The sequence below is a fragment of the Capricornis sumatraensis genome, chromosome 20, assembly GCF_032405125.1.
Source record: "Capricornis sumatraensis isolate serow.1 chromosome 20, serow.2, whole genome shotgun sequence".
In the NCBI taxonomy this organism is placed as follows: Eukaryota; Metazoa; Chordata; class Mammalia; order Artiodactyla; family Bovidae; genus Capricornis; species Capricornis sumatraensis.
In genome coordinates, this window is record NC_091088.1 from 68,026,246 (window position 1) to 68,137,451 (window position 111,206).

The window sequence follows — 111,206 nt, forward strand, 5'->3', positions numbered from 1 at the left end:
AAATTGTTAAGTCTTCTATTTCTCCTCTAATTTTTATTTCTATAACCTACTGTTACTATTTTAAAAAAAAAAAGACTTTTTTTTTTTAAGGCAAATACCATATATAGTCTTTGGATGGTTGTTGGTGGTTTTTTTTTAAAATAATTCTTGTTTTTTTTTTTCTTTCTTCCTTTTTCCTTCTGCTTTTCTTTAATATTGTATCTTTGAAAATCCAACCTCTACTCTAGATTTTTAATCTTTGCTCTTAGGTTTTTGTTGTCAATTTTGGACATTTAAAAACCCAAACTTCACTACCCAAGTTTACCTGAGAGCGAGATTACTGGCTTGACCACTCTCTTCTCCTTTGGACTCTCCTTTTTCTCCACCAGGTGGCCTCTGTCTCTTTTCTCCCCCATCTCTTCTCTATCCAACTCTGTGAATCTCTGTGTGTTCCAGACAGTGGAGAACACCTAAGGAACTGGTTACTGGCAGGATTTGTCTCTCTCCTTTTCATTCCTCTCTCTTATCCTCCTGGTCACCTCTGTCTACTTCCTCCCTCTCCTCTTCCCCGTATAACTCCGTAAATACCTCTGAGCGGTCCAGACTATAGAGCGCACATTAGGAACTGACTACTGGCTAGCTTTCTCTCTCCTCTTTTGATCTCACCGCATCTCATTCCAGTTACCTCTAACTACCCCCTCCATCTTCTCTTCTCCTTGTAACTCAGTGAACCTCTCTGAGTGTCCCTCAATGTGGAGAAACTTTTCATCTTTAACCTAGATGTTTTATCATCGGTGCTGTATAGATGGAGAAGTCTAGAGGCTACTGTAAAAATAAAACTGAAAACCAGAAGCAGGAGGCTTAAATCCGAAGCCTGAGAACATCAGAGAACTCTTGAATTCAGGGAACATTAAGCAATAGGAGCTCATCAAAAGCCTCCATACCTCCATGAAACCAAGCTCCATCCAAGGGCCAACAAGTTCCAGAGCAAGACATACCACGTAAATTCTCCAGCAACACAGGAACACTCCCCTGAGCTTCAATATACAGGCAGCTCAAAATTATTCCAAAACCTTTGATGTCTCATAACACATTACTGGTCACTCCACTGCACTCCAGAGAGAAGAAACCCAGCTCCACCCACCAGAACTCCAACACAAGCCTCCCTAACCAGGAAACCTAGACAAGTCACTGATAGAACCCCACCCACAGTGAGGAAGCTCCATAATAAAGAGAACTCCACAAATTACCAGAATACAAAAAGGCCACCCCAAACGCAGCAATATAACCAAGATGAAGAGACAGAGGAATACTCAGCAGGTTAAGGAACAGGAGAGTTGCCCACCAAACCAAACAAAATAGGAAGAGATAGGGAATCTACCTGTGAAAGAATTCTGAATATTGATAGTGAAAATGATCCAAAATCTTGAAATCAAAATGGAATCACAGATAAATAGCCTGGAGACAAGGATTGAGAAGATGCAAGAAAGGTTTAACAAGGACCTAGAAGAAATAAAAAGAGTCAGTATATAATGAATAATGCAATAAATGAGATCAGAAACACTCTGGAGGCAACAAATAGTAGAATAACGGAGGCAGAAGATAGGATTAGTGAAATAGAAGATAGAATGGTAGAAATAAATGAATCAGAGAGGAAACAAGAAAAACAAATTAAAAGAAATGAGGACAATCTCAGAGACCTCCAGGACAATATGAAACGCTCCAACATCCGAATTATAGGAGTCCCAGAAGAAGAAGACAAAAAGAAAGACCATGAGAAAATCATGAGGAGATAATAGTTGAAAACTTCCCTAAAATGGGGAAGGAAATAATCACCCAAGTCCAAGAAACACAGAGAGTTCCAAATAGGATAAACCCAAGGTGAAACACCCCAAGACACATATTAATCAAATTAACAAAGATCAAACACAAAGAACAAATATTAAAAGCAGCAAGGGAAAAACAACAAATAACACACAAGGGGATTCCCATAAGGATAACAGCTGATCTTTCAATAGAAACTCTTCAGGCCAGGAGGGAATGGCAAGACATACTTAACGTGATGAAAGAAAATAACCTACAGCCCAGATTACTGTACCCAGCAAGGAGCTCATTCAAATACAAACAAGAAATCAAAAGCTTTACAGACAAGCAAAAGCTGAGAGAATTCAGCACCACCAAACCAGCTCTCCAACAAATGCTAAAAGATATTCTCTAAACAAGAAACACAAAAAAGGCATATAAACCCGAACCCAAAACAATAAAGTAAATGGTAATGGGATCATACTTATCAATAATTACCTTAAACGTAAATGGGTTGAATGCCCCAACCAAAAGACAAAGATTGGCCGAATGGATACAAAAACAAGACCCCTCTATATGCTGCTTACAAGAGACCCACCTCAAAACAAGGGACACATACAGACTGATAGTGAAGGGCTGGAAAAAGATATTAGACGCAAATAGAGACCAAAAGAAAGCAGGAGTGGCAATACTCATATCCGATAAAGTAGACTTTAAAACAAAGGCTGTGAAAAGAGATAAAGAAGGCCACTACATAATGATCAAAGGATCAATCCAGAAGAAGATATAACAATTATAAATATATATGCACCCAATATAGGAGCACCGCAATATGTAAGACAAATGCTAACAAGTATGAAAGGGGAAATTAACAATAACACAATAATAGTGGGAGACTTTAATACCCCACTCTCACCTATGGACAGATCAGCTAAACAGAAAATTAACAAAGACGCAAACTTTAAATGATACATTAGACCAGTTAGACCTAATTGATATCTATAGGACCTTTCACCCCAAAACAATGAATTTCACCTTTTTCTGAAGTGCTCATGGAACCTTCTCCAGGATAGATCACATCCTGGGCCATAAATCTAACTTTGATAAATTAAAAAAAATTGAAATCATTCCAACCATCTTTCCTGACCATAATGCATTAAGATTACATCTCAATTACAGGAGAAAAACTATTAAAAATTCCAACATATGGAGGTTGAACAACACACTTCTGAATAACCAACAAATCACAGAAGAAATCAAAAAAGAAATCAAAATATGCATAGAAACTAGTGAAAATGAAAACACAACAACCCAAAGCCTGTGGGACACTATAAAAGCAGTGCTAAGAGGAAAGTTCATAGCACTACAGGCATACCTCAAGAAACAAGAAAAAAGTCAAATAAGCAACCTAACTCTACACCTAAAGCAACTAGAAAAGGAAGAATTGGAGAACCCCAGAGTTAGTAGAAGGAAAGAAATCTTAAAAATTAGGGCAGAAATAAATGCAAAACAAACAAAAGAGACCATAGCAAAAATCAACAAAGCCAAAAGCTGGTTCTTTGAAAGGATAAATAAAATTGACAAACCATTAGCCAGACTCATCAAGAATCAAAGAGAGAAAAATCAAATCAATAAAAGTAGAAATGAAAATGGAGAGATCACAACAGACAACACAGAAATACAAAGGATCATAAGAGACTACTATCAGCAATTATATGCCAATAAAATGGACAACATGGAAGAAGTGGACAAATTCTTAGAAAAGTACAATTTTCCAAAACTGAACCAGGAAGAAATAGAAAATCTTAATAGACCCATCACAAGCATGGAAATTGAAACTGTAATCAGAAATCTTGCAGCAAACAAAAGCCCAGGTCCAGACGGCTTCACAGCTGAATTCTACCAAAAATTTCGAGAAGAGCTAACACCTATCCTACTCAAACTCTTCCAGAAAATTGCAGAGGAAGGTAAACTTCCAAACTCATTCTATGAGGCCACCATCACCCTAATACCAAAACCTGACAAAGATGCCACAAAAAAAAGAAAACTACAGGCCAATATCACTGATGAACATAGATGCAAAAATCCTCAATAAAATTCTAGCAATCAGAATCCAACAACACATTAAAAAGATCATACACCATGACCAAGTGGGCTTTATCCGAGGGATGCAAGGATTCTTCAATATCCGCAAATCAATCAATGTAATTCACCACATTAACAAATTGAAAAATAAAAGCCATATGATTATCTCAATAGATGCAGAGAAGGCCTTTGACAAAATTCAACATCCATGTATGATAAAAACTCTCCAGAAAGCAGGAATAGAAGGAACATACCTCAACATAATAAAAGCTACATATGACAAACCCACAGCAAACATTATCCTCAATGGTGAAAAATTGAAAGCATTTCCCCTAAAGTCAGGAACAAGACAAGGGTGCCTACTTTCACCACTACTATTCAACATAGTTTTGGAAGTTTTGGCCACCACAATCAGAGCAGAAAAAGAAATAAAAGGAATCCAAATTGGAAAAGAAGAAGTAAAACTCTCACTGTTTGCAGATGACATGATCCTCTACATAGAAAACCCTAAAGACTCCACCAGAAAATTACTAGAGCTAATCAATGAATATAGTAAAGTTGCAGGATATAAAATCAACACACAGAAATCCCTTGCATTCCTATACACTAATAATGAGAAAGTAGAAAAAGAAATTAAGGAAACAATTCCATTCACCATTCTAATGAAAAGAATAAAATACTTAGGAAAATATCTACTTGAAGAAACTAAAGACCTATATATAGAAAACTATAAAACACTGGTGAAAGAAATCAAAGAGGACACTAATGGAGAAATATACCATGTTCATGGATCAGAAGAATCAATATAGTGAAAATGAGTATACTACCCAAAGGAATTTACAGATTCAACGCAATCCCTATCAAGCTACCAGCCATATTTTTCACAGAACTAGAACAAATAATTTCAAGATTTGTATGGAAATACAAAAAACCTTGAATAGCCAAAGCAATCATGAGAAAGAAGAATGGAACTGGAGGAATCAACCTGCCTGACTTCAGGCTCTACTACAAAGCCACAGTCATCAAGACAGTATGGTACTGGCACAAAGATAGAAATATAGACCAATGGAACAAAATAGAAAGCCCAGAGATAAATTCACACACATATGGACACCTTGTCTTTTACAAAGGAGGCAGGAATATACAATGGAGTAAAGACAATCTCTTTAACAAGTGGTGCTGGGAAAACTGGTCAACCACTTGTAAAAGAGTGAAACTAGATCACTATCTAACACTGCACACGAAAATAAACTCAAAATGGATTAACGATCTAAATGAAAGACCAGAAACGATAAAACTCCTAGAGGAGAACATAGGCAAAACACTCTCTGACATAAATCACAGCAGGATCCTCTATGATCCACCTCCCAGAATACTGGAAATAAAAGCAAAAATAAATAAATGGGATCTAATTAAAATTAAAAGCTTCTGCACAACAAAGGAAAATATAAGCAAGGTGAAAAGACAGCCTTCAGAATGGGAGAAAATAATAGCAAATGAAACAACTGACAAACAACTAATCTCAAAAATATACAAGCAACTTATGCAGCTCAATTCCAGAAAAATAAATGACCCAATCAAAAAATGGGCCAAAGAACTAAATAGACATTTCTCCAAAGAAGACATACAGATGGCTAACAAACACATGAAAAGATGCTCAACATCACTCATTATTAGAGAAATGCAAATCAAAACCACAATGAGGTACCACTTCACACCAGTCAGAATGGCTGCGATCCAAAAATCTGCAAGCAATAAATGCTGGAGAGGGTGTGGAGAAAAGGGAACCCTCCTACACTGTTGGTGGGAATGCAAGCTAGTGCAACCACTATGGAAAACAGTGTGGAGATTCCTTAAAAAATTGCAAATAGAACTGCCATATGACCCAGCAATCCCACTGCTGGGTATACACACTGAGGAAACCAGAATTGAAAGAGACACATGTACCCCAATGTTCATCGCAGCACTGTTTATAATAGCCAGGACATGGAAACAACCTAGATGTCCATCAGCAGATGAATGGATAAGAAAGCTGTGGTACATATACACAATGGAGTATTACTCAGCCATTGAAAGAATACATTTGAGTCAGTTCTGATGAGATGGATTAAACTGGAGCCGATTATACAGAGTGAAGTAAGCCTGAAAGAAAAACACCAATACAGTATACTAACACATATATATATATGGAATTTAGAAAGATGCCAATGATGACCCTGTATGCAAGACAGCAAAAAAGACACAGCTGTGTATAATGGACTTTTGGACTCAGAGGGAGAGGGAGAGGGTTGGATGATATGGGAGAATGGCATTGAAACATGTATACTATCATGTAAGAATTGAATCACCAGTCTATGTCCGATGCAGGATACAGCATGCTAGGGGCTGGTGCACGGGGATGACCCAGAAGGATGTTATGGGGAGGGAGGTGGGAGGGGGTTCATGTTTGGGAACGCATGTACACCTGTGGTGAATTCATGTCAATGTATGGCAAAACCAATACAGTATTGTAAAGTAAAATTAAGTAAAAAAAAATAATAAAAGAAAATAATAAAAATTAAAAAAAAAGAGATGTAACTCTTCAGTTTATAACACTATGTGCTCAAAGGATGGGGCCAGGTCAGGGCTCAGCATGGACTTGGTTTGCATCGAATTCCTCATAGATACTGGGCTCAGTGGAGAGGTGCATAGGGCTCAGAGGAGTGGGAGTGAACAGTCTCTCAGAGAGGGTACCGTGGTTCAAGTGAGCCAATATCACGTCCTCTGCTGATGCATCCTGTGATGAAGGAGATGTGAATGATGGAATGCGATGCAATTTTCAAAGGCTGGGGCATTGGGCATTGGAGGGGCTCGGGCTATGGCAAGGGTTAGGGCTGGGAGGACTCACCTCACCTTTCACTGTTCTGTCTTCCTTGGGCCCTCCTTCTGTGATGGCAACATCTGCGAATGGAAGAGAGTCAAGGGTCTTGGGGTGGGGGCGATTCTTCTAGAAGTCCATATTTTGGTCGGGACATCAAAGCCAAAAAAAGCACGGGTGTGTCCCAGGTTTCTGAGTCTGTCTACTCCACTATGTTAAAAAAAAAAAAAAACCATCCCATATACATGCCCAGCCACTGATGGAGTCTCCCAGGAGCCTGTGCAAACCCAGGGATCCTATCCTATGTCTTCTATTATGGATTATCCTCTAATGTGTATCAGCAGATTCCCAAGATCATAAAGGGGTGAAGAACAGATTTCTGTGGTTGAAGGGAAGAACAGGGCTTGGAATGTCCCTGGTGGCCCAGGGAGTAAGAGTCCACCTTCCAGTGCAGAGAGTGTGGGTTCTATCTCTGCTGGGAGAACTGAGATGCCACATACTTTGAAGCAACTAAGCCTTATGTGCTGCAACTACTGAGCCCATGAGCTCTGGAGCCTGAATTGCACCCCAGCACCGCAATGAGGATCCCCCATGCTGCAGTTGAGACCTGATGCAGCTAAGAATAAATTAACACATTTTCATAAAAGAACAGGGTTCCATGGTTCTCTGGAAGTTCTTCCCTCAGGGATTACAGCAATGGAAATCAGTTTTTAACCTACAGAAAGTGAAAACGCCATTCTCTGCTATGAGCCCACCTCCCCCTTGGTCAGATGACGCTGTTCTTCCCTCCTTCAGACTTACGAATGTGGGTAGAGCACCAGTGACAGTTTGGCTCTTCATACTTACTTTGTGGGGAACCAGTGACAGAAAAGAACAGTGAGGAAGATGCTGGTACAGATGAAGGCTACGGAGAGCCTCAGGAGAAGGTGCAGCTGGCTGGGGTGGCCTTGAGGAAGCCGTGCCTCTGCCAACAAGCCAACGGGAGAAGGTCTGGTTATCTGTTGCATACACCCTGCCCCTACACACAGGAGTTCTTGTATCCTTGTGTCAAAGTGTGTCAGCAGCTCTCAACCTGATCAGCATGGTCTCCACTTCCCAGGAGGCACCAAAGCACCCAGGAGAGATGCTAGCAGTGGATGGAGTAAAGAGGCCATGCAAGACGAGCAGCGGCCTGAAACCAGGTCCCCCGGGCACCCATGCAGTGTTTCTCTGCTGCCCTTATGACAAGGCATGGTGCTTTTGCATGAATGGGGACCACTTTCATCCTCCATATATTTCCCGCTCCATCCACATAGACCTGGAATGGAATCCTCAAGAAGACACGACACTTGTATTTCTGAACTGTGGAATGTTTAGTTCATAAAATGCTAGCAGAGGAATAGCACATAGTGTAGGTGCTCCTAAAAATTCTCCGCTTGTTTTCCCCAAAGATACTGGTGGAGTGAGGGTGAACATCTCCCTTAGAATGGACTCAAGGCACTCTCTCTTGCTTTGTTCAATTTAGAAATTCCCACTCCCAGAGAATGAGGAACTCAATGTCCCCTCTGGTTCTAATACGACCATGATCTCAAATGCTGACATGACAGGAACATTGAGGAGCCCAAAGTCACAGAGCTGGGAGGTGGTAGAATAAACACTCACACAGGAACCCTCTGTCTTCTCAGAAATGTGCTGAGATAGGAGACTGTCTTGCTTACCTTTTGCAGTGTGTGGATCCATGGTTAATGAGTAAGTACTTTAGTGCATCCTAGGGGAGAAAGACAGAAGGGGTGAACAATAACCTTCCTCACCCCAGCATAGGAAGACTCTTGTTTCTGGAAGGTTGAGCTTCTGTCTGTCCTTGACTCTGTCATCCCTCAGAGCATTAATGGGGCAAGGGAGAGCTTGTGGTCCTTCACAGTTAATGTGTTGAGTAGACTCTCCATCCCGGAGAAGAGATGGTGGAAGGAGGCAGGAAGGGTATGCCTGACAATGAAAGACAGCTGTAAGCAAGAGACATCCTCTCTGCTCTGGGAATGAGTGTCTATGCTCCTTCAGTGGAAAATCACCTGTATGTCAGAGGTGGTACTGGGAAACTTTAAGAGCAAGGGTACGATGGAATCTCAGATCCTCCCAAATGAGCCCAGCCTCTCCTTCTCCTGGGTCTACCCTGACCCTTTTCTGTATTTGCCTGGATAGACAGGACTCTGCTGTGGAGCATCCATATAGGAGGTGGAAGAGGGCTGAGATACCATCTACCATCTCTCTTCCTCTCTGGTTCTCATTGCCTCCATTTCTCCAGAAGCCCTAAGGTCCCCTGATGCCAGCATGGAGAGCTTGAGAAAGAGCTCAGTGATACAGTAAGATGTTATGGAAAAAGCCAAATGGCCTTCTTGACCATCACAATGAGATTTATTGTATTGTAACATGGGACTCTGAATGGGTTCTGAATGCAAGAATACTGGAGTGAGTTGCCATTTCCTCCTCCAGGGGACCACCTTTAGTCAGGACTCTTCACAACAACCCATCTGTCTTGAATGGCCTTGCACGCCTGGCTCATAGCTTCCCTGAGATATGAAGGCCCCTTCACCACTACAAGGCTGTGATCCATGAGGAGGAGATAGTGAAGGACAGAGGAGTCTGTCGTGCTGCAGTCCATGGGGTCACAAAGGGTTGAACACAACATAGCGACTGAACAGGAAGAACAAAGCATGGGCCAGGAAGAGGTTCCTCACCTGTGACAGACAGGAACAGTGAGTCGCTGGAGTCTGACCACGAGTAGGCAGAGCGTGTGAAGGAGCCGTAGCACCTGTAGACCCTGCTGTGGGCTAGGGTCCAAGGACCCAGAGGGAACTCTGCCTGGAGTGCTCTGCGGGGGCCCCTGCCCTCTAGCGAGCAGGCGCCCAAGGTTCCCCCTCTCCCTGATCAGATGGAACTGGTCAAAGGTGCTCTCAGAGCTGCAGACCAAGTTTACATTCTCTCCTGACCTCACCATGGGGCCCCCATAGGCTGAGAGAGAGGGTTTCTTGGACCGACCTGGAAGGAGGAGACCTTGATCTTAGAACACAAAGTAACTCTAGTCCTAAGTATAGGACTAAAGCCGGAAGTGTGCACAAGAGAAGCGCTGCAGTGAGAAGGCCGCCCACCACCAGGAGAGAAAGCCCCACAGTAACAGATACCCAGCACAGGGAAAAATTCAGAAATAACTTTAAATATGGAGTGTCATTAAAATCCTATTGAACAAATTAATAATTTTTAAAATGGATTGTCATTTAATGTCCTTTTTTAAAGAAAGTGTATATATATGAATAACTGAACCACTCTGTTGTACAACAGGAATTAACAACATCTGAAATCAACTAGACTTCAAGAAACATAAATAAAAATAAATTTCAAAAATCAAACATGTGCAGTTCTCTTGAAATAAATGGAACTTACGAACTACTGCTGGGACCATCAGGAACATAGCATTGACACAGAAGAGATTATGGAGTGGAAATTCCCAGAATCTCATTCGATCTTTGACCGTCTCATTCTTGAGGATGTATTCAGGGCTGCCAGACTCACCCCCAGGGGCTGGAAGGGACTCCTCAGTGGGAGGGTTGGAGGGACCACTCCCTACTCTTTGTACAGAAGGACGAGTTAAACCAAGAGGCTGAGCAACTTCAAGATGCCGACCTCCATCTCGATCACCCAGGGGCTGGACTGCAGGGCGTCAGGTACCACATGTGCTGCTGACAGAGGAAGGGAGCTCTGACATGAAAGCGGGAAACCAACCCCTGAACCAACAATCGTTGGCTGCCTGAGCGCGGAACTGCCCACGTCCCTGCTCTGGTACATTTTTCTCCATTGGTCGTTCTTTCACATTCTTGCTCCTTCGCTCTGTCACCGGCTGTGTCTTCTCCTTACAACACAGCAGGTACCCTGTTCTCTTTTCCATTCTGTGTTCACACCTCCTCTCTCTGCTTTGTTCCCTCTCTCGAGTCTGTGAGTGTCTCTGCACGCCTGTCATTCTCTCCCAGTACTGATGCTGGGCTGGACACCAGACCATCTGTGACACAGAGAGCAGAAGGCCCTGGTCTGGCCACACTCACCTGTGATGATGATGTCCACGGGGTCGCTGGGAGCTGACCACTCATAGGGGGAGTGTCTGAGAGAGCCATAGCATCTGTAGGTGCCCACACTCGCCAAAGTCTTGGGGACAATGGAGAAGTCAGTTGGGCCATGCCCACCAGTGAACGTCTCTCCACGTCTCTGGAACTGCCCTGTGCTGCTTGTTTTGTGCAGGATAAATTTGTCAAGCAGCATCGATGAGTGACAGCAGAGGGTCACATTCTCTCCCGCACGCACGAGGGGGCTGGGGTGGGCTGAAATCGAGGGTTTTGTGGACACACCTAGGAGCAAAGAGGGTGTGAGCTTCAGTGAGTCACCACACCTTGGCGCCCCCCAACCCCCCCGACATCTGAAGGTGTGAAAAACCTCCCCATGAAGCAGCAAAGCCAATTACCCTTCCCTTCTGTTATGTTGCATTTTCTTCAGCCTTGTTCTCGGGCTCTGGCTCATGCTTTTCTGTTTCTCTTTGCTCAAGAACTCCAGCCTCCTCTGTGTTTATTCTAAGCTCTTTAGCTGTTGGATCTGCTCTCAGCTTCATGCATACACACTCAGTCCCTTCAGCTGTGTCTGACTCTGTGGGGCCCCATGGACTGTAGCCCACCATGCTCCTCTGTCCATGGGATTCTCCAGTTGAGAATACTGGAGTGGGTTGCAACGCTCCTAACTTCATCCCATCCCTATTATGCATGGGGGGGGGTGCTGGGGTGGGTCTGCTTCTCTGGTATAATGCATACTAGGTATAATACCTACCTGGCTCCCTTCACGTTCATCTCCTAGAATGTGGGTGATGATTGACAGGAGTTTGGGAAGGAGGTGGAGAAAAAAGTGAACATTTCCCCACCTGTGACCCCCTCTTCATGCCTTTGGATACATTCCTGGGCTGGCCTGGTCTTAACTGGGACCCCAGCTCCTTCATATGGAATTAGTGCTCCCTACTGGGTGGCAGGTGCTGGATCTGGGTCCACCCTCAGCCTCCCAGTTGGCAGGCAGTGGCAGCATCCTGTCTAACTAATGCCTAGGGAGGCTCCTCCTTCCTGAGCCAGGGGAACGCATCCCTCTATTCAACACCCTGAGTTTAAACTCTCAGACTTGGTTCTCTTTCCTTGGTTTGGTTCTGGCTGGGAATCCTGAGGACGTCTTTGGCTGCAAGGGCACGTCGACCTAGGGTAGGATTGCCTGCAGGCACGGGTGTCCCGGGCTGGGCTGCACCCCTCCTACCTGTGACCACAATCTGCAGGGGGTCACTGACATCAGACCACACAGAGAGAGACCTGAAGAATCCAGAACACGTGTAGGACCCAGCATGTTCTGTGGCCATCAAGCCAAGGGTGAAGGTGTTGAAATGTGTCTGGAGCTTGGGCAAACTGGTCCCATCTCTTTTCAATGGTCTGAATATCACAATGGAGGATTAGAGTGACACCAAAGAGTCACACTCTGTCCTAAGGGAACCACAGGGCTTGACCAGGCTGACAAACAGGGCTTCTCATATTCACCTAGGAAAGAAGGAGACACAAGCTTTGAGAGAAAAATAAGAATGATCTCCTCTCCCCACTGCCCTCGTGGGTGCTTCCCCTTCAATTCTTCCAACTCTCCTCCCCTAAAGTGCATCACCTTAATGCTCAGGGACACCTGGGGCCTGGGGACAGAGAGTGACATAGTCAACCCAGGACAGACATCTTGAAGTTCTAAGAATATGATTCTCTGACGTGATTCTTAGAAGAATCACTCCTTGTTTAACAAAATGTTGAGAAACTTTCTCTCAAAACACAAAACACTGGGGATTTCCTGGCGGTCCAGTGGTTAGGACTCAGCACTTTCTCTGCCAAGGGCCCGAGTTGAAACCCTGATCAGGGAACTAAGATCCTGCAAGCTGCACAATGCAGGCAAGAGAAAACATCACCAAAAATTGATGCCTGGACAAGAAAGGAAAGGATTTCCCTGTTGCATTTGTTGTAGCTCAAATGGTAAAGAGTCTTCCTGCAATGCAGGAGAGCAGTCTCTGAGTTGGCAAGATCTCTCGGCCAAGGAAATGGCAACCCACTCCTGCATTTTTGCCTGGGGAATCCAATGCATAGAGGAGCCTGCTGAGCTACAGTCTGTGGGGTCACAAAGAGTCGGACTCGACAGAGCTACTAACACTAACACAACTAAGCAGTGAGAAAGCCACTTGCCTGCAAAGAAGGAAGTAAACCTTGAACCTGCTCCTTTGTTAGCTAACCTACATCAGATCTGTGACAAGGTCCATGTGGCCCTGCCTGATGTCCAGATCCTTCCCTGGGGTCAGCTGTAGTGGGTGCTCCTGCAGATCCTGTTGTTAAGGCTGGATGGAGAGGCCATGAGCCACCTTGTCGTAGAGGGGTCTGTGGGGTGCAGCCTCTTGCTCCCCTCTCATGATTGAAATGGCACTCAGTGGGCCCAGGTCTCAGCTGCCAAACTTCACACTGTCCCTTCAGGTGCAGAGTCCAGAGCTGGTCTAAATTCTGGGGAGAGTGAAGATGAGTATCAAGGCCAATAGGAGGACCTGGGATCCACAGGACACGCGGCTCTCACTGTACTCACAGGTTTCTGACCCCAGACCCTCATTGTCCTCTGCATCAGCCCCAACTGCTCTGTTCAACAGAGAAATAAGGGATGGAAGGACTCACCCATGGCTGCCCAGATCCTCAGACTCACACAGAATCCTAGGAGGAAAACCCGTCAGAGATGGATTGTTCTGATGGACCCCACATTCATTGCACCCTCATCCAGGGAACCTGGTCAGTGGTGTGAGGACCCCCCGTTTTCCACCATAACCCTTCCTGACTCTGTCTTTCCAGACTCACCGAGACTCAGGAGGCTGAGGAGTGTGGGGCACATGGCTCTGCTTCTGTGAGACAGGAGGCAGAACTAGCAAAGCTGACAGAGTCACAGGATGCGGAAGCGGGCGGTGCTGTTGGTACAGTCAGTCTGGCTCATGTCACATGGGAAGATGGCTAGCCTCTTCTCATGCCAGGGATGAAAGTCTGACCTGAGCCGCATCACTGAGCACACCTCATGACCCGAGCACCACATTTGTTTCCCTAAACACTGTAAACCTAAGAGGATTCAAACAGATCTCGCTGCCTTTAGGAAGTAGTAACTGTGCTTCAGTATATACCATTCAGGATGCTTTTCCAAAGCTCATGATAAATCTCATTAACCTTAACACTTTGCAGAAGAGAAATCATATGTACCCACATCATATTTCAGGCTCAGGGCAGGTTGCCCATTAAAAACTCATTAATAGAGACTTTGATTCTGCATTCTTATGAGAGGAACAGACATGCGTGTTATGGCTCTTTGAAAATCTTGCAGTATTCTACATTGTAATATATGTGATTAAGAAACTAACTAACTCTGTTAGTTTCAGATGTACACAAAGTGATTCAGTTGTACAGATACATGCATCTATTGCTTTTCGTATTCTTTTCCCACTTAGGTAGTTACAGAATATTAAGTAGAATTCTGTTTTACACAGTAGGTCCTTGGTCATCCATTAAAATATAATCGGGTGTATATGTCAATCCGAAACTTCCAATCAAACCTCACCCTGACACTATCCCCCCTGGTAACCAAAAGTTCATTCTCTGTAAGTCTGTTTTGTAAATAAGTTCATTTTTTCAGAAGTTACAATTAAGCGATATCATGTGATATTTGTCTTTCTCTGACTCTTCTTCATCTGAAATTATTTCGTGACTGTGAGTGGAAACTTTGCACACACAACACTCTCTGTCTCTCTCTCTTCCTCCCTTTCCAATCCAAGGACCACACATGTACACAAAGATAACGTGTGTAAAGATGATTGTGGTGTTTTTTTGGGAGGGGGATTTGATCTGCCTGAAAAGGTGGACCACCTTGCTTCCTAGATACTCAGATGAACACAAAATATGTCAAGTAGAGACTTCCCAGCTCCAGAATGTTTGAGTGAGGGGCGTGTCCACAACAATCAACTCCAAACTGGGACCTAATGGCCCAGCTTTTTCAGGAGGGCAAGGGCAGACACACATCCAGTTCAGCTGTTGTTCACAGACAGGAAAGAACCTCAGTAAGGGCAGTGATTCCACACCGTTTTGCTGTGGGTGGAGGTTGTTAAAATTAGTGATGCTCCCTAAGTAATAAATCTGGTCTCCTCCTGATCATTATGTATGTAATGGAGTAATAGTACAGTCACCCTTCTTAAAATGTCCTTTTATTTCCTTAATATCATGTTTCAGAATTGATCTGTATTCTTTGTCATTTCAGTTTGTGCATTTTTACTGCCATGTAATGTGTCATTGCAGATATATAAACCACTAATTTTTATAAATAAAAAAGTGTATTGAAGTATAGTTCATTTATGCTGTACAGAAAATTGATTCAGCTTGACATATATATTCTTTTCCATTATGATTTATGGCAAGATACTGAATAGAATTCCTGTGCCATAGTTAGGACCTCATTCTTTATCCATTCTATGTATAAAGAGATTTCATCCGCTCATCCCAAGCTCCCAGTCCTTCCCTCCTTGGCAACCAAAAGCCTGTTCTCTATGTCTGTGAGTCTCTTCCTGTTTCGTTGATATGCTCCTTTTAGATTCCACATACGGGTGATATCACATGAAAATTGTCTTTCTCTTTCTGTCTCCTTCCATTAATATGTTAATCTCCAGGTTCATCCATGCTGCTGCTAATGGCATGATTCCATTTTCTAAATGTCTGAGTGGTATTCCATTCTCTCTGTGTATAAGCATATACATCTTCTTTATCCATTCATCTCTCGATGGACAATTAGGCTGTTCCCATGTCTTGGCTATTGTAAGTTTGGCTGCTGTGAACATAGGGGTGCATCAGTATTTTCAAGGTATAGTTTTTTACCAGATATATGCTCAGGACTCGAATTGTTGGATCTTAAGGAAACTTTTGGTTTTTTGAGGAACTTGCATACTGTTTTCCACAGTGGCTGCACCAGTTTACACTCCCCCAACAGTGTAAGAGGGTTTCTCTCTTCTCCACATGCTCTCCAGCATCTATTATTCATCAACTGTCTAATGATGGCCATTCTGATCGGTATGAGGTGGTACCTCGTTGCATTGTCGATTTGCATTTCTCTATTAAATAGCAATGCTGAGCATCTTTTCATATGCCTGTTCACCATCTTCATATCTTCTTTTAAACCACAGATATCAACTGTGAGATTGACGTCTATGAATTCTGTCTAAAATGAATGACACCTCTGCTAATGTCTCATGAATATGCTCTGAATCCAACCTCACACTGCTTGTCAAGGGACAGAGTGATGAGGTTTTCAGGAAAGGAATAGTGACTTTATTTGGAAAGCCAGCAGACCAATGAGATTGTGAAATTGTGCCCCAAAGAATCATCATACTTGAGTTAGATGGGCTTTTCGGGGAGTGAGAGGGATAGTCAAACAGTGTTTACTGAATGTAAAATAACGCTAGGCTATGGGGAAGAAAATTCCAAGGGGAAGAGAGTCCCATACAGATTAAATACCCACGTGTGAACTCACACTTTCACACTTACACACAGACACTAAAAGAGGAGGAGGTGTAGCTGGTTGTTGCAATGTTTTAATTAACTAATTAATGGTTGTGCTGGGTTATTGTCGCTGTGCACAGGCTTTCTCTAGGTGTCGGAAGGGGGCAGCTCTTTGCTGTGGTGCAGGGTGTCACATTGCCGTGGCTTCTCTTGTTGTGGAACACCCGCTCTAGGCACATGGGCTTGTAGCCCATGGGTTTAACTGCCCCGAGACATATGGAATCTTCTCGGTCCTGGGATCAGGCCCGTGTCCTCCACATGGGCAGGTGGATTCCCAACCACTGGACCACCAGGGAAGTCCTGTTGCAAGCTTTTTTCCTCCTTATTTAATTATTTTTAATTTAAGGAGAATTGCAACACTGAGATGGCATCTGCCATACATCAACATGGATCAGTGATAGCTATACTTACATCCCTTCCACAGTGGAAATCTTTTAATTCTGGAATCCTTTGTTCTTGAAGCTGTCCATGCAGGTCTGGTCATAATGTCCCTTTAAGCCCCTGACAAGACAAAAGGTTCTGTCTGTTCTGCCACTTTTTATCTTTATATGAATGGGAAAGTGTTATACCTTTCAAGTTCAGAGCCTTGAGAATAGTTTAGGCCCTCAGCCATGTCTGTCTCTTTGTGATCCCCTGGACTGCTGAGCCTGAGGCCAGGGCCAGCGGCCGGGAGGAGCAACCCGAGGAGCAGTGGCTACGCAGGTGCAGGAGGGCCTAGAGGAGCTATCCCACATTGAAGGTCAGGAACGGTGATGGTAAGGAGATACCCCTCCTCCAAGGTAAGGAGCAGCAGCTGTGCTTTGCTGGAGGAGCTGTGAAGAGATACCCCATGCCCAAGGTAAGAGAAACCCAAGTAAGATGGTAGGTGTTGCAAGAGGGCATCAGAGGGCAGACACACTGAAACCATACTCACAGAAAACTAGCCAATCTAATCACACTAGGACACAGCTTTGTCTAACTGAATGAAACCAAGCCATGCCTGCAGGGCAACCCAAGATGGGAGGGTCATGGTGGAGAGGTCTGACAGAATGTGGTCCATTGGAGAAGGGAATGGCAAGCCACTTCAGTATTCTTGCCTTGAAAACCCCATGAACAGTAGGAAAAGGCATAATGATAGGATACCAAAACAGGAACTCCCCAGGTCATTAGGTGCCCAATATGCTACTGGAGATCAGTGGGGAAATAATTCCAGAAAGAATGAAGGGATGGAGCCAAAGCAAAACCAGTACCCAGCTGTGGATGTGACTGGTGATAGAAGCAAGATCTGATGCTATAAAGAGCAATATTTTGTAGGAACCTGGAATGTCAGGTCCATGAATCAAGCCAAATTGGAAGTGGTCAAACAAGAGATGGCAAGGGTGAACATCGACATTCTAGGAATCAGCAAACTAAAATGGACTGGAATGGGTGAATTTAACTCAGATGACCATTATATCTACTACTGCGGGCAAGAATCCCTCAGAAGAAATGGAGTAGCCATCATGGTCAACAAGTGAGTCCAAAATGCAGTACTCGGATGCAGCCTCAAAAACAACAGAATGATCTCTGTTCGTCTCCAAGGCAAACCATTCAATATCACAGTTATCCAAGTTTATGCCCCAAACAGCAATGCTGAAGAAGCTGAAGTTGAACGGTTCTATGAAGACCTACAAGACCTTTTGTAACTAACACCCCAAAAAAGATGTCCTTTTCATTATAGGGGACTGGAATGCAAAAGTAGGAAGTCAAGGAACACCTGGAGTAACAGGCAAATTTGGCCTTGGAATGTGGAATGAAGCAGGGCAAGACTAATAGAGTTTTGCCAAGACAATGCACTGGTCATAGCAAACATCCTCTTCCAACAACACAAGAGAAGACTCTACACATGGACATCACCAGATGGTCAACACCGAAAAGAGATGTATTATATTCTTTGCAGCCAAAGATGGAGAAGCTCTATACAGTCAACAAAAACAAGACCAGGACCTGATTGTGGCTCAGATCATGAACTCCTTATTGCCAAATTCAGACTCAAATTGAAGAAAGTAGGGAAAACTGCTAGACCATTCAGGTATGACCTAAATCAAATCCTTTATGATTATACAGTGGAAGTGAGAAATAGATTTAAGGGCCTAGATCTGATAGATAGAGTACCTGATGTAGTATGGAATGAGGTTTGGGACATTGTACAGGAGACAGGGATAAAGCCATCCCCATGGAAAAGAAATGCAAAAAAGCAAAATGGCTGTCTGGGGAGGCCTTACAAATAGCTGTGAAAAGAAGAGAGGCAAAAAGCAAAGGAAAAAAGGAAAGATATAAGCATCTGAATGCAGAGTTCCAAGAAATAGCAAGAAGAGATAAGAAAGCCTTCTTCAGCAATCAATGCAAAGAAATAGAGGAAAACAACAGAATGGGAAAGACTAGAGATCACTTCAAGAAAATTAGAGATACCAAGGGAACATTTCATGCAAAGATGGGCTCAATAAAGGACAGAAATGGTCTGGACCTAACAGAAGCAGAAGATATTAAGAAGAGGTGGCAAGAATATACAGAGGAACTGTACAAAAAAGATCTTCACAACCCAGATAATCATGATGATGTGATCACTAATCTAGAGCCAAACATCTTGGAATGTAAAGTCAAGTGGGCCTTGGAAAGCATCACTACGAACAAAGCTTGTGGAGGTGATGGAATTCCAGTTGAGCTGTTTCAAATCCTGAAAGATGATGCTGTGAAAGTGCTGCACTCAATATACCAGCAAATTTGGAAAACTCAGCAGTAGCCACAGGACTGGAAAAGGTCAGTTTTCACTCCAATTCCAAAGAAAGGCAATGCAAAGAATGCTCAAACTACCGCACAATTGCACTCATCTCACACGCTAGTAAAGTAATGCTCAAAATTCTCCAAGCCAGGCTTCAGCAATATGTGAACTGTGAACTCCCTGATGTTCAAGCTGGTTTTAGAAAAGGCAGAGGAACCAGAGATCAAATTGCCAACATCCGCTGGATCATGGAAAAAGCAAGAGAGTTCCAGAAAAACATCTATTTCTGCTTTATTGACTATGCCAAAGCCTTTGACTGTGTGGATCACAATCAACTGTGGAAAATTCTGAAAGGGATGCGAATACCAGACCACCTAACTTGCCTCTTGAGAAATCTGTATGCAGGTCAGGAAACAACAGTTAGTACTGGACATGGAACGATAGACTGGTTCCAAATAGGAAAAGGAGTCTGTCAAGGCTGTATATTGTCACCCTTCTTATTTAACTTCTATGCAGAGTACATCATGAGAAATGCTGGACTGGAAGAAACACAAGCTGGAATCAAGATTGCCGGGAGAAATATCAATAACCTCAGATATGCAGATGACACCACCCTTATGGCAGAAAGTGAAGAGGAGCTAAAAAGCCTCTTGATGAAAGTGAAAGAAGAAAGTGAAAAAGTTGGCTTAACGCTCAACATTCAGAAAACGAAGATCATGGCATCTGGTCCCATCACTTCATGGGAAATAGATGGGGAACCAGTGGAAACAGTGTCAGACTTTATTTTTGGAGGCTCCAAAATCACTGCAGATGGTGATTGCAGCCATGAAATTAAAAGACGCTTACTCCTTGGAAGAAAAATTATGACCAACCTAGATACTATATTCAAAAGCAGAGACATTACTTTGCCGACTAAGGTCTAGTCAAAGCTATGGTTTTTCCAGTGGTCATGTATGGATGTGAGAGTTGGACTGTGAAGAAGGCTGAGCGCTAAAGAAGTGATGCTTTTGAACTGTGGTGTTGGAGAAGACTCTTGAGGGTCCCTTGGACTGCAAGGAGATCCAACCAGTCCATTCTGGAGGAGATCAACCCTGGGATTTCTTTGGAAGGAATGATGCTAAAGCTGAAGCTCCAGTACTTTGGCCACCTCATGTGAAGAGTTGACTCATTGGAAAAGATTCTGATGCTGGGAGGGATTGGGGGCAGGAGGAGAAGGGGACGACCGAGGATGAGATGGCTGGATGGCATCACAGACTCGATGGACGAGAGTCTGAGTGAACTCCGGGAGTTGGTGATGGACAGGGAGGCCTGGTGTGCTGCGATTGATGGGGTCACAAAGAGTCGGATACTACTGAGTGACTGAACTGAACTGAACTGGGCTGCAACATGCCAGGCTCCTCTCTCCATGGGGGTTCTCCAAGAAAGCATGCTGGAGTGGGTTGCTGTTTCCTTCTCCTGGAGATCTTCCCAACCTAGGGATCGAACTCAGGTCTCCTGCATTGCTGGGAGCCAGCACGAGGAATCCCGCCCATGGCAAAGGTCATGAGGAAGAGACCCGACAGGCAAAGGTGAGTCAGATCTTGAGGGAATCTCCCTGGATGTACTCGAGCATCTACTCCAAAACCAGAATCTGTCGGCCTTACTATATTATGCCTTTCACCAACACCTCTGACATTAACAGGGGGCTGTCCCTCCACTACATTTTTCTGGAAAAAGTGAATTTAGAGCTTTTAGATAATAAGTCTCCTGGGCACAATAAGAGTGTTTCAATCCAAAAACCCCTCTGATGGCTTTCTAGCCTGCCTGACAGGTTTATCCGGCCTCTTACAGCTACGCATGTGATTGTCTACAGCCTCCCGACTGTGAGAGGCACAGGAAGCTTTAAAAATTCCAGGAATGTAGGTCCTTCCGAGGAGTCAAAATCATTAGAATAGAACTGATTAAGGGTTTCATTGTTGAGCCAATACTTGCTGCCAAGTTTTCATATCTTTTGTTTGTTGATATAGTTGGTATGCAGAAAAAAAACAGGTAGTAGCCCTGGCATTAGCAACATTAGATCTTTGAGTTAAGTACTTTCTTTGTTATAACCCACTGCACCTTTGTTCTACAGGAATGTAACTTTATTTAGTACTTTGAGGGTGATGCAAATTAAAGTAAAAACACTTTAAGGGAAAATGAGTTTTCCGGTTGATAGACATTTATCTAGGAAAAGAGCCATAAAAATGTTAAGAGGCCTCTTGGCCAAAAGATAATGTAAATCACCTGAGACCTTTTGTATATGGGAAGGTATGCAAAAAGAAAGCCTGGTCTCAATATGGGTCAGGACTGCTGCCTGCATATTCCATTATTTGTTTATGTACAACTTGGAAGAGACCCAACAGGCAAAGGCGAGTCGGATCTTGAGGGAACCTCCCTGGACCTACTCGAGCATCTACCCTCAAACCAAAATCTGTCTGCCTTACTACATTATGGCTTTCAGCAACTCCTCTGACGTTAGCAGGGGGCTGTCCCCCCACCACCTTTTTCTGGAAAAAGTTAATTTAGAGCTTTATACTTGGTGTATATAAGCTGCCTTTGAAAATAAAGTTGTGGGTCTTGCACTGATGCTTGGCTCCCCCATGTCGTTCTTTTCATATTCTCCCTTTTCAGGCTGATTCCCATCTGGGGCATAGAGCCTCGCAGTGTCTACTTATTTGCCTGGGCTTCTAAGACCCACCCGAGAGGGAGCCCAAGGTGGGGCACCCTCCACTATTCAAGCGAGCACCTACAGCCTACGTAGATGGTGCAAGTCCCTTGTCTTGGGGTTTTATTGGCTTTCTATGTAAACCAAGGAATACAGCCTCTTTTCTCCTCTATTTTCTCCACTACACTGCTAAGTCACTTCAGTCGTGTCCAACTCTGTGCGACCCCATAGACGGCAGTCCACCAGGCTCCCCCATCCCTGGGATTCTCCAGGCAAGAATACTGGAGTGGGTTGCCATTTCCTTCTCCAATGTGGGAAAGTGAAAAGTGAAAGTGAAGTCGCTCAGTCGCGTCTGACTCTTAGCGACCCCATGGTCTGCAGCCTACCAGGCTCCTCCATCCATGGGATTTTCCAGGCAAGAGTACTGGAGTGGGGTGCCATTGCCTTCTCCGCCTCCACTACACTATTCTTTCCTAATCTCTCTTTATATCTCTAAACAAATAAATCTCTCCTCGCCGACGCCATCCCTGCTTCGAATGCCCTGGATCCACCAGGGCTGGACCCTGGTACTGCATTGCAGGCATATTCTTTATAATCTGAATCACCAGGAAAGCCCACCAGTAACATAATGTGATTCAGTATTTCCTCCCTCAGTTAACATTGCCATTGTTTTCCATTTACTTTTAACGTGGACATGGTGGGATTTTGGCATCAAGCTTTCACTATCAGTGTACCATAACACTGAGGTGAAATATACCATAAATTTAAAAATAGAAGAATGAATACAATGCTAGATTTCTAATTTAAAAAAAGATATGCAACAAGCAACAAAGATTTACTGTATAGCACAGGGAACTATAGTCAATATCTTGTAATAACCTAAAATGGAAAATAATCTGAAAAATAATGTACACGTGTTTGTATAACTGAAAATCATCTTGCTGTGCACCTGAAACACTGTAAGCCAACTACACTTCAATAAAATATGTATATGATGAGATTAAAATAGAACCAGTAAAATAAATAAAATTTAAAATGAAATGAAAGAATATGAAGTCACTCAGTCGTCTCTGACTCCTTGTAACCCTATGGACTGTAGACTGGCAGGCTCCAATGTTCATGGGATTTTGCAGGCAAGAATACTGGGATGCATTGCCATTTCCCTCTCCAAATAATGCAGGCCAACTGCAGCATACTCCCTGATGGTCTGTGTACTCACTCTCACATTCCAACTCTGCATATGGTGTATTCACATGGGCACCCTGAGCTGCCCAAAAGAGTCTCAGCCCAGATGGTGAGTTTGTGGAAGGTCTCTGGAAGGAAGTCAGAGGCTGAGTCCCAGGACTTCCCCACCCCTCACTCCCCAGCTCAGGTCAGGAGCCCTTCCAGTTTCACCAGCAACACTCTATAATCCCAGTGTCCCGACCTTACCCCCCACCAAGTTGCTCGGACTCAAGTGAGATATGGGTCCCAGGAGACCCCGGAGAACACACCTGCCTGGATCAGGGTCCTTTGGCCCATACTCAGCCCTGGAAGTGGGAGATTTGCCACCAAAAGCTTGGGCTGATTCTCTCCCCATCAGGTTACCTGGCCCCCCAGCTGCCCAAAACATGAGGTTCCCATGAACTGGGGGCAAGGTGGGAGTCCCGTGCCCTCCTGTGGTCCCCTCTCTGCCCTGCACATCTGGCCAAGGAGGAGAAGCTCAGAGAGGACAGAAGCTCAGAGCGGATGTCTGCAGCTCTGAGCGCCCAGACGCTCCTGCCCCCGCCCTGTACAGATGAGGAGACCACGGGGCCCTAGAAGACAAACAGGATGTGGTCCCTGGGGGGCTGCCACCATCCCTCAGGGTTCCCACAGCCATGGACTCGAAGCAGGGTGCGGCGCCTCCATGGACCCAGCGCCCATGTCTCCAGGCAGGGCTCAGGAGGCATCTCAGCCCAGACCTGAGGTCTCAGCACTTTCTCTTTCTGCCCAGTCTGACCACCTGCTCTAGAGGGTGGGGCCCAGGTTCTTGTTCTGAATCAGCCCTGGACAGTCTGGCTAAACTAGTACTCAGAACTTTATTTCCCCAGTCCCCTCCAGAAATGGAATTTACTTCTCATCTTCAGTCAGTTCATAAATTATTGCAGAGCACCTACTCTGTACCAGGCATTGGTGCCACACAGCAGAAATACACCCATGACCCAGGTAAACCCATCTTCTGTAGTTGGTTGAAGAATTCAGATTCTGCAGAATGTGGGCATCAAATGCTAACATTCAAATATTTTTTTAAAATAAGATATATGAGAGTAACTTGGGTTCATGTCCACACTGTGACCATTCAGAAAAATGAAGATTATGACATCAGCTCCCTGCACCTAGATGCCAAAAAAAAAAAAAAAAAGGATAATTAGGGGAAAAATTGAAACCGTCACAGTAGCAACACAGGAGCCCCAGAATGTCTTCACTTTAAGTGTACCTGACATTTCTTGGTAAAAGAGTTCTTGGGCGGTTTAGGTCTAAGCCAGGAGAGATATCACACACAGAGAGCTCAATGAGCAACTAAAGCTCCGTGGAGCTTGATCTTCACCCCACTTGCCAGTTCAGTTCACACCAGGGTCGTCATTGTGTTATCCTCTTCATCCCTTCACTTGGTTGAGACAAGCCACATTGTGCCAACAGTTGATAACTTAGAAGGCACGAGATTCTCAAATCCTTGGCTTTGGTGAAAAGAAGCATAAAAGACAAAACATGCAAATAACGATGGATTCACACAACACATGCAAAGCCTTCCTGGGGCAAGTGTTCCCCTGCAGCCCTCAGTGATCTGGCGGGGAATGTCCAGTAGAATTCTCTTTGATGACGGGACTTTTTAACATCTGCTCTGTCCATCATGGCACCCGGCCACATGATGCTACTGAGCCCTTGAAATATGGTGGGTGTGACTGAAGAATTGAATGCTTTACTTCATATACTTGTGAGTCATTGTCTGTACCTCGTGACGGGGTAACTACTTTATCGGCCAGTGCAGATCCAGACTGAGGGGGATCTTGTCCTGTTTCTACCCCTGGAACCCCAGCACCCTCAGGGCACATGGCTGGGAATGGGTTGAACTGGCTTCCTCAATGGCTCAGTGGTAAAGAATCCGCCTGTGAATGCAAGAGATGTGAGAGACGAAGGTTTGATCCCTGGGTCTAGAAGATCCCCTCAGGAAGGGAATGGCAACCCACTCCAGGATTCTTGCCTGGAGAATCCAATGGACAGAGGAGCCTAGCGAGCTACACACCATCCATGGGGTCACAAAGAGTCGAACATGACTGAATTGCCTTAGCATGCACACACGCAGCCTCATGTGGCAAGTGGAACCACACTGGATATCTCAAAGAGAATATACTTCATCTTTCTTTGGCCCACTTGCATTGCTTTGATTATCGTCTCATGGAAAGCATTTTGTTTTAAATGTAGCAGTGTGCACATGTCAATCTTAAACTTCCAATCTATCTCTCCCGCCATCCTTCCCCTCTGTAACTCTAAATTTCTTCTCTAAGTCTTCAAGTCTGTTTCTGTCTTATAAACAAGTTCATCCTTGTAAACTATTACTGAACACAAGGTTTTTTAATGGCTTTCTTTTATTTTAAACTGAATAATTTGAAGACTCAACTTGCAAATTTTTATGCTTTACTGGAATTTTCTTTTTTTTATTTTTATTTTTACTTTATTTTGCTTTACAATATTGTATTGATTTTGCCAAACATTGACATGAATCAGCCACGGGTGTACATGAGTTCCCAATCCTGAACCCCCCTCCCACCTCCCACCCCATATAATCTCTCTGGATCATCCCCGTGCACCAGCCCAAGGCATCTTGTATCCTGTATTGAACATACACTGGCGATTCATTTCTTACATGACAGTATACATGTTTCAATACTATTCTGCCAAATCATCCCATCCTCTCACTCTCCCACAGAGTCCAAAAGTCAATTCTGTGCATCTGTGTCTCTTTTGCTGTCTCGCATCATTACCATCTTTCTAAATTCCATATATATGTGTTAGTATACTATATTGGTGTTTTTCTTTCTGGCTTACTTCACTCTGTATAATCGGCTCCAGTTTCATCCACCTCATTAGAACTGATTCAAATGTATTTTTTTAATGGCTGAATAATACTCCATTGTGTATATGTACCACAGCTTTCTTATCCATTCATCTGTTGATGGACATCTAGGTTGTTTCCATGTCCTGCCTATTATAAACAGTGCTGCGATGAACATTGGGGTACACGTCTCTTTCAATTCTGGTTTCTCGTTGTGTATGCCCAGCAGTGGGATTGCTGGGTCATAAGGCAGTTCTATTTGCAATTTTTTAAGGAATCTCCACACTGTTCTCCATAGTGGCTGTACTAGTTTGCATTTCCACCAACAGTGTAGGAGGGTTCCCTTTTCTCCACACCCTCTCCAGCATTTATTGCTTGTAGTAGACTTTTGGATTGCTGCCATTCTGACTGGTGTGAAATGGTACCTCATTGTGGTCTTGATTTGCATTTCTCTGATCATGAGTGATGTTGAGGCCCTTTTCATGTGTTTGTTAGCCATCTGTATGTCTTCTTTAGAGAAATGCCTATTTAGTTCTTTGGCCCATTTTTTGATTGGGTCATTTATTTTTCTGGACTTGAGCCGCATAAGTTGCTTGTATATTTTTGAGATTAATTGTTTGTCAGTTACTTCATTTGCTATTATTTTCTCCCATTCCGAAGGCTTTTTCACCTTGCTTATATTTTCCTTTGTTGTGCAGAAGCTTTTAATTTTAATTAGATCCCATTTGTTTATTTTTGCTTTTTTCCCCTCAGTATTCTGTGAGGTGGATCATAGAGGATCCTGCTGTGATTTATGTTGGAGAGTGTTTTTCCTATGTTTTCCTCTAGGAGTTTTATAGTTTCTGGTCTTACATTTAGATCTTTAATCCGCTTTGAGTTTATTTTTGTGTATGGTGTTAGAAAGTGATCTAGTTTCATTCTTTTACAAGTGGTTGACCAGTTTTCCCAGCACCACTTGTTAAAGAGATTGTCTTTACTGCATTGTATATTCTTGCCTCCTTAGTTGAAGATAAGGTGTCCACAGGTGTGTGGATTTATCTCTGGGCTTTCTATTTGGTTCCATTGATCTATATTTCTGTCTTTGTGCCTGTACCATACTGTCTTGATGACTGTGCCTTTGTAGTAGAGCCTGAAGTCCTGCAGGTTGATTCCTCCAGTTCCATTCTTCTTTCTCAAGATTGCTTTGATTATTCGAGGTTTTTTGTATTTCCATACAAATTGTGAAGTTATAAGAGACTACTATCAGCAATTATATGCCAATAAAATGGACAACGTGGAAGAAATGGACAAATTCTTAGAAAAGTACAACTTTCCAAACCTGAACCAGGAAGAAATAGAAAATCTTAACAGACCCATCACAAGCACGGAAATTGAAACTGTAATCAGAAATCTTGCAGCAAACAAAAGCCCAGGTCCAGACGGCTTCACAGCTGAATTCTACCAAAAATTTCGAGAAGAGCTAACACCTATCCTACTCAAACTCTTCCAGAAAATTGCAGAGGAAGGTAAACTTCCAAACTCATTCTATGAGGCCACCATCACCCTAATACCAAAACCTGACAAAGATGCCACAAAAAAAGAAAACTACAGGCCAATATCACTGATGAACATAGATGCAAAAATCCTTAACAAAATTCTAGCAATCAGAATCCAACAACACATTAAAAAGATCATACATCATGACCAAGTGGGCTTTATCTGAGGGATGCAAGGATTCTTCAATATCCACAAATCAATCACTGTAATTCACCACATTAACAAATAGAAAAATAAAAGCCATATGATTATCTCAATAGATGCAGAGAAGGCCTTTGACAAAATTCAACATCCATTTTTGATAAAAACTCTCCAGAAAGTAGGAATAGAAGGAACATATCTCAACATAATAAAAGCTGTATATGACAAACCCACAGCAAACATTATCCTCAATGGTGAAAAATTGAAAGCATTTCCCCTAAAGTCAGGAACAAGACAAGGGTGTTCAGTTTCACCACTACTATTCAACATAATTCTGGAAGTTTTGGCCACAGCAATCAGAGTAGAAAAAGAAATAAAAGGAATCCAAATTGGAAAAGAAGAAGTAAAACTCTCACTGTTTGCAGATGACACGATCCTCTACATAGAAAACACTAAAGACTCCACCAGAAAATTACTAGAGCTAATCAATGAATATAGTAAAGTTGCAGGATATAAAATCAACACACAGAAATCCCTTGCATTCCTATACACTGATACTGAGAAAGTAGAAAAAGAAATCAAGGAAACAATTCCATTCACCAGTACAATGAATAGAATAAAATACTTAGGAATATACCTACCTAAAGGTACGAAAGACCTATATATAGAAAATTAAAATGGATTAAAGATCTAAATGTAAGACCAGAAACTATAAAACTCCTAGAGGAGAACATAGGCAAAACACTCTCTGACATAAATCACAGCAGGATCCTCTAAGATCCACCTCCCAGAATTCTGGAAATAAAAGCAAAAATAAACAAATGGGATCTAATTAAAATTAAAAGCTTCTGCACAACAAAGGAAAATATAAGCAAGGTGAAAAGACAGCCTTCTGAATGGGAGAAAATAATAGCAAATGAAGCAACTGACAAACAATTAATCTCAAAAATATACAAGCAACTTATGCAGCTCAATTCCAGAAAAATAAACGACCCAATCAAAAAATGGGCCAAAGAACTAAATAGACATTTCTCCAAAGAAGACATACGGATGGCTAACAAACACATGAAAAGATGCTCAACATCACTCATTATTAGAGAAATGCAAATCAAAACCACAATGAGGTACCACTTCACACCAGTCAGAATGTCTGCAATCCAAAAATCTGCAAGCAATAAATGTTGGAGAGGGTGTGGAGAAAAGGGAACCCTCCTACACTGTTGGTGGGAATGCAAACTAGTACAGCCACTATGGAGAACAGTGTGGAGATTCCTTAAAAAATTGCAAATAGAACTGCCTTATGACCCAGCAATCCCACTGCTGGGCATACACAACGAGAAACCAGAATTGAAAGAGACGTGTACCCCAATGTTCATCGCAGCACTGTTTATAATAGGCAGGACATGGAAACAACCTAGATGTCCATCAACAGATGAATGGATAAGAAAGCTGTGGTACATATACACAATGGAGTATTACTCAGCCGTTAAGAAGAATACATTTGAATCAGTTCTGATGAGATGGATGAAACTGGAGCCGATTATACAGAGTGAAGTAAGCCAGAAAGAAAAACACCAATACAGTATACCAACATATATATATGGAATTTAGAAAGATGGCAATGACGACCCTGTATGCAAGACAGGAAAAAAGACACAGCTGTGTATAATGGACTTTTGGACTCAGAGGGAGAGGGAGAGGGTGGGATGATTTGGGAGAATGGCATTCTATCATGTATACTATCATGTAAGAATTGAATCGCTAGTCCATGTCTGACGCAGGATACAGCTTACTTGGGTTGGTGCATGGGGATGACCCACTGAGATGTTATGGGGAGGGAGAGGAGGGGGGTTCATGTTTGGGAACACATGTAAGAATTAAAGATTTTAAAATTTAAAAAAAAAATTAAAAAATTAATAAAAAAAATAAAATTAAAAAATAAAAAAATTAAAAAAATAAAAAAATAAGAAGTAATTCAACTTTAAAAAAAAAGAAAAAAAAGAAAATTATAAAACATTGGTGAAAGAAATCAAAGAGGACACTAATGGAGAAATATACCATGTTCATGGATTGGAAGAATCAATATAGTGAAAATGAGTATACTACCCAAAGCAATCTACAGATTCAGTGCAATCCCTATCAAGCTATCAGCGTTATTTTTCACAGAGCTAGAACAAATAATTTCACAATTTGTATGGAATTTTCAAAAAAGTAGTATGATCGTGGTACCCTACCCTGTATGAGCAATTGATTAGAATACCTTCTCCCAAAAGGTTACATAGTTAAAATAGAGTGTTAGAATAGTCAGGGGATTACTAACAGGTGGTGGGATTTTTGAGATCCTATAATTCTTGGACTCCACTGTTAACTTCAGAGCTGCTGGGCTGCTTTGGAGGAGAAGAAGGAGTGCCCACAGAGGAACCCCTTTAAAGAGAGATGTAGCTCTTCAATTTATAACACTCTGTGTGCTCAAAGGATGGGGCCAGGTCAGGGTCACCATGGGTGGTTTACATTGAATTCCTCATAGAGACTGGTATCGGCGAAGAGGGGCATGGGACTCAGTGGAGTGGGAGTGAACAGTCTCTTAGAGAGGGTCCTGTGGTTCAAGTGGACGAATATCACATCCTCTGCTGTTGGGTCCTGAGAGGAAGCAGATGTGAATGACAGAATGAAATTCGATCTTCAAATACTGGAGCATTGGGCACACTGGAGGGGCTCGGGCTATGGCAAGGGTTTGGGCTGGGAGGATCCACCTCGCTGTTCACTATTCTGTCTTCCTTGGGCTCTCCTTCCGTGATGGCAAAATCTGGGATTGGAAGAGAGTCAAGGCTTTTGGGGTTGTGTGGGGGAGGATTCTTCTAGACCTCTATATCTTTGGTGGGGACATCAAACCCAAAAAAAGCAGCTGTGTGCCCCTAGGTTGCTGAGTCTGTCTACTCCCCTAAATTAAAAAAAAAAAAAGTCCCATATATAAGCCCAGCCACTGACGGACTCCCTCAGGAATCTGTGCAAACCCACTGAGCCCATCCTACATCTTCCGTTATGGACAATCCTCTAATGTGTATCAGCAGATTCCCATGATCATAAAGGGGAGAAGAACAGATGACTGTGGTTGAAGGGAAGAACAGGGCTTGGAATGTCCCTGGTGGCCCACGGATTAGGAGTAAACCTTCCAATTGAGAGAGCATGGCATCTATCCCTGGTGGGAGAACTGAGATCCCACATGCCATGAAGCAACTATTCTCAATGCTGCAACTGCTGAGCCCACGAGCTCTGGAGCCTTCAACTGTACCCCAGCACCACAATGAGGATCCCCTATGTTGCAGCTGACACTGATGCATCTAAGAATAAATTAACACATATTTTCATTTAAAAAACAAACAAACCAGGGTTCCTTAGTTCTCTGGAAGACATTCCCTCAGGGATTACAACAATGGAAATCAGCTTTTAACCTACAGGAAGTGAAAATGCCATTCTCTGCTATGAGCCCACCTCCCCCTGTGTCAGAATATGCTATGCTTCCCTCCTTCAGACTTACGATTGTGGGTAGAACATCAGTGAGAGTTTGGCTCTTCATACTTACTTTGTGGGTAACCAGTGACAGACAAGAACAGCGAGGAAGATGCTGGTACAGATGAAGGCTACGGAGAGCCTCAGGAGAAGGTGCAGCTGGCTGGGGTGGCCTTGAGGGAGCTGTGCTTCTGCCAACAAGCCAATGGGGGAAGGTCTGCTTATTCGTTGCATACACCCTGCCCCTACACACAGGAGTTCTTGTATCCTTGTGTCAAAGTGTGTCAGCAGCTCTCAATCTGATCAGTATGGTCTCCACTTCCCAGGAGGCACCAAAGCATCCAGGAGAGATGCTAGCAGTGGATGGAGTAAGGACGCCATGCAAGACCACCAGCGGCCTGAAACCAGGTCCCCCGGGCTCCCATGCAGTTTTCATCTGCTCCCTGTATGACAATGCATGGTGCTTTTGCATGAATAGGAACTGCTTTAAATGTCTATATATTTCCCGCTCCATCCACATATACCTGGAATGGAATCCTCAAGAAGACATGACACTTCTATTTCTGAACTCTGGAATGTTCAGTTCATAAACACTAGCAGAGGAATAGCACGTATTGAAGGTGCTCCCTAAAATCCTTCCCTTGCCCAACATCCTTCCCAAAGATGCTGATGGAGCGAGACTGAGCAGCTCCCTTAAGCATGGGGTCAAGTCACCCTGTCTTGCTTTGTTCAATGTTGAAATTCCCAGTCCCAGAGAATGATAAACACAATGTACCCTCTGGTTCTAATACAGATCATGATCTCAAATGCTGACATGACTGGGATGTTGAGGAGCCCAAAGTCACAGAAGTGGGAGGTGGTAAAACCAACACTCACACCGGAACCCTCTGTCTTCTCAGAAATTTGCTGAGATAGGAGACTGTCTTGCTTACCTTCAGTGGTGTGTGGATCCGCGGTTGATGGGCAAGTACTTGTAGTGGATCCTAGGGGAGAAAAGCCAGAAGGGGTGAAGAGTAACCTTCCTCGACCCACCAAAGGAGGACACTTGTTTCTGGAAGGTTGACCTCCTGCCTGTCCTTGAGTCTGTCATCCCTCAGAGCACTGATGGGGGAGGGGAGAGCTTCTGATCCCTCACTGTAAATGCGTTGAGCAGACCCTCCATCCCAGAGAAGAGATGATGGAAGGTGGTGGGAAGGATATGCCTGACAATGAAAGACAACTGTAAGCAAGAGATATCCTCTCTGATCCAGGAAGGAGTATCTATGCTCCTTAATTGGAAAATCACCTGTATGTCAGAGGTGGTACTGGGAAAACGTTAAGAGCAAGCGGCTGATGCAATCTCTGATCCCCCCGAATCAGACAAGTCTTTCATCCTCCTGGGTCTACCCTGACTCTCTTCTTTATTTGCCTGGATAGATAGGACTCTGCTGTGGAGCATCCACACAGGAGGTGGAAGAAGGTTGAGATGCCATCTACCATCTCTCTTCCTCTCTGGTTCTCATTGCCTCTATTTCTCCAGAAGCCCTAAGGTTCCCTGATGCCAGAACAGAGAACTTGAGATAGAGCTCAGTGATACAGTAATATGGGAAAACCCAAATGGCCTTTTGGGCCTCCGCAATGTGATTTAGTGTATTATAAACATGGGACTGTATTGTAAACAAGAATAGCAAGAAAAGATAAGAAGGCCTTCTTCATCAATCAATGCAAAGAAATAGAGGAAAAGAACAGAATTGGAAAGACTATAGATCTCTTCAAGAAAATTAGAGATACCAGGGGAATATTTCATGCAAAGATGGGCTCGATAAAGGACAGAAATGGTATGGACCTAACAGAAGCAGAAGATATTAAGAAGAGGTGGCAAGAATACACAGAAGAACTGTACAAAAAAGATCTTCACGACCTGGATAATCACGATGGTGTGATCACTCATCTAGAGCCAGACATCCTGGAATGTGAGGTCAAGTGGGCCTTAGAAAGCATCACTATGAACAAAGCTAGTGGAGGTGATGGCATTCCAGTAGAGCTATTTCAAATCCTGAAAGATGATGCTGTGAAAGTGCTGCACTCAATATGCCAGCAAATTTGGAAAGCTCAGCAGTGACCACAGGACTGGAAAAGGTCAGTTTTCACTCCAATCCCAAAGAAAAGCAATGCTAAAGAAGGCTCAAACTACTGCACAATTGCACTCATCTCACATGCTAGTAAAGTAATGCTCAAATTTTTCCAAGCCAGGCTTCAGCAATACATGAACCGTGAACTTCCTGATGTTCAAGCTGGTTTTAGAAAAGGCAGAGGAACCAGAGATAAAATTGCCAACATCCACTGGATAATGGAAAATGCAAGAGAGTTCCAGAAAAGCTTCTATTTCTGCTTTATTGATTATGCCAAAGCCTTTAACTGTGTGGATCACAATAAACTGTGGAAAGTTCTGAGAGAGATGGCAATACCAAACCACCTGACCTGCCTCTTGAGAAATCTGTATGCAGGTCAGGAAGCAACAGTTAGAACTGGACATGAAAGTCAAGGCTGTATATTGTCACCCTGTTTATTTAACTTCTATGCAGAGTACATCATGAGAAACACTGGGCTGGAAGAAGCACAAGCTGGAATCAGGATTGCCAGGAGAAATAAAATCACTCAGATATGCAGATGACACCACCCTTATGGCAGAAAGTGAAGAGGAACTAACAAGCCTCTTGATGAAAGTGAAAGAAGAGAGTGAAAAAGTTGGCTTAAAGCTCAACATTCAGAAAACGAAGATCATGGCATCTGGTCCCATCACTTCATGGGAAAAAGATGGGGAACCAGTGGAAACAGTGTCAGACTTTATATTTTTGGGCTTCAAAATCACTGCAGATGGTGACTGCAGCCATGAAATTAAAAGATGCTTACTCCTTGGAAAAAAAGTTATGACCAATATAGATAGCATATTTAAAAGCAGACACATGACTTTGCCGACTAAGGTCCATCTAGTCAAGGCTTTGGTTTTTCGAGCAGTCATGTATGGATGTGAGAGTTGGATTGTGAAGAAGGCTGAGCACTGAAGAACTGATGCTTTGGAACTGTGGTGTTGGAGAAGACTCTTGAGACTCCCTTGTACTGCAAGGAGATCCAGCCAGTCCATTCTGAAGGAGATCAACCCTGGGATTTCTTTGGAAAGAATGAAGCTAAAGCTGAAGCTCCAGTACTTTGGCCACCTCATGCGAAGAGTTGACTCATTGGAAAAGACTTTGATGAAGGGAGGGATTGGGGGCAGGAGAAGAAGGGGATGACCGAGGATGAGATAGCTGGATGGCATCACGGACTTGATGGACGTGAGTTTGAGTGAACTCCGGGAGTTGTTGATGGACAGGGAGGCCTGGCGTGCTGCAATTCATGGGGTTGCAAAGAGTCGGACACAACTGAGCGACTGAAATGAACTGAACTGAAACATGGGACGCTTCATGGGTTATCCAGGCAAGAATACTGAAGTGGGCTACCATTTCCTCTTCCAGGGGACCACGTTTTCTCAGGACTCTTCACTATGACCTGTCAGGCTTGGGTGGCCATGCACGACTGGCTCATAGCTTTACTGAGGTATGAAGGCCTGTCCACCACTACAAGGCTGTGATCCATGAGGAGATAGTGAAGGACAGAGGAGTCTGTCATGCGGCAGTCCATGGGGTCGCAAAGAGTTGGACACAGCATAGCAACTGAGCAGGAACAACAAAGCATGGGCCAGGAAGAGGTTCCTCACCTGTGACAAACAGGAACAGTGGGTCGCTGGAGTCTGACCATGAGTAAGGAGAGTGAGAGAAGGAGCCGTAGCACCTGTAGACCCCGCTGTGGGCTGGGGTCCCAGGACCCAGAGGGAACTCTGCCTGGAGTGCTCCGCCGGGGCCCCGCACTCCAGCCTGCCAGCGCCCAAGGTTCCCGTGCTCACTGAGCAGATGGAACTTGTCAAAGGCGCTCTCGGAGCTGCAGACCAAGGTCACGTTCTCTCCTGACCTCACCACGGGGCCCCCCTGGGCTGAGAGAGAGGGTTTCCTGGACCGACCTGCAAGGAAGAGACCTTGATCTCAGAGCACAAAGTAACTCGACTCCTAAATAGAAGACTAAAGCCCAAAGTGTGCAACAAGAGAAGCGCTGCAGTGAGAAGGCTGCCCACCGCCAGGAGAGACAGCCCACAGCAAGGGATACCTGGCACAGGGAAACATTAGAAATAACTGTAAAAATGAAGTGTCACTTAAAATCCTTTGAAACAAATTAATAAATTTTAAAATGCATTATCATTTAATGTCCTTTTTGAAAGAAAGAGTATATGTATATGTATGAACAACTGAACCACTCTGTTGTACAACAAGAATTAACAACATCTTAAATGAACTAGACTTCAACAAACAAAAATAAATAAATTTAAAAAATCAAACATATGCAGTTCTCTTGAAATAAATGGAACTTACTAACTACAGCTGGGACTATGAGAAAACATGGCTTGACCCAGAAGAAGAGATTATGCTGTAGAAATTTCCAGAATCTCGTTTGATATTTGACCATCTCATTCTTGAGGGCATGTTCAGGGCTGCCATGCCCACCCCCAGGGGCTGGAAGGGACTCCAGTGGGAGGGTTGGAGGGACCACTCCCCTCTCTTTGTGCAGAAGGACTCATTAAACCAAGAGCCTGAGCAACCTCAGGGTGTCGACCGCCATCTCGATCAACCAGGGGCTGGACTGCAGGGCGTCTGGTACCACATGTGCTGCTGACAGAGGAAGGGAGCTCTGACACGAAAGCAGGAAACCAACCCCTTAACCAGCCATAGTTGGTTTCCTGAGCGGGGAATTGCCTGCAAACCTGCTTTCATACATTTTTCTCCATTGGTCGATCTTTCACATTCTTACTCCTTCCCTCTGTCACTGGCTGTGTCTTCCCCTTAGCACATGGCAAGGACTCTGTTCTCTTCTCCCTTCCATGTTCACACCTCCTCTCTCTGCTTTGTTCCCTCTCTTGAGTTTGTGAGTGTCTCTGCACACCTGTCATTCTCTCCCGGTATTGATGCTGGACTGGACACCAAACCTGTGACACAGAGAGCAGAAGGCCCTGGTCTGGCCACACTCACCTGTGATGATGATGTCCACGGGGTCGCTGGGGGCTGACCACTCATAGGGGGAGTGTCTGAGAGAGCCATAGCATCTGTAGGTGCCTGCACTCGCCAAAGTCATGGGGCCAATGATGAAGTCAGCTGGGGAATCCCCACCAGTGAACGTCTCTCCACATCTCTGGAAATGCCCTGTGCTGCTTGTTTTGTGCAGGACAAATTTGTCAAGCAGCATCGATGAGTGACAGCGGAGGGTCACATTCTCTCCCGCACGCACGAGGGGGCCTGGGTGGGCTGATATGGAGGGTTTTGGGAACACACCTAGGAGCAAAGAGCTTGTGAGCTTCAGTGAATCACCCCACATCATCAATTCCCCTGATATCTGAAGGTGTAAAAAATGTCCTCATGAAGAAGCAAGGCCAATTGCCCTTCATGTCTGTTCTGTTGCAATTTTTTGGCCTTGTTCTCGGGCTCTGGCTCATGCATTTCTATTTCTCTTTGCCCAAGACCTCCAGCCTCCTCTGTGTTTATTCTAAGCTCTTTAGCTGTTGGGTCTGCTGTCAGCTTCATGCATGCATACTCAGTCCCTTCACTGTGTCTCACTCTGTGGGGCCCCATGGACTGTAGCCCATCATGCTCCTCCATCCATGGGATTGTCCAGCTGAGAATACTGGAGTGGGTTGCAGTGCTCTTAACTTCATCCCATCCCTACTATGCGTGGTGGGGGGCTGGGGTGGGTCTGCTTCTTGGTAGAATACATACCAGACATAATACATACCCTGTCTCCCTTCACACTCATCTCCTAGAATGTGGGTGATATTGGCAGAAGATTGGGAAGGAGATGGAGAGAAAAGTGAACACTTCCCATCTGTGATCCCCACTTCATGCCTCTGGAGACATTCTTGGGCTGACTTGGTCTTAACTGGTACCCCAGCTCCTATATACAGGATTACAGCTCCCTACTGGCTGGCAGGAGAGAAACACCCACAGTAATGGATACCCAGCACAGGGAAAAATTCAAAAATAACTTTAAATATGGGGTGTCATTTAAAATACAATTTTAAAATAATTTTTTAAATGGAGTGTCATTTAACATCATTTTTTTAAATCTGCCTCCACAACTGAGATTTTTTAAAAAAAATTTTATATAAATTCATTTATTTTTATTGGAGGCTAATTACTTTACAATATTTTATTGGTTTGCCATACATCAACATGAATCGCCATGGGTGTACACGTGTCCCCCATCCTGAACCCCCCTCCCACCTCCCTCCCCATACCATCCCTCTGGACATCCCAGTGCACCAGCCCCGAGCATCCTGTATCATGCATTGAACCTGGACCGGGGATGTGTTTCACATATGATATTATACAGGTTTTGATGCCATTCTCTCAAATCAACCACACTCACCCTCTCCCACAGAGTTCAAAAGACTGTTCTATACATCTGTGTCTCTTTTGCTGTCTAACATACAGGGTTATCATTACCATCTTTCTAAATTCCTTATATATGCATTAGTATACTCTATTGGTGTTTTTTTTTTTTCTGGCTTACTTCACTCTGTATAATAGGTTCCAGATTCATCCACCTCGTTAGAACTGATTCAAGCGTATTCTTTTTAATGTCTGACTAGTACTCCATTGTGTATATGTACCACAGCTTTCTTATCCATTCATCTGCTGATGGACATCTAGGTTGCTTCCATGTTCTGGCTATTATAAACAGTGCTGCAATGAACATTGGGGTACACGTGTCTCTTTCAATTTTGGTTTCCTCAGTGTGTATGCCCAGCAGTGGGATTGCTGGGTCATAAGGCAGTTCTATTTCCAGTTTTTAAGGGAATCTCCACACTGTTCTCCCTAAAGTCAGGAACAAGACAAGGCTGCCCACTTTTAGCACTACTATTCAACATAGTTTTGGAATTTTTGGCCACAGCAATCAGAACAGAAAGAGAAATATAAGAATCCACATTGGGAAAGAAGTAAAACTCTCACTCTTTGCAGATGACACGATCTTCTATATAGAAAACCCTAAAAACTCCAGCAGAAAATTACTAGAGCCAATCAAGGAATATAGTAAAGCTGCAGGATTGAATTCAACACACAGAAATCCCTTGCATTCCTATACACTATGAGAAAATAGAGAAATTAAGAAAACAATTCCATTCACCATTGCAACGAAAAGAATAAAATACTTAGGAAGATATCTACCTAAAGAAACAAAAGACCTATGTAAAGAAAACTATAAAAGACTGGTGAAAAAAATCAAAGAGGACAGAAATAGATGGAGAAATATACTGTGTTCATGGATCAGAAGAATCAATATAGTGAAAATGAGTATACTACCCAAAGCAATCTATAGATTCAATGCAATTCCTATCAAGCTATCAAGGGTGTTTTTCACAGAGCTAGAAGAAATAGTTTCACTATTTGTATGGAAATACAAGAAACCTCGAATAGCCAAAGCAATCATGAGAAAGAGGAATGGAACTGGAGGAATCAACCTGCCTGACTTCAGGCTTTACTACAAAAACACAGTCATCAAGACACTATGGTACTGGCACAAAGACAAAAATATAGATCAATGGAACAAAATACAAAGCCCGGAGATAAATCCAACATTTATGCACACCTGATCTTCGACAAAGGAGGCAAGAATACACAATGGAGAAAAGACAATCTCTTTAACAAGTGGTGCTGAGAAAACTGGTCAACCACTTGTAAAGAATGAATCTAGAACACTTTCTAACACCATACACAAAAATAAACTCAAAATGGATTAAAGATCTAAAGGTAAGTCCAGAAACTATAAAACTCCTAGAGGAGAACATAGCAAAACACTCTCCAACATAAATCACAGCAGGATCCTCTATGACCATCTCCCAGAATATTGGGGAACATAGGCAAAAAACTCTCTGACATAAATCACAGCAGGATCCTCTATGACCCACCTCCCAGAATATTGGAAATAAAAGCAAAAATAAACAAATAGGACCTAATTAAAATTAAAAGTTTCTGCACAACAAGGGAAACTGTAAGCAAGGTGAAAAGATAGCGTTAAGAATGGGAGAAAATAATAGCAAATGAAGCAACTGACAAAGAATTAATCTCAAAAATGTACAAGCAACTCCTGCAGCTCAACTCCAGAAAAATAAATGACTCAATCAAATAATGGGCCAAAGAACTAAACAGACATTTCTCAAAGAAGACATACAGATGGCTGGCAACACATGAAAAGATGCTCAACATCACTCATTGTCAGAGAAATGCAAATGAAAACCACAATGAGGAACCATTCATGCAGTCAGAATGGCTGCGATCCAAAAGACTACAAGCAATAAATGCTGGAGAGGGTGTGGAGAAATGAGACCCTCTTACGCTGTAGGTGGGAATGCAAACTAGTAATATCCTTTTTTAAAAAACCCAATACAAACCCACAGCAAACATTATCCTTAATGGTGAAAAATTGAAAGCATTTCCCCTAAAGTCAGGAACAAGACAAGGGTGTCCACTTTCACCGCTACTATTCAACATAGTTCTGGAAGTTTTGGCCACAGAAATCAGAGCAGAAAAAGAAATAAAAGGAATCCAAATTGGAAAAGAAGAAGTAAAACTCTCACTGTTTGCAGATGACATGATCCTCTACATGGAAAACCCTAAAGACTCCACCAGAAAATTACTAGAGCTCATCAATGAATATAGTAAAGTTGCAGGATATAAAATCAACACACAGAAATCCCTTGCATTCCTATACACTAATAATGAGAAAGTAGAAAAAGAAATTAAGGAAACAATTCCATTCACCATTGCAACAAAAAGAATAAAATACTTAGGAATATATCTACCTAAAGAAACTAAAGACCTATATATAGAAAACTATAAAACACTGATGAAAGAAATCAAAGAGGACACTAATAGATGGAGAAATATACCATGTTCATGGATAGGAAGAATCAATATAGTGAAAATGAGTATACTACCCAAAGCAATTTACAAATTCAATGCAATCCCTATGAAGCTACCAGCCATATTTTTCACAGAACTAGAACAAATAATTTCAAGATTTGTATGGAAATACAAAAAACCTCGAATTGCCAAAGCAATCTTGAGAAATAAGAATGGAACTGGAGGAATCAACTTGCCTGACTTCAGGCTCTACTACAAAGCCACAGTCATCAAAACAGTATGGTACTGGCACAAAGACAGACATATAGATCAATGGAACAAAATAGAAAGCCCAGAGATAAATCCACACACAAATGGACACCTTATCTTTGACAAAGGAGGCAAGAATATACAATGGAGTAAAGACAATCTCTTTAACAAGTGGTGCTGGGAAAACTGGTCAACCACTTGTAAAAGAATGAAACTAGATCACTTTCTAACACCACACACGAAAATAAACTCAAAATGGATTAAAGATCTAAATGTAAGACCAGAAACTATAAAACTCCTAGAGGAGAACATAGGCAAAACACTCTAAGACATAAATCACAGCAGGATCCTCTATGATCCACCTCCCAGAATTCTGGAAATAAAAGCAAAAATAAACAAATGGGATCTAATTAAAATTAAAAGCTTCTGCACAATAAAGGAAACTATAAGCAAGGTGAAAAGACAGCCTTCTGAATGGGAGAAAATAATAGCAAATGAAGCAACTGACAAACAACTAATCTCAAAAATATACAAGCAACTTATGCAGCTCAATTCCAGAAAAATGAATGACCCAGTCATAAAATGGGCCAAAGAACTAAACAGACATTGTTCCAAAGAAGACATACAGATGGCTAACAAACACATGAAAAGATGCTCAACATCACTCATTATCAGAGAAATGCAAATCAAAACCACAATGAGGTACCACTTCACACCAGTCAGAATGGCTGCGATCCAAAAATCTGCAAGCAATAAATGCTGGAGAGGGTGTGGAGAAAAGGGAACCCTCCTACACTGTTGGTGGGAATGCAAACTAGTAAAGCCACTATGGAGAACAGTGTGGAGATTCCTTAAAAAATTGCAAATAGAACTACCTTATGACCCAGCAATCCCACTGCTGGGCATACACACCGAGGAAACCAGAATTGAAAGAGACACATGTACCCCAATGTTCATGGCAGCACTGTTTATAATAGCCAGGACATGGAAACAACCTAGATGTCCATCAGCAGAGGAATGGATAAGAAAGCTGTGGTACATATACACAATGGAGTATTACTCAGCCGTTATAAAGAATTCATTTGAATCAGTTCTGATGAGATGGATGAAACTGGAGCCGATTATACAGAGTGAAGTAAGCCAGAAAGAAAAACACCAATACAGTATACTAACACATATATATGGAATTTAGAAAGATGGCAATGACGACCCTGTATGCAAGACAGGAAAAAAGACACAGCTGTGTATAACGGACTTTTGGACTCAGAGGGAGAGGGAGAGGGTGGGATGATTTTGGAGAATGGCATTCTATCATGTATACTATCATGTAAGAATTGAATCGCCAGTCCATGTCTGACACAGGACACAGCATACTTGGGGTTGGTGCATGGGGATGACCCACTGAGATGTTATGGGGAGGGAGGTGGGAGGGGGGTTCATGTTTGGGAACACATGTAAGAATTAAAGATTTTAAAATTTAAAAAATAAATAAATTAATTAATTAAAAAAAAAACCCAATACAATATTGTAAAGTAATTAGCCAAAATAAATAAATTCAAATTAAAAAATGAATATATGTATATGAATAGCTGAAACATTCTGTGGTACAACAGGAATCAACATCTTAAATCAACCAAACTTCAACAAAAATCAATAAGAAAAAATAGATTAAAAAAATCAACCATATTGGGCTGCTCTTGAAAAACATAACATACTACTGTTGGGACCATCAGAAAACATGGTATTGACCCAGAAGCAGACATTATGGAGTGGAAATTGCTAGAATCTCACAGGATCTTTGACCACCTCATTCTTGACGGAGTGTTCAGTGCTGCCCTGTCCGACCCCAGGGGCTGGACGTGACTCCTTAGTGGGACGGTTGGAGGGACCACTGCCCCCTCTTTGTGCAGAAGGGTGCATTAAACCACAAGGCTGAGCAGCTTCAGGGTGTCAACCTCCATCTCGATCACCCAGGGGCCAGACTGCAGGGGTCCGGTACCACAGTGTGCTACTGACAGAGGAAGGGAGCTCTGATGTGAAAGCGAGAAACCAACCTGTTAACCAGCCATCAGTGGCTGCCAGAGCGAGGAACTGCCCACGTCCCTGCTCTGGTACATTTTTCTCCGTTGGTCGTTCTTTCACGTTCTCGCTCCTTCCCTCTGTCATTGGCTGTGTCTTCCCCTTAGCACATGGCAAGGACTCTATTCTCTCTTCCCTTCTGCTTTCACACCTCCTCTCTCTCTGGTTTGTTCCCTCCCCGATTTTGTGAGTGTCTCTGCATGCCTGTCATTTTCTCCCGGTACTGATGCTGGACTGGACACCAGGCCTTCTGTGACAGAGAGCAGAAGGGACTGCTCTGGTCACACTCACCTGAGATGATGATGTCCACGGGGTCGCTGGGAGCTGACCACACATAGGGGGAGTGGCTGAAAGAGCCATAGCATCTGTAGGTGCCCGCACTCACCAAAGTCATAGGGCCAATGGAGAAGTCAGCTGTGGCATGCCCACCAGGGAGCATCTGTCCCCGTCTCTGGAAATGCCCTGTGCTATTTTCTTGATGCAGGATAAACTTGTCAAACCACCACAGTGACTGACAGCGGAGGGTCACATTCTCTCCCGCACGCATGAAGGGGCCTGGGTGGGCTGAGATGGAGGGTTTTGGGAACACACCTAGGAGCAAAGAGCTTGTGAGCTTCAGTGAGTTACCCACCTCGGCATTTCCCCTGACATCTGAAGGTGGGGAAAATGTCCCCATGAACCATCAAAGCCAATTACCCTTCCTGTCTGTTCTGTTGCATTTTCTTTAGCCTTGTTCTCGGGCTCTGGCTCATGCTTTTCTGTTTCTCTTTGCTTAAGACCTCCAGCCTCTTCTGTGTTTCTTCTAAACTGTTTAACTGTTGGATCTGCTCTCAGCTTCATGCATGCATACTCGGACACTTCTGTCCTGTCCAACTCTGCAACCCCATCAACTATAGCCTGCCAGGCTCCTCTGTCCGTAGGATTCTCCAGGCGAGAATACTGGAGTGGGTTGCCATGCTCTCAGCTTCATCCTGTCCCTGATATGTGTGGTGGGGAGCTGGGTGGTTCTGACGATGCATTCCCTGGCTCCGTTCACACTCATCTAGAATGTGGGTGATGACTGGCAGGAGATTGGAAAGGAGGTGGAGGAAAAAGGGAATATTTCCCCATCTACGGCCCCCACATAATGCATCTGAGACATTCCTGGACTCCTCCTTGGGACCCCAGCTCCTTCATATGGGATTACAGCTCCCTACTGGGTGGCAGGTGCTGGATCACGGTCATTCCCCATCCACCCTGCTGACAGGCAGCGGCAGCATCCTGTCTAACTAATGCCTAGGGAGGCTCATCCTTCCTTTGCCAGAGCACCCCATCTATTCAACACCCTGAGTTTAAACTCTCAGAGTGGGTTCTCTTTCCTGGTTCATTCCTGTCTGGATATACTGAGTAAATATTGGACCATGTAAGGAACTTGGATCTAGGATGGGATTGCCTACATAAATGGCTATCCTGGTCTGGGCTGGACCCCTCCTACCTGTGACCACAATCTGCAGGGGGTCACTGTGTCTGTAAAATACAGGGAGAGACCTGGAGAATCCGGAACATGTGTAGGACCCGGCATGTTCTCTGGTCACCGGGCCAAGGGTGAATGTATTGAAATGATTTCCATGGAGCTCGGTCAAACTGGTCCCATCTGTTTTGAACAGTCTGAATCTCTTACGTGGAGAACGGAAGTGACACTGAAGAGTCACAGTCTGTCCTAAGGGAACCATGGGGCTTGGCCAGGCTGACAAAGAGGGCTTGTCATATTCACCTAGGAGAGAAGGAGTCACAGGTTTTGAAAGGAAAATAGGAATGGTCCCCTCTCCCCACTGGTCTTGTTGGAGTGCTTCCCCTTCAGTTCTTCCAAGGGACCAACACTAAAGTGTATCCCCCTGATACTCAAGGACACCTGGGGCTTGGGGACAGACAGAGACACAGTCAACCCAGGACAGACATCACGGAGATTCTAAGAATATGATTCTCAGCAGTGATTCTTATCAGGAGAAGAACAACTCCTTGGGTTGACAAAATGTTGAAAACTCTCTCAAAACACAAAACGCTGTGGATTCCTGGGTGGTCAGGTGGTTAGGACACAGCACTTTCTCTGCCAAGGGCCCGGGTTGAATCCCTAATCATGGAACTGAGACCCTACATGCTGTACGATGCAGGCAAAAGAAATCCAAAAAAGAACTGATTCATAGAAAAGAAGTTAGAGCACTTTCCTGTTGGATTTGTTGTAGCTCCAATGGTAAAGAAACTTCCTGCAATGCAGAAAAGCGGGGTTCAGTCCCCAGGTAGGGAAGATCCCCTGGAGAAGGAAATGGCAACCCCATCCAGTATTCTTGCCTGGAGAATCCCATGGACAGAGGAGCCTGGTGAGCTACAGTTCGTGGGGTCGCAACGAGTCGGACATGAGTGAGTGACTAAAAGTAACAGAGGTACCAAGTGAAAAAGCCACTTGACTGAAAAGAAGGAAATAAAGCTTGAAGCTGGCTCCTTCATTAGCTAACCTACATCACATGTATGACAAGGTCCAGGCGTCCCTGCCTGATGAGCAGACCCTTCCCTGGGCTCAGGTCCAGCGGGCTTCCTGCATATCCTGTTGTTAAGGCCCAGCTGGAGATGCCATGAGACAGCTTGTAGGCGAGGGTCTGTGGGCTGCAGCCTCTTGCTCCCCTCTCACGATAGAAATGGCACTCACTGGGCCTAGCTCCCAGCTCCCAGCCTTCATACTGATGCTTCAGGTCCAGAGTCCAGAGCTGGGCTAACCTCTGGGGAGAGTGAAGATGAGTATCAAGGCCAATAGGAGGACCTGGGATCCACAGGGCCTGCGGCTCTCACTGTACTGACAGGGGTCTCACCCCAGTCCCCAGGGTCATCTGCATCAGCCACAACTTCTCTGCCCAACAGAGAAATAAGGGATGGGGAGGACTCACCCACAGCTGCCCGGATCCTCAGACTCACACAGAATCCTAGAAGGAAAAGCATGTCAGAGATGGCTTGTCCCGATGGACCCCACACTCGTTGCTCCCTCATGCAGGGAACATGGTCATTGGTGTGAAGACCTGCTAATTTCTACCATAACTCTCTCCAACGGTGTCTTTCTGGACTCACCAAGACTCAGAATGCTGAGGAGTGTGGGGCACATGGCTCTGCTTCTGTGAGACAGGAGGCAGAACTGAGCAAAGCTGACAGAGCCACAGGATGCAGAAGGTGGTCAGTGTTGTTGGTACAGTCAGCCTGGTTCACGTCACATGGGAAGATGGCCTGCCTCTTCTCAAAGGCAGGGAGGGAAGTCTGACCTGAGCCGCATCACGGAGCATGCCTCATGACCTGTTCGTCATTTTGTTTCCCTAAACACTGTAAACCTAAGAGGATTCGAACAGATCTTGCTGCCTTTAGGAAGTACTAACTGTTCTTCAGTGTATACCAAACAGGATGCTTTTCCCACGCTTATGATAAATCTCATTCACCTTAACTCTTCACAGAAGACAAACCACATGTTCCCACCTTGTATGTCAGGCTCAGTGCAGGTTGCCAATTAAAGCCTCATTAATAGAGACTTTGATTCTGCATTCTTATGAGAGGACAAGACATGCGTATTATGGCTCTTTGAAAACATGAAAAAATTCTGCATTGTAATATATGTGATTAAGGAACTAACTGTGTTAGTTTCAGGTGTACTGCAAAGTGACTCAGTTACACATATACATGCATCTGCTGCTTTTCAAATTCTTTTCCCCCTTAGGTAGTTACAGAATATTAGGTAGAATTCTCTGTTTTATACATTAGGGCCTTGTGGTCATGCATTTTTAATATAGCCGTGTGTATATGTCAGTACCAAGCTTACAAGATAACCTCCCCCTGACATATTCCTCTGGTAATCGTAAGTTCCTTCTCTGTGAGTCTGTTTCATAAATAAGTTCATTTTCTTAGATGTCACAAGTAAGCGATATCATGTGATATTTGTCTTTCTCTGACTCCTCTTCATCTGAAATTATTTCGTGACTATGAGTGGAAACTTTGCACACACAACACTCTCTGTCTCTCTCTCTTCCTCCCTTTCCAATCCAAGGACCACACATGTACACAAAGATAACGTGTGTAAAGGTGACTGTGGTGTTTTCTGGGAGGGGGATTCGTCCTGCCTGAAAAAGTGGACCACACTGCTTCCTAGATACTCTGCTGCTGCTGCTGCTAAGTGGCTTCAGTTGTGTCCGACTCTGTGCGACCCCATAGACGGCAGCCCAGCAGGCTCCCCCATCCCTGGGATTCTCAGATGAACACAAAATATGTCAAGGAGAGACTTCCAAGCTCCAGAATGCTTGAGTGAGGGGCGTGTCCACAACAATCAACTCCAAACTGGGAAAAAATGGCCTAGCTGTTTCAGGAGGTCAAGGGTAGACATATACCCAGTTCAGCTGTTGTTCATAGACAGGAACGAACCTCAGTAAGGGCTGTAATTCCACACCATTGTGCTGGGGGTGGGGGTCATTAACATTAGTGATACTCCCTAAGTTATAAATCTGGTCTCCTCTTGATCATTAAGTATGTAATGGAGTAACAGTTCAGTCACCCGTCTTAAAATGTCCTTTTATTTACTTGATATCATGTTTCAGAATTGATCTGTATTGTTATTTCAGTTTGTGCATTTTTACTGCCATATAATGTTTCATTGCAGATATTTAAACCACAAATTTTTAAAAATTAAAAACATTATTGAAGTATAGCTCATTTATGCCGTACAGCAAACTGATTCCACTTGACATGTATATTGTTTTCCATTATGGTTTATGGCAAGATACTGAATAGAATTCCCTGTGCCATACTGTAGGACCTCATTCTTTATCCATTCTATGTATAAATAGATTTCATCTGCTCATTGAAAGCCTCCAGACATCCCTCCTTGGCAAACACAAGCGTGTTCTGTATGTTTGTGAGTCTGTTCCTGTTTCATTGATATGTTCCTTTTAGATTCCACATATGGGTGATAGCACATGAAAATTGTCTTTCCCTTTCTGTCTCCTTCCATTAATATGTTAATCTCCTGGTCCATCCATGCTGCTGCAAATGGCATGATTTCATTTTTTAAATGTCTGAGTTGTGTTCATTCTCTGTGTGTATAAGCATATACATCTTCTTTATCCATTCATCTCTCGGTGGACAATTAGGCTGTTCCCACGTCTTGGCTATTGTAAGTTTTGCTGCTATGAACATAGGGGTGCATGAATCTTTTCAAGGTATAGTTTTTTTCCAGATATGTGCACAGGACTGGAATTGTTGGATCATATGGAAACTCTGTTTTTACTTTTTTTGAGGAACTGCCATACTGTTTTCCACAGTGGGTGCAATGGTATCCACTCCCCCAAGAGTGTAAGAGGGATTCCCTCTTCTCCACACCCTCTCCAGCATCTATTATTCATCAACTGTCTAATGATGGCCATTTTGATCGGTATGAGGTGGTACCTCCTTGCAGTGTCGATTTGCCTTGCCTCCTAATTAGCAATGCTGAGCATCTTTTCATATGCCTGTTGGCCATCTGCATATCTTGTTTTAAACCACAGATATCACCTGTGAGAGTGACGTCTATGGATTCTGTCTAAAATGAATGACACCTCTGCTAAAGTCTCGTGAACGTGCTCTGAGTCCAATCTCACATTGTCTGTCAAGGGACAGAGCGATGAGGTCTTCAGGAAAGGAATAGTGACTTTATTTGGAAAGCCAGCAGACCAACGAGATCGTGAACTTTTGCCCCAAAGAATCATCTTACTTGAGTTAGATGGGCTTTTTGGGGAGTGAGAGGGATGGTCAAACAGCGTTTACTGAATGTAAAATAACCCTAGCCTATGGGGAAGAAAATTCCAAGGAGAAGAGGGAAATATAGATTAAATACCCATGTGTGAACTCACACTTTCACACTTACACACACACACTAGAAGAGGAGGAGGTGTGGCTGGTTGGTGCAGTGCTTTAATTAACTAGTTAATGTCTGTGCTGGCTCTTCGTCGCTGTGCACAGGCTTTCTCTAGGTGTGGGAAGGGGGCTGCTCTTTGCTGTGGTGCAGGGTCTCTCATCGCCGTGGCTTCTTTTGTTGTGGAGCACCCGCTCTAGGCACATGGGCTTGTGTCTGACACGCTTAACGGCCCCGAGGCATGAGGAATCTTCCCATTCCCGGGATAGGGCCCATGTCCCCCACATAGGCAGGCAAATTCCCAATGACTGGACCAACAGGGAAGTCCTGTAGCAAGCTTTTTTCCCCTTAATTTACTTATTTTTAATTTTAGGACAATTACAATACTCTGATGGCTTCTGCCACACATCAACATGGATCAGCCATAGCTATACTTACGTCCCCTCCACTGTGGAAATCTTTTAGTTCTGGAATCCTTTGTTCTTGAAGCTGTCCGTGCAGGTCTGGTCATAATGTCCCTTTAAGCCCCTGACAAGACAAAAGGTTCTGTCTGTTCTGCCACTTTTTATCTCTATACGAATGGGAAAGTGTTATACCTTTCAAGTTCAGAGCCTTGAGAATAGTTTAGTCCCTCAGTCGTGTCTGACTCTTTGTGACCCCATGGGCTGTGACCCGCCAGGCTCCTCTGTCCATGGGGGTTCTCCAGGCAAGAATGCTGGGGTGGGTTGCCATTTCCTTCTCCAGGAGATCTTCCCAACTGAGGGATTGACTCAGGTCTCCTGCGTTGCAGGCAGATTCTTTATCCTCTGAGTCACCAGGAATGCCCACCAGTAACATAATGCAATTCAATATCTCCTCCCTCAATTAACATTGACATTATTTTCCATTTGCTTTAATGTGGACATGGTGGGATTTTGGCATCATGCTTTCACTCTCAGTGCAGCATAACTGATGTGGAATATACCATAAATTTAAAAATTGAAGTATGAATACAAAGCTAGATTTCTAATTTTAAAAAACGATATGCAACAAGCAGCAAAGATTTATTCTATAGCACGGGGAACTATAGTCAATATCTTGTAGTAACCTAAACTGGAAAATAATCTGAAAAATAATTATGCATATTTGTATAACTGAAAATCACCTTGCTGTGCAACTGAAACATTGTAAGTCAACTACACTTCAATAAAACATGTATATGATGAGATTAAAAATAGAATATGTAAAACAAATAATTTTTAAAATAAGATGAAAACAAAATGAAGTCACTCAGTCGTCTCTGACTCTTTGCAACCCTATGCACTGTAGGCTGGCAGGCTTCAATGTTCATGGGATATTGCAAGCAAGAATACTGGACTGCATTGCCATTTCCTTCTCCAAAGAGTGCAGGCCAACTGCAGCATACTCCCTGACGGTCTGTGTGCTCACTCTCACATTCCAACTCTGCATAAGGTGTATTCATATGGGCACCCTGAGCTGCCCAAAAGAGTCTCAGTCCAGATGGTGAGTTTGTGGAAGGTCCCTGGAAGGAAGTCAGAGGCTGAGTCCCAGGACTTCCCCACCCCTCCCTTCCCAGCTCAGCTCAGGAACCCTTCCAGGTTTCACCAGCATCACTCCAGAATCCCAGTGTCCCGACCTTGCCCCCAACCAAGTTCCTGGGACTCAAGTGAACTATGGGTCCCAGGAGACCCGGGTGAACACACCTGCATTGCTCAGGGTCCCTTGGCTGAGACTCAGCCCTGGAAGTGAGAGATTTGCCATGTAAAGCTTGGGCTGATTCTCTCTCCATCAGGACCCCTGGTCCCTCCAGCTGCCCAAGCCCTATGGTTCCTGTGAGCTGGGGGCAAGGTGGGCATCCCATGCCCTCCTGCTGTCCCCTCATGCCCTGCACATCTGGCTGAGGAGGAGAAGCTCAGAGGGGATGGAAGGCATGTCTGCAGCTCTGAGCACCCAGCCACCCCTGGCCCTGCCCTGTACAGATGAGGAGACCACGGGGCCCTAGAGGACAAACAGGATGTGGTCCCTGGGTTGTATCACAGCCCCTCGGTGTTCCCACGGCCGTGGACTCGCAGCAGGGGCGGCCCCTCCTTGGACCCAGCGCCAATGTCTCCATGCAGGGCTCAGGAGGCATCTCAGCCCAGACCTGAGGTCTCAGCTCTTTCTGTTTCTGCCCAGTCTGATCGCCTACTCTAGAGGGTGAGACCCAGGTTCTCATCCTCAATCAGCCCTGGACAGTCTGGTTCCAACTAGGACTCATAATTTTATTTTCCCAGTCCCCTCCAGAAATGGAATTTACTTCTCGTCTTTGGTCAGTTCATAAATTGTTATTTATTTTGGAAATTTTATTTATTAAATTTTTTATTTTAATTTTTAATTTATTTTTTAAATGTAAATTTTTAATTTTAATTGGAGGTTAATTACTTTACAATATTGTATTGGATTGTTTTTTCCATTTACTTAGAGTTTATTTGATTTTTTCCCACACTGTTTCATCATCTTCTAGACATAGATATGTACACATTGTGTTAGAGGTATAATTAGGTATTTCATTTTTTGGTGCTGTTGTAAATGGTATTTTTAAAAATTTCAGTTCTAAATACCTGGAACCAACATAATATTTTTTTCAACTTTACAATGTTGTATTGGTTTTGTCATACATCAACATGAATCTGCCATGGGTGTACACGTGTTCCCCATCCTGAGCACCCCTCTCACACCTCCCTCCCCATACCATCCCTCTGGTCATCCCAGTGCACCAGCCCCGAGCATCCCGTATCATGCATCACACCTGGACTGGTGATTCATTACTTATATGATATTATACATGTTTCAATGCTATTCTCCCAAATCATCCTACCCTCGCCCTCTCCCACAGAGTCCAAAAGACTGTTCTATACATCTGTGTCTCTCTTGCTGTCTCGTATACAGGGTTATCATTATCATCTTTCTAAATTCCATATATATGCGTTCAGTTCAGTTCAGTCGCTCAGTGTGTCCGACTCTTTGCGACCCCATGAATAGCAGCACGCAGGCCTCCCTGTCCATCACCAACTCTTGGAGTTCACTCAGAGTCACGTCCATAGAGTCAGTGATGCCATCCAGCCATCTCATCCTCTGTCGTCCCCTTCTCCTCCTGCCCCCAATCCCTCCTAGCATCAAAGTCTTTTCCAATGAGTCAACTCTTCACATGAGGTGGCCAAAGTATTGGAGTTTCAGCTGTAGCATCATTCCTTCCAAAGAAATCCCAGGGTTGATCTCCTTCAGAATGGACTGGTTGGATCTCCTTGCAGGCCAAGGGACTCTCAACAGTCTTCTCCAGCACCACAGTTCAAGCCATCTGTATGTCTTCTTTGGAGAAATATCTATTTAGTTCTTTGGCCCATTTTTTGATTGGGTGATTTTTTTTTTTTTTTTTGGAATTGAGCTTCATGAGTTGCTTGTATATTTTTGAGATTAGTTGTTTGTCAGTTGCTTTATTTGCTATTATTTTCTCCCATTCTGAAGGCTGTCTATTCACATTGCTTATATGTATAGGAACAATTGAAACACTCTAATGTACAACAGGAATTAGCAACAGTAAAAATCAACTAGACTTCAACAACATAAATAAGAAAAAAATGTACTTTAAAAATCAACGAGATGTGGGGTTGTTGTGAAAAATGGAACGTACTAGCTACTGCTGGGACCATCAGAGAACATGGCATTGACCCAGAAGCAGAAATTATGGAGTGACAATTGCCAGAATCTCACAGGATCTTTGACCACCTCATTCTTGAGGGCATGTTCAGTGCTGCCCTGCCCACCCCCCAGGGGCTGGAAGGGACTCTTTAATGGGGATGGTTGGAGGGACCACTCCCCGCCTCTTTGTGCAGAAGGACATGTTAAACCACAAGACTGAGCAACTTCAGGGTGTCAACCTCCATCTCAATCACCCAGGGGCGGGACTGCAGGGCGTCTGGTACCACATGTGCTGCTGACAGAGGAAGGGAGCTCTGACATGAAAGCGGGAAATCAACCCCTTAACCAACCATCGTTGGCTGCCTGAGTGGGAAACTGCCCGCATCCCTGCTCTGGTACATTTTTGTCCATTGGTCGTTCTTTCACATTCTTGCTCCTTCCCTCTGTCACCAGCTGTGTCTTCCCCTTAGCACACGGCAGGGACTCTGTTCTCTTATCCTTCCATGTTCACACCTCCTCTCTCTCTGGTTTGCTCCCTCTCCCGAGTTTGTGAGTGTCTCTGCACGCCTGTCATTCTCTCCTGGTACTGATGCTGGACTGGACGCCAGAACATCTGTGATACAGAGAGTAGAAGGGATTGGTCTGGTCACACTCACCTGTGATGATGATGTCCACAGGGTCGCTGGGGGCTGACCCTCATAAGGGCAATGTCTGAGAGAGACGTAGCATGTGTAGGTGCCTGCACTATCCGCAGTCATGGGGCCAATGAAGAAGTCAGCTGGGGATGCCCAGCAGGGAACGTCTCTCCACATCTCTAGAAATGCCCTGTTCTGCTTTTTTTGTGCAGGATAAATTTGTCAAGTAGCAGCAGTGAGTGATAGTGGAGGGTCATATTCTCTCCCGACTGCACGAGGGGGCCTGGGTGTGCTGAGATAGCGGGTTTTGTGAACACATCTAGGAGCAAAGAGGTTGTGAGCTTCAGTGAGTCACCCCACCTCGGTGCTATTCTTGACATCTGAAGGTGTGAAAAATGTCTGTGAACCATCAAAGCCAATTACCCTTCCTGTCTGTTCTGTTGCATTTTCTTTAGCCTTGTTCTCGGGCTCTGGCTCATGCTTTTCTGTTTCTCTTTGCTCAAGACCTCCAGCCTCCTCTGTGTTTATTCTAAGCTCTTTAGCTGTTGGGTCTGCTCTAAGCTTCATGCATATATACTCAATCACTTCGGTTGTGTCTGACTCTATGGGGCCCCATGGACTGTAGCTTGCCATGCTCTTCTGTCTATGGGATTCTCCTAGGTGAGAACACTGGAGTGGTTTGCCATGCTCTCAGCTTCATCCCATCCCTAATATGCATTTCAGAGGCTGGGTGGTTCTGAGGATTCATATGCTGGCTCCCTTCACACATATCTCCTAAAACGTGGGTGATGACTGGCATGAGATTGGGAAGGAGGTGGAGAAGAAAGGGAACATTTCCCATCTGTGACCCCTACCTCATGCCTCTGGAGAAATTCTTGGGTTGACTTGGTCTTAACTGGGGCCCCAGCTCCTTCATATGGGATTACAGCTCCCTACTGGATGGCAGGTGCTGGATTGGGGTCTCACCTTGGCCTCCCAGCTGGCAGGCAGTGGCAGCATCCTGTCTAACTAATGCCTAGGGAGGCTTCTCCTTCCTGTGCCAGGAGAACACCTTCCTCTGTTCAACAACCTGAGTTTAAACTCTCAGAGTCTGTTCTCTTTCCGTAGTTCAGTCCTGGCTGGGAATCCCGAGGACGTTTTTGGCTGCACTGCCACGTGGACCTAGGGTAGGATTGCCTGCAGGCATGGGTGTCCCCAGCAGGGCTGGACCCCTCCTACCTGTGACCACTATCTGAAGGGGGTCACTGACATTGGACCACACAGAGAGAGACCTGTAGAATCCAGAACACATGTAGGACCGGGCATGTTCTCTGGTCACTGGGCCAAGGGTGAAGGTATTGAAATCATGTCCCTGGAGCTTGGGCAAACTGGTCCCAACTCCTTTGAACAGTCTGAATATCACAAATGGAGGACCAGAATGACACAAAAGAGTCAAAGTCTGTCCTAACTTAACCATGGGTCTTGGCCAGGCTGACAAAGAGGGCTTGTCATATTCACCTAGCAGAGAAGGAGGCAGAGGCTTTGAGAGGAAACTAGGAACAGTCTCCTCTCCCCACTGCCCCCATGGGCACTTCCCCTTCAATTCTTCCAGCTCTCCTCCCCTAAAGTGCATCACCCTGATGCTCAAGGGCACCTGGGACTTGGGGACAGACAGAGACACAGTTAACCCAGGATGGACATCATGGAGATTCTAAGCATATGATTCTCAGAAGTGATTCTTATTACTCCTTGGGTTGAGAAAATGTTGAAAAACTTTCTCTCAAAACACAAAACACTGGGGATTCCCTGTTGGTCCAGTGGTTAGGACTCAGCACTTTCTCTGCCAAGGGCCCGGGTTGATCCCTGATGAGGGAACTAAGATCCTGCAAGCTGCACGATGCAGCCAAAAGAAAACACCACAGAAAAACTGATGCCTGGAAAAGAAGTGAAAGGACTTCCGTGTTGCATTTCTTGTAGCTCACAATGGTAAAGAATCTTCCTGCAATGGAGAGCTGGGTACAATCCCTGAGCTGGCAAAATCACATGGGCAAGGTAATGGCAACCACCTATAGTATTCTTGCCTGGAGAATCCCATGCATAGCGGAGCCTGGTGAGCTACAGTCCATGGTGTCGCAGAGAGTCAGAATCGACAGAGCGACTAACACTAACACAACTAAGCAGTGAGAAAGCCACTTGCCTGCAAAGAAGGAAGTAAATGTTGAACCTCGCTCCTTTGTTAGTTAACTGACATCAAATGTGTGACAAGGTCCAGGTGGCCCTGCCTGATGGCCAGCCCCTTCCCTGGGTCAGGTCTAGCAGGCACTCCTGCAGATTCTGTTGTTAAGGGACAGTTGGAGATGCCACAAGCCACCTTGTTGGAGAGGGGTCTGCAGCGTGCAGCCTCTTGCTCCCCTCTCATGATAGAAATGGCACTCAATGGTCCTAGCACCCTTCTTGAGGATTCGGAATGTCCCTTCAGATCCAGAGTCCAGAGCTGGGCTAACCTCTGGGGAGAGTGAAGATGAGTATCACAGCCAATAGGAGGACCTGGGATCCACAGGGCACGCAGCTCTCACTGTACTGACACGGGTCTCACCCCAGCCCCCAGTGTCCTCTGCATCAGCCCCAACTGCTCTGCTCAACAGAGAAATAAGGGATGGGGAGGACTCACCCACAGCTGCCCAGATCCAGAGAACCCTAGAAGGAAAACCCCGTCAGAGATGGCTTGTTCAGATGGACCTCATGCTCCTTGCACCCTCATCCAGGGAGGCTGGGCAGTGGTGCGAGGACCCCCCGATTTCCACCATAACCCTCTCCAACCGTGTCTTTCCAGACTCACCGAGACTCAGGAGGCTGAGGAGTGTGGGGGCACATGGCTCTGCTTCTGTGAGACAGGAGGCAGAGCTGAGCAAAGCTGACAGAGTCACAGGATGCGGAAGGCGGGTGGTGCTGTTGGTACAGTCAGCCTGGCTCATGTCAGATGGGAAGATGGCCAGCCTCTTCTCATGCCAGGGATGGAAGTCTGACCTGAGCCTCATCACAGAGCACGCCTCATGACCCGAGCATCACTTTTTGTTTCCCTAAACACTATAAACATAGGAGAATTTGAGCAAGTCTTGCTGCCTTTAGGAAGTAGAAATGGTGATTCAGTGTATACCATGCAGGATGCTTTTCCAAAGCTCATGATAAATCTCATTAACCTTAACTTTTCGCAGGAGAGAAACCACATGTTCCCACCTCGTATGTCAGGCTCAGTGCAGGTTGCCAATTAAAGACTCATTAATAGAGACTTTTATTCTGCATTTTTATAAGAGAAGGAGACAAGCATATTATGGCTTTTAGTAAATTAAAAAAAATTCTATAGTGATGTATATGTGATTAAGAAACTGTGTTAGTTTCAGGTATACTACAAGTTATATATGCATCTATTCAGTTATATATGATTCAGTTATATATGCATCTATTGCTTTTCAAATTCTTTTTCCACATAGGTAGTTACAGAATATTAAGCAGAGTTCCCTATGCTGTACAGTAGGTCCTTGTTGGTCATCCATTTTAAATATAGCTGTGCATATATGTCGAACCCAAGCTGCCAATCTATCCCACCCCCCAGCCACCATCCCCACCACAGGTAACCGTAAGGTCATTCTCTTTCTGTCTGTTTTGTAAATAAGTTCATTTTTTAAGGTGTCACAAATAAGCAATATCATGTGATATTTGTCTTCCCCTGACTCTTCTTTATCTGAAACTATTTCCTGACTATGAGTGGAAACTTTGCACACACACACTCTCTCTGTCTCTCTTTTCCCCTTTCCAATCCAAGGACCACACATGTACACCAAAAAAATGTGTGTAAGATGATTGTGGGGGGTTTTGGGGGGAAGGAAATTGTTTTGCTAGAAAAGGTGGACAACCTTGCTTACTACATAAAAATGTGCAAGCTAGAGACTTCCAAAGTCCAGAATGCTTGAGTGAGAGTGGTGTCCAGAACAATCAACTCCAAACTAGGACAAAATAGCCCAGCTGTTTCAGGACTCCAAGGGCAGACATACACCCAGTTCAGCTGTTGTTCACTGACAGGAAAGAACCTCAGTAAGGGCAGTGATTCCACACCATTTTCCTGGGGGTGAGTCATTAACACTAGTGATGCTCCGTAAGTAATAAATCTCATCTCCTCTTGATCATTATGTATGTAATGGAGTAACAGTACAGTCACCCTTCTTAAAATTTCTTTTTATTTTCCAAATATCATGTTTCAAAATAGATCTGTATTCTTTGTTATTTCAGTTTGTGCATTTTCAGTTCAGTTCAGTTCAGTTCAGTTCATTTCAGTCGCTCAGTCGTGTCCAACTCTTTGCGACCCCATGAATCACAGCACTCCAGGCCTCCCTGTCCATCACCAACTCCTGGAGTTCACTCAGACTCAATGTCCATCGATTCGGTGATGCCATCCAGCCATCTCATCCTCTGTCATCCCCTTCTCCTCCTGCCCCCAATCCCTCCCAGCATCAGGGTCTTTTCCAATGAGTCAACTCTTCACATGAGGTGGCCAAAGTATTGGAGTTTCAGCTTCAGCATCATTTCTTCCAAAGAACACCCAGGACTGATCTCCTTTAGGATGAACTGGTTGGATCTCATTGCAGTCCAAGGGACTCTCCAAAGTCTTTTGCAACACCACAGTTCAAAAGCATCAAATCTTCAGCACTCGCTTTCTTCTCAGTCCAACTCTCACATCCATACATGACCACTGGAAAAACCATAGCTTTGACTAGAAGGACCTTTGTTTGCAAATTAATGTCTCTGCTTTTGAATATGCTGTCTAGGTTGGTCATAACTTTCCTTCCAAGGAGTAAGCATCTTTTAATTTTATGGCTGCAATCACCATCTGCAGTGATTTTGGAGCCCCCCAAAATAAAGTCTGCCACTGTTTCCCCATCTATTTGCCATGAAGTGCTGGGACAAGATGCCATGATCTTAGTTTTCTGACTGTTGAGGTTTGTCATCTGCATTTTACTATAGATTACTGCACAATGGTGTCATTGTGCATTTTACTGCCATGTAATATTTCATTGCAGATAGATAAACCACACATTTTAAAAAGTTAAGATAAAATTTTGAAGTTAATTCATGTCTGCTGTACAGCAAATTAAGGTTGACACATATATTCTTTTCCATTATGCTTTATGGCAAGATACTGAATAGAAGTCCCTGTGCCATACTGTAGGACCTGATTGTTTGTTCATTTTAGGTCTAAATAGATTTCATCTGCTAATCCCAAACTCCCAATCCTTCCCTCCCCCTGGCAACCACAAGCCTGTTCTCTATGTCTGTGAGTCTGTTCCTGTTTCTTTGATACATTCCTTTTAGATTCCACATATGAGTGATATCATATGATAATTGTCTTTCTCTTTCTGTCTACTTCACTTAATATGTTAATCTCCAGGTTCATCCATGCTGCTGCAAAAGGCATAATTTCATTTTTAAAATGTCTGAGTAGTGTTCCAGTGTGTGTGTATAGGCACATACAACATCTTCTTTATCCATTCATCTGTCAATGAACATTTAGGTTATTTCCATTTCTTGGATATTGTAAGTTGTGCTGCTATAAACATAGAGGTGCATGAATCTTCTCAAGGTATAGTTTTTTTTCCAGATATATGCTCGGGATAGGAATTGTTGGATCATATGGAAACTCTGTGTTTGGGTTTTTGAGGAACTTCCATGCTGTTTTCCACAGTGGCTGCACCAGTTTACACTCCACCAACAGTGTAAGAGGGTTTCCCTCTTCTCTACACCCTCTCCAGCATCTATTATTCATCAACTGTTTAATGATGGCCATTCTGATCGGTATGAGGTGGTACCTCACTGCAGTGTCGATTTGCCTTTCTCTAATTAGCAATGTTGAGCATCTCTTCATATGCCTGTTGGCCATCTACTTCTTTTCAACCACAGGTACCAATTGTGAGAGTGACGTCTATGGATTTTGTCTAAAATGACTGGCACCTCTGCCAATGTCTCATGAATGTGCTTTAAGTCCAACCTCACATTGCATCATTGGGCAGAATGATGGGGTCTTTGGGCAAGGAATAGTGACCTTATTTGGAAAGCCAGCAGACCAACAAGATGGTGAATTCGTGCCCAAAGCATCATCTCATCTGAGTTAGATGAGCTCTTTTTGAAGGGGTGGGATGGTCAAACAGTGTTTACTGAATGTAAAATAACCCTAACCCATGGGGAAGAATTTTCCAAGGAGAGGAGAGAAAAATACAGGTTAAATACCTACCTGTGAACTCATACTTTCACACTTACACACACACACATACACACACACAAAGGGGAAGAGGTGTAGCTGGTTGTTGCAGTGTTTTAATTAACTGATTAATGTCTGTGCTGGGTATTTGTCGCTGTGCACAGGCTTTCTCTAGTTGTGGGAAGGGGTGCAGGGTCTTTGCTGTGGTGCAGGGTCTCTCATCACCATGGCTTCTCTTGTTGTGGAGCACCCACTCTAGGCACATGGGCTTGTGGCCCACAGGCTTACTTGCCCCATGGGATGTGGAACTGTCCCTTTCTGGGGATTGAACCAGTGTCCCCTACATGGGCAGGCAGGTTCCCAACCACTGGACAACCAGAGAATTCCTGTCCAAGCTTTCTTTCCCCTTAATTTATTTATCTTTAATTTTAGGACTATTACAATACTGTGATGGCTTCTGCTATACATTAACATGGATCAGCCGTAGCTGTACTTATGTCCCCTGCACTGTGGAAATCTTTTAATTCTGGAATCCTTTGTTCTCGAAGCTGTCCATGCAGGTGTGGTCGTAATACCCCTTTAAGCCCCCAACAAGACAAAAGTTTCTGTCTGTTATGTAACTTTTTATCTCTATACGAATGGGAAAGTGTTACACCTTTCAAGTTCAGAGCCTTGAGAATAATCTTAGTCCCTCAGTCATGTCCGATTATTTGTGACCCTATGGATTATAGGCCAGCAGGCTCCTTGTCCATGGAATTCTCCAGGCAGGAATATTAGAGTGTGTTTCCATTTACTTCTCAGCCTTGAGAATGGGTTCTCCTATATTACAAACCCTAGGCAACATTCTTTTACCAAAGAGTCAGCATGACTAAGCACAGACAGCAGAGTGCAAGGGTTAGAGCTGAAGGAACAGACCCAATAGGAAGTCAGATCCAGAGACGTGTGCTCTCCCTTTGAATGGATAAATGTTATCGACTCCCCAACTACTGCAATCCTTTGTCCTCCCACCAGTAACACTGTGCCTGTGCTTAGTCGCTGAGTCAGGTCTGACTCCTTGTGATCCCATGGGCTGCAGCCCGCCAGGCTCCTCTGTCAGTAGGGATTCTCCAGGCAAGAATACTGGTATGTCTTGCCATTTCCTTCTCCAAATAGGGCAAACAAACTACACCCTACTCCCTGAGGTTCTATGTACTCACTTGTACATTCCAACTCGGCATACGGTGTATTCATGTGGGCACCTTGAAACTGCCCAAAACAGGCTCATCCCAGATGGTGGTTTGTGAAAGTTCCCTGGAAGGAAGTCAGATGCTGAGTCCTAGGACCTCGCCACCCCTCAGTCCCCAGCTCAGCTTAGGAGCCCTTCCAGGTTTCAGCAGCATCACTCTAGAATCCCAGTGCCCCCACCTCACCCGCTGCTGAGTTCCCGGGGCTCAAGTGAGACATGGGTCCTGGGAGTCCCGGGAGGACTCACCTGCAGGGTTCGAGGTCCTCTGGCCCAGACTCAGCCTTGGAGGTGAGATTTCCCACTGAAAGCATGGGGGCTGATTCTCTCCCAATCAGGATCCCTGGTTCCTCCAGCTGCCCAAGCACTGAAAAAGGCTGAGTGCTGAAGAACTGATGCTTTCGGACTGTGGTGCTGGAGAGGATTCTTTTTTTTTTTTTGGAAAATTAATTTATTTATTTTCAGTTCAGTTCAGTTCAGTTGCTCAGTCATGTCTGACTCTTTGCGACCTCATGAATCATAGCACACCAGGCCTCCCTGTCCATCACCAACTCCTTGAGTCTTCCCAAACCCATGTCCATTGAGTTACTGATGCCATCCAACCTTCTCATCCTCTGTTGTCCACTTCTCCTCCTGCCTTCAATCCCTTCCAGCATTAGGGTCTTTTCCAGTGAGTCAACTCTTCACAAGAGGTGGCCAAAGTACTGAAGCTTTGAGCTTCAACATCAGTCCTTCCAGTGAACACCCAGGACTGATCTTCTTTAGGATGGACTGGTTGGATCTCCTTGCAGTCCAAGGGACTCTCAAGAGTCTCCTTCAACACCACAGTTCAAAAGCATCAATTCCTCAGTGCTCAGCTTTCTTTATAGTCCAACTCTCACATCCATACGTGACTGCTAGAAAAACCATAGCCTTGACTAGATGGACCTTTGTTGGCAAAGTAATGTCTCTGCTTTTGAATATGCTATCTAGGTTGGTCATAACTTTCCTTCCAAGGAGTAAGCGTCTTTTAATTTCATGGCTGCAATCACCATCTACAGTGATTTTGGAGCCCAGAAAAATAATGTCTGACACTGTTTCTACTATTTCCTTATCTATTTGCCATGAAGTGATGGGACCAGATGCCATGATCTTCGTTTTTGAATGTTGACCTTGAACCCAACATTTTCACTCTCCTCTTTCACTTTCATCAAGAGCCTCTTTAGTTCCTCTTCACTTTCTGCCATAAGGGTAGTGTCATCTGCAAAACTGAGGTTATTAATATTTCTCCCAGCAATCTTGATTCCAGCTTGTGCTCCCTCCAGCCCAGTGTTTCTCATGATGTACTCTGCATAGAAGTTATATAAGCAGGGTGACAATATTCAGCCTTGACATACTCCTTTTCCCATTTGGAACCAGTCTGTTTTTCCATGTCCAGTTCTAACTGTTATTTCCTGATCTTCACACAGGTTTCTCAATAGGCAGGTCTGACATTCCCATCTCTTTCAGAATTTTCCACAGTTTATTGTGATCCACACGGTCAAAGGCATTGACATAGTCAATAAAGCAGAAATAGATGTTTTCCTGGAAGTCGCTTGCTTTTTCTATGATCCAGCAGATGTTGGCAATTTGATCTCTGGTTCCTCTGCTTTTTCTAAAACCAGCTTGAACATCTGGAAGTTTACAGTTCACGCATTGCTGAAGCCTGGCTTGGAGAATTTTGAGCACTAATTTAGTGGCATGTGAGATGAGTTCAATTGTGTGATAGTTTGAGGGTTCTTTGGCATTGCCTTTCTTTGGGATTGGAATGAAAACTGACCTTTTCCAGTCCTGTGGCCACTGCTGAGTTTTCCAGATTTGCTGGCATATTGAGTGCAGCACTTTCACAGTGTCATCTTTTAGGATTTGAAAGAGGTCAACTGGAATTCCATCACCTCCACTAGCTTTGTTCGTAGTGATGCTTTCTAAGGCCCACTTGACTTCACATTCCAGCATGTCTGGCTCTAGGTGAGTATGAGTGATCACACCAGTGTGATTTTCTGGGTCGTGAAGGTCTTTATTTGTACAGTTCTGTGTATTCTTCCCACTTCTTCTTAATATCTTCTGCTTCTGTTAGGTCCATACCATTTCTGTCCTTTATCGAGCCTCTCTTTGCATGAAATGTTCCCTTGGTATGTTTAATTTTCTTGAAGAGATCTCTAGTCTTTCCCATTCTGTTGTTTTCCTCTATTTCATTGCATTGATTGTGAGGAAGGCTTTCTTATCTCTCTTTGCTATTCTTAGGAACTCTGCATTGGAGGCTAATTACTTTACAATATTGTGGTGTGTGTGTTTTTTTTTTTTTTTTTTTTTGCAAAAATCGACATGAATCAGCCATGGGCGCACATGTATTTCCCATCCAGAACCCTCCTCTCACCTCCCTCCCCATCCCATCCCCCAGAGTCATCCCAGTGCACCAGCCCTGAGCACCCTGTCTCATGCATTGAACCAGGACTGGTGATCTGCTGCACATATGATAATACACATGTTTCAACGTTACCCTCTCAAATCATCCCACCCTCGCCCTCTCCCACAGAGTCTAAAAGACTGTTCTTTACATCTGTGTCTCTTTTGCTGTCTCACATATAGGGTCATCATTACCATCGTTTTAAATTCCATATTTGTGTGTTAGTACACGGTATTGGTGTTTTCCTTTCTGACTTACTTCACTCTGTATAATAGGCTCCAGTTTCATCCATCTCATTAGAACTGATTCAACTGCATTCTTTTTAATGGCTTAATAATATTCCTTAGTGATGGACATGCGGGCCTGGCGTGCTGCAATTCATGGGGTCGCAAAGAGTCGGACATGACTGAGCCACTGAACTGAACTGAATAATATTGTTAGTTTCTGCTATACATCAACATGGATCAGCCATAGCTATACTTACGTCCCCTCCACAGGAAATCTTTTAATCCTGGAATCCTTTTTCTTGAAGCTGTTCATGCAAGTCTGATCATAAAGTCCCTTTAAGTCCCTGACAAGACGAAAGGTTCTGTCTGTTCTGCCACTTTTTATCTCTATACGAATGGGAAAGTGTTATACTTTTCAAGTTCAGAGCCTTGAGAATAGTTTAGGCCCTCAGTCGTGTCTAACTCTTTGTGATCCCACAGGCTGTGACCTGCCAGGCTCCTCTGTCCCTGGGGGGTTCTCCAGGCAAGCATGCTGGGGTGGGTTGCCATTTTCTTCTCCAGGAGATCTTCTTTCATTGCAGGCAGATTCTCTATCCTCTGAGTCACCAGGAATGCCCACAAGTAACATAATGCGATTCAATATTTCCTCCCACAATTAACATTGCCATTGTTTTCCATTTACTTTTAACATACATGGTGGGAGTTTGACATCATGCATTCACTCTCAGTGTAGCATGACACTGACATGGAATATACCATAAATTTAAAAATAGAAGTACGAATACAATGCTAGATTTCCAAGTTTTTTTAAAAAGATATGCAACAAGCAACAGAGATTTACTGTATAGCGTGGGGAGCGATAGTCAATATCTTGTAATAACCTAAAATGGAAAATAATCTGAAAAATATTGTATGCATATTTGTATAACTGAAAATCACCTTGCTGTGCACTTGAAACATTGCAAGTCAACTACACTTCAATAAAATATAAATATTATGAGATTGAAAAATGGAACCAGTAAAATAAATAAATTTTAAGAGAAAATGAAAGAAAATGAAGTCACTCAATCATGTCCGACTCTTTGCAACCCTATGGACTGTAGGCTGGCAGGCTCCAATGTTCATGGGATTTTGCAGGCAAGAATACTGGAATGCATTGCCATTTCTTTCTTCAAATAGTGCAGGCCAACTGCAGCATACTCCCTGTTGGTCTGTGTGCTCACTCTCACATTCCATCTCTGCATGCGGTGTATTCACATGGACACTCTGAGCTGCCCAAAAGAGTCTCAGCCCAGATGGTGAGTTTGTGGAAGATCTCTGGAAGGAAGTCAGAGACTGAGTCCCAGGACTTCCCCACCCCTCACTCCCCAGCTCAGCTCAGGAGCCCTTCCAGGTTTCACCAGCTTCACTCTAGAATCCAAGTGCCCCCAGCTCCTCCCCCACCCATTTCCTGGGACTGAAGTGAGACATGGAGACCCAGGAGCCCTGGGATGACTAACCTGCAGGGTTTGGGGTCCTCTGGCCCAGACTCTGACCTGAAAGTGAGATATTTGCCACCGAAAGCTTGGGCTGATTCTCACCCCATCAGAATTCCTGACCCCTCCAGGTGCCCGAGCACTGAGGTTCCCATGAACTGGGGGTGGTGTTGGCGTCCCGTGCACTCCTGCAGTCCCCTCCCTCCCCTGCACATCTGGTAGAGGAGGAGAAGCTCAGAGAGGATGGAAGGCTTGTCTGCAGCTATGAGTGCCCAGCTGTCCCCGTCCCCACCCCCACCCTGTAGAGATGAGGAGACCATGGGGCCCTAGAGGACAAACAGGATGTGGTCCCTGGGGGGGGCTGCCACCAACCCTTGGGTTTCCCACAGCCGTGGACCTGCAGCAGGGGGCGGCCCTTCCATGGACCAGATGCCGATGTCTCCAGGCAGGGCTCAGGAGGCATCTCAGCCCAGACCTGAGGTCTCAGCTCTTTCTCTTTCTGCTTGGTCTGACTGCCTGCTCTAGAGGGTGGGACCCAGGTTCTCATCCTGAGTCAGCCCTGGACAGTCTGGCTCAAATTAGGACTCAGAACTTTATTTTCCCAGTCCCCTCCAGAAATGGAATTTACTTCTCATCTTGGGTCAGTTCATATATTATTGCACAGCACCTACTCTGTACCAGGCATTGATGCCACACAGCAGAAATACACCCATGACCCAGGTAAACTGATCTTCTGTAGGTGCTTGAAGAACTCAGATTCTCCAGAATGTGGGCATCAAATGCTAATAATCAATTATTTTTTAAAAAGAAGAAACAAGAAAATAACTAGGTTCCATGTCTACACTGTAAACATTAAAAAATAAATGAAGCTCCTGAACTCTGGTCCAAGCACTTCATGGCAAAAAAAAGAAGAAAATATTAGGGAAAACGTGTAAACAGTGACAGATTTTCTTTTCTTGGGCTCCAAAATTACCATGGACAGGGACAGCAGCCATGAAATTAAAAGACCCTTCTCCTTAGAGGAAAAGCTGTGACAAACCTAGACAGTGTGTTAGAAAGTGCTGTGCCAACAAAGGTCCTTATAGTCAAAGCTATGGTTTTTCTAGTGGGGATATATGGACGTGAGAGTTGGACATAAAGAAGGCTGAGCACTGAAGAACACATTTTTAGACTGTAATGCTGGGGAAGACTTTTGAGAACCTCATGAACAGCAAGGAGATCAACCCGATCAATCCTAAAGGAAATCAACCCTGAGAATATTCATTGGTAGGACTGATGCTAAAGCTGAAGCTGCAATAATTTGACCACATGATGCAAAGAACTGACTATTGGAAAAGACCCTGATGCTGGGAAAGATTGAGGGCAAGAGGAGAAGAGGGCAACAGAGGATGACATGGTTGGATGATATCAAGACTCAATGGACTTGAGTTTGGGCAAACTCTGGGAGATAGTGAAGGACAGAGAAGCCTGGCATGCTGCAGTCCATGGGGTTGCAAAAGTCACACATGACTTAGTGACCAAACAACGACAACAACGTCTACACTCTACTTGAGGGAACAGCTGCTTGAAGAGGTGGAGAGCCATGGGTGGGAGCGGGTACATTCTAGAGAGAAAAGAACATTCCATAGAACCCTGGACACAGGGTCTTACTGAGGGGGCAGGGGGAGTGGATGGTGGTCATGTACAGTGCTGTCCTCTGTTCAAGGGTGATGATCTTATTTTTAAGAAAACATGAAATATATAAGCAAGAGACTGTATGATAAGAAAACTTCATGAAGGTCATATTATATTAACTGCTGTAGAGAAAAGGGAAATGAGAGTATAAATTTAATTTTTTAATTAAAAATAAATAATTTTGACCTTCAATTATTCTGATATGGGCCTGTCAACCAGCATTCTAAATGATTTTTGTAGATTTTTCTTTTGAAAATTGTCCCTTAATAAGGCAAAAACTGATTAACAAGCGATGTAATTGATAGTGTCTACCTTTGTGCCTACTTTTGATTGGGAGTACAAAAGGAACTTGTTGAGTCTGAGTGTTCTCAGAAGAGCTGATATGAGAGAGCACACAAAAGTTAAATGGCCCATTTTCTGTGTGTGTGTGTGGTGTAATTGCACCAGTATCATTTGGAGGGAAGAAAAGGTGAGAGCTGAGGTTGGGGGTGAGGGGTCAACTCTGGAGGACCATGAACAGGACTGAATTCAGACAGAAGAGTTTGGAGTTTACCCTGAAGATGTAGGTACCATGGAAGGATTTGGGGCAGAAAGCAGATTCTGAAATGTGTTAGAAAGATGAAATGTGGAGGGTGAACTGGAGATGGGAGTGTGGGTCTGGAGCTCAGAACCCAGGGAGGTTATGGCTGGGATCCAGGTGTGGCTGTGGGTGGACTCTGTGGATGGAGAGGACATCAGGGGTCAGAGGGGCCCTGGGGTCTGAATTCTTTTACTGTGTGATTGAATATGAGATGTGAGAGTCAAGGAGTTGAGTGTGACCTTCAGCGATGCCCTCAGAGACCTGCTGAACCGAGGGGTGGGGGGAGTGAGGAGGGCTGGGGAGTTTTGCAAAGTACACTTTGCTCCCACAAGAAAGCACAGCTTTTCCTCTTGGGCACAGAAGGCAGGCTTTACTTCTCCCAGTGACAGGCCAGTGTTTGTAAAAAGCAGATTGTGTCTCTGTCCCCTTGAGGGGAAGCATGTGAGTCATTTCTGTCTCTTCAAAGCATCCTTTGATGTTGCATGTTGCTATCCTCTTCAACCAACAGAGACTCAGGGTTAGACAAGAATGGTCCTCGTCAGAGCTCCTGATCAAGGACAGACGCATATATTAATACATATGATATACTTCCATGAAGCAAAGTAAAAAAAAGACAGGAAATAGCCTGCTAAAATCATCAACTGCCTCAGGAAGTGGTATTGCAACCGCTGAAGTCTATTGATCTATCTACGTATCTATCTACATATCATCATGGAGAATGGAATGTAAACCACTCCAGTATTCTTGCTTGGAGAATCCCATGGACAGAGGACCCTACAAGGTTTCAGTCCAAAGGGTCACAAAGAGTTGGACATGACTGAACGACTAAGCACATGTATCATCTATCTATCCAGTTTCACAGAGTTATAATTGACATACAGCCCTGTGGTATCCAAGGTAATGACTTGACTTACATATATTATGAAATGATTGCACATTCAGATATATAATACAGCAGTGTGGTATATGCTCCCTCACAGAAGCCCCAGCATGTCTTCACTTCTAGCGATCCTGACATTACTCTTGGTAAAACATTTCTTGGGTGATTTAGTTCTAAGCCAGGGGAGAGATCACACACACGACCTCAGGGAGCAACTAAGGCTCTGTGGAGCTTGATTTTCATCCCATTTGCCAGCTCAGTTCACACCAGGGTCCTCATGGTGTTATGCTCTTGAGTCTGTGTGTTCTCAGAAGAGCTGATATGAGAGAGCACACAGATGTTAAACGGCCCATTTTCTGTGTGTGTGTGTGGTGTAACTGGACCAGTATCATTTGGAGGGAAGAAAAGGTGGGAGCTGAGGTTGGGGGTGAGGGGTTAACTCTGGAGAACCATAAATAGGACTGAATTCAGATAGAAGAGTTTAGAGTTTGCCCTGAAGATGTAGGCACCATGGAAGGATTTGAGGCAGAAAGCAGATTCTGAAATGTGAGTTAGAAAGATGAAATGTGGCTCTCCTCTTCATTGAGCCAAGCCACATTGTGCCAACAGTTGATAACTTAAAAGGCACAAGATTCTCAAATCCTTTGCTTTGTTGAAAAGAAGCAAAAAGACAAAACATGCAAATATCGATGGATTAACACAACACATGCAAAGCCTCCCTGGGGCAAGTGTTCCCCTGCAGCCCTTCAGTGATCTGGAGTGGAATGTCCAGTAGAATTCTCTGTGATGACGGGACTTTTTAACATCTGCTCTGTCCAGCACCATGGCACCTGGCCACATGATGCTACCAAGAACATGAAATGTGGTGAGTGTGACTGAAGAACTGAATGCTCTACTTCATATACGTGTAGAGTCATTGTACCGCGTGGCTGGGTAACTACTTTATCAGCCGCTGCAGATCCAGACTGAAGGAGATCTTGTTGTCCTGTTTCTACCCCTGGAACCCCAGCACCATCAGGGCACACGGCTGGGAAAAGTTGAGGGGGCCTACCTGATGGCTCAGTGATAACGAGTCCACCTGCCAATGCAAGAGACATGAGTGATGTGGGTTCAATCCCTGGGTCAAGAAGATCCCCTCGAGAAGGCAATGGCAACCCACTCCAGTATCCTTGCCTGGAGAATCCCATACACAGAGGAGCCTAGTGAGCAACACACCATCCATGGGTTTGCAAAGAGTCAGATGTGACTGAATTGCCTTATCAAACACACACGCGACCTCAGATGGCTAGTGCCACCACAATGGATCTCTCAAACAGAATATACTTCATCTTTTTAAAGCCCATCTAGCATTGATTTTATTATTCTTCATGGAAAGCATTTTATGTTAATTGTAACAGTGTGCACATGTCAATCTTAAACTTCCAATCTATCTCTCCCCCCACCCTTCCCCTCTGTAACTCTAAGATTGTTCTCTAAGTCTACAAGTCTGTTTCTGTCTTGTAAATATGTTCATCCTTGTAAAACATTACCGCATAGACATTTTATTTATTTGTTTTTTTAACTGAATAATTTAAAGAATCAACTGGCAAATTTTTTATGCTTTATTGGAATTTTAGAAAAAGTAGGATGATCATAGTAACCTGCCCAGTATGCGTGATTGATTGTACCTTCTCCCCAAATGGTGAGATAGATAAAATGTAGTCCTAGAATAGCCAGGAAATTACTAAGAGGTTGTGGGGGTTTTGAAGACGGTCCTATAATTCTTGGACTGCGCAGTTACCTCAGAGTTGCTGGGCTGCTTTGCAGGAGGAGAAGGAGTGTCCACGGAGGAACCCCTTAAAAAAGAGATCTAAGTCCTCGATTTGTAACACTCTATGTGCTCACAGCCTGGGGCCAGGTCAGGCCTCAGCATGGTCGTGGTTTACATTGAATTCATCATAGATACTGGGCTCAGTGAAGGGGTGCATGGGGCTCAAGGGAGCGGGAGTGAACAGTCTCTCGGAGAGGGTCCCATGGTTCAAGTGGGCGTATATCACGTCTTCTGCTGCAGGATCCTGAGAGGAAGGAGGTGTGAATGACGAACTGAGACGTGATCTTCAAAGGCTGGGCCACTTTAGCATTGGAGGGGCTCAGGCTACGGCAAGGGTTTGGCCTGGGAGGACTCACCTCACTGTTCACTGTCCTGTCTTCCTTGGGCTCTCCTTTCGTGAAGGAAACATCTGAGAATGGAAGAGAGTCAAGGCTTTTTGGGGTGGAGGCAGTTATTCCAGACTTCCGTATCTTTGATGGGGACATCAAAGCCAGAAAAAGGCAGGGGTATGCCCCAGGTGTTGAGACTGTCTGCTACACACACACACACACACACACACACCCCCACCCATATACAAGCCCAGCCATTCATGGACTGTCTTATGACCCTGTGCAAACCCATGGACCCATCCTATGTCTTCTGTTATGGACCATCCTTTTCTGTGTAACAGCAGATTCCCAAGATCATGTAAGGAATAAGAACAGATGGCTGTGGTTGAAAGGAAGAACAGGGCTTGGAATGTCCCTGGTGGCCCAGGGATTAAGATCCTACCATCCAGTGCAGGGGCGCAGGCTGTATCCCTGGTGGGAGAACTATGATCCCACCTGCCTTGAAGCAACTAAGCCCCATGTGCTGCACCTGCTGAGCCCACGAGCTCTGCAGCCTTGAACTGCACCCCAGCTCCACAATGAGGATTCCCCAGGCTGCAGCCAAGACCTGATGCAGCCAAGAATAAATCAACACATATTTTTATAAAAAGAACAGGGTTCCATGGGTCTCTGGAAGATGGTCCATCAGAGATCTCAACACTGGAGATCAGTTTTTAACCTACAGAAAGTCAAAATGCCATTCTCTGCTGTGAACCCATTTCCCCCTGGGTCAGATGATGCTGAGCTCACCACCTTCAGACTTACGATTTTGGGTAGAAAACCAGTGACAGACAAGAGCAGCGAGGATGACGCTGGTAGAGGTGAAGGCTATGACAAGCCCAAGGACAATATACCACGTGCTGGAGTGTGCTTGAGGAAGCGGTGCTTCTACCAACAAGCAAACGGAAGAAAATCTGGTTATTTGTTGAGTAGGCTGTGTGCCTACACACTGGATTTATTGTATCCTTGTGTCAAACTTTCAGCATCTGTCAACCTGATCAGTGATGGTCTCCACTTCCCAGGAGGTACCAAAGCATTCAGGAGAGATGCTAGCAGTGGATAAAGTAAAGAGGCTGTGCAAGACGAGCTGAAGTCTGAATCAAGATCTCTTGGGCATTGAAGCAATTATTGTCTGGTGCCCCGTATTACAAGCCATGGCATTTTTGCATGAATGGAGACTGCGTTAATCCACAATACATTTCCCCTCCATCCACACAGACCTGGAATGGAATCCTCAAGAAGACATGACACTTATATATCTGAACTGTGGAATGTTTAGTTCATAGAACACTAACAGGAATAACACATATTGAAGGTGCTCCCTAAATTTTTCCACTTGCACGCCCACATCCATCCCCAAAGATCCTGGTGGAGGGAAGGTAAGCATCTCCTTGAAGCATGAGGTCAGGTCAGTCTGACCCACTTTGTTCAGTTTAGGAATTCCCAGTCCCCAAGCATGAGAAGCTCAGTGCCCAAATTGGGTCTCCTGCAGACCATGGTCTCAAATGCTAACTTAAGAGGGATGTTGAGGAACCTAATGTCACAGAGCTGGGAGGTGGCAGAGCCAACACTCACACAGCAACCCTCTGTCTTCTCAGAAATTTGCTGAGATAGGAGACCATCTTGTTTACCTTCTGTGGTGTGTGGATCCATGGGTGATGAGCATGTACTTGTAGTGGATTCTAGGAGAAAAAAGACAGGGGTGAACAAGTAACCTTCCTCATACTGACTGAATTAGGACTATTCATCCTGGAAGATTGACCTCCTGCCTGTCCTTGTTTCTGTCCTCCCTCAGAGCACTGATGGGGGAGGGGAGAGCTTCTGGTTCCTCCCTGTGAATGCGTTGAGTAGACCCTCCATCCTGGAGATGTGATGGTGGAAGGATGTGGGAAGGATACGCCTGGTGGTGAAAGACAGCTGTAAGCTAGAGACATTCTCTCTGCTCCGGGAATGAGTGTCCATGCTCTTTAATTGGGAAATCACCTGTATGTCAGAGGTGCTTCTGGGAAAAGACTAAGAGCAAGGAGCCAATGCAATCTCTGAGCTTCCCAAATCAGCCCAGCCTTTCCCTCCCCTGGGTCTACTCTGACATTTTTCTTTATTGCCTGGATAGACAGGATTCTGATGTGAAGCATCCATATGGAGGTGGAAGAGGGTTGAGATGTCATCTACCATCTCTCTTCCTCTCTGGTTCTCATTGCCTCCATTTCCCCAGAAGCCCTAAGGTTCCCCTGACACCAGCGTGGACCCTTGAGATAGAGCTCAGTGATAGAGTAAGATGTTATGGAAAAACCCAAATGGACTCCTTGGCCAACGCAATGTGATTTAGTGTATTGTGAAGCATGGGAATCTTCTTGGGGTTCTGGAGACAAGAATATTGGAGTGGGTTGGCATTTCCTCCCCTAGGGGACTATGTGTTGTCCAAACTCTTCACTATGACCCGTCAGTCTTGGTGGCCCTGCACGACATGGCTGATAGCTTCATTGAATTATGCAAGCCCCTTCACCAGGACAAGGCTGTGATAAATGAAGCTGAGATAGTGAAGGACAGAGGAGTCGCTTGTGGCGCAGTCCAGGGGGTCACTAGGAATTGGACACAGCTTAGTGACAGCAAGCTGGAACAGCAACAAGAAAGCATGGGCCAGGAAGAGGTTCCTCACCTGTGACAGACAGGAACAGTGGGTCGCTGGAGTCTGACCACGAGTAGGGAGAGCTAGTGAAGGAGCCGTAGCACCTGTAGACTCCGCTGTGGTCAGGGGTCCCAGGACCCAGAGGGAACTCTGCCTCGAGGGATCCGTGGGGGCTCCGCCCTCCAGCAACTGGGCACCCAAGGTTCTCCCCGTCCCTGAGCAGATGGAACTTGTCAAAGGTGCTTTCGGAGCTGCAGACCATGGTCACGTTGTCTCCTGACCTCACCATGGGGCCCCCATAGGCTGAGAGAGAGGGTTTCTTGGACAGACCTGGAAGGAGGAGACCTTGATCTTAGAGCACAAAGTAACTCTAGTCCTAAGTATAGGACTAAAGCCGGAAGTGTGCAACAAGAGAAGCGCTGCAGTGAGAAGGCCACCCACTGCCAGGAGAGAAAGACCCACAGTAACGGATACGCAGCACAGGGAAAAATTTAGAATAACTTTAAATATGGGGTGTCATTTAAAATCCAATTAAAAAAATAATTTTTTAAAATGGAGTGTAATTTAATATCATTTTTTAAAATCTGCCTCCACAAGTGAGATTTAAAAAAATTTTTTAATATAAATTCATTTATCTTAATCTGAGGCTAATTACTTTACAATATTGTGTTGGTTTTGCCATACATCAACAAGAATCCGCCATGGGTATACACGTGTTCCCCATCCTGAACCCCCCTCCCACCTCCTTCCCCATACCATCCCTCTGGTCTTCCCAGTGCCCAGCCACGAGCATCCTGTATCATGCATTGAACCTGGACTGGTGATTTGTTTCGCATATGATATTGTACATGTTTCAATGCCATTCTCTCAAATCATCCCACCCTCGCCCTCTCTCAGAGTCCAAAAGACTGTTCTATACATCTGTGTCTTTTTGCTGTCTCCCATACATGGTTATCATTACCATCTTTCTAAATTCCATATATATGTGTTAGTATACTGTATTGGTGTTTTTCTTTCTGGCTTACTTCACTCTGTATAATAAGCTCCAGTTTCATTCAGCTCATTAGAACTGATTCAAATGTATCCTTTTCAATGGCTGAGTAACACTCCATTGTCTATATGTACCACACCTTTCTTATACATTCATCTGCTGATGGACATCTAGGTTTCTTCCATGTCCTGGCTATTATAAACAGTGCTGTGATGAACATTGTGGTATACATGTCTCTTTCAATTTTGGTTTCCTTGGTGTGTATGCCCAGCAGTGGGACTGCTGGGTCATAAGGCAATTCTATTTCCAATTTTTTAAGGAAGCTCCACACTGTTCTCCCTAAAGTCTGGAACAAGACAAGGGTGCCCACTTTCACCACTACTATTCAACATAGTTTTGGAAATTTTGGCCACAGCAATCAGAAAAGAAAGAGAAATAAAAGAATCCAAATTGGAAAAGAAGTAAAACTCTCACTGTTTGCAGATGACACGATCCTCTACATAGAAAACCCTAAAGACTCCACCAGAAAATTACTAGAGCCAATCAAGGAAGATAGTAAAGTTGCAGGGTATAAAATCAACACACAGAAATCCCTTGGATTCCTATACACTAATAATGAGAAAATAGAAAGAGAAATTAAGGAAACAATTCCATTCACCACTGCAATGAAAAGAAACAAATACTTGGGAATATATCTCCCTAAAGAAACAAAGACCTATGTGTAGAAAATTATAAAACACTGATGAAAGAAATCAAAGAGGACACTAATAGATGGAGAAATATACCGTGTTCATGGATCAGAAGAATCAATATAGTGAATATGAGTATACTACCCAAAGCAATCTACAGATTCAATGCAATCCCTATCAGGCTAACAGCAGTGTTTTTCACAGAGCAAGAACAAATAATTTCACAATTTGTATGGAAATACAAAAAACCTAAAATAGCCAAAGCAATCTTGAGAAAGAAGATTGGAACTGGAGGAATCAACCTGCCTGAGTTCAGGCTCTACTACAAAGCCACAGTCATCAAGACAGTATGGTACTGGGACAAAGACAGAAATATAGATCAATGGAACAAAATAGAAAGCCCAGAGATAAATCCACACACCTATGCACACCTTATCATTGAGATAGGAGGCAAGAATATACAATGGAGAAAAGACAATCTCTTTAACAACTGGTGCTGGGAAAACTGGTCAACCACTTGTAAAAGAATGAAACTAGAACAGTTTCTAACACCGTACACAAAAATAAACTCAAAATGGATAAAAGATCTAAACATAAGACCAGAAACTATAGAACTCTTAAAGGAGAACATAGGCAAAACACTCTCCAACATAAATCACAGCAGGATCCTCTATGACCCACCTCCCAGAATATTGGAAATAAAAGCAAAAATAAACAAATGGGACCTAATTAAAATTAAAAGTTTCTGCACAACAAAGGAAACTGTAAGCAATTTGAAAAGACAGACTTCAGAATGGGAGAAAATAATAGCAAATGAAGCAACTGACAAAGAATTAATCTCAAAAATATACAAGCAAATCCTGCAGCTCAATTCCAGAAAAATAAACAACCCAATCAAAAAATGGGCCAAAGAACTAAAGAGACGTTTCTCAAAGAAGACATACAGATGCTTAGCAAACACATGAAAAGATGCTCAACATCACTCATTGTCAGAGAAATGCAAATCAAAACCACAATGAAAATCCATTTCATGCAGTCAGAACAGCTGCTGGACTGCAAGTGTGTCTGGTACCACAGTGTGCTGCTGACAGAGGAAGGGAGCTCTGACATGAAAGCGGGAAACCAACCCCTTAACCAGCCATCAGTGGCTGCCTGAGTGGGGAACTGCCCACGTCCCGGCTCTGGTACATTTTTCTCCATTAGTCGTTCTTTCACGTTCTTGCTCTTTCCCTCTGTCACCGGCTGTGTCTTCCCCTTAGCACACGGCAGGGACTCTGTTCTCTTTTCCCTTCCGCTTTCACACCTCCTCTCTCTCTGCGTTGCTCCCTCTCCCGAGTTTGAATGTCTCTCCACACCTGTCATTCTCTCCCGGTACTGATGCTGGACTGGACACTAGAACTTCTGTGACACAGACAGCAGAACACACTGGTCTGGCCACACTCACCTGTGATGATGATGTCCACGCGGTTGCTGGGAGCTGACCACACATAGGGGGAGCGGCTGAGAGAGCCATAGCATCTGTAGGTGCCCGCACTCGCCAAAGTCATGGGACCAATGATGAAGTCAGCTGTGGCAAGCCCATCCGTGAGCATCTGTCCATGTCTCTGGAAATTCCCTGTGCTATTTTCTTGGTGCAGGATAAACTTGTCAAACCACAGCTGTGACTGACAGCGGAGGGTCACATTCTCTCCCACACGCATGAGGGGGCTGGGGTGGGCTGAGATGGAGGGTTTTGTGAAGACACCTAGGAGCAAAGAGCTTGTGAGCTTCAGTGAGTCACCCCACCTCGGCGCTTCCCCTGACATCTGAAGGTGTGAAAAATGTCCCCGTGAATCATCAAAGCCAACTACCCTTCCTGTGTGTTTTGTTGCATTTTCTTCAGCCTTGTTCTCTGGCTCTGGCTCATGCTTTTCTGTTTCTCTTTGCTCAAGACCTCCAGCCTCCTCTGTGTTTACTCTAAGCTCTTTAGCTGTTGGATCTGCTCTCAGCTTCATGCATGCATACACAGACACTTCAGTCTTGTCCAATTCTGCAACCACATGAACCATAGCCTGCCAGGCTCCTCTGCCCATAGGATTCTCCAGGCAAGAATACTGGAGTGGGTTGTCATGCTCTCAGCTTCATCCTGTCCCTGATGTGTGTGGTGGGGAGCTGGGTGGTTCTGACGATGCATTCCTTGGTTATGTTCACATTCATCTAGAATGTGGGTGACGACGGGCAGGAGATTGGAAAGGAGGTGGAGAAAAAAGGGAACATTTCCTCAATTGTGACCCCACCTCAAGTCTCTGGAGACATTCCTGGGATTCCTCCCTGGGGCTCCAGCTCCTTCATATGGGATTACAGCTCCCTACTGGGTGGCAGGTGCTGGATCAGGGTTGTTCCCCATCCTCCCTGCTGGCAGGCAGTGGCAGCATCCTGTCTAACTAATGCCTAGGGAGGCTCCTCCTTCCTTTGCCAGAGCACCCCATCTATTCAACATCCTGAGTTTAAGCTCTCAGAGTGGGTTCTCTTTCTTGGTTCATTCCTGGCTGGAAATTCTGAGTAAATCTTAGACCACATAAGGAACTTGGACCTAGGATGGGATTGCCTGCCTAGATGGCTGTCCCGGGCTGGGCTGGACCCCTCCTACCTGTGACCACAATCTGCAGGGGGTCACTGCGTCTGTAAAACACAGGGAGAGACCTGGAGAATCCGGAACATGTGTAGGACCCGGCATGTTCTCTGGTCACCGGGCCAAGGGTCAAGGTGTTGAAATGATGTCCATGGAGCTCGGTCAAACTGGTCCCATCTGTTTTGAACAGTCTGAATCTCTTAAATGGAGAATCGAAGTGACACTGAAGAGTCACAGTCTGTCCTAAGGGAACCACGGGGCTTGGCCAGGCTGACAAAGATGGCTTGTCATATTCACCTAGGAGAGAAGAAGTCACAGGTTTTGAGAGGAAAATAGGAATGGTCCCCTCTCCCCACTGGTCTTGTTGGAGTGCTTCCCCTTCAATTCTTCCAAGGCACCAACCCTAAAGTGTATCACCCTGATACTCAAGGACACCTGGGGCTTGGGAACAGACAGAGACACAGTCAACCCAGGACAGACATCACAGAGAGTCTAAGAATATGATTCTCAACAGTGATTCTGATCAGGAGAAGAATAACTCCTTGGGTTGACAAAATGTTGAAAGCTCTCTCAAAACACAAAACACTGCGGATTCCTGGGAGGTCCGGTGGTTAGGACTCAGCCCTTTCTCTGCAGAGGGCCCGGGTTGAATCCCTAATCATGGAACTGAGATCCTGCATGCTGTGCATGCAGGCAAAAGAAACACCACAAAAAAACTGATTCATGGGAAAGAAATGGGAGGGCTTCCCTGTTGGATCTGTTGTAGCTCAAACGGTAAAGAAGCTTCCTGCAATGCATGAGAGCAAGGGTCAGTCCCCAGGTAGGGAAGATCCCCTGGAGAAGGAAATGGCAACCCTATCCAGTTTCTTGCCTGGAGAATCCCATGGGACAGAGGAGCCTGGTGAGCTACAGTTCATGGAGTCGCAAAGAGTTGGACACGACTGAGCGACTAACAGTAACACAGGTAACAAGTGAGAAAGCCACTTGACTGAAAAGAAGGAAATAAAGCTTGAACCTGGCTCCTTTGTTAGCTAACCGACATCAAATGTGTGACAAAGTCCAGGTGGCCATGCCTGATGAGCCGACCCTTCCCTGGGCTCAGGTCCAGTGGGCTTCCTGCAGATCCTGTTGTTAAGGGCCAGCTGGAGATGCAATGAGCCAGCTTGTAGGGGAGGGTCTGTGGGCTGCAGCCCCTTACTCCCGTCTCATGATAGAAATGGCACTCACTGGGCCTAGCTCCCAGCTCCCAGACTTCACACTGTGCCTTCAGGTCCAGAGTCCAGACCTGAGCTAACCTCTGGGGAGAGTGAAGATGAGTATCAAGGCCAATAGGAGGACCTGGGATCCACAGGGCATGCGGCTCTCACTGTACTGACACGGGTCTCACCCAGTCCCCAGTGTCATCTGCATCAGCCACAACTGCTCTGCTCAACAGAGAAATAAGGGATGGGGAGGACTCACCCGCAGCTGCCCAGATCCTCAGACTCACACAGAATCCTAGAAGGAAAAGCACGTCAGAGATGGCTTGTCCCAATAGCCCCCACACTCTTTGCACCCTCATGCAGGGAAACTGGTCAGTGGTGTGAAGACCTCCTAATTTCCACCATAACCCTCTCCAACCGTGTCTTTCTGGACTCACCGAGACTCAGGAGGCTGAGGAGTGTGGGGCACATGGCTCTGCTTCTGTGAGACAGGAGGCAGAAATGAGCAAAGCTGACAGAGTCACAGGATGCGGAAGCGGTCAGTGTTGTTGGTACAGTCAGCCTGATTTATGTCACATGGGAAGATGGCCAGCCTCTTCTCATGCCAGGGATGGAAGTCTGACCTGAGCCGCATCGCGGAGCACGCCTCGTGACCCGATCGTCACATTTTGTTTCCCTAAACACTATAAACCTAAGAGGATTCGAACAGATCTTGCTGCCTTTAGGAAGTAGTAACTGTGATTCAGAACATACCATGCAGGATGCTTTTCCCAAGCTCATGATGAATCTCATTAACCTTAACACTTCACAGAAGAGAAATCACATGTTTCTACCTCGTACATCAGGCTCAGTGCAGGTTGCCAGTTAAAGACTCATTAATAGAGACTTTGATTCTATATTCTTATGAGAGGACCAGACATGCATATTATGGCTCTTGGAAAATATTTAAAAATTCTGCGTTGTAATATATGCGATTAAGGAACTAACTGTGTTAGTTTCAGGTGTACAGCAAAGTGATTCAGTTATGTATATACATGCATCTGTTGCTTTTCAAATTCTTTTCCAAGTTAGGTAATTACAGAATATTAAGAATTCTCTGTTTTATACAGTAGGTTCTTGTGGTCATGCATTTTTAATATAGCCATGTGTATATGTCAGTACCAAGCTTACAAGATAACCTCCCCCTGACATTAACCCATCTGGAAACCCTAAGGTCATTCTCTGTGAGTCTGTTTTGTAAGTAAGTTCATTTTCTTAGATGTCACAAATAAGCAATATCATGTGAAATTTGTCTTTCTCTGACTCTTCTTCATCTGAAATTATTTTGTGACTGTGAGTGGAAAGTTTGCACACACAACACTCTTGGTCTCTCTCTCTTCCTCCCTTTCCAATCCAAGGACCACACATGTACACAAAGATAACGTGTGTAAAGGTGACTGTGGTGTTTTCTGGGAGGGGGATTTGTTCTGCCTGAAAAAGTGGACCACACTGCTTCCTAGATACTCTGCTGCTGCTGCTAAGTGGCTTCAGTTGTGTCCGACTCTGTGCGACCCCATAGACGGCAGCCCACCAGGCTCCCCCATCCCTGGGATTCTCAGATGAACACAAAATATGTCAAGTAGAGACTTCCAAGCTCCAGAATGCTTGAGTGAGGGGCATGTTCACAACAATCAACTCCAAACTGGGACACAATGGCCCAGCTATTTCTGGACGCCAAGGGCAGGCATACACCCAGTTCAGCTGTTGTTCATAGACAGGAAAGAACCTCAGTAAGGGCAGTGATTCCACACCATTGTGCTGGGGTGGGGGTCGTTAACATTAGTGATGCTCCCTAAGTAATAAATCAGGTCTCCTCTTGATCATTATGTATGTAATGGAGTAACAGTACAGTCACCCTTCTTAAACTTTCCTTTTATTTACTTAATATCATGTTTCAGAATTGATCTGTATTCTTTGTCATTTCAGTTTGTGCATTTTTACTGCCATATAATGTTTCATTGCAGATATTTAAACCACAAATTTTTAAAAATTAAAAAAAATTATTGAAGCATAGTTCATTTCTGCCATACAGCAAATTGATTCAGCTCGACATATATATTCTTTTCCATTATGATTTATGGAAAGATACTGAATAGAATTCCCTGTGCCATACTGTAGGACCTCATTCTTTATCCATTCTATGTGTAAATAGATTTCATCTGCTCATCCCAAGCTCCCAGTCCTTCCCTCCTTGGCAACCACAAGCTTGTTCTCCATGTTTGTGAGTCTGTTCCTTTTTCATCGATATGTTCTTTTTAGATTCCACATACAGGTGAGATCACATGAAAATTGTCTTTCTCTTTCTGTCTACTTCCATTAATATACTAATCTCCTGGTTCATCAATGCAGCTGCAAATGGCATGATTTCATTCTTTAAATGTCTGAGTGGTGTCCATTCTCTGTGTGTAGAAGCATATACATCCTCTTTATCTATTCATCTGTCAATGGACAATTAGGCTGTTCCCATGTCTTGGCTATTGTAAGTTTTGCTGCTATGAACATAGCGGTGCATGAATGTTTTCAAGGTATAGTTTATTACCAAATATATGCTCAGGACTGGAATTGTTGGATCATATGGAAACTCTGTTTTTACTTATTTTGAGGAACTGTCGTACTGTTTTCCACAGTGGCTGCACCAGTTTACACTCTCCCAACAGTGTAAGAGGGTTTCCCTCTTCTCCACACCCTCTCCAGCACCTGTTATTCATCAACTGTCTAATGATGGCCATTCTGATTGGTGTGAGGTGGTACCTCCTTGCAGTGTGGACTTGCCTTTCTCTACTAATTAGCAGTGCTGAGCATCTTTTCATATGCCTGTTCGCCATCTGTGTATCTTCTTTTAAGCCAAAGATATCAATTATGAGAGTGATGTCTATGGATTTTGTCTAAAATGAATGACATCTTGGCAAATGTCTCATGAATGTGCTCTGAGTCCAACCTCATGTTGTTTGTCAAGGGACAGAGTGATGAGGCCATCAGGAAAGGAATAGTGATTTCTTTAGAAAGCCAGCAGACCAACGAGATGGTGAACTTGTATCCCAAAGAGTCATCGTCCTGACTTAGATAGGCTTTTTGGGGGATGAGAGGAATGGTCCAACAGTGTTTACTGAATGTAAAATAACCCTCGCCGATGGGGAAGAAAATTCCAAGAAGAGAGAAAAAATACAGATTAAACACCCAGTGTGAACTCACACACACACACAGACACACACACACACACACAGACACACAGACACACACACTATAAGAGGAGGAGGTGTGGCTGGTTGGTGCAGTGCTTTAATTAACTAGTTAATGTCTGTGCTGGCTCTTCATCGCTGTGCACAGGCTTTCTCTAGGTGTGGGAAGGGGGCTGCTCTTTGCTGTGGAGCAGGGTCTTTCGTCACCGTGGCTTCTCTTGTTGTGGAGCACCCGCTCTAGGCACATGGGCTTGTGGCCCATGGGCTTAACTGCCCCGAGGCATGAGGAATCTTCTCAGTCCTGGGATCAGGCCCGTGTCCCTCACATGGGGAAGCAGATTCCCAACCACTGGACCACCAGGGAAGTCCTTTTGCAAGCTTTTTTCCCCCTTAATGTATTTATTTTTAGTTTAAGGACAACTACAATATTGTTAATTTCTGCCATACATCAACATGGATCAGCCATAGCTATACTTATGTACCCTCCACTGTGGAAATCTTTTAATTCTGGAATCCTTTGTTCTTGAAGCTGTCCATGCAGGTCTGGTCATAATGTCCCTCTAAGCCCCTGACAAGACAAAAGGTTCTGTCTGTTCTGCCACTTTTTATCTCTATACGAATGGGAAAGTACTATACCTTTCAAGTTCAGAGCCTTGAGAATAGTGTAGGCCTTCAGTTGTGTCTGACTCTTTGTGATCCCATGGGCTGCGACCTGCCAGGCTCCTCTGTCCCTGGGGGTTCTCCAGGCAAGAATGCTGGGGTGGGTTGCCATTTCCTTCTCCAGGAGATCTTCCCAACCAAGGGATCGACTCAGGTCTCCTGCATTGTAGGCAGATTCTTTATCATCTGAGTCACCAGGAATGCCCACCAGTAACATAATGCAGTTCAATATTTCCTCCCACAGTTAACATTGCCATTGTTTTTCGTTTACTTTTAACGTGGACATGGGGGGATTTGGGCATCACGCTTTCACTCTCAGTGTAGCATAACACTGACGTGGAATACACCAGAAATTTAAACATAGAAGTATGAATACAATGCTAGATTTCTCATTAAAGAAAAAAAGGTATGCAACAAGCAACAAAGATTTACTGTATAGCATGGGGAGTGATAGTCAATATCTTGTAATAACCTAAAATGGAAAATAATCTGAAAAATAATGTATGCATATTTGTATAACTGAAAATCACCTTGCTGTGCAACTGAAACATTGTAAGTCAACTACACTTCAATAAAATATGTATTTGATGAGATTAAAAATAGAACCAGTAAAATAAGTAAATTTTAAAAGAAAATGAAATCACTCAGTCGTCTCTGACTCTTTGCAACCCTATGCACTGTAGGCTGGCAGGCTTCAATGTTCATGGGATATTGCAGGCAAGAATACTGGAATGCATTCCATTTCCTTCTCCAAATAGTGCAGGCCAACTGCAGCATACTCCCTGATGGTCTGTGTACTCACTCTCACAACAGTGTATTCACATGGGCACCCTGAGCTGCCCAAAAGAGTCTCAGCCCAGATGGTGAGTTTGTGGAAGGTCCCTGGAAGGAAGTCAGAGGCTGAGTCCCAGGACTTCCCCACCCCTCACTCCCCAGCTCAGCTCAGGAACCCTTCCAGGTTTCACCAGCATCACTCTAGAATCCCAGTGTCCTGACCTGGCCCCCCACATAGCTCCTGGGATTCAAGTGAGATATGGGTCCCAGGAGACCCAGGAGAACACATCTGCATGGTTCAGGGTCCCTTGGCCCAGACTCAGCCCTGGAAGTGAGAGATTTGCCACCGAAAGCTTGGGCTGATTCTCTCCCCATCAGGATCCCTGGTCCCTACTGCTGATGGAACCCTGTGGTTCCCATGAGCTGGGGGCAGGGTGGGTGTCCCGTGCCCTCCTGCCGTCCCCTCCCTCCCCTGCACATCTGGCCGAGGAGGAGAAGCTCAGAGAGGATGGAAGGCGTGTGTCCAGCTCTGAGCGCCCAGCCGCCCCCACCCCCGCCCTGTACAGATGAGGAGACCACGGGGCCCTAGAGGACAAACAGGATGTGGTTCCTGGGGGGCTGCCACCAACCCTCGGGGTTCCCACGGCCGTGGACTCGCAGAGGGGGGCAGCGCCTCCGTGGACCCAGCGCTGATGTCTCCAGGCAGGGCTCAGGAGGCATCTCAGCCCAGACCTGACGTCTCAGCTCTTTCTGTTTCTACCCAGTCTGACCGCCTACTCTAGAGGGTGAGACCCAGGTTCTCGTCCTGAATCAGCCCTGGACAGTCTGGCTCCAACTAGGACTCATAAGTTTATTTTCCCAGTCTCTTCCAGAATTGGAATTTACTTCTTGTCTTTGGTCAGTTCATAAATGGTTTTTGTTTGTTTGTTTGTTTGTTTTTGGAAATTTTATTTATTTAAAAAAAGTTTTTTATTTTAATTTTTAATTTATTTTTAAAATGCAAATTTATTTATTTTAGTTGAAGGCTAATTACTTTACAATTATGTTTGGATGTGTTTTTTTTTTCCATTTACTCAGATTTTACTTGATTTTTTCCCACACTGTTTCATCATCTTCTAGACATAGATATGTACATATTGTGTTAGATGTACAATTAGGTATTTCATTTTTTGGTGCTGTTGTAAATGGTATTTTTAAAATTTTCAGTTCTAAATACCTGGAACAAACATAATATTTTTTTTCAGCTTTACAATATTGTATTAGTTTTGCCATACATCAACATGATTCCGCCATGGGTGTAGGCATGTTCCCCTTCCTAAACCCACCTCCCACCTCCCTCCCCATACCATCCCTCTGGTCTTCCCAGTGCACCACCCCGAGCATCCTGTATCTTGCATCAAACTTGGACTGGCGATTCATTTCTTACATGATATTATACATTTTTCAATGCCGTTCTCCCAAATCATCCCACCCTCTCCCTCTCCCATAGAGTTCAAAAGACTGTTCTATACATGTGGTTCTCTCTTCCTGTCTCACATATAGGGCTATCATCATCGTTTTTCTAAATTCCATATATATGCATTAGTATACTGTATTGGTGTTTTTCTTTCTGGCTTACTTCACTCTGTATAATAGACCCCAGTTTCATCCGTCTCATTAGAACTGATTCAAATGTATCTTTTTAATGGCTGAGTAATACTCCATTGTGTATATGTACCACAGCTTTCTTATCCATTCGTCTGCTGATGGACATCTAGGTTGCTTCCATGTCCTGGCTATTATAAACAGTGCTGTGATGAACACTAGGGTACACTTGTCTCTTTCAATTCTGGTTTCCTTGGTGTGTATGCCCAGCAGTGGGATTGCTAGGTCATAAGGCAGTTCCATTTACAGTTTTGTAAGGAATCTCTACACTATTCTGCATAGTGGCTGTACAAGAATGCATTCCCACCAACAGTGCAAGAGAGTTCCATTTTCTCCAAAACTCTCTAGCATTTATTGCTTGCAGACTTTTGGATAGCAGCCATTCTGATATGGAATTTACTCTTTATCTTTGGTCAGTTCATAACTTATTGCACAGCACCTACTGTGTACCAGGCATTGGTGCCACACAGCAGAAATACACTCATGACCCAGTAAACCCATCTTCTGTAGTTGGGTGAAGAATTCAGATTCTGTAGAATTCAGGCATCAAATGATAACATTCTAATATTTTTTTTAAAAGAAGATATATGAGAATAACTGGGGTTTGTGTCTACACTGTGAACATTCAGAAAAATGAAGATTATGAAATCTCTTCCCTGTACCTAAAGGACAAAAAAAAAAAAAAAGATAATTAGGGGAAAAATGGAAACAGTGACAGTAGCAACACAGGAGCCCCAGAATGTCTTCACTTTAAGTGATCCTGACATTTCTTGGTAAAAGAGTTCTTGGGCAGTTTAGTTCTAAGCCAGGAGAGACATCACACATAAGGAGCTCAATGAGCAACTAAAGCTCCATGGAGCTTGATCTTCACCCCACTTGCCAGCTTGGTTCACACCGAGGTCCTCATGGTGCTATCCTCTTCAGCCCTCCGCTTGGTTGAGCCAAGCCACATTCTGCCACCAGCTGAAAACTTAAAAGGCACAAGATTCTCAAATCCTTGACTTTGGTGAAAAGAGGCAAAAAAGACAAAACATGCAAATATTGATGGATGAGCACAACACATGCAAAGCCTCCCTGGGGCAAGTGATCTCTCTGCAGGCCTCAGTGATCTGGCGTGGACTGCCCAGTAGAATTCTCTGTGGTGACGGGACTTTTTAAACATCTGCTCTGTCCAGCACCATGACACCTAGCCACATGATGCTACTGAGCACTTGAAATGTGGTGGGTGTGACTGAAGAACTGAATGCTCTACTTCATATCCATGTAGAGTCATAGTCTGTGCCACGTGGCTGGGTGAGTACTTCATCGGCCAGTGCAGATCCAGACTAGGGGGATCTTGTCCTGTTTCTACCCCCTGGAACCCCAGCACCCTCAGGGCACACGGCTGGGAAAAGGCTGAAGGGGCTTCCCCAATGGCTCAGTGGTAAAGAATCCGCCTGCCATTCAAGAGATATGAGAGACAAAGTTTTGATCCCTGCATCAAGAAGATCCCCTCAAGAAGGGAATGGCAACCCACTCCAGAATTCTTGCCTGGAGAATCCCATGCACAGAGGAGCCTAGCGAGCTACACACCATCCACGGGGTCACAAAGAATCAAACATGAATGAATCGCCATAGCACATAGACACGCAGCCTCATGTGGCAAGTAGCACCACACTGGATATCTCAAACAGAATATACTTCATGTTTCTTTGGCCAACTTGCATTGCTTTTATTATTGTTTCATGGAAACATTTTGTTTTAAATATAGCAGTGTGCACGTGTCAATCTTAAACTTCCAATCCATCTCTCCCCGCATCCTTCCCCTCTGTAAATCTAAGTTTGTTCTCTAAGTCTAGAAGTAGGTTTCTGTCTTGTAAACAAGTTAATTTTTGCATACTATTACTGAACAGAGTTTTTTTTTTCCATTGGCTTTCTTTTATTTTAAACTGAATAATTTGAAGACTCAACTTGCAAATTTTTATGCTTTTCTGGAATTTTCAAAAGAGCAGAATGGTCATGGTAACCTACCCTGTGTGTGCAATTGATTAGAATAACTTCTCCCTAAAGGTTACATAGTTAAAACAGAGTACTAGAATAGCCAGAGGATTACTAAGAGGTGGTGGGATTTTTGAAGATGATCCTATAATTCCTGGACTCTACTCTTAACTTCAGAGCTGCTGGGCTGCTTTGGAAGAGGAGAAGGAGTGCCACGAAGGAACCCCTTTAGAAAGAGATGTAGCTCTTCAATTAATAACTCTGTGTGCTCAAAGGATGGGGCCAGGTCAGGGTCAGCATGGACTTGGTTTACATCAAATTCCTCATAGATACTGGTCTCGGTGAAGGGGTGCATGGGGCTCAGGGGAGTGGGAGTGAAAACTTCCTCAGAGAGGGTCTTGTGGTTCAAGTGGATGAATATCACATCCTTCGCTGATTGGTCCTGAGAGGAAGGAGATGTGAATCATGGAATGAGATGTGATCTTCGAAGGCTGGAGCACGGGGCATTGGAGAGGCTCAGGGTATGGCAAGGGTTTGAGCTCGAAAGATCCACCTCACTGTTCACTATTCTGTCCTTGGGCTCTCCTTTCGTGATGGCAACATCTGTGAATGGAAGAGATTCAAGGCTCTTGGGGTGGGGTGATTCTTCTAGACCTCCATATCTTTGGTGGGGACATCAAAGCCAAAAAAGCAGGGGTATGCTCCAGGTTGCTGAGTCTGTCTACTCCACTAAGTTAAAAAAAAAAAAAAAGAAAAGAAAAACCGTCCCATAAATAAATCCAGCCACTGACAGACTTTATCAGGAATCTTTGCAAACCCACAGATCCCATCCTACATCTTCCGTTATGGACCATTCTCTAATGCCTATCAGCAGATTCCCAAGATCATAAAGGGGAAAAGAACAGATGGCTGCGGTTGAAAGGAAGAACAGGGCTTGGAATATCCTTTGTTGCCCACGGATTAAGAGTCCACCTTCCAGTGCAGAGAGTGTGGGTTCTCTCCTTGGTGGGAGAACTGAGATCCCACATGCCATGTGGCAACTATCCTCAATGCTGCAACTGCTGAGCCCACGAGCTCTGGAGCCTTGAACTGCACCCCCCACCGCAATGAGGATCCTTCATGCTGCAGCTGAGACCTGATGCAGCTGGTACAGGGAGGGAGGAGGGAAGGGGGTTCAGGATTGGGAACACATGTATACCTATGGCAGATTCATCTTGATGTATGGCAAAACCAATAGACTATTGTGAAGTAAAAAATAAACACATAAATAAATTAACACATATTTTCATAAAAAGAACATGGTTCCATTGTCCTCTGGAAGATATTCCCTCAGGGATTAAAACAATGGAAATCAGTTTTTAACCTACAGGAAGTGAAAACGCCATTCTCTGCTATGAGCCCACCTCCCCCTGGGTCAGATGACGCTGTGCTTCCCTCCTTCAGACTTACGATTGTGGGTAGAGCACCAGTGAGAGTTTGGCTCTTCATACTTTGTGGGGAACCAGTGACAGACAAGAACAGCGAGGAAGATGCTGGTACAGATGAAGGCTACGGAGAGCCTCAGGAGAAGGTGCAGCTGGCTGGGGTGGCCTTGAGGAAGCTGTGCTTCTGCCAACAAGCCAATGGGGGAAGGTCTGCTTATTCGTTGCATACACCCTGCCCCTACACACAGGAGTTATTGTATCCTTGTGTCAAAGTGTGTCAGCAGCTCTCAACCTGATCAGTATGGTCTCCACTTCCCAGGAGGCACCAAAGCATCCAGGAGAGATGCTAGCAGTGGATGGAGTAAGGAGGCCATGCAAGACCAGCAGCGGTCTGAAACCAGGTCCCCCGGGCTCCCATGCAGTTTTTCTCTGCTGCCGATATGACAAGGCATGGTGCTTTTCCATGAATGGGGACTGCTTTAATCCTCCATTTATTTCCCGCTCCATCTACATATGCCTGGAATGGAATCTTCAAGAAGACACAACACTTCTATTTCTGAACTGTGGGATGTTTAGTTCAGAAAACACTAGCAGAGGAATAGCACATACTGAAGGTGCTCCCTAAAATCCTCCCCTTGCCCCCCATCCTTCCCCAAAGATGCTGGTGGAGGGAGGGTATGCAGCTCCCTCAAGCATGGGGTCAAGGCACTCTGTCTCACCTTGTTCAATGTAGAAATTCCCAGTCCCAGAGCATCAGTAACTCAGTGCCCCCTCTGGTTCTAATACAGACCATGATCTCAAATGCTAACATGACAGGGACATTGAGGAGCCCAAAGTCACAGATGGGAGGTGGTAGAACCAACATTCACACAGGAGCCCTCCGTCTGGTCAGAAATTTGCTGAGATAGGAGACCGTCTTGCTTACCTTCTGTGGTGTGTGGAACCATGGATGATGGGCAAGTACTTGTAGTGGATCCTAGGGGAGAAAGCCGGAAGGGGTGAACAGTAACCTTCCTCGACCCAACAAGGGAGGACTCTTGTTTCTGGAAGGCTGACCTCCTGCCTGTCCTTGACTGTCTCATCCCTAGAGCACTGATGGGGCAGGGGAGAGCTTCTGGTCCCACATCGTGAATGCATTGAGTAGAACCTCCATTCAGGAGAAGAGTTGGTGGAAGGAGGTGGGAACAATATGCCTGGCGATGAAAGACAGCTGTAAGCAAGAGATAGCCTCTCTGCTTCAGGAATGAGTACCAATGCTCCTTAATTGGAAAATCACCTGTATGTCAGAGGTGCTACTGGGAAATCATTAAGAGCAAGGGTATGAGGCAATCTCAGATCCTCCCGAATGAGCCCAGTCTCTCCTCCTCCTGGGTCTACCCTGACCCTTGTCTTTATTTGCCTGGATAGACAGGACTCTGGTGTGGAGCATCCATACAGGAGGTGGAAGAGGGTTGAGATGCCATCTACCAAATCCCTTCCTCTCTCGTTCTCATTGCCTCCGTTTCTCCAGAAGCCCTAAGGTTCCCTGATGCCAGTATGGAGACCTTCAGAAGGAGCTCAGTGATACAGTAAGATATGGAAAAAGCCAAACGGCCTTCTTGACCAGCGCAGTGTGATTTAGTGCATTTTAAAGCATGGGACTCTTCATGGGTTCTCCAGGCAAGAATACTGGAGTGGGTTGCCATTTTCTTCTCCAGGGGACCACCTTTAGTCAGGTCTCTTCAGTATGACGCATCTGTCTTGGGTGGCCCTGCACGACTGGCTCATAGCTTCCCTGAGGTATGAAGGCCCCTTCACCACTACAAGGCTTTGATCCATAAGGAGGAGATAGTGAAGGAGAGAGGAGTCTGTCGCGCGGCAGTCCATGGGGTCGAAAGAGTTGGACACAGCTTAGCAACTGAAGAGGAACAACAAAGCATGGGCCAGGAAGAGGTTCCTCACCTGTGACAGACAGGAACAGTGGGTCGCTGGAGTCTGACCATGAGTAGGGAGAGTGAGTGAAGGAGCCGTAGCACCTGTAGACCCCGCTGTGGGCTGGGGTCCCAGGACTCAGAGGGAACTCTGCCGGGAGTGCTCTGTGGGGTCCCGCCCCCCAGCGAGGAGGCGCCCAAGGTTCTCTCCATCCCTGAGCAGATGGAACTGGTCAAAGGCGCTCTCGGAGCTGCAGACGAAGGTCACGTTCTCTCATGACCTCACCACGGGCCCCCCCCCCCCCCCGGGGTTGAAAGAGAGGGTTTCCTGGACAGACCTGGAAACAGGAGAACTTGATCTCAGAGCACAAAGTAACTCGAGTCCTAAATAGAGGACTAAAGCCGGAAGTGTGCAACAAGAGAAGCGCCGAAGTGAGAAGGCTGCCCGCCGCCAGGAGAGAAAGACCACAGGAAGGGATACGGGGCACAGGGGAAAATCAGAAATAACTTCAAATATGGGGTGTCATTTAAAATCCTCTTGAACAACTTAATAATTTTTAAAATGGATTGTCATTTAATGTTCTTTTTTAAAGAAAGCGTATATGTATACATATGAATAACTGAATCACTCTGTTGTACAACAGGAATTAACAACATCTGAAATCAACTAGACTTCAACAAACATAAATTAAAAAATAAATTAAAAAAATCAAACATGTGCAGTTCTCTTGAAATAAATGGAAACTACTAACTATTGCTGGGACTATCAGAATACATGGCATTGACCCAGAAGCAGAGATTATGGAGTGGAAATTGCCAGAATCTCATTCGATCTTTGACCACCTCATTCTTGAGGGCATGTTCAGGGTTGCCATGCCCACCCCAAGGGGCTGGAATGGAGGGGCCTCAGTGGGAGGGTTGGAGGGACCACTCCCCCCTCATTGTGCAGAAGGACGCGTTAAACCACAAGGCTGAGCAAAGTCAGGGTGTCGACCTCCATCTCAATCACCCAGGGGCTGGACTGCAGGGCATCTGGTAACACAGTGTGCTGCTGACAGAGGAAGGGAGCTCTGACATGAAAGCAGGAAACCAACCCCTTAACCACCATTGGTGGCTTCCTGAGCGGGAACTGCCCGCGTCCCTGCTCTGGTGCATTTTTCTCCCTGGGTCGTTCTTTCACGTTCTCGCTCCTTTCCTCTGTCACCGGTTGTGTCCTCCCCTTGGCACACGACAGGGACTCTGTTCTCTTTTCCCTTCCACTTTCACACCTCCTCGCTCTCTGCGTTGCTCTCTCTCCCGAGTTTGTGAGTGTCTGCACGCCTGACATTCTTTCCCGGTACTGATGCTGGACTGGACACCAGACCTTCTGTGACAGAGAGCAGAAGGGACTGGTCTGGCCAAACTCACCTGAGATGATGATGTCCACGGGGTCGCTGGGGGCTGACCACACATAGTGGGAGTGGCTGAGAGAGCCATAGCATCTGTAGGTGCCCGCACTCGCCAAAGTCATGGGGCCAATGGAGAAGTCAGCTGGGGCAAGCCCACCAGGGAGCATCTGTCCACGTCTCTGGAAATTCCCTGTGCTATTTTCTTGGTGCAGGATAAACTTGTCAACAACAGCTGTGACTGACAGCGGAGGGTCACATTCTCTCCCGCATGCATGAGGGGGCCTGGGTGGGCTGAGATGGAGGGTTTTGTGAAGACACCTAGGAGCAAAGAGCTTGTGAGCTTCAGTGAGTCACCCCACCTCGGCGCTTCCCCTGACATCTGACGGTGTGAAAAGTGTCCCCGTGAAACAGCAAAGCCAACTACCCTTCCTGTGTGTTCTGTTGCATTTTCTTTAGCCTTGTTCTCGAGCTCTGGCTCATGCTTTTCTGTTTCTCTTTGCTCAAGTCCTCCAGCCTCCTCTGTGTTTATTCTAAGCTCTTCAGCTGTTGGATCTGCTCTCAGTTTCATGCATGCATACTCAGACACTTCAGGCCTATCCAACTCTGCAGCCCCATGAACCAGAGCCTGCCAGGCTCCTCTGTCCATAGGATTCTCCAGGCGAGAATACTGGAGTGGGTTGCCCTGCTCTCAGCTTCATCCTGTCCCTAATATGTGTGGTGGGGAGCTGGGTGGTTCTGACGATGCATTCCCTGGCTCCGTTCACACTCATCTAGAATTTGGGTGATGACTGGCAGGAGATTGGAAAGGAGGCGAAGAAAAAACGGAATATTTCCCCATCTGTGACCCCCACCTCATGCCTCTGAAAACTTTACTGGGACTCCACCCTGGGGATCCACCTCCTTCGTATGGGATTACAGCTCCCTACTGGGTGGCAGGTGCTGAATCAGGTTCGTTTCCCATCCTTCCTGCTGGCAGGCAGTGGCAGCATCCTGTCTAACTAATTCCTAGAGAGGCTTTTCCTTCCTTTTCTAGAGCACCCCATCTATTCAACACCCTGAGTTTAAACTCTGAGAGTGGGTTCTCTTTCCTTGTTCACTTCTGGCTGGAAATCCTGAGTAAATCTTGGAACTCCTAAGGAACTTGGGCCTAGGATGGGATTGCCTGCATAGACAATTTTCCCGGGCTGGGCTGGACCTCTCCTACCTGTGACCACAATCTGCAGGGGGTCACTGTGTCTGTAAAATACAGGGAGAGACCTGGAGAATCTGGAACATGTGTAGGACCTGGCATGTTCTCTGGTCACTGGGCCAAGGGTCAAGGTGTTGAAATGATTTCCATGGAGCTCAGTCAAACTGGCCCCATCTGTTTTGAAGAGTCTGAATCTCTTAAGTGGAGAACGGAAGTGACACTGAAGAGTCACAGTCTGTCCTAAGGGAACCATGGGGCTTGGCCAGGCTGACAAAGAGGGCTTGTCATATTCACCTAGGAGAGAGGGAGCCACAGGTTTTGAGAGGAAAATAGGAATGGTCCCCTCTCCCCACTGGTCTTGTTGGAGTGCTTCCCCTTCAATTCTTCCAAGGCACCAACCCTAAAGTGTATCAGCCTGATACTCAAGGACACCTGGGGCTTGGGGACAGACAGAGACACAGTCAACCCAGGATAGACATCACGGAGATTCTAAGAATATGATTCTCAGCAGTGATTCTTATCAAGAGAAGAATAACTCCTTGGGTTGACAAAATGTTGAAAACTCTATCAAAACACAAAACACTGCGGATTCCTGGGTGGTCCGGTGGTTAGGACTCAGCACTTTCTCTGCAAGGGCCTGGGTTGAATCCCTAATCATGGAACTGATATCCTGCACGCTGTATGATGCAGGCAAAAGGAACACCACAAAAAAACTGATTCATGGAAAAGAAGTGAGAGGGCTTCTCTGTTGGATTTGCTGTAGCTCCAACAGTAAAGAAACTTTCTGCAATGCAGAAGAGCAGGGTTCAGTCCCCAGGTAGGCAACATCCCCTGGAGAAGGAAATGGCAACCCCGTCCAGTACTCTTGCCTGGAGAATCCCATGGACAGAGGAGCCTGGTGAGCTACAGTATGTGGGGTCGCAAAAAGTCACACATGACTGAGTGACTAACAGTAACACAGGTAACAAGTGAAAAAGCCACTTGACTGAAAAGAAGGAAATGAAGCTTGAAGCTGGCTCCTTTGTTAGCTAACCTACATCAAATGTGTGACAAGGTCCAGGTGGCCCTGCCTGAGGAGCAGACCCTTCCCTGGGCTCAGGTCCAGTGGGCTTCCTGCAGATCCTGTTGTTAAGGGCCAGCTGGAGATGCCATGAGCCAGCTTGTAGGGGAGGGTCTGTGGGCTGCAGCCTCTTGCTCCCCTCTCATGATTGAAATGGCACTCAGCGGGCCTAAATCCCAGCTCCCAGACTTCACACTGTGCCTTCAGGCCCAGAGTCCACAGCTGGGCTAACCTCTGGGGAGAGTGAAGATGAGTATCACGGCCAATAGGAGGACCTGGGATCCACAGGGCCTGCGGCTCTCACTGTACTGACACGGGTCTCACCCAGTCCCCAGTGTCATCTGCATCAGCCCCAACTGCTCTGCTCAACAGAGAAATAAGGGATGGGGAGGACTCACTCACAGCTGCCCGGATCCTCAGACTCACACAGAATCCTAGAAGGAAAAGCATGTCAGAGATGGCTTGTCCCGATGGACCCCACTCTCGTTGCACCCTCGTGCAGGGAACCTAGGCAGTGGTGCGAGGAGCCCCCGATTTCCACCATAACCCTCTCCAACCGTGTCTTTTCCAGACTCACCGAGACTCAGGAGGCTGAGGAGTGTGGGGCACATGGCTCTGCTTCTGTGAGACAGGAAGCAGAACTGAGTAAAGCTCACTGAGTCACAGGATGCGGAAGGCGGGCGTGTTGGTACAGTCAGCCTGGTTCATGTCACATGGGAAGATGGCCAGCCTCTTCTCACGCCAGGGATGGAAGTCTGACTTGAGCCACATTACACAGGATGCCTCATGACTCAATCGTCACTTTTTGTTTCCCTAAACAGTGTAAACCTAAGAGGATTCGAACAGATTTTCCTGACTTTAGGAAGCAATAACTGTGTTTCAGTATATATGATGCAGGATGCTTTTCCAAAGCTCATGATAAATCTCATTAACCTTAACTCTTTGCAGAAGAGAAACCACATGTTCCCACCTCGTATGTCAGGCTCAGTGCAAGTTGTCAATTAAAGATTCATTACTAGAGACTTTTATTTTTCATTCTTATGAGAGCACCAGACATGTGTATTATGGCTCTTTGAAATTATGAAAAAATTTTACATTGTAATATATGTGATTAAGACACTAACTGTGTTAGTTTCAGGTGTACAGCAAAGTGACTCAGTTATACATATACATGCATCTGCTGCTTTTCAAATTCTTTTCCCACTTAGGCAGTTATTAAGTAGAACTCTTTATTTTATACAGTTGGTCCTTGTGGTCATGCATTTTTAATATAGCTGTGTGTATATGTCAGTACCAAACTTACAATATAACCTCCCCCTGACACTAACCAATCTGGCAACCGTAAGTTCATTCTCTGTGAGTCTGTTTTGTAAATAAGTTCATTTTCTTAGATGTCATAAATAAGCAATATCATGTGATATTTGTCTTTCTCTGACTCTTCTTCATCTGAAATTATTTCCGTGACTGTGTGTGGAAACTTTGCACACACAATACTCTCTCTATCTCTCTCTCTCTTCCTCCCTTTCCAATGCAAGGACCACACATGTACACAAAGATAACGTGTGGAAAGGTGACTGTGGTGATTTTTTGGGAGGGGGATTTGTTCTGCCTGAAACGGTGGACCACCGTGCTTTCTAGATACTCCGCTGCTGCTGCTGCTGCTAAGTCGCTTCAGTTGTGTCCGACTCTGTGCAACCCCATAGCCGGCAGCCCATCAGTCTCCCCTATCCCTGGGATTTTCAGATGAACACAAAATACGTCAAGTGGAGACTTCCAAGCTCCAGAATACTTGAGTGAGGGGAGTGTCCAAAACAATCAACTCCAAACTGGGACACAATGGCCCAGCTGTTTCAGAACTCCAAAGGCAGACATACACCCAGCTCAGCTGTCATTCACAGACTCAGTAAGGGCTGTAATTCCACACAATTGTGCTGGGGGTGGGGGTCGTTAACATTAATGATGCTCCCTAAGTTATAAATCCGGTCTCCTCTTGATCATTATGTATGCAATGGAGTAACAGTACAGTCACCCTTTTTAAAATTGCCTTTTATTTACTTAATATCATGTTTCAGAATTGATCTGTATTCTTTGTCATTTCAGTTTGTGCATTTTTACTGCCATGTAATGTTTCATTGCAGATATTTAAACCACACATTTTTAAAAATTAAAACATTATTAAAGTATAGTTCATTTCTGCCATACAGCAAACTGATTCAGCTTGACATATATATTCTTTTCCATTATGATTTATGGCAAGATACTGAATAGAATTCCCTGTGCCATACTGTAGGACCTCATTCATTATCCTTTCTATGTATAGATTGCATCTGCTCATCCCAAGCCTCCAGTCCTTCCCTCTTGGCAAACACAAGCCTGTTCTCTATGTCTGTGAGTCTCTTCCTGTTTCATTGATATGTTCCTTTGGATTCCACATATGGGTGATATCACATGCAAACTGTCTTTCCCTTTCTGTCTCCTTCCATTAATATGTTAATCTCCTGGTCCATCCATGCTGCTGCAAATGGCATGATTTCATTTTTTAAATGTCTGAGTTGTGTTCATTCTCTGTGTGTATAAGCATATACATCTTCTTTATCCATTCATCTCTCGGTGGACAATTAGGCTGTTCCCACGTCTTGGCTATTGTAAGTTTTGCTGCTATGAACATAGGGGTGCATGAATCTTTTCAAGGTATAGTTTTTTTCCAGATATGTGCACAGGACTGGAATTGTTGGATCATATGGAAACTCTGTTTTTACTTTTTTTGAGGAACTGCCATACTGTTTTCCACAGTGGGTGCAATGGTATCCACTCCCCCAAGAGTGTAAGAGGGATTCCCTCTTCTCCACACCCTCTCCAGCATCTATTATTCATCAACTGTCTAATGATGGCCGTTCTGATCGGTATGAGGTGGTACCTCCTTGCAGTGTCGATTTGCCTTGCCTCCTAATTAGCAATGCTGAGCATCTTTTCATATGCCTGTTGGCCATCTGCATATCTTGTTTTAAACCACAGATATCACCTGTGAGAGTGACGTCTATGGATTCTGTCTAAAATGAATGACACCTCTGCTAAAGTCTCATGAACGTGCTCTGAGTCCAATCTCACATTGTCTGTCAAGGGACAGAGCGATGAGGTCTTCAGGAAAGGAATAGTGACTTTATTTGGAAAGCCAGCAGACCAACGAGATCGTGAACTTGTGCCCCACAGAATCATCTTGCCTGAGTTAGATGGGCTTTTTGGGGAGTGAGAGGGATGGTCAAACAGCGTTTACTGAATGTAAAATAACCCTAGCCCATGGGGAAGAAAATACCAAGGAGAAGAAGGAACAATACAGATTAAATACCCATGTGTGAACTCACACTTTCACACTTACACACACACACACTAAAAGAGGAGGAGGTGTGGCTGGTTGTTGAGTGTTTTAATTAACAAATTAATGTCTGTGCTGGCTCTTCGTCGCTGTGCACAGGCTTTCTCTAGCTGTGGGAAGGGGGCTGCTCTTTGCTGTGGTGCAGGGTCTCTCATCACCATGGCTTCTCTTGTTGTGGAGCACCCGCTCTAGGCACATGGGCTTGTGGCCCACGGGCTTAACTGCCCTGAGGCATGTGGAATCTTCCCATTCCCAGGATCGGGCCTGTGTCCTCCACATACGAAGGCAGATTCCCAACGACTGGATCACCAGGGAAGCCCTTTTGCAAGCTTTTTTTCCCCTTAATTTATTTATTTTTAATTTTAGGACAATTGCAGCACTGTGAGGGCTTCTGCCATACATCAGCATGGATCAGCCATCACTGTACTTACGTCCCCTCCACTGTTGAAATGTTTTAATCCTGGAATCCTTTGTTCTTGAAGCTGTCCATGCAGGTCTGGTCATAATGTCCCTTTAAGCCCCTGACAAGACAAAAGGTTCTGTCTGTTCTGCCACTTTTTATCTCTATATGAATGGGAAAGTACTATACCTTTCAAGTTCAGAGCCTGGAGAATAGTTTAGTCCCTCAGTCGTGTCTGACTCTTTGTGATCCCATGGGCTGCGACCCGCCAGGCTCCTCTGTCCATGGTGTTCTCCAGGCAAGAATGTTGAGGTGGGTTGCCATTTCCTTCTCCAGGAGATCTACCCAACCAGGGGATAGACTCAGGTCTCCTGTGTTGCAGACAGATTCTTTATCCTCTGAGTCACCAGAAATGCCCGACAGTAACATAATGTGATTCAATATCTCCTCCCTCAATTAAGATTGCCATTGTTTTCCATTTACTTTAATGTGGACATGGTGGGATTTTGGCATCATGCTTTCACTCTCAGTGCAGCATAACACTGACGTGGAATATACCATAAATTTATAAATAGAAGTATGAATACAAAGCTAGATTTCTAATTTAAAAAAAAAGACATGCAACAAGCAGCAAAGATTTACTGTATAGCACGGGGAACTATAGTCTATATCTTGTAATAACCTAAGATGGAAAATAATCTGAAAAATAATGTATGCATATCTGTATTATTGAAAATCACCTTGCTGTGCATCTGAATACACTTCAATAGAATATGTATATGATGAGATTAAAAATACAACCAGTGAAATAAATAAATTTCAAAAGAAAAGAAAAGAAAATGTAGTCGGTCGTGTCTGACTCTTTGCAACCCTATATGCCGGGAGCAAGCATGAGGAATCCTACCCTTGGCAAAGGTCATGAGGAAGGAGGCTCGGCATTACGCAAAGGCGAGATCGAGGCTCAGGAGACCCCCTGTTCCTGAGCATCTACCCCCAAAACCAGAGTGCCTACTTTACTGTCTTATGCTCTCACCTATACCTCTGACTTTACGGGGGGCTAACCCCCCACCACCTCTCTCAGAGAAGGAGTTAACTTGCAGCTCCAATCAATAAAAAATTCCTGGGTGTGACAAGAGTGTTTCAACTTACGAACTCCTCTGAAGGTTATCTAGCCTGCCTGTACAGGTTCGTCCAGCCACATGTGATTGTTTACAGCCTTCCACCCATGAGAGGCATGAGATGTTTTAGACTTACTAAAGGCAGATTCTTTTTGGAAGTTAGAAATTATTAGCACAGTGGGTTGATTAGGAATTATATTGGTGAAGGGTTTTTTTCATTTATTGGGCCAATGTTTGCTGCTAAATCTCCTGCCCTTATACATGTTAATGAATATATAACTAGCATACAGGAGAAATAAGTATTAACCTTTACATTAATCATGTAAACCTGAGGCTAAGTAAATTCCTTTCTTAGTTGTAACCCACTACACCCTCACCCTATAGGAATGCAACTTTATCTGGTACCTTCGGAGGGTGGTGCCTGGTTTAAGAAAAATCACCCCGGGAAAATAAGTTTTCTGGTTATCAGAAAGAAAGGATCATAAAATGTCAGCAGGCCTCATGGCCATAAGATGATGTAAAACCCCTAAGACCTTTTTGTATACTATTATATGAAGCACCTGATTTTGATAAAGGTCAGGACTGCTGACCCCCGTGTGACTTTAAAATTTCCTTTTGTCTCTATGTGTAAAAAATGGTATATAAGTAAACCTGAAAATAAAGAAATTGGATCAGTTTCTGGAAAGAATGATTCCCCCGAGTCATTCTTTCTTTCCCCTTCTGGCTGAATACGCATCTGGAGCGTGGATACTCGATTGGTATTCCACGTAAACCAAGTTATTCAGCCTCTTTTTCTCCACTGATTTTCTTACTACACTATTCCTTTCTAATCTCTCTATATATCTTTAATTAAGCAATTAATTCCTAGGACACTGACTCTGTCCCCACTTTGAATTACACTGGATCCACCGGAGCTGGACCCCGGCACCTATGGAATAGGCTGGCAGGCTCCAATGTCCATGGGATTTTCTGGCAAGAATACTGGAATGCATTGCCATTTCTTTCTCCAAATAGCACAGGCCAACTGCAGCATACTCCCTGATGGTCTGTGTACTCACTCTCACATTCCAACTCTGCATACAGTGTATTCACATGGGCACCCTGAGCTGCCCTAAAGAGTCTCAGCCCAGATGGTGAGTTTGTGGAAGGTCCCGGGAAGGAAGTTAGAGGGTGAGTCCCAGCACTTCCCCACCCCTCACTCTCAAGCTCAGCTCAGGAGTCCTTCCAGGTTTCACCAGCATCACTCTAGAATCTCAGTGTCCCAACCTAGCCCCACACCAAGTTCCCGGGACTCAAGTGAGATATGGGTCTCAGGAGACCCAGGAGAACACACCTGCATGGTTCAGGGTCCCTTGGCCCAGACTCAGCCCTGGATGGGAGAGATTTGCCACCAAAAGCTTTGGTTGATTCTCTTCCCATCAGGATCCCTGGCTCCTCCATGTGCCCGAGCCCTGAGGTTCCCATGAACTGGGGTCAGGGTAGGTATCCGGTGCCCTCCTGTGGTCCGCTCCCTGGCCTGCACATCTGGTGGAGGAGGAGAAGCTCAGAGTGGATGGAAGGCATGTCTGCAGCTCTGAGCGCCCAGCTGCCCCCACCCCCGCCACCGCACTGTACAGATGAGGAGACCATGGGGCCCTAGAGGAAAAGAAGGATGTGGTCCCTGGGGGGCTGGTGCCAACCCTAGGGGTTCCCATGGCTGTTGACATGAAGCAGGGGGCGACCCCTCCATGGACCCGGTGACGATGTCACTAGGCAGGGCTCAGGAGGCATCTCAGCCCAGACCTGAGGCCTCAGCTCCTTCTCTTTCTGCTCAGGCTGACCACCCACTCTAGAGGGTGGGACGCAGCTTCTCGTCCTGATCAGCCCTGGACAGTCTGGCTCCAACGATGACTCATAAGTTTATTTACCCAGTCCCTCCAGAAGTGGAATTTACTTCTCATCTTTGGTCAGTTCGTAAATTATTGCAGATCACCTACTGTGTACTAAGTATTGGTGCACAGAGCAGAAATACACCCATGACCCTGATAACCCCATCTTCTGTAGTTGGTTGAAGAATTCAGATTCTGCAGAATGTGGGCATCAAATGCTAACATTCTAATATTTTTTTTAAAAAGAAGATATATGAGAATAACTGGGGTTCATGTTTACACAGTGAACATTCAGAAAAATAAAGATTATGACATCTGCTCCCTGCACCTAGAGGCCAAAAAAAAAAAAAAAAAAAAAAAAGGATAATTAGGGAGAAATGGAAACAGTGACAGTAGCAACACAGGAGGCCCAGAATGTCTTCACTTTAAGTGATCTTGACATTTCTTGGTAAAAGAGTTCTTGGGTGGCTTAGTTCTAAGCAAGGAGAGACATCACACACAGAGAGCTCAATGAGCAAGTAAGGCTCTGTGCAGCTTGATCTTCACCCCACTTGCCAGCTCAGTTCACACCGAGGTCCTCATGGTGTTATCTTCTTAAGCCCTCCACTTGGTTGAGCAAAGCCACATTGTGCCAACAGCTGATAACTTAAAAGGCACAAGATTCTCAAATCATTGTCTTTGGTGAAAAGAAGCAAAAAAGACAAAACATGCAAATATTGATAGATAAACACAACATGTGCAAAGCCTCCCTGGGGCAAGTGATCTTTCTGCAGCCCTCAGTGATCTGGAGTGGAATGTCCACTAGAATTCTCTGTGATGATGGGACTTTTTAAACATCTGTTCTGTCCAGTACTATGGGACCTGGCCACATGACGCTACTGAGCACGTGAAATGCAGTGGGTGTGACTGAAGAACTGAATGCTTTACTCCATATATGTGTAGAGTCATTGTCTGTACCACGCGGCTGGGTGAGTACTTTATCAGCCAGTGCAGATCCAGACTGAGGGGGATCTTGTCTTGTTTCTACCCCTGAAACCCCAGCACCCTCAGGGCACACAGCTGGTAAAATGCTGAGGGGCCTTCCCGATTGCTCAGTGGTAAAGAATCTGCCTGCCAATGCAAGAGACATGAGAGACGAGGGTTCGACCCCTGGGTTTAGAAGATCCCTCGAGAAGGGAACGGCAACCACTCCAGGATTCTTTTCTGGAGAATCCCATGCACAGATGGGCCTAGCGAGCTACACAGCATCCATGGGGTCACAAAGAGTCAAATATGACTGAATCGCTGTAGCACATACACATGCAGCCTCATGTGGCAAGTGGCACCACACTGGATATCTCAAAGAGAATATACTTCATCTTTCTTTGGCCAACATGTATTGCTTTGATTATTGTTTCATGGAAAGCATTTAGTTTTAAATATAGCAGTGTGCACATGTCAATCTTAAACTTCCAATGTATCTCTCCCCCCATCCTTCCCCTCTGTAACTCTAAGTTTGTTTTCCAAGTCTACAAGTCTGTTTCTGTCTTGTAAACAAGTTCATTTTTGCAAACTATTACTGAACAGAGGTTTTTTTTTTAATTGGCTTTTATTTTAAACTGAATAATTTGAAGACTCAACTTGCAAATTTTTATGCTTTACTGGAATTTTCAAAAAAGCAGGATGATCATGGTAACCTAGCCTGTATGTGCAATTGATTAGAATACCTTCTCCCAAAAGGTTAGATAGTTAAAATAGAGTATTAGAATAGCCAGGGGATTACTAAGAGGTGGTGGGATTTCTGAAGACGATCCTATAATTCTTGGACTCCACTCTTAGCTTCAGAGCTGCTGGGCTGCTTTGAAGGAGGAGAAGGAATGCCCATGGAGGAACCCCTTTAGAAAGAGATCTAGCTCTTCAATTAATAACTCTGTGTGCTCAAAGGATGGGGCTAGGTCAGGGTCAGCATGGACTTGGTTTACATCGAATTCCTCATAGATACTGGTCTCGGGGAAGAGGGGCATGGGGCTCAAGGGAGTGGGAGTGAACAGTCTCTCAGAGAGGGTCCCGTGGTTCAAGTGGACGAATATCACATCCTCTGCTGATGGGTCCTAAGAGGAAGGAGATGTGAATGATGGAATGAAATGTGATTTTCAAAGGCCGGAGCACTGGGCACTGGAGGGGCTCGGGCTACGGCCAGGGTTTGGGCTGGGAGGATCCACCTCGCCATTCACTGTTCTTTCTTCCTTGGGCTCTCCTTCCGTGATGGCAACACCTGTGAATGGAAGACAGTCAAGGCTCTTGGGGTGGGGCGATTCTTCTAGACCTCCATATTTTGGTCGGGACATCAGCCAAAAAAGCAGGGGTGTGCCCCAGTTTGCTTAATCTATCTACTCCAGTAAGTTAAAACAAACAAACAAAAAAACCCAAAAAACACCCATCCCATATACATGCCCAGGCACTGACAGACTCTCTCAGGAGCCTGTGCAAACCCAGATATCCCGTCCTACATCCTCTATTATGGATTATCCTCTGATGCATATTGGCAGATTCTCAAGATCATAAAGGGGAGAAGAACAGATTGCTGTGGTTGAAGGGAAAAACAAGGCTTAGAATGTTCCTGGTGGCCGAGGAATTAAGACTCCACCATCCAGTGCAGAGTGTGGGTTCTATCCCTGCTGGGAGAACTGAGATCCCACATACTTTGAAGCAACTAAGCCTTATGTGCTGCAAGTGCTGAGCCTGTGAGCTCTGGAGCCTTGAATTGCACCCCAGCCCTGCAGTGAGGATCCCAAATGCGGCAGCTGAGACCTGATGCAGCTAAGAATAAATTAACACATATTTTCATAAAAGGAACAGGGTTCCATTATTCTGGAAGATATTCATTCAGGGATTACAATGGAAATCAGTTTTTAACCTACAGGAAGTGAAAACGCCATTCTCTGCTATGAGCCCACTTCCCAGTGAGTCAGATTATGTTGTGCTTCCCTCCTTCAAACTTACGACTGTGGGTAGAAGGTAGAACACCAGTGACAGTTTGGCTCTTCATACTTACTCTATGGGGAACCAGTGACAGACAAGAACAGCGAGGAAGATGCTGGTATAGATGAAGGCTACGGAGAGCCTCAGGAGAAGGTGCAGCTGGCTGGGGTGGCCTTGAGGAAGCCGTGCTTCTGCCAACAAGCCAACGGGAGAAGGTCTGCTTATTCGTTGCGTATACCCTGCCCCTACACACAGGAGTTACTGTATCCTTGTGTCAAAGTGTGTCAGCAGCTCTCAACCTGATCAGTATGGTCTCCACTTCCCAGGAGGCACCAAAGCATCCAGGAGAGATGCTAGCAGTGGATGGAGTAAAGAGGCCATGCAAGACCAGCAGTGGTCTGAAACCAGGTCCCCCGGGATCCCATCCAGTTTTTCTCTGCTGCCCATATGACAAGGTATGGTGCTTTTGCATGAATGGGGACTGCTTTAATCCTCCATATATTTCCACCTCCATCCCCATATGCCATGAATGGAATCCTGAAGAAGAAATACACTTCTATTTCTGAACTGCGGAATGTTCAGTTCATAAACACTAGTGGAGGAAAGTGCATACTGAAGGTGCTGCCTAAAATCCTCCCCTTGTCCTCCATTCTTCCCCAAAGATACTGATGGAGGGAGGGTGAGCAGCTCCCTTAGCATGGGGTCAGGGCAGTCTGACCCACTTTGTCCAGTTTAGAAATTTCCAGTCCCCGAGCATGAGAAGCTCAATGCCCCCTGTGGGTCTCCTGGAGACCATGGTCTCAAATGCTAACTTAAGAGGGATGTTGAGGAGCCTAAAGTCACAGAGCTGGGAGGTGGCAGAGCCAACACTCACACAGGAACCCTCTGTCTTCTCAGAAATTTGCTGAGATAGGAACTTCTTGCTTACCTTCTGTGGTGTGTGGATCCATGGGTGATGAGCAAGTACTTGTAGTGGATTCTAGGAGAAAAAAGACAGGGGTGAAAGAGTAACCTTCCTCATACTGACTGAATGAAGACTATTCTTTCTGGAAGGTTGACCTCCTGCCTGTGCTTGACTCTGTCATCCCGAAGAGCACTGATAGGGGAGGGGAGAGCTTCTGGTTCCTCCCTGTGAATGCGTTAAGCAGACCCTCCATCCTGGAGATGTGATGGTGGAAGGATGTGGGAAGGATATGCCTGGTGGTGAAAGACAGCTGTAAGCTAGAGACATTCTCTCTGCTCTGGGAATGAGTGTCCATGCTCTTTAATTGGGAAATCACCTGTATGTTAGAGGTGCTTCTGGGAAAAGACTAAGAGCAAGGAGCCAATACAATCTCTGATCTTCCCAAATCAGCCCAGCCTTTCCCTCCCCTGGATCTACCCTGACCTTTTTCTTTATTGCATGGATAGACAGGATTCTGATGTGAAGCATCCATATGGAGGTGGAAGAGGGTTGAGATGTCATCTACCATCTCTCTTCCTCTCTGGTTCTCATTGCCTCCATTTCCCCAGAAGCCCTAAGGTTCCCCTGACAAGAGCACAGATCCTTTGAGATAGAGCTCAGTGATAGAGTAAGATGTTATGGAAAAACCCAAATGGACTCCTTGGCCAACGCAATGTGATTTAGTGTATTGTGAAGCATGGGAATCTTCTTGGGGTTCTGGAGACAAGAATATTGGAGTGGGTTGGCATTTCCTCCCCTAGGGGACTATGTGTTGTCCAAACTCTTCACTATGACCCGTCAGTCTTGGTGGCCCTGCACGACATGGCTGATAGCTTCATTGAGTTATGCAAGCCCCTTCACCAGGACAAGGCTGTGATACATGAAGCAGAGATAGTGAAGGACAGAGGAGTCGCTTGTGGTGCAGTCCAGGGGGTCGCTAGGAATTGGACACAGCTTAGCGACAGCAAGCTGGAACAGCAACAAGAAAGCATGGGCCAGGAAGAGGTTCCTCACCTGTGACAGACAGGAACAGTGGGTCACTAGACTCTGACCATGAGTAGGGAGAGCGAGTGAAGGAGCCATAGCACCTGTAGACCCCGCTGTGGTCAGGGGTCACAAGACCCAGAGGGAACTCTGCCTCGAGGGCTCCGTGGGGGCTCCACCCTCCAGCAACTGGGCGCCCAAGGTTCTCCCCGTCCCTGAGCAGATGGAACTGGTCAAAGGCGCTTTTGGAGCTGCAGACCATGGTCACGTTCTCTCTTGACCTCACCACGGGGCCCCCCTGGGCTGAAAGAGAGGGTTTCTTGGACAGACCTGGAAGGAGGAGACCTTGATCTTAGAGCCCAAAGTAACTCTAGTCCTAAGTATAGGACTAAAGCCGGAAGTGTGCAACAAGAGAAGCGCTGCAGTGAGAAGGCCGCCCACCGCCAGGAGAGAAAGACCCACAGTAACGGATACGCAGCACAGGGAAAAATTTAGAATAACTTTAAATATGGGGTGTCATTTAAAATCTAATTTTAAAAAATAATTTTTTAAATGGAGTGTCATTTAATATCATTTTTTAAAATCTGCCTCCACAACTGAGATTTTAAAAAAAAATTTTTAATATAAATTCATTTATCTTAATTGGAGGCTAATTACTTTACAATATTGTGTTGGTTTTGCCATACATCAACAAGAATCTGCCATGGGTATACACGTGTTCCCCATCCTGAACCCCCCTCCCACCTCCCTCCCCATACCATCACTCTGGTCTTCCCAGTGCCCAGCCACGAGCATCCTGTATCATGCATTGAACCTGGACTGGTGATTTGTTTCACATATGATATTGTACATGTTTCAATGCCATTCTCTCAAATCATCCCACCCTCGCCTTCTCCCACAGAGTCCAAAAGACTGTTCTATACATCTGTGTCTTTTTGCTGTCTCCCATACACGGTTATCATTACCATCTTTCTAAATTCCATATATATGCGTTAGTATACTGTATTGGTGTTTTTCTTTCTGGCTTACTTCACTCTGTATAATAGGCTCCAGTTTCATCCACCTCATTAGAACTGATTCAAATGTATTCTTTTTAATGGCTGAGTAATACTCCATTGTGTATATGTACCACAGCTCTCTTATCCATTCATCTGCTGATGGACATCTAGGTTTCTTCCATGTCCTGGCGATTATAAACAGTGCTGCGATGAACATTGTGGTATATGTGTCTCTTTCAATTTGGTTTCCTGGTGTGTATGCCCAGCAGTGGGACTGCTGGGTCATAAGGCAATTCTATTTCCAATTTTTTAAGGAAGCTCCACACTGTTCTCCCTAAAGTCAGGAACAAGACAAGGGTGCCCACATTCACCACTACTATTCAACATAGTTTTGGAAATTTTGGCCACAGCAATCAGAACAGAAAGCGAAATAAAAGAATCCACATTGGAAAAGAAGTAAAACTCTCACTGTTTGCAGATGACACGATCCTCTACATAGAAAACCCTAAAGACTCCACCAGAAAATTACTAGAGCCAATCAAGGAACATAGTAAAGTTGCAGGATATAAAATCAACACACAGAAATCCCTTGCATTCCTATACACTAATAATGAGAAAATAGAAAGAGAAATTAAGGAAACAATTCCATTCACCACTGCAATGAAAAGAATGAAATACTTGGGAATATATCTACCTAAAGAAACAAAGACCTATGTGTAGAAAATTATAAAACACTGATGAAAGAAATCAAAGAGGACACTAATAGATGGAGAAATATACCATGTACATGGATCAGAAGAATCAATACAGTGAAAATGAGTATACTACCCAAAGCAATCTACAGATTCAATGCAATCCCTATCAAGATATCAGTGGTGTTTTTCTCAGAGCAAGAACAAATAACTTCACAATTTGTATGGAAATATAAAAAAACCTAAAATAGCCAAAGCAATCTTGAGAAAGAAGATTGGAACTGGAGGAATCAACCTGCCTGAGTTCAGGCTCTACTACAAAGCCACAGTCATCAAGACAGTATGGTACTGGCTCAAAGACAGAAATATAGATCAATGGAACAAAATAAAAAGCCAAGAGATAAATCCACACACCTATGCACACCTTATCATTGAGATAGGAGGCAAGAATATACAATGAAGAAAAGACAATCTCTTTAACAAGTGATGTTGGGAAAACTGGTCAACCACTTGTAAAAGAATGAAACTAGAACAGTTTTTAACACCGTACACAAAAATAAACTCAATGGACAAAAGACCTAAACATAAGACCAGAAACTATAGAACTCTTAAAGGAGAACATAGGCAAAACACTCTCCAACATAAATCACAGCAGGATCCTCTATGACCATCTCCCAGAATATTGGAAATAAAAGCAAAAATAAACAAATGGGACCTAATTAAAATTAAAAGTTTCTGTACAACAAAGGAAACTGTAAGCAAGGTGAAAAGACAGCCTTCAGAATGGGAGAAAATAATAGCAAATGAAGCAACTGACAAAGAATTAATCTCAAAAATATACAAGCAAATCCTGCAGCTCAACTCCAGAAAAATAAACAACCCAATCAAAAAATGGGCCAAAAACTAAACAGAGATTTCTCAAAGAAGACACACAGATGCTTAGGAAACACATGAAAAGATGCTCAACATCACTCATTATCAGAGAAATGCAAATCAAAACCACAATGAGAAACCATTTCATGCAGTCAGAACAGCTGCTGGACTGCAAGTGTGTCTGGTACCACAGTGTGCTGCTGACAGAGGAAGGGAGCTCTGACATGAAAGCGGGAAACCAACCCCTTAACCAGAGATCAGTGGCTGCCTGAGTGGGGAACTGCCCACGTCCCTGCTCTGGTGCATTTTTCTCTCTGGGTCGTTCTTTCACGTTCTGGCTCCTTCGCTCTGTCACCGGCTGTGTCTTCCCCTTAGCACACGGCAGGGACTCTGTTCTCTTTTCCCTTCCGCTTTCATACCTCCTCTCTCTCTGCATTGCTCCCTCTCCTGAGTTTGTGAGTGTCTCTCCACACCTGTCATTCTCTCCCAGTACTGATGCTGGACTGGACACCAGACCTTCTGTGACACAGAGAGCAGAAGGCACTGGTCTGGCCACACTCACCTGTAATGATGATGTTCACGGGGTCGCTGGGAGCTGACCACACATAGGGGGAGCGGCTGAGAGAGCCATAGCATCTGTAGGTGCCCACACTCGCCAAAGTCATGGGGCCAATGGAGAAGTCAGCTGTGGCAAGCCCACCAGTGAGCAGCTGTCCATGTCTCTGGAAATTCCCTGTGCTATTTTCTTGGTGCAGGATAAACTTGTCAAACCACCGCAGTGACTGACAGCGGAGGGTCACATTCTCTCCCGCATGCATGAGGGGTCTGGGGTGGGCTGAGATGGAGGGTTTTGTGAACACACCTAGGAACAAAGAGGTTCTGAGCTTCCGTGAGTCACCCCACCTCGGTGCTTCCCCTGACATCTGAAGGTGTGAAAACTGTCCCCGTGAACCATCAAAGCCAATTACCCTCCCTGTCTGTTCTGTTGCATTTTCTTTAGCCTTGTTCTTGGGCTCTGGCTCATGCTTTTCTGTTTCTCTTTACTCAAGACCTCCAGCCTCCTCTGTGTTTATTCTAAGCTCTCTAGCTGTTGCATCTTCTCTCAGCTTCAGGCATGCATACTCAGACACTTCAGTCTTGTCCAACTCTGCAACCACATGAACCATAGCCTGCCAGGCTCCTCTGTCCATAGGATTCTCCAGGCAAGAATACTGGAGTGGGTTGTCATGCTCTCAGCTTCATCCTGTCCCTGATGTGTGTGGTGGGGAGCTGAGTGGTTCTGACGATGCATTCCTTGGTTATGTTCACATTCATCTAGAATGTGGGTGATGACTGGCAGGAGATTGGAAAGGAGGTGGAGAAAAAGGGAACATTTCCCCAATTGTGACCCCCACATCATGCCTCTGGAGAAATTCTGGGACTCCTCCCTGGGGCTCCAGCTCCTTCATATGGGATTACAGCTCCCTACTGGGTGGCAGGTGCTGGATCAGGGTTGTTCCCCATCCTCCCTGCTGGCAGGCAGTGGCAGCATCCTGTCCAACTAATGCCTAGGGAGGCTCCTCCTTCCTTTGCCAGAGCACCCCATCTATTCAACATCCTGAGTTTAAGCTCTCAGAGCGGGTTCTCTTTCTTGGTTCATTCCTGGCTGGAAATTCTGAGTAAATCTTAGAGCACATAAGGAACTTGGACCTAGGATGGGATTGACTGCATAGACGGCTGTCCCGGGCTGGGCTGGACCCCTCCTACCTGTGACCACAATCTGCAGGGGGTCACTGTGTCTGTAAAACACAGAGAGAGACCTGGAGAATCCGGAACATGTGTAGGACCCGGCATGTTCTCTGGTCACCGGGCCAAGAGTGAAGGTGTTGAAATGATGTCCATGGAGCTCAGTCAAACTGGTCCCATCTGTTTTGAACAGTCTGAATCTCTTAAATGGAGAATCGAAGTGACACTGAAGAGTCACAGTCTGCCCTAAGGGAACCATGGGGCTTGGCCAGGCTGACAAAGAGGGCTTGTCATATTCACCTAGGAGAGAAGGAGTCACATGGTTTGAGAGGAAAATAGAAATGGTCCCCTCTCCCCACTGGTCTTGTTGGAGTGCTTCCCCTTCAATTCTTCCAAGGCACCAACCCTAAAGTGTATCACCCTGATACTCAAGGACACCTGGGGCTTGGGGACAGACAGAGAACAGTCAACCCAGGACAGACATCACGGAGAGTCTAAGAATATGATTCTCAACAGTGATTCTGATCAGGAGAAGAATAACTCCTTGGGTTGACAAAATGTTGAAAGCTCTCTCAAAACACAAAACACTGCGGATTCCTGGGTGGTCCGGTGGTTAGGACTCAGCACTTTCTCTGCCAAGGGCCTGAGGTGAATCCCTAATCATCGAACTGAGATCCTGCATGCTGTGCAATGCAGGCAAAAGAAACACCACAAAAAAACCTGATGCATGGGAAAGAAATGGGAGGGCTTCCCTGTTGGATCTGTTGTAGCTCAAACAGTAAAGAAGTTTCCTGCAGTGCAGGAGAGCAGGGTTCAGTCCCCATGTAGGGAAGATCCCCTGGAGAAGGAAATGGCAACCCTATCCAGTATTCTTGCCTGGAGAATCCCATGGACAGAGGAGCCTGGTGAGCTACAGTTCATGGAGTCGCAAAGAGCTGGACACGACTGAGCGACTAACAGTAGCACAGGTAACAAGTGAGAAAGCCACTTGACTGAAAAGAAGGAAATAAAGCTTGAAGCTGGCTCCTTTGTTAGCTAACCTACATCAAATGTGTGACAAGGTCCAGGTGGCCCTGCCTGAAGAGCAGACCCTTCCCTGGGCTCAGGTCCAGAGGGCTTCCTGCAGATCCTGTTGTTAAGGGCCAGCTGGAGATGCCATGAGCCAGCTTGTAGGGGAGGGTCTGTGGGCTGCAGCCCCCTCCTCCCCTCTCATGATAGAAATGGCACTCACTGGGCCTAGCTCCCAGCTCCCAGACTTCACACTGTGCCTTCAGGTCCAGAGTCCAGAGCTGGGCTAACCTCTGGGGAGAGTGAAGATGAGTATCAAGGCCAATAGGAGGACCTGGGATCCACAGGGCACATGGCTCTCACTGTACTCACAGGGGTCTCACCCCAGCCCCCAGTGTCATCTGCATCAGCCCCAACTGCTCTGCTCAACACAGAAATAAGGGATGGGGAGGACTCACCCACAGCTGCCCAGGTCCTCAGACTCACACAGAATCCTAGAAGGAAAAGCACGTCAGAGATGGCTTGTCCAATAGCCCCCACAATCTTTGCCCCCTCATGCAGGGAACCTGGTCAGTGGTGTGAAGACCTCCTAATTTCCACCATAACACTCTCCAACCATGTCTTTCTGGACTCACCGAGACTCAGGAGGCTGAGGAGTGTGGGGCACATGGCTCTGCTTCTGTGAGACAGGAGGCAGAACTGAGCAAAGCTGACAGAGTCACAGGATGCGGAAGCGGTCAGTGTTGTTGGTACAGTCAGCCTGGTTCATGTCACATGGGAAGATGGCCAGCCTCTTCTCACACCAGGGATGGAAGTCTGACCTGAGCCGCATCACGGAGCACGCCTCTTGGCTCGATCGTCACATTTTGTTTCCCTAAACACTATAAACCTAAGAGGATTTGAACAGATCTTGCTGCCTTTAGGAAGTAGTAACTGTGATTCAGAACATACCATGCAGGATGCTTTTCCCAAGCTCATGATGAATCTCATTAACCATAACTCTTCACAGAAGAGAAATCACATGTTCCCACCTCGTACGTCAGGCTCAGTGCAGGTTGCCAGTTAAAGACTCATTAATAGAGACTTTGATTCTATATTCTTATGAGAGGACCAGACATGCATATTATGGCTCTTGGAAAATATTTAAAAATTCTGCGTTGTAATATATGCGATTAAGGAACTAACTGTGTTAGTTTCAGGTATACAGCAAAGTGATTCAGTTATGTATATACATGCATCTGTTGCTTTTCAAATTCTTTTCCCACTTAGGTAACTACTGAATATTAAGAAGAATTCCCTGTTTTATACAGTAGGTCCTTGTTCATGCATTTTTAATATAGCCGTGTGTATATGTCAGTACCAAGCTTACAAGATAACCTCCCCCTGACACTAACCCATCTGGAAACCCTAAGGTCATTCTCTGTGAGTCTGTTTTGTAA

General features: G+C 44.9%; 3 protein-coding genes and 2 pseudogenes across 3 annotated transcripts; all 5 read right to left on the reverse strand.

The window, feature by feature from the left end:
• Positions 1-6,487: 6,487 nt before the first annotated feature.
• LOC138096957 (putative killer cell immunoglobulin-like receptor-like protein KIR3DX1) lies at positions 6,488-13,672 on the reverse strand (annotated as a pseudogene).
• Positions 13,673-31,122: 17,450 nt separating this feature from the next.
• Positions 31,123-36,492, reverse strand: LOC138096958 (killer cell immunoglobulin-like receptor 2DS1). Its single transcript, XM_068993184.1, has 3 exons — positions 36,150-36,492; positions 31,986-32,036; positions 31,123-31,244 (listed from the first exon to the last, which is right to left on the reverse strand). The coding sequence occupies exons 1-3, from the start codon at positions 36,490-36,492 to the stop codon at positions 31,123-31,125; spliced, it is 516 nt and encodes a 171-aa protein (XP_068849285.1).
• Positions 36,493-42,202: 5,710 nt separating this feature from the next.
• Positions 42,203-78,051, reverse strand: LOC138096959 (uncharacterized). The gene is given in 18 exon segments (XM_068993185.1): positions 42,203-42,291; positions 42,654-42,953; positions 44,023-44,115; positions 52,590-52,628; positions 52,631-52,717; positions 52,720-52,887; positions 53,787-54,065; positions 55,219-55,244; positions 55,383-55,546; positions 69,185-69,334; positions 69,447-69,499; positions 70,224-70,346; positions 71,090-71,140; positions 72,118-72,417; positions 75,212-75,511; positions 76,397-76,675; positions 77,840-77,875; positions 78,018-78,051. Coding segments are annotated over 18 exon segments (2,571 nt in total).
• Positions 78,052-78,100: 49 nt separating this feature from the next.
• LOC138096960 (putative killer cell immunoglobulin-like receptor-like protein KIR3DX1) lies at positions 78,101-93,435 on the reverse strand (annotated as a pseudogene).
• A 7,968-nt stretch (positions 93,436-101,403) lies between these two features.
• LOC138096961 (putative killer cell immunoglobulin-like receptor like protein KIR3DP1) lies at positions 101,404-110,436 on the reverse strand. The gene is made up of 9 exons (XM_068993186.1): positions 110,403-110,436; positions 110,226-110,261; positions 108,781-109,059; positions 107,597-107,896; positions 104,502-104,801; positions 103,473-103,523; positions 102,618-102,735; positions 101,785-101,860; positions 101,404-101,673 (listed from the first exon to the last, which is right to left on the reverse strand). The coding sequence occupies exons 1-9, from the start codon at positions 110,434-110,436 to the stop codon at positions 101,404-101,406; spliced, it is 1,464 nt and encodes a 487-aa protein (XP_068849287.1).
• Positions 110,437-111,206: the final 770 nt, after the last annotated feature.

Bases quoted from the DNA above. Each gene is read 5' to 3' on its own strand.
- LOC138096958 (XM_068993184.1), bottom strand. From the start codon at position 36,492: ATGTGGGGTGATTCACTGAAGCTCACAAGCTCTTTGCTCCTAGGTGTG. The intron at 32,037-36,149 runs GTGAGTGTGGCC...TTTCTCCCCTAG, and splicing joins CGTGGACATCATCATCACAG to GATCCACTACAAGTACTTGC. The intron at 31,245-31,985 runs GTAAGCAAGACA...GCTTGTTGGCAG, and splicing joins GGATCCACACACCACTGAAG to AAGCACAGCTCCCTCAAGGC.
- LOC138096961 (XM_068993186.1), bottom strand. From the start codon at position 110,436: ATGTGCCCCACACTCCTCAGCCTCCTGAGTCTCG. The intron at 104,802-107,596 runs GTGAGTGTGGCC...TCCTCCTTCCAG, and splicing joins CGTGAACATCATCATTACAG to GTCTGTCCAAGAAACCCTCT. The intron at 101,861-102,617 runs GTAAGTATGAAG...CCACCCCAAGAG, and splicing joins TGTCACTGGTTCCCCATAGA to CCTTGACTGTCTTCCATTCA.